Below are 144,179 nucleotides of genomic sequence, written 5' to 3' on the forward strand. Positions count from 1 at the left end.
TGTATATTTATATGCACTAGTTTAAGTTGTCAATCTCAGAAAATATTGCTTAAAAAATACAAAAAAAAAAGAATTTCCAATAAGTCCGTCACTGAGAAGAAACTATACCGTACAAGAATGTTGTATACGGTGCTAAATTTGATTCATTTAAAACAAATTGTTACATATCCCATTGGATTCGCATGTTAAAGAGTGCCTCAAGTAGTGTAGAAACATCAAAACAGCCTGCATGAACTTGCGAAAATGTTACCAAAATTCATATATTTTTTTCTGATTAATTTGAGAAAAAAATGTATATACGATTATGTGCCCCAATTTTAAAAGGGAAAAAACTAGCCAGAGTCATGACTGAAAACAATATCCCGGGATAATTGATTGCCGTTTATAAAATGTATTGTTTCGTGTTTAAATGTTCACAAAAAATCTGTAAACCCGGGATCTTAAGTGAGAAAATATATACAAAAACATACTTACGGCATGCCCTTAACATGGTCACAAAAATAAGAGTTTGTTTCAGCTCTCCAGAGCAATGCAGCTGTTGGGCTATTCTGATCACGCTGTTTCCATCGTCCGTCCGTCCGTTCTCAACAATTGTGTTTAAAATACATCTAAAACCACACAATGGATTTTTGAAAAAACTTGGCATGGATGTTTTTGGATGGTCTTCTACAAAAGTTGTTCCAACAATTCTATTTGGTGGCACATAAGTGCCATCAGAGCTAGAAATAGAAACATCTTCAAACAATATCACCTCCTAAACCAATGTTCCGATTTTAAATAATTGCACACAAATGGTCCTTATGTCACCCTTTACCAAGATTGTTAAAATTATACCTAATCGTCAAAAATACATGGCCACCAGGGGCATGGTCATTTTTCCCTATAAGTGTATAGTGGAAATTAAAAGTATCTTCTTGTGTAAAACTGCTAGCCAGGCTTTAAATTAACTTTACACAAATGGTCCTTCTGTGACCCTCTACCAAGATTGCTGAAAACCATGGCAACCAGAGGCATGGTATTTTGCCCTATATGTATATATTGGAAAAGAATTATACTTTCTTGTGTGAAACTGCTGGGCCGATTTTTATTTTTTTTTACACAAATGGTCCTTGTCTGACCCTCTACCGCCATTGTTAAAATCATTTGGATTCGTAAAAAAACATGGCCACCAGAGGGCGTGGTGACTTCTCCCTATAAATGTTTATAGTAGAAATTTAAAAATTATTCTTGTGCAAAACTGCTGGCACGATTTTTAAATAATTTTACACAAATGGTCCTTGAAGGTTTATGTAGTTATTTATATTTTATTTCTAAAAACGGAATAAAAATCCAATACCTTGACAGTTCCACTTTGTTCCTGATAGTATATTTCTCGATTCAAAACATGTTATTTTATCAAAAATTCATAACGTTACGCTGGAACTGATAAAACAAAACCGGAACTAAACATTGTTGTTTGTCTTTGAAACGTTATGACGTCTTTCCTGTTTACGGACGTTGATTTCCCGCGCTTTGTTTAAATACGCTGCTATAAGAAATAGTTCTAAAAAGAAAGCCGTTCGACTGATTTTATCTTTATTATTATATCTTGATATCGGTATGCAAGAAAAAGATTCTGTCACTGGTTGCAGGTGCAGATGGGAATATCTACGTGTCTTCAAATTATACCTTCCGATTCGTCAAATTACATGGACACCAGAGGGTGTGATCACTTTTTTCTACACGTATGTAGTGGAAACTCAAAACCTTTTGGCCTCAAATGAACACATTCTATTTGATTCAGGTCCCATTTCGAAAATCAGTAAATTGCATCAATTCCGGGTAATACATGTATGTTTATTTCATTAGTTTTTTAACCCTTACCCTGATAAGGTTCTTTAATGAACTTTCAATTTGGACAGTTACATTAACTGTTAAAAGAAATGATACTGACTGATTGGTGGACAGTTCGGAATAAATTGTGTTCAGCATGATAAGGATTAATTTGCCAAATAAAAAAAAGAAGTTACACTATCATCAAGATCAATTGGTTTTCCCTAAATGATGAGGTTTTGTATACCAAGGAATTGAAATGAATTGATTTGTATATGTTCCTCTAGACCTGAAAACCCCAAGAGTCCCAGGACCCTCGAGTCTAAATTTTGAAGGGTCTTTTTCCAAAATACAAGCGTCCTGACCCAACACGTCGATATTATGGACTAAATTTTCTTATAAAGTAATACAAAGCTGGTAATACAAAAAAAATATTAACCAAAAGTTTTTGTTTAATTAATATGTATTTTATAATAAAGATCATAGGGTTAATTCAGATGTAAGTAACAAACTATTACAACGATGGTGAGTGGAGTTGGGTGCCTATGCATGATATATTATCAAAAATGCTTCAAAATATTTGCTGTTTTAACAGCATTTGTCGTATTTTCTTTAAAATGCAGACTTTTCAATGACTTAACATTAAGATTGCACTAGAAAATCTCATTAGAAAAGACAGATATGTCCGAAAATCATGGTCGCGAAAACAGGTGACAAAAATAGTAAACGTAAGTTAAGACTTTAATTCTTGATAAAAACCTGTTTTTGATGTATTATCTCTCATCATAGCTATTCAAAAGTTATAATATATGCTTATTTAAGGTATTTCCCCTAAACTAAGACTCGGTAAGAAAATAAAAATTGCTATATATCTTTACGGCCAATCCGCCCATAAAATCTTATCAAGAACACAAAATAGTGATTATAATTATTGATTTTCTTCAGTAATCTAATTATCGCCAATTACCTACCTAATTAAATTAAACTGTTACAAGTTTTCTCCCCTCCTTTCAATAACGATTGATGTTTATTACGCAGATTATCGATTTTTTTTATCTTTTGATCAGCTGTTATTTGACAAGTCCCGCCTTGCGATCGCCTGTCAACGGTAGTTTAACTCCGTCTACCATACCTTACTGCTTACGTCACGCATATCATTATTAGTGTGTGCGTGCTTTCAGCTACCGTGAGTGTTTATTTAGAAATCACGAATTAATAGTTTGGACATAGTTTTATTGCAGGAAATGAATGATAAGAGAAAAGATTATCAAAGGAAAATGCCCCAGGGTCCCGAGTGACGCAGAGACAAGTATTATGCCAGGTCCTTTGAGCGTCTTTTAAAAATCTCCCGGGTCCGGACCCGGGGTCCCGGGTCAAATTGAACCCATGTGTTAATCTTACAAGCAACACTTACTTCTTACAGTTTTAAAGGGATTTTGTGTTGAAGTGATTCTCAAGTGTTCACTAATATCCTCCAAGTTTTCCATTAAAATCTGATCTGTTCACTAGCTGCCTCCAATATAACCTTCATTTCTACTCATATATTGATAACCGTTGTGATTTGGCTCGACTATTCAAATAAACTGGTCTGGCTATTCTACTCACCCTGGCATCTGGCCAAAATTAAAATATGTTTGTTTGCTGTTTCCCTACCTACCTGCTTTAAGTTATCCTCCCCAAAATATTTATTTGACAATGATGGTTATTTTTTAACTTGCGATATATTTCAAGTAAGCAAACTAATAAGTAAGAAAATTTTAAATGTATTATTTAAGTTCATCTTTTTATAAAACATAATATACAGATTTGTCTTATTTTACATGAGAAATATTCTGTAAGAAACGGTCAAATATAAACGGTCATATATATGGTCCGGATACATCAAACAAAGTTTTATTTCTAATTGTGGCCGCGGCGTCACATCTTGATTAACGCTTTGCGTGCAAGTAGATATAGCTATCATTTAAAGGCATACAGCTTTGAAACTTATTTTTTCTTCTTCTAGATCAATTACCAACCTGATACATGCATGTTTTTTAGCCAAATAATGCCACTTTTTGGACTTAAATCATGGTCAACGTAGTGCATGAAAGCCACTCTCCGAACCTAATTCAGACATTGGACTGAAACAAGGGTTTTATGATTTGAGGATAAAATCAAGTCCAATAACTCTGACATGCATTTTAGCCAAAACTTGTCCCCGTTTTGGACTTAGAAAATCCGTTTTAGTTTTGTGTGCAAGTACATATAGCTTTTTTTAATGGCAACTTTGAAACTTTTTTTGCCGGGTTTTCGAAGAAAAATCTTGCTTGTAGCATTAGTCTGCTTCAAGCGGATCGATGGGGGAGGATCGATGGAATAATTAGTCTCATGTTAAACTCTTTTGTTCATTCAATATCTGGACAAGAATTTCATCTAGGACCTCGGAACTTCACAGATCTGTTGGTCTTGATGCATATATGATCCATTTTTATTTCAAGATCACAGGATTAAAGGTCAATGTTACAGTGATCTGAACATTTGAAAATAGTTTCTGCATGATATCTCCACAAATATTTCACCTAGGACCTTGAATCCTCATAGGTATGTTGGTCCACTGGGGGAGGCATATTTGTTTTACCCTGTCTGTACGTCATTCCGTTCGTACGTAAATCCGTCGAACGTCTTTTCCGATCAGTAACTGTAGAACCATTTGACCTAAAACCCTAAAACTTTATTGGCACTTATGGAGTAGACGACTTTTTTGTGGGGGGGGGGGGGGGGTGTTACTCCATCAAAGGTCAAAGTCACAGGGGCCTTAACATGGGAAACCATTTCCGATAATAACATGAGAGAACCTTCACACTTCATAGAATCCTTAGTCATGCAGCAAAAATAACTCCTTTTGATTTTGGGATCACTTTGTTAAAGGTCAAGGTCACATGGGCTTTAAAATGGAAAATAATTTCCGGTCAGTAAATTGAGAACCACTTGACACAGAATGATGAAACTTCATAGGAACATTGAAGATGCAGTTAATACAAGCCCAGATGAATTTGGGGCCACTCTATTAAAAGTCAAGGTCGTTTTGGACAGAAATTTCCGGTCAATAAGTTGAGAACAATCTGACCGTGAATCTTCAAACTTTAAAGGGTGATAGGACTTAAAAGTGTGGATTACCCTTTTGTTTTTTGGGTCACTTGAGCTAAGATCAAGATCACAGGGGCTTGAACATAGAAAACACTTTCCGATTAATAACTTGAGAACCACATGACCCAGAATGTTGAAACTTTATATGATTATTTAACATGCAGAGTAGACGACCCCTACTGATTTTGGGGTCACTCGATTAAAAGTGAAGTTCACAGGGCCTGAACATGGAAAACCGTTTCCAGTTCATAACTTGAGAACCACTAGGCCCAGATGTAGAAACTTAATGGGATGATAAGACATGCCAAGTTATTCCCTATATCAAGAATATGAAACAGCAAGACCATAGCTTAAGGGGCAATATCAACATGTTCTTCTTGTCCACTCCATAACTCAACGATCCATCGAAAAGATTTAATATGACTGAAAGTAATACTTTCAAATATGTTTTTGTTGAATCAGTGTTATATACATTATCTTCATTAATCACATTCCGTTTGTCAATATTTTTTAAGATTTACACATTTTCTGAATGTAACACGTATTTTGGAGGAAAAAAGTGGCACGTTTATTTTATGACATGCCTCCGGTAGACTTCGTATACATACATACTTGCTATCATTGGGCCCTTCGACCCGAGATAGAATCGACCTAATGGCATGAACAAGGCCAAAGAACAATGTTTCCGTGTCAAAACATCGTAGCGAAATAAACAAATGATAAGTTCATGATCAAATTAAATATCGTTTGTATGAAGAAATTACACTATTTTATTTTGTTCAGAGTAATTAAAACCGTGTTGAAACACTGTTAGAGAACATGTAATTACAGTCAACATCAATATCTGTTGATATAAATAAATATTTGTGTTTACCGATGGTAATGATTTTGCGTTTTAATGTATCATAGCCTTCGAAATAGTTGCCTGTCATAGCAGAATATTTTTCATTTCGTTATTTTAGTACAAATGAAATAGGACGAAAGTAAATTCTCTGCAGTGTCTGGTCTGTCTCATAGGTTGCATTTAGGATCTGTTTTGACTCTCCAACGGCAGAGGTTCGATTGGCTGTCTTGCCTTGTTCTACAAGTGAAGACAGTGGGAGCTGATTTTGTTAATCTTTCCATGAAGTCCTGTACTGGTAAAACTTTGGGGTATTCCCAACCATCTTGAGATGTCGGCTGGTTTGTCTCTCGAGGACTTCCACTGTTGAGCTGGTTGCCTCTTATAGCATCAATGGTCAAATGAGCCTTGGGAGAAAGACTTACTGATAGAGCCAGGCTTTAACCTTACCGGGTAGCAGCCTTTCACTTCATTCTTGCCAATGAGGCAACGTTCGTCAGGGCTGTCAGAATCCATCTAGCTTGTTTGTGACTTGATTTTTGTCAACTTGAGGACATTTATGAATCTCGGCTAGCTTGGAAATAGATCCCTGATTCCTTCTTCAAAATAAATAATCAAATTTATTCTAAAAGTAAAAAAATACGACAAGATGCATTTTAAAGTGAAAACAAGTCTATTGCCTGGCTATTATTGTATATTTATTACGAAAAATCTGTATGAGTTTTTGTCCGAAACTGAACTCTTACACTGTTTCAATTCAAGAGAATCGTGTTAAAACAAAAGTTTAATAACCCTTAATATATCAAAACCAGTGGCCTTTAGGGCCCAAAGGCTCAGGTCTTCAGTGAAGAAAATAAATAAACCGCCTACTTGACTAATTTCAATTTCTTTGTTGAAAATCTACTCTTCTCTGCGTTTCTACTTCTCATGGTAAATCAACATTCTTTTATTTTAGTGCTTTGATACTTCTTATGTGTTTGAAGTTTTCATTATATGGTTCGCATCCTTACTTTACAATATATATACGAGTCTGCCAGGTCGTAACTACAGTCACTACAAATTGATATACATAAATATTTGTTGTATCCGATGGTAAGATTTGATGCTGACTGCGTCAAGTACAATGACCTTCGAAATAGCTGCTTGTCACACACAGCATCTTGCTTCTTGCTTCACGTCACAGCAGATTATTTTTTATTTCGTTATTTTAGTACAAATAGCACATTTTAAAGGAGTAAAAATGGTTTATGCACACACGGATGCAATAACTAGCCTATTGTTATGAGCTTGTTGCCTGCAATAACACTGTGACCTCTACTTTAATGGAGAATTGCATTTTGATACTTTGTCGTAGTCACGTTGAATGAAACAAAAAATGTAATTTAAACGATTAAAGTGTTGATTTCCCGGAAAAACAGCACCCAAAATATAATAAATGTTTTAAAAGTGACTGTTCGAAAAACGCTCTCATTCAAAGTCATCTGGGGATCTACAAGGATTGGAGGAAAATGCCCATTTATCAATATCTATGATTGTGTTTGTAAACATGTGTGCATTATTCAGCTTTCTACATATTTCACACATAGCTTTGTGAAAAACTGATATATAGCTTCTAGATGATGTAAATTTTTGCTTTCTTCTTATCATATTTAAATATGTTTTATCTGTCATTGATTTCAAATATAATCCAAGCTCTCTAGCATTTTTAAAGTCATCTGTTGATAAATATGTTCCGTCTGGAAGTATTTCTTTTATCTGGCTTTTTTTCCCTCCCCTTGTTACCAAGACTACATCATAATCAAAGTTGTCAAAAACTTTCTCTGTGAAATAATTATTACAAAACGAATTTTCAAACGCTAAGAAAAATTTATAACGATTTAATATTTCAAAACAGTGGTTGTGCAAAGACCTAATTCCACAGGACCATTTAGTACCACATGCACCAAGAATATCAACGTCTATAATTTTTCTTAGTGCATTTACATACCTTAGCCTATCCGCCGGAGTATTGCAGTGAGACATTATTATAAGCGCAGTTTTGTTTTTACTCCGCAATATAGCATTCTTACTTCTGTTTTCGGTATATGATTTTTTGGTTATTTCACCATAAGGTAAATGTATATCAGAAACACTTTTATCATATGTCATTGTCCAGTTGAATGAATTTTTTGGAACCGAACTATAGCGCTGTTTGTTATATCTGTATGGTGGTTCAAGATCAAAGAATATCCAGATTTGACCATTTGGACGCTTAAAACGCAGTTTCAGCGGAAACATATAACCACCTTGAAAAATAATTGCATCACTGTATTCTGCATCAGAATTATTAAAGGACAGTTTGCAGTTGTTGTAATTACATCCCTTAAATCCACTGTACGCAGCATCAGGTCTGTATTTCCAAAATTTTGGTACATCATACCACGTGATTCTGAAGTATTTTACACCTTTTTCCATCTGTGTTGCACTGCTTTCATTTATGTAAGCACTGCTTAATGTAGTTTCCTCCTACAATTATAAAATAAAACAACAAAATGGTGCATACATTTGATTACATTATATTTAAGAAGTGAAACATGTATATCAAAAATAAACGTGCAAGAACTAGCATCATTGATCGACGGAAAAATTCAAAATACAGTCTATTCACCTTTGCATTCAAACAAAAATCTATTCCAAACTTTTGAATAAGCAACTCACTCTCAATTAAAATCACTAGTGTTAACACACAAAGAAAAAGTATTTTTAAATACTTGTTTGCCATTTTCGAAATGACAAGATAAATCAGTTTACTGCGGTTTTCATAGTTTTACCACAGATTAGTATATTTCTGTTGTATTTGCAGTGTTTCAACGCTGAAGCAAAGTTGTGCTGTAACTGGAGCGTGCAGTGTATGTGAAACATACTCATATTTAAGCGCAATTGAACAGATGGGATAAACAAACACTAAAAATAATTATTTCGGTTGGTTGTAAGCACAAATTCATATTTACATCAAATTGTCAGTTTTAATGGATACGAGTACAGTTTCATTCACAAGTTTAAAGTACGCATCAAATCTTATAGCTGGAGGTATACGAGTCCAAAAATGTCTGAAAAAAAAACTGATGTAAGAAAGATGTAGATACAACCGTTAAGTTTTTTTTTTAACCAAACATTTTTTCCTAATGTGATCATAGATCATGCTTTTATTTTACAAAAAATAAAATAGTGCTTTATATATTATTTTCTGTAATGTATAAATGTTGGTATAGTTTTGATCATTAGACGTTCTGATTTATGAAAAATATTGCATCAGATTGACTACCTAGGCGACTATCTTGAATGCGCTAGGCGTGAGCGAAAAGCCATAGTATACAGATTTTTTTTTGGATTTTTTTTCTATAGTTGAATATACATAGAAGGAAAGATTTTCAAAAGTGTTGTTATTATATTTGAATACTTCTTTACTGAGAAACGTTTTTTTTTCAATATCCACTTGTGATTATAAAATCAGTAAAAATTGAGTATCGCCATCACTTCTTTTAGCCATACAAGTGGATGTCGCAGCAAGACGGGGATCCAAGTGAATTATTTACCAATAATATGAGCATTGTATATGCTGCGGGTAATAGTTGAAACTGGTCATTCCCTTGGATCTCCAACTCTATCAATCTCTAGCAATGTCAAGTGCAGTAACAAATTCAAAATAAAGTAAAACTGCTAAAATAGAAAGAAATCGAAGGTTGTTTTTTATATGGAGTATTACATTGTACCTGCACTATCCATTCATTTTAGCGTCAAAAGAAAGGCTATATTATAAAAAGAAACTGCAGAAGCATACACTGGCAGAAAATATTAATATCGACATTTCTTTCTTGTTACATGAATTAGAAAAAGAAACATATAAAAACCATCAATTATTACATTAAAAATATTCAATAGCTGTGAAGTTTAATCTAATGCACGAACGTCCTAGTCCAAGACAAACTCAATCTGCATTAAAGGTGATTAATCAGATTTTGATAACGATATTGATTTGGTCCACCTTTAACAAATGATAATTGAAACATATTTTGTTCTATGTCTACTTACTGTCTAATTAATAAGTGTAAGAATTTCACTGTTGGCATTCTATAATGTTGCTATTTTCTCTCCTGGGTAGACGATGGAGAACTTTTAGTATATGTATGAATTTAATGCTCATACTTTTCCCAAGAAAGCATATGAATTACTGTATCAAATTTGTCAAATATTTACATTGACAAACTATACTTTGCCAAAATTCATTAGATCATAAAGTTTATGAAAACAATACTATCTTCCTTTACACATTTTGGTTGCTCTAGTTTATATCATTTGAATATCTCAATATCTTTGTGATTACAATGTGAATTAAAAATCATACTGATACAAAAATCAATGACCCACTTTTCATAAAAGGTGCAATGCCTCAACATATACGTTCCAAATAGAGATCTAAGTAATGAAATTTGTCCCATGGTTTCCGTAAATAAAACTCAAAAAACACTTTATTTAAGACATGTTTCAAATGTTGCTTAAATGTAATTGACCCATTTCAAGTGTGAAACAAAAAAACAATCATTGAAATCAGAATGAGATAAGGGTTTTTGGACAGAACGCTAATTAGTTTACGGTTGCCCTTTCCCTAAATAAAGATGTATACAAATAAGCAGTCACGATACCACTGTTTAAAAGAAAGCAATGTAATTAAATAATCAAGAAATAAGAAAAAAAATGTGATAAATAAAAAAACTAGTTAAGTAATAAAGGAATGAAAGAAAATGAAACAACTAAACTATTATTGTAAACCCTAAAACCTGAAAGGTAAAGTACAAAGGATCGTATCGAATCTTTATGAAGATAAAATCATTAGAGATGTAGAAATCATATGTGTTGACGCCATATTGTATCATTTGCCCTGATGAGGCAAATATAATGTAACTCATGTAATGTTGTTTATTTATTCTTTATATATATCATGGGCATTGGATGCATTGTAAGGGTAACCAAACGGGCTAATATACCCGAAAGGGACAAAAAACGAAAAGCGGAAAGTGTAACGGTATTCGTAGAAATACAAATAGAAAAAAAAGAATCCGAAGGATGAACAAAGACGTGTAAGTAAAGTTTCTTATTTTTGTAACTAACTGTATATTACTTGAGTTTAAAGACTGAAGTTATGACACTTTAAATAATGCACCGAAATGAAGTCTGTTAACAGACTTATAAATTATATCATAAGTAAAACGTTTCTAACTTTGTGATATAAGTTTGAACCGTTTCAAACTGTTATTCAAATGTCATAGGCAATCTTTAATTCCAAAAAAATCACATAGACTCCAAACTTAATTTGATATATCAAAATAGCATAAATATCCCTCTAAATAAAAATGTTAAAACTCCAGTCACAAGAACGTTATGAGCTCCGTTTGAGTAAGTTTCAGTCAAACTTTGGCACACTCATATGGCGTCCGTATGGACATCTTTGACAGGTACGAGCGTCGTACGGACTTTATTGAACTCATAAGGGACTTGGAAACTGAACACTGCATCTTGTGTTCATTCAAACAAGATATTTCGATCTTGTATCGCTTATCATAAATTATTGAATTAGATTTGTAATAGAATATTACTTGTATGTAGATAAGAAATACTTGGAACATTCAATGAAGCAAACTACTTCAACGGTTATTTCCACAAGCCCTTGAATGCTAGACCTCTTGCTTCCAGATGGTTTCAGTGAAACAACACATACATGGGACACTGATATGCAAAGTAAGACAGTGGTCTAGATTTGACATTGATAATGCCTCTAAAGTTTGCGATGTAAAATTTCGTATATCAGTAAATTGTGTTATTGGACCTAAAGTATAGACTGGCTATAATAACAATTAAAAAAAAAGTAAAAAGTTTATATTATAGTCAAGTAGCTTGTATTACCTCGACAGTACCGCAGCAGAAATATTAACTGTACGCTATCAACTAGATGGTAAAACCCCAATTAAATGGAGTTTTCTAAGGAGATGAAAAAAAATTATTAAATAAACAAACATCAAACCAGTTATCATTTTAGGAGAATAAAAAGCCGCTTTCGAAACCGACTAAAAGCAAACACTAACACTGAATTCGTAAATTGTACTTATTCTTGATTTCATAAGTGCGTGTTTTCATGTAGAATGACAAACATTTTAAAATCATACAAGTACATGCACATGCATTAAGATCCATTATAAGTGTATGCTTACCTCTTTAAACATTTGATCATTTTGTTTAGTACACGTAAATCTATGTTTAACAATGACATATCATACGGCTAAGTACATATGTCAAACGGTAACCTTATATTGATACTTACATGAACGTGAGCCGTACTGACGCAGCAGATTGATTATACACAGCAAAATTGTACTGCAGCGAATAAAGAAACGTTCTTAATAAAAACATAAGAAAAAAAAGAAGAAAAAAACTAAAAAAAAAACTCAAACTTATCGCAAATTGCTGTGTCCCGTAGAAAAAATGATAGACTTTTGTGATTTTACAAGTTATCCTTTGTTTTTCTTAGACCCTTGATGCCAAGGATAAACCTAAATTATGATTAGTTTTGCTATGGTCCAGTATACCTGAGTACACCTCACTCAAATGATTAAATTTCTACTTTGAATTTGCCGATTTTTAGCATTTATATAGCATTTTGTTGCCAATAAATTACTCTATAATGTGCCGAAAACTGCACCTAAAAATAACAAGCTGTTACGGAATAACATACGGGGCAACATTACTAATTGAAAGCCCCTAATATTTTGTAACTTGTGATAAAATGTAAATTTTGTGTATTGTAACTGAAAATAAAGGTTTACTGTTATTTAATATGCAACAATGATGTTTTCAAAAATTTGATGTGGATCATAATCACAATAACATAAAAATATTAAGTGCCACATCCCATAAACAGAGAAAATATGGACATCAGGGGCAACCAAATAGAATTATAGGTAAGTCATTGTATATATCAGTAAATGATATGTATGATGTATATATTAACATTTCACTTATAAGTAACGTAGGGATAATTATTTAATATTTATTTTCGGTGCGGCTGGATGAATGCAAGGACCCGGTTTCCAAAGTTGAATATTTTTATACATATCAGCTATGTACACCCAGGCAAGGACAGATTATTTTTTTCAAAAGTAGAAGGTTTATTTTCATTAATTAACGAGCTGCATTTGCCGGATATCGGTTGATATTTATTTATTTATACCAGGCCGTACGCAGATATGTTTTAAACTAATACTTGCGCACATATTAACTATTACGTGCGCACGTAAAAAGTTCTACGTGTGCAGATGTATCTTACACTAATACATGCGAACTTATACTGATGTTTTTATGCCAATACGTTATACGTGTGCAGATGTTTATTTTTACTTTTATGTGCTCTGATTTTTATTCTAATACGTACGCACCTATCAGTTATTACCATGACTGCGCACGTATGTGTATAATAAACACATATGCCACCTCTGTGCCATCGTACATTATGGTCTTGGTGCAAGTCTGAGACTTTATTTTGCCATTTAAATAAAACATATAAAGAAAATACAGTGTTGATATGTTTTAATGCTTTTATTTTTCTATTAATCTTATATAATGTTCAGCTCAGATGTAAGGAGATAGATTAAGAATCTGTTTATTGCATACAATGACAAAGTGTGAAGCAGTTGTCAGTCTTAAGATGAGACTAATTTCCAATGCTAAGACTAACTCTTAAGTGTAATAAATATAAATGTGTCAACCATACATTGACAGTGTAGCAGTTTTCTGTCTACAAATGGGTTTATTTATCAGTGCTATGAATAACTCTTAGCAAAGTGTAGTAAATAATATTAACCATCACAGACATTTAAATTAAAAGGAATAATATGGGACATCAGACAATGATCTTGTTGGAAATTAGCCATATGATTTTCATTAGGTGTGGTTTCAAAGTATTTACTAACAATTACATTGTAAACATAGTTGATTTGTGACACACAATTTTGCATTTTATATATAAGAACAATCAGGCAACATTGAAACTAGAAGTAGAAAGCTGAGCTATCAAATCTCCGGATTTAAAGAGTCAGTGTTGTTGCCAAATTCATGTATAGTTAGTTAGACTTTATACATTATATCAAATTTCTTAAGAAGCAAGAGCTGTCAGAGAAAGGCAATGCTCGACTTTTCAACAGCCTTGTCAATTGAATGAATACAAAGGTAGATGACGGGACATAATAGTGTACAAAAGCAAAACAGGCAAATAGAACGTAGAGAAAAGGTAGCAGACAGTATGCACAAAATACTCAAAATAGATATATATATTATAATGGTTGCACACTCGGACGTAACTAATTTTGGTTCGTAAATAATCGGACTTAACCTGTGTGTATGTTTACAAAAATGTAACTAGATTTGTTATGTGTCTGAGGGTCAATATTAATGCTTATGCTTGCATTAATCAACTTCGATGCATTTTATGAAAAAGGAGAAATTCAATGCATCACCTTTGAAAACAGAATAATGATATTTGTAATTTTACATTTGCTTAAAACAATTTGAATATGTTCAAACTGGAATTATGTTACAATAGATTATTTTGTAACAGCTGTCATAGAAACTGAACGAACTTGTAAGGAAAACATATATGTTGTACTTTGATATTCAGGTTTTTAGCAGTTGCAAGTGTAATACAGTACACACGTAAGTTCTGCTTCAGTGTGGGGAATCACGTGACTTACAAAGGCAAATAACACGGACAAATGGCCGAAAATTCTCCGATTTGTCAGGAATATCAAGGTATTTCTTTTGATAAACATTTGTTTTAGATGTTCTTATACGTCCTATCATATGCCCCTTACCTTCCGATTTCCTACGGTACCAATACTTTGTTCCATTCATCCATATTTTCCAAGAACACTTGGGAAGTTTGAAACCATTCGCAATTTTTGGGATGACGGTATCCACGGACCGACACAATTTTGTCCAGAAAATACTAATTACTGAAGTAAATGACTGTACAATAACATGAAAAGTTAACAAAGTATCCACTCCATCATAAACATGTAACGAACTGACAAAAACAAAGTTTGCTAAAAAGAGAATGTCGAAATCTAGGAAATAGCGCTGAACACGTACACAGTCTTCGCGGGCGCTGTGAACGTACAGGGTCAATGATTCAATTTCATACTACAGAAATACTCAGTTCCCACGAGGCTTCTGTATTTAAATGTGTTTTACTTATTTATTGTGTCAACGGATAAAATCGCATTTTAAACTTTCATATTAGAGCTACCGGTAACAGATTCGAAGATGTTTTTCATCTGGCTCAAAAGAATCCTGTCATCACGTTGTGTCGGTCCTAGAGGGAAATTATACGACTATCAAGACAGGAAAAAATAATTCGATAAGCAAGAAAATATCTGAATTAACAAAAAATCAGTATAAAGAAACAGATACATGCTTGGGGAAATAATAAAGGTTACTGCTGCTTGTACTGAGCAGAATATAGCAACATACGGCCATGCGGAAGAGGGCAACGACTTCATGACAATATTAAACACATTTGCGCAGGATGGTGATATTTAAAGAGAGCACTTTGGCGATGCACATAACAATTAAAAACAAACAACGAAAAAAAAAAAAAAAAAAAAAAAAAAAACACGCACACACACACATCTCCTGACAATGCACATATACTGGTCTAATTCAAAATACGCATCTCCTGAGATAATAAGAATTTGATCTAATCAAATGCGAGAAAAACTGTAAGCGGACTGTATAAATGTATAAATGCTCCTTTCTTTGCCATCATTGTTGACGAAGCAACTGACAAATCAACCAAGAAACAACTCTCGCTATGCATTAGGCTTCAGTTCCTATATGATTTATTGAGTGCAAATCTATCAAAAATGTTAAAAGTAATCGCAATATCTTGGATTTCTTGCAAGAAGCTGATCTAGGTCTTTTCAAGTTGAGAGCGCAATGCTATGATGGGGTATCAAACATAAAAATACCGTGGAGTGCAAACGCTTATAAAAGAACGATCTCCAGATGCAATTGATATATACTGCAAAGCTTATTGTTTTAATTTAGCCTTAGTACACAGCTCTTAAATCCCATGTGTCAAAACCATTATGGCAACTGTGCAAGATATAAGCTTTCTGTTCGATTATTCAGCTAAATGATCGGTAGCGTTTACTGAGGAACTGGCAAGGGACACAGTTTCAAGGGAGGAAATGGAGCAACGCATTAAAATGCGAACCCTTTCTGTGTCTCTGTGGTCATGTCGAGCCTTCTGCATATTCAAGAGCACGTTTCCAATGGTAATCCATGCTCAGGAAACACTGCATGAAGATGAAGATGAGAAGGCAGACCAGTACCTTGCTCCTGTTCTTGGATTTGACTTTATCTTTATCTGAAAATGTGTTGAGTATCACCGCAGCGCTAACGAGCCTTTTTGCAGAAGGATATGGATTAAAAATCTACTGAAAACCAGTCAGAAGTGCCAGTGTCAATTTACACCGCATATTCACCAGATCTTCATGGCACATTTCAGATATTTAAAAATGAGGTAACAAAGTAGAAATTAAACTGGAATATTGCCAGTCAGAAACCACAGACTTCAGACCACTCTTATGCATCCCTGCATTGTCTTGTATCCGTGTGTAAACACTATTTTGTTTGTGCTTCTGACTGTGCCTCCAATATCTGACAGGAAAGGCCGTACCGGCGACAGAAACCATCAGAACAAATCAACACCCTTTACAATATTTACAAATTTATTTACAAAAGATGATTATTAACAATGAAAAGATATGAAAAGAAAAAAAAAAACTGATTTTAAGAAAGAAAAAAAAAGAAAGTTCAGTATCTCTAGATACAAAAGTTCTTAAATTCAATTCTAATCTGACGTGACACAGTTCTTTAATTCAATTGTGAACTTTAAGTAGCACAAACAAAACGTAGCTTTCTAAATTCAGTCCCTTTAAACCGTGAATACGTTGATTCCGTGTTGGCTCCCTATGGTGGTAGGTGATTGCATCCCTGAGTTGACTTCAGAGGATAACAAAAATCATCGTCTTTGCGGTTTACGGCACAACCATGGGACGAAAGCTCTGCGCTGGGAATATCACATCCAGGCGAGTGAAGACAAGTGAACCTCGGGCATTGTACTTCCGGGTTATGACATCACCAGGAAAATCGTCTGGCGGAAGAAACTAAAATATATAACATATGGTAAGCACCATAGCAAAACAACTAAGTCAGGGCATAAAACTGCTCCTTTGGGTACACCATACCTCCGTAGGCTCCCATAAATAATACGTGCTACTTATACAAAACATATGTGCTACTAAGTTCAAACGTCACATGATTAAAATACGTCACTTATTACTTCCATTATTACAAAGATTGCTTACTTAAAAGACTAAAGTTAAAGTATGAAATGATATGAAAAGTATATGATGAAACATTATAGATATTGACATGATAAACTGCAGCCATTAATTACAACTACAAATTAACAAAATTCAATGTAAATCAAACGTTATATGAGAGTTGGCATCCATATAATGTCTAATGCCATTCACTACAACGGACATTAATTAGATGTGCTATAGACTGGCACACAATTACAAATTACAATAATATATTACAAACATGACACTAGACTTGCCATATAGATTTATACATAACAATACAATGCAGTAATGGCGTTCCATAATTAACAAAATGTTTGACATAAGTTTTTGATACAGTGCTTTACAATTATCACGATACAAATTTCAGTATAAATCTAACATCTTATATAAATGAAACATTTTAGATTCCTCTTTCGAAATAATTTACAAAAGTCTGAAAAATTTAATAAATCATCCTGACATACCGAAACTAGCTAAAATCATATGCCGAAAAGTAAATGTTACAGAATTCTGTAGAATGAACAAAAATTTACCAAATAAAAATTGTAATGCAAAAATCATACAAAAATCTAACAAATAAATTTCTTACCTCGATCGAGCATAAATTTCTAGCAAGAAAATAATTCAGACATAGATTCGTCTATAAAGTCGGAAGATGGTGTGCGCAAGGCATATCTAGTCCAGTCTATTTAAAGGATAATGTCCCGCCAAATACTAAATTTCATGGGATTCACGGTTAAGCCGTGGACTCCGACTATTTGTGTTTCCACGGGATTCACGATATAGCCGGGGAATCTAACTACTTTGGCGCGGATTTAAATTGACAATTTGAGGCCCATTATAGTGGTTTTGGGGATAAAAACATAAATTACTGAAGTTTATAAAATATCAACTTTCTTATTACTGAACAGAATTTAATGAAATTTACATGGAAATTTAAGTTATGAAATACAGAAAAATATTAGAGGTATTTCATGCGTAAAATCTGACATTAACCTCAATAACTCAAAAATTTACAAAAAGATGATGCAATACCTGCATTTACACTACAGACAAAATAAGGCCCGTATGTCAATTTGTGACACAAACGCTCATTCAGTGCAATGAACGCATTCAAAAACTACCTTCGATCAACAATTACGAGTGATAGAATGTTTTACCAGCTCTATACACATTCACAGGAGGTTTGCATTGATGTAGACCACGTCTTCAATGATTTCTCTTCACGGAAATGCAAAATATGGACTTTTTCTGACCCAAAGACCTTTTCCCTTTATATAAGACACAATAACTGAATATTGTTAAATGCGAATAACATACTGTAGCGGTTGTTAGAAATGATTAATAAATAGGTATAACTACTCAAAACTTAACCCCATGATGTAATTTGAATGTCAAGATAATAACTGGTACGATTTTGTGCATGGTGTAGTAATTTTAAGTGTGGGAAAGCTAATGTAAAACTCTTGTTTCTCAAAAGTATATTCTAAGATGTATTTTCAAATATAACAAAACAGTGGAAATGGAGAGACAAATAAAATCTAGGTCAATTCTGTCTATTTACCATTGTAATTTCTTAGTGTCTCTAAGTCGTTCTACGCCAAACTGTAAGTGAAATAGGCAGGTACCGGCATCTGACCACAATTTCAAATTCTGGAAAAAAGCCAAAATAAATGTATAAAATATATTGCCAATTACATGTTGCTAGAGAGGTGCCCAGAATGTAGCACACGGCGTTTGAATACCAAACAATTTTCTGGGGGATCATATCACCGAACTCCTAGATTATGTGCCAACACATCTAAGTCGGGAAAGGAATGCCCCTGCAAAAGAAAATAAATCTGACAAATCAGTTTCCTTATTCACAACTCGAAGGCATAGTATATTCACTTTATATCTTTGTATTCAAATGTTTTACACAGCTATGGCCGAGTGTGTTAATCAATCAGGGTTCTCTGCCAATATTATCTGTTGTGTTTAAGCAATACAATTATATTTTGTGCTATAATCTACCCAAAGACTTTTTAATCTTTGTGATTAAAAAAATATTTTGCATTGGTACGTGAAACAACGGTGACGTATTAAAGCTGAGACGTCACAATATTATTAATAGTCAAGAACAATCATATAGTATGTGTAAATACAGAAACCTCGCGGCAACTATAGTATTTCTATAATATGAAATAGAATAATTATTCCTGTACGTGCACATCGCCCGTGAAGACCGTTTACGTGTTCAGCGCCATTTCGTAGATTTCGACATTCTCTTTTTGGCAGCTTTGCTTTATGCCAGTTCGTTACATGTTTAGTTTGAACAGGGTATTTGGTTAACTTTTCATGTAATTGTACAGTCATTAACTTCAGTAATTTGTATTTTCTGGACAAAACTGTATCGGTCCGTGGATACAGTCATTCCAAAAACTGCGAATGTATTCAAACTTCCCAAGTGTTCTTGTAAAATATAGTTGAATGGAACAAGGTATTGGTACCGGAGGAAATCGGAAGGTAGTGGGCATATGATAGGACAGTTTAAAACATCTAAAACAAAGGTTAATCCATAGTTCTGGATTTTCCTGACGAATCGGAGAAATTATCGGCCATTTTTCTGTATAAGCTGCCTTTTTAAGTCACGTGTTCCCCCACACTGTGTTTATCTTACAATATGAATATCTTCCACATATATCCCTATAACGGGAAATTAAGAGATTAGTAAATTATCAAAAGAAGATATTAATGAATTATAAGAAAACTATATACCAATAGAAACGGAAGACGGATCTATTAGATTCTTATCTAAGGAAGAAATTAAAGAATTAGAACTTAAAGAATTGGGGGCAAGACCAAAACAAACAATAGTTGATTTAGATGAAGGTATTAACCTAGCCATTTTACCTCGGCAATATTCACCACCTAAAAAAGTGTTTCAAAATATCATTGATACCGATCCATCTTCTGAAGAACTTGTCGGACTATCAAACCCGGAAACTATTATAAAACGTGTGACAACAGACATAAAATACCTAAATGGTAAAGAAGCGGGTTTAGGACGCACTCAGGCTAACAAAAATGAAGAAGAAGAAATAAGAGCTAAAGTAAATAATTTAATAAATTACAAAGAACGAATTAAAGATATCAATAAACTTAAATCTACATATATGGGAAAATGAATAAGATATCACAATCCATATAAAGTTTCATCAAATGGACAATATGGAAATTTAATTATTATCTTAAAAAAAACTTTATGGTAAAAACAAATTGATTGCTAAGGATCAAAGAACTGGAAAAGAAGTAATTAACACTAAAGTAGATAATGATTTAATTGATCTGATTAATAAAAGATATAACAATAATAAAAAATACCATTTAATACTTTCTAGGAAAATATTTAAAGAATTAACAGAAAAATCAGGATTACCTATCAATAAAAGATCTATGAAATTTAAAAAAGTAATTAGAGGACAAGGTTATGGTGTTTGTCCATGAAATCCAGAAGAACTGGTTAATAACTTAGAACTTACTTGTGCTTCAATTAATTCCGGAAATAATAATGTAGAACTAAAAAATGAAGGTATTAACATAACTGATGAATTATTAAAAATAAATAAATTATTACCAAAAGAACATGAAATGTTATATAAAAATATTTTTCTTAAATATATAAATGGAACAAAAAATAGTATTAAGTTCTGAGGCAGTTAAAAACAACACTAAAACTACTGTGAGCGATTTTACAGTTAGATTTTGTCGTTCCTAAATTTTAGATAAAAATAAAACTTATGTTTTTGGTTTGGATAGTATTAACACAATGACTTACTCTTGGCATAATATTAGTGATGAGTACGATAATAAAAGAATTCGTTATGATAATGGTAAGGAATGGAAAGATATCATATTTACAAATGGTTCTTACAGTTATACAGACATTAATAATTATATCAGAGAAACATTAATAAGTAATGGTGATTTTGAATTTGATAAATCAGACATTGCCTGTATAAGTTTGGAATTTGATTTAAGTAGTTTTATGGTTTTGATTTCAATTTATGATAATTTAATGTTGGATTTAAGAATGTCAAATTTTCATACATTGCTTGGAATTGAGAAAAAAGCTTTAAGGAATACTGAATAGGGAACTACAACACCAAATATAAATAACTCTGTAGATACAATTTATATTCATTATTATTATTATTATTATACCACATTTATATTGCACTATTTTCATGCACTTGTACACATTCAAAGTGCTTTACAGAATAAATTGCAAAAATACAAACAAATACGTATACAAAGATAATACATTCCACATTAACAAAAATCATGAATGAAAACAAGTATAAAAACAAGATAAAAAAATACATGTATCGGTCAGTTAACAAAATATTGTACAAAGAAGTGGGTTTTGGGCAGGCTTTTGAAAGCAGCTAGCGTGTCAGCTTCCCTGATCTTGACAGGAAGGGAGTTCCAAAGCTTTGGAGCAGTGCACGAAAAACTGCGATTGCCATACATCATGGTTTTAGATTTTGGCATAACCAGTGACAGCGTGATATAGGCAGGGGACTGATTGTGTAAAGCCTTAAAGGTGTGGGTCAGAACCTTGTACTGCACCCTGTATTTCACTGGCAACCAGTGAAGCTCCTTCAGAACCGGTGTTATACGATTTCGACGGGGCGTCTTAGTGATTACGCGAGCTGCAGTGTTCTGGACATGTTGCAACCTGTTAAGTGTGCTTTTTGGTATACCACTTAACAAGGCATTACAGTAGTCTAACCGTGAAGTAACCAGGCTGTTTATAAGGGTTTTTGTGGCATCACTGGTAAGATACCGTCTGATGTGACCTATTCTGCGAAGTTGTGCATATCCAGCCCAGCACACCGACTTGACTTGTTGCTCCATATCTATACCGCTGTCAAATACTTCTCCAAGATTCCTAACACATTTCGTGGATTTTATCACAGAATCACCGACCTTCATAGAAACGTCATCAATGTACTTGGAGTTACGCTTTGATGTCAATAGCATTTTCTCAGTTTTATCAGCATTGAGCTTCAGCATGTTGGAATTCATCCACGAGACAATTTCAGCCAGACAGCTTCACTTCTGGCCACAGCCTCTATCGGCTTAAAAGAAAGGTATAATTGAGAGTCATCAGCGTATAAATGATGAAGAAGTCCATTACGTCTGCATATGGCACCCACGGGTTTTTAGTGTACATGATATAGTTCTTTGGACCAAGCACTGATCCCTGGGGCACACTGTATTTCATCAACGTAGGCGTCGACAACTCACCATCAACGCATACAGTTTGATAGCGGTCACTACGATATGATGACATCCATGCAAGTGCTTTGTCTGTGACTCCAAAATGATGTTCGAGCCGGTGTAACAGTGTTTGGTGATCAATCGTGTCGAAAGCCGCAGAAAGATCGAGTAGCACGAGGACTGTTACAGAATTTTGATCGAGAGATGTGAGGATGTCATTCTGTACCTTTATCAAAGCCGACTCAGTTGGAAACTTTCTGTAAGCAGACTGCAGTCCCTCATGTAGCTCATTTTCACTCAAGTGCCGCTCAAGGCGCGCATCTACTACCTTTTCTAAGATTTTTGAAATGAAAGGGAGATTAGGTACAGGCCTGTAGTTTTTGAGAATGTTTGGTTCAAGACCTGGTTTCTTAAGCAGGGGTCTTATCCTACCACTTTTAAACTGTTTTGGTACATAACCTAATTCCATTGATGTATTTATGATGTTTGTTATCAACGGCAAGAGCTCATCGAGACATTTCTTCAGAAGCCATGTTGGTAAAGGGTCAAGTTCGCAGGATTTGTTTGGAGATTTTTGTATAATTTGTTCTACCTCTTCTATCGTTGTAGGAGCCAAATCAATAAGACAGTTTGCTACTTCTTGGTGTTCTGGACAATGCAAGTCTACTGAATCACGATCAGTTTGGCTATGCGAAATAATATCATTCCTAATGTTCTCAATTTTCTCGATGAAAAAGTCACTAAACTTCTGCGCAAGTTCCTTTGATGATGTGTTAGAGGGACGGGAAGCATCTTGGCTGTCTCCTAGTAGATGTTTGGTTATCTTGGCCAAACTGTTGTGGTCAGTGCCACACGACTTCACCTTATCAGAGAAGTAGTCGGTTCGGGCCAGAATTAGGAGTTTATTCATGGTAGCACATTGGTCCCTATAAAGTTGATATCTGAAAGTCTATCAGTAAGGATAATCCTTTTGAATATGCATTTACTAGCTGATCCACGTATGTTGATGTTAAAACTGGAGAAGAAATTATACATGGTAGAACTGAGGCATCCGGAGATTCCATCTCTGGTACAGGTATCTTTGACACTTTAACAAAATTATTTCAATCTTCTGTTGCATCTGCTGGAAAAAAAGCTTTAGAAACTGCAGGAAAATTAGCACTCGAAAATGGAACCCGCAGGATTGGAACGGATGTCGGGAATTTAGCTGCTGATAAAATTACAGAAAAAATTAAAAGTTTCAAAAAACCTGTAACACCTGCTGTTGGCAAACTTGTTGGTTATTTAATTGCTAAGGAATTACAAAAAACAAATTCAAATTATAAGGAAGAGGATATTAATATAAGAATAAATAAATTATTGTCAGGGTCTGGGACTTCAGCTCGGCGTAAACGTATTAACGCCTTTTTTTTCTTTTTTTCTTTTTTGTTATTGTTATAATTTATAAAAAATAAAATAATATATAATATATATGTTTAGAACAAAGCAGTATTGTGACTTCCCTCCACCGAAAGAAGTAATCAGGTATATACCAAATGTAAAGTACAACAATATTCAATATCAGAGCAAAATGAGTGTATTATGTGGATATTATTGTTTATTTTTCATAAAAATGTTACAAAATGAAGTGCCGCTGTATGATTTGTTGTATAAAATATTAAAATCTTATAACCAAGGAGAGAATGAGCAAGTAATAATAAATTATTTCCGTTAATCGGGGTGGTTGTTATTGTTTATTTTTGATAAAAAAAATTTGAAAAACATTTTTTAGATAAAAATAAAAAAAAAAAAAAATTAAAAATCGTAAAAAGTACGCCAAACACGGCATTTCTTATACTACTACCAACCATTTTAAAGGTTCATAATGCATTTGTTTTAAATGTCTCTGCAACATTTTCTGTTATGAGCATAAAAACTATTAATTTATTGTAAATTCCTATTGCCGATATCTGTTTCCCCTTATATCTGTGAAAGGTTTGAATATTAATCAATATTATGGAATGTCAAATTCAATATATTGTCTTTTGATTACCTCTTTTTGTAGCTCCAACTTTTAAAGTTCATGTACAGTATTAAAACTAATCCTTTTCAAACCATGTAGTTAAGGAAAACATCTATTTGGACATCTGCTTGATCTCCTTTCAAAATTTAAAGCCCTGTAAACCTTTAACTAGACTAGCGCCTTATGTGCAATCTAACTTAGATGTTGGAATTACAATCTCTCAACTAAAACCTGCAGTCATTTTTCAGCACATATTTTCTTATTTTCAACTTTGGAGTTGCTAATGTTGGTGGATAGGATATGGCTAAATAGTTTATGGGAAAGTTAGAGAACCGCATAACTATATCACTATTTAAAAAAGGAAAATGTATGTTTTATCATCAAACTTTGCTTAATTTAAAATAAAATTCATATTTATGGTGATCTCTATCACAGTATTGTGAAAGGAATACAACAAGGAACTACATGCGGTATAATAAATAAGTAGCACAGATTATTCCGTCTGCACTTTCCATCTCTCGACTACCTTCCTGGGGTTTGAGAGTGTTTCGGAAGGAACATCCCGATCCCAGTAATGGATCGTTCCGACTGTTTGCAAAGGCAACACGGCATGTGAATGACAAGTAATAATAAACGTTGTAGAAGAAGCCGCAATTTTACGCATTGTACCTTTGATGTGCTTTCTACCGCACTCCATCTCTATACTACTTGGAATAACAAGAGTTTCCATAACCTCTGTTTGCAAGTGGAACAGAATCAATAAAAAATGGCCAATTAGCATTTTAATGACACTTTTCAGTTTTCTTTTATTCTGCTGCAGCTTCAGTTAATGAACAGATCTGTAGCATAAAGTTAGATTTCTATTAGAAATGTATTTTAGTACTTTTCTTGAAATTTTGTAATTATCTCCCTTTAATATTAAAGTATTTTCAAAGCGGATTGTTCCTTTAGATTTCAATATAATGTCTTATTGTATATTTGCATTTGATATATATTGAGACATTAAACTATCGGAAATAGAAGGCAAGTTTTAAAAAACAAAACAATAACAAAAAAGAAAAAAAGAAAAAAACAGGCGTGTACCTTGGGAATTCAAATATTATTAATCTGTCTAGGTTACAAAACCGAGATAGGCAACGAGAAATAATTATAATTAAATAATGTGTATTATAGTGAATTTTGGCAAAATATATACTTGTCAATGCAAATATCTGTCAAATCTAAAACAACAGTGCTTACATTAATATTGTTCCTTAAGCAAAGTTTATTTGATACCTTATGCTAACATAACGTTTTCTTAGTTGGGCAACCAGGAAAGGAAAATCAAAATTTAAAAATAATAAAAACTGTGACAATCTTTTACGTATTAAGAAGTGCAGATGATTTATTTTCAAAGTTCTAAAAAATCCATTCGTTGACAAACACTGATTAATCAACTTTAAACAGAGCAATCGATAATGTGGAGCGTGCTCTGGGCGGGGGTATTGTGGGTATAGAGGGTGGGGGTGTATTCGCTCATGTATTCGAACTGTTGTCCAAAAAGCAGGAATGTTAGCCTTAAATATCTATAAAGTTCAATTCAGTATCTACCGATCTCAAAAGCGATAGGAGTCCGCCTCAAATGTCGCTTAGTCACATTGTACAGTTTGAAATCTGTAGATATTTATATATATGTTAAATGTGAGCCCGGAAACAGAAAAAATAAATAGGTAAAATCAATTTGACCTTGACCTTAGAGCCATTAACGCACAACTAAAAGAAAGTGAGATCGTCCTCAAATAGTCACATTGTAATATTAGAGTTCAAGCCATCTACTTTCTTTTATTAAATCCAGACACGAAAATGTGGCGGACAGTCGAACGCGCATTGCCATTCCATTGAACGGTTTTATCTTTTTAGTTCAAAACGGGCGTATCAAACATTTTTAGCGTAGTATGAGATAATGGTAATCCTAATAAGTGTCTTTTGAATTGCATATTTACCGTGATTTATGTACTTACATATTTAGATTTGATATAATCACTTCCGTCATTCTTCCTAAAAAATCCCATTTTTTTTTTCAGTCTCCAATTTCCATCACCTAGATTATTTGCCTTTGTAATGTAATTTGATTCCTGGTGTTTCATAGAGGGATCTTTTGTTCTGTAGATATGTCCTTCATTATCAACAGTATTGTTTTTTTTTTTGAGCTCCTTTTGAACATTAGAGGCTGAATATGATATTTTAGGTTGAATGAGATCCGTACGACTTTCTCCCACTGCTATAGGTATCTGAACATGATGTACAAGATCTCTCGAAATAAAAAGCAAATTGAAAGAAAGTAGTCATCTTGATGTAATAAAATTAATAAAAGCCGGTTGAATATTGGTTACCTATAAACATTCCTTCGTATTGTCTCTGTTAAATGGTATCATTTGAAAGGAACTGATCAATAAATGTTATGCAATAATACTTAATACAACATGCTATCGCAATGAGCAAGATTTGATTACTTATCGCATTTATCATATTTCTACTTTCAAGTATTTTTTCTTGAATACTGGCTATTCATTGTTTTTAACTTAGGAATTACCAACATATTTGAAAGTCAAAACAAACACCTGATTCCTTTAGTAATTATTAATGAACAGACACAGTCAAAGGGAGTTGGCTATTATTTTGCTTGGTTGAATTCTATGCTTAGGGATCTTTGTTTTAAACTTTATTATGATAGTGAATATGTGATTCATTGATTTGGTGTAAATTGTTCTTAAAGAAACACAAATAAATACATAAAGTTTTCAAATGTATATTCTAGCATAAAACTGCTATTCTTTTCACTTTCCAGGGATGTTTTAACAGGAGAGAAAACGAGTGTTAACAGAGAGAATCTCGCGTTTATGTACTATTACAACATCTTTTCATATATTTGCGTTCTTGACATAGTGTAAACGCGTTACGGTCCAAACTGTATAATTCAAGAGGAAATGACGTCAACGTGAAATAACAGCGTAGACATTGCCGCGCATTTCATGGAAATGTAATAACGTTGTGGGAAAAAAATACTTACTTATTACTTTTTACGTAAGCATTCTTTGCTAGAATAGCGTTAACGCATGTTCATTAATTTATACCAAATTTGTTAGCTCGATAGTGATGAAAGCTTTAAGCTTATTTGAACCACTCTCGATTCCGATTCCTGGAAAAGAAACAGTATTGGTGTCACATAAGAAGGCATGGTCGTGACCCACGATCACCGGGTTGAGCGGCCGACACCTTAACCACTAGACCACCGCTCTTCTTAAATGCTCTTTTAAAATTTTCTCCAAATAATTTTTATCGTATTGATTGCAGTTATCCCAAACTCCATAATTGTGCGAATAAATGTACATTTCTAAATTAATAGGTATCTCAGCCTTTCTATGATTTTCAAGATGGTCACAAAAGTGGTTTCGTGGTCTGGCTATTTTACCACATTCCGTTTTGAATAATTTACTTGGCTTGACTGAGTCCATTGAATGACAGATTACGATCTGGTGGCTTACAGCCACTGGCACCAGAGCTGAAAGAAAATGCCTCTATACATGATATACCCAACCCCTAGGTATCATATAAGAACCATGGTCATGAACGGGAAAGTGCACTAACCCATTTCAATCGTAAATTTATCACCTAAAACGTGCAGTTCGATGAATGGGTACCCAGCATATTGAACATGCGGTAATTTATCTTCCATTTTGCACCAGTCACATTGTATCAATGTTTCATATTGCAGAGGTACTAACTATATTTTATGCTTTTGTTGACGTTACAGAAAAAACTTGCGTGAACTCCCCTAATGAACATCCGATCTAGAGGTCACAGCAGTATGCACATGTTAAGCGAAATGTAAACAAACAAAAACAGAATGCAAAATATTCACTGTTTACAAATAAAACTCGAAATGATGAATGAAGTTCATCTATATGATTTTGAATTTGAAGTCATACATTGTTATACATTTATACATATGAGCGAACACGTGTAGTTAAACTGATATACATTTTCACATCAGCCAATCAGGGTGTGTCTGTAATCTAGACCGGAACTTCACTAGGGACGTTCAACGAAGTTTTTTGTGTAACGTTGAAAAAACTGTAAACTACGCGTTAATTCCCTCAGATAAGAAATTTTGAAGAAAAGTGGCCGGTACACAATGGAAGATAAATTACCACTTGTTCAATATCCACTGTACACATTTACTGAGCTGTGCGTTTAAGGTATGAAATGCGCGATAGAAATGGGTAAGTATATTTTCCCGTTCATGACCGTGGTTCTTATATGATACCTAGAGGTAGGGTATATCATGTATAGAGGCATTTTCTTTCTGCTCTGGTGCCAGGGTTTACCGCGTCCCAAAAGTTTAATCTTTTCAGAACTTATTGGTTTTCTGTTGATGTTAGCTGATTAAATTCTAGCTTTTGACATTCACTCACAGATTCATGGAAGTTTGCTTAAATGTGTGCTTAGCTTCCTTGTAACATTAAACACCCTCATTCACAGTATCTGTCCCTATTATTAACTTGTTGACTTATATGTCATTTCCAAGTTTTTTGGCGAATATCGTACTGCACTTGAGGTGAATGTCGGATAACGGATGATTAACAATCTTTTAACTATAAAAATAGTTCAATATCTCTTTCTCCAGGCTGAGGGCCAATTTTAAGAAAAATTTTCTCTATATCTGTCACTATTCCAATGTCATCATTACTCCTGATAAGTCCCACAACATGACTGTCCATTCGTTCAGACTCTTGTTTCTTGTATTTAATTTTGCAGATGCATTTTATAAGATGATTTGTTGTTGGTTTTGTTGCATTAATCACAGCATGATGTGGAATGTATTGATTGCTGTTTTAGTACTAGTTTTTCCGTATGTAACAATTATATTACTTGTGTCACAAAGTCTTTATTTGTCTCACGTGTTCTTCCAGTCAATATCTTCAGTGCTAATTGATAGAGACCGGGCGCTGAGATAGCATCATGTCCATGTAGCAGTCATTGTCTATTAGTATTAGAAGATGGAAGATGTAACTCTAAATGTCAAGGTGTTGGTCACGTATAAACTTGGCAACAATTCCTTACATTAAGGAAATGAAATTCAGGTTTTGTAATTATTGTGCCGGAAAAATATCTAGTGAACCGTCAACAAGCAAGAATTCTTTTATAGAGCTACTCTGTTTCTCAGAGCAACTTGGAAAACAGCTGAGTGTCAAACGATACACTGAATAATAAATCAAAATTATGACTTTTGGAAGTGACAATCCGAAAGTTATTGAGGCGCGATCTACGACTTTCATAATTAAAATTCAACAATTTATCGTCGTAATTCATTTTTCTGAGAAGCAGGGTATAATCGAAGTCTTGCTTGTTGACGGTTGATTTTCATGGTTTCTTGATTTTAAGCTTATTGTTTGCAACAGCACTGTTTCTTCTGCAGACATAAATTATTTCATCTGTCTCTTCTGAAATTTGAAAAACGTCAACTTTTGTTTTCGATGTACAAAAAGAAAGTACAAAAGTTTGAGAAAACAAAATAACATTTTTTATTTATAAATACAGTAAGGACAAGGGTCTAAATAATTATTCCACTTTCTCCAGGTATTTTCATGTATATATTCCCCGAAGAGGAAACATATAGTCGCCGCTTCGTTCCTCCGTCTCGCATTTTTTGTACGGAGTATTTCGCTGCAACTTTTTGTTTGAATTCAGCGAATCTTTTTAGGAAGCTTCACTATTAAGAGGAGATGCGCATCTTTTCTTCATGTTCCAGTTGGATGCTTTTTCATCGAGTTATTGCCATTTGATTTTTCAACAATTAGTATACTGTAGTACAATTTTCTGAGCAGCCACTGGTTGGAATTTTGTGAAACTTCATAGGAATCTTAATTATCAAAAGGAAATGCGCATGTTATCTTTGTGTTCCAGTCGAACGATTCTTCGTCGAGTTTTATTGCTCTTATTCAACAGTAGTTGAACTATATTACAATTTTTGTTCGGAGCATTTTCTCAGCAACCACTGGTTGGAATTTAGCATTCCTTCATAAGAAGCTTCAATATCAAAAGGAAACTTGCATGTTATCTTCATCTTCCGGCTGAATAATGTTTCACCAAATAATTGTCCTTTAGTCATTTAACAGTAGAATTGGTAGTACAAGTTTTGTTCGGATTATTTCTCAACAACCACTAGTTTAAAGTTAGTGAAACTTCATAAGAAGCTTTACCCTTAAAAGGAGATGTACATTTGATCTTCCTAAGATAAGATAAGACAAATTTTATTTTGAGTCGGCAAGACAAGTAACAATACAACATAAGCACTCTAGGTGCTTTTGAACCGACTGTGTTAACAAATTTATAAGGAACAAAAGTAAAACAAGCAGTAAAAGAAGGACATGATTAAAAAAACACTTGAACATTAAAATTATTTTTTGTTGCAAATTAACCTAAAAATTATATCTAGCACAAACACAGAACATTTTAATGACATTGCACAATCAGGGAGATCTGGTTTATAAAACAAATCATACATATAGCACATGAAAGAAACATAAAATGACATGGCAGCATTATGAAGTGTTACTGATAGATTTAAGATTTAGCAACCATGTAATAGATTTAAAAACCATGTAATAGCTGCTGTTCTAGGTTGGTGACCTAAAAACTGCCTTAAGAAAATAAATGTAGAAAAGTGAAAGCATCAAAACAAGCACAAAATAATGCATAATTTAAAAGAAATCTAAAGGAAGTTATCATCTCAGGATCAGACATGAGGTGAACTGAGCAGCAACTACTACATGATAGCAAGAAAATTCAAGAAAGCATAACTGCAGGAAAAACTAAGCAAATGCAACTGCATGCTAGACATAACTGAAAGACAAGGCAAAAATAAGAAAATAATATCACTGCATGATGAAAATTAAGAAAGCACAACTGTGGAAAAAAAAATCAATACAACTGCATGCAAGCAAAACTGTAAAATACAGGGCAAAATTAAATACATAATGTCACACAGGAAAACATGTACATCATCAAGTATGCTGCTAACCTGTTTTATGGGTATAAAAATGGTGCAACTGTATAACTGAAGTAAATAATAGCAGTGAGAGATCCAAGTTTTGCACAAAGAACATTTACAATCATTTCCATTCCAAAAAGAGCAATATCTCATTGAAAACACATTTAAACGGAAATTGATATAGATTATTGTACTGTACAAATGTTACGACTTACGATGTGCCGGTTAGATGATTTTTGTCCAGTTATTGTCCTTTGATTATTCAACAATAGTATATTATAGTACAATTAAGCGTCAATATCAAGAGGAGATAAGCATATTACCTCCGTGTTTCGGTTTGGAAAAGTTTTGTTATTTAGTATTGAACATTAGTAAACTATAGCGCAATCACAGTCAGGAGTATTTCTCAGTACCACTGTCTGGAATTAAGCAACAATTCAAAAGACGCGAAGGGCACACATTTTCCTCGATTTCCGTTGAAATGTGTTAACTGAGTAATGTAAAATAATTTGTCAACTTATTGATACTTGAATGCTTTCAATTACAATAAATATCGGTAAAATTAATGGATACTCCCCGAAATGTGCATATTAAAAGAAGAAAAGAGGAATTTACTGACTGGGCACAATACTCAAAGGGCAATATTTCATTTAAAATACTGTAACATAGGTAAATATCTGTATTATCATATGCAGAATAATTATTGTTTTGTGATTGATTTTATTGACTTTTGATGTATTTTCTAATCGTATGTATGTTATATATACATGTAACCAATTTGCTTGATCGAAAATTGTATTAAGAAAGTTGTAAACAACAAATGCTGTATGTGTGCTACATCATGTACCTTATTAACATTTGTATTTTAATTCCCAAGCTTTATCACGTACGTTTTAATGCATAATTAATTTAGTTACTTTATTAATATGTTTATTCGGACATAATAAAGAGTGTGTAAAAAGTTTGTTCCTATTTACACCATACGCTTTATTTTCAAATGAGTAGGCAAGTGCCGCTGTAATTTAAACATTCAGTCAAGAACGCATATTAGTTTTAGAAAATTAGATAAAAATATTACGATTTCTGGACAAACTTAATTCTTTATCTACTGAACATAAATATTTTGAAATCAGTCAATTTAAAAGGCAAATATTTTCACTGCCTCCATCCACTTAATTATACAGTTTACATGTCCTGGTCACTTAAATAAATTCATGATTTTGGCTAAAGTAGCTTATTGGTATGTTCATCAGAAAATGAAAACATTCAATCAATTTTAGTTACGAAATGTAAAAGCTAGCCTGTAAAATAATCAATAGCTAGATTTTATCCAAAATGCGATTATCCAGACTTGGTACACTTGTTATATTTGAAAATCTAGCTTACGGTCTACATGCGAATTGCATCTGATGACATTCTTGTATACCATTAGGTTTTACATTAACAATGCAAGACTTGCAACAAAATTCATTCGACACTATTCAGTTTATTAGGGTAACAAAACTAATAGGAACAAATATACTATATAACTTATATATACGATGTCCATCTAATCAATAATCTAATTAGTACGTGATGTGTAATATCTGTCATACTACTGAAATGGACATAATTTACAGCCTAACTTAAAATGTCAAAAAGATGTTTTACTGTAAGTCCATTGGACGAGATGTAATTGTCAGACCCTAAGATGTATGTGCTATAAAAGTTGTGTTCTTAGATTCGTAGTCAGTTTGTCGGTTTTTCTGTATTTATCTGAGTAAACATGAAATAAGAATAAGAGTAGTAGTAAAACTTATAACTGAACTCGTTGTTAGAAACTATACTATCACGGGTGTACTATGATGTAATACAGGATGTCGGCCATTTCGTATCAAAACGATAATGATTAGTGAAATCTAAGATAGGGTCTGTCTTATGGCAACATAGATGTATCTTAAAACTACAAATATTTCAATCAGAATCACATTCTGATTAGTTGGAACACTTCAAGGAATTGAGACCTCTTGTATTGTTGAGTGTGTGTAATTTCCAGAGTTCTATCATTATTATAAATTATACAATTATTTAACAATGTTAGGCTATGTCTAAATTTCATATCTTCTCATGGTAGAAAATGTGTTAGTGTTCTTCTTCACTTTGGTTTGGAGATTATTTTCATCATTATGATTCCCAACACTGGAATGCATTAAGTCAGTTTGGAGGTACTTCTCTTGCACATGTGTTCTATGTCTTTACCGAACATGAAATCACAGTCTTTTGCAATTTAACACATTCTTAAGGTAACCATATGAGTTGATATCTTATCTGGATTATGAAACACAGCAGAAATATTTAACTATTTCTTTTTCACCGAAGGACCCAGGTGTGCAGGTAGAAATGTATATATAGAAACATTAACATCCCGAATATTAATCTGAACGGAGAAAAACTTGTGAAAATCATGTTTCATGAAAATCATGTTAAGGAGATTGTGAATTTGTATTACATTCAGCATAATAACTTATTTTCTCACATACAAATTGTCACAGTAGATATGCGACATTGTGCATTCTTTAAAAATATGCTCATTTCTCCTTGGAATAACAAAACATGTTTTGGCTGTAAAAGATGTGTTTCTATTTATCTTAAAATATGTTAGTTTCGCCATTAATGTGAATATTACGTCTTTTATACGATTCATCTCTTGCATTTAGTTGTGATATTTGTTGTTTTATCATGACCTACTCCACGAATCTATCTTTGATAGCCTCCTGTCATATTCATAAGATGAATCACCAACCCCTAATTTTGCAAAAACGGACCAACGTGATCGGGATAATGAACTTTTACAACATTTTCTGGTTCGTATTCTGCCTTAAGCAATTTATATTTTTCTCCTGTAGGGGAAATTCACAGTATTTTTCCATTTTGATATAAATCATTCAGACCAGTCTTTATAATTCTATCAGCTTACCAAGTGGCTTTTCTTGTTTAAAGTGAATTCGCGGGTGATCAATAAATACACAGAAAAATGCTCCCATTTCTTTATGTATCATCAAAACTGGAAGAAACTACAATATTATGTAGATTAGGGAATACTGAGTTGATTTGTTAAATTTAGGTTTCCTATATTCCTATATTAAATAATAAGTAGACGCTAGTCCCCATTGTTACGTCATGTGACGTCATCCGGCCCAATTTTGTCTTTCAACTTTTTGCGTTAAAACATTAATTTACTTGCCACTTATCTAATTTTGAAGCTAAATTTGCTTAAATTTGAAGAATATCAAAGTGGAATGTAATCGTTACGCCAATAACTTCAATTTATTAATGTGACATATCTTTTATCAAATGGTTTGGCGGGCGTGTTGGTCATTGCCTAAAAATCAGAGTTGAACGGAGGCATGATAATTATTATTAAATGAACAGTTGTTGTTAGTGATCAGCAAGATGCAAATGCTTGATACGTTAAAAAATCATTTTTATAATAAAAACTATTATGATCCGTCGTACGACATTATATCAAATGTTTAACTGTAGCTTCAATAGTTTAATAATCCGTTTACTTTTATAGCTTCAGATGGGCAAGATTCAACTATAAAGATGACAGACAATTTAGAATGGAAGATACATACACATTGAAAAGTGTTGCTTATTTCAATGAAGAGACGGACACCGCAGTTATCCAACTTGAGGATAAACAAGAAATGCCTCCATCATTTTTGAATTTTTTCACCCCAGTCTAAAGTTTCTACCTCATAGGACATTCACAAAACCAAGTCATGAAAGTAAATTGTCATTGTCAAACTTTATTTCTTTTCCTGCAAAAAATACTCAAATGAGTATAATTTTTGTTTGAAATATGGTCTCGGAATGAATGTTCTAACGGCTGAAGAGAAAGAACCTTTGACTAATTTCTCTATTATTTTCGTCTAACAACATACAGACAGTTCAAGCTGTATGGATTCATGGAAATTAGGTCGACACAACAGAAGTACCATTCAATCATGTGTTGTGTTCTTAAAAATGAAGTTCATGATTTAAGGTCAAATGTAAACAGTGTTTTATTTTCACTCTACATTCAGTACCTTTGTCATCATTTAAACGATTTTTATATAACTCGGTACAAACGTTCCCCACGGTGAGACAATGTGACATGTGCAATGCACATATAGATAGCTCAAGGGTCAAGTTTATACTACACTTGATGTTAAAACTCAAAAGTCAACATTTACCTTTATCTCCCTGGTCTGTTTAAGACTTAGGGGTGTTTATAATATTGTTGTGTTTAAATGATTACATTAGCAACACAATGTCATGATTAAAGAACATGAAGTATCGGGGCTATTTGTGATAATTGTTACGTGTCCATGATTTTGACATGTATATCGAATTTCCGACATTACGTGTACAGGAAAAAATTGATGAAAGAATATTTAAAGAAAAATATTATATCTAAGATTAAAATTCCAGTATCTGTTACGCATCTAAAAAGTTTACTCATAACATAAGACAAGTGTATGCTCAACGTTGTTTATCCATTTTAACGCATGGCTTTGGTACTTTCAAAGATAAAATATATCATTTTTTTTTAAATTGAGAATTTTTTGGGCCCTACTTTGTATCACTGCGTCACACTTAGAAATTAATAAGCCAGACACTTCCGACATCTATTTCTATTTCTATATATTTCATTATTATAATATCAAACTTTTGATCGTTTCGTTTGTGACCCGTTCAAAATCTAGGTATAGAGTGCGTGCGACATTGAGCGTGAATACAATTGTCAAAATAATGGATATTGAGAATTTAAGATATTTCAGTAGCCTTTCGGGCGAAGTTAAGGTCACTGACCTTGAATTATTTACCCATCGACTTAATGGATTTGAGTCATTGCTTGGGATGTGCCATTTAGCTGTCTAACAGAAGGCCAGTGGTTCTGGCTATGATCTATGTGTCCGACTAAGCCAGAAATAATGTTTCAAAAAGTATCATAAAATCCAAGATTGTTTTGGTGTGAAGCTACTCGTACTAAGACAAACATAAAATGCATTTTTCAGTTTGTACGTTTAATTGTATTATATTAGAGAAAATATTTACAGTAACTTTTTTATTAAAAATTTCACCCGTTTCTGTGTTAAGTAAGGAAAATATTTCTTTTGACCTGAAATTACATAAACTTTTCATGAACGATTGTGTCTCTTAAAAATGAGAAGATGCTAATGTTTTTATTCAATACGTTCAACTGATAAATAAATAGAATGCCCATTTTTTTCTATACTATTCGGAGGCAAACAGTGCAACATGGCTCTTTGTCCTTGTTTTAAGCAGCTAAACAATTAACCCTGATGTAGCTCTGGACGTGAAAATGAGTGATGAGCTATATGAGCGAAAAACATATATCACAAACATCATTAAAATACCTGCAATATAGACACGGGGCTTTTGTCAGTCTTACATTTATTTCTGCTAAAAGTAATATTTTGCTTTAAAACATCATTTCAAATAGATTTCCCTATGAACTTTTTTACTGTAAAATAAGCTTCAGCTTAATTTGTCAGGCTCTAATACGGCTGGGTTTATAATGGTATTTTAAATCTTGTGTTGAATTTGTGAGGAAAATATAAATTGACGTCCCTGAGCCATATTTTTGTAAAAATTGTTTTTTTACTAGGTCACCCGGTCAAATCAAAGAAAAACCTTGTATATGCAATAGGGGCTGCATTTTTAAGGTAGTTCTGCACGTTTGATAAACCGGAAGTGATGGCGTAACGTCATTTATCCGGAAAACGTGGAATAAAGCCTGGAATCGGCGTACGGAAATGAAATTCATTTTATGAAATAATAGCAACCTATTGGTAAATGTATTACAATGGCACTGTTACTGTTTTTCTAAAGTTAAAATATGATATTAAAACATCTGACACGTTAACAATTCAAAATAATGTCTTTCCATTAGCGTGAAAATTGCGGTTCACTTTAATCATCGTCAAATATCTCAAAATTAAGCACACGGACCTATACATTTTACTTCACCACATGATAGGTCATATGTTTATTTACAACTGTCGGAAATTTCGTTAGAATCTACATTGTAGAAAAATTTCTATTCGCGAAAATGTTATGAAAGTTATAATTTTCCCATAGACTTCCATTATGAAAAATTGCATGATTTCTAATTTTTTTTTTCAAATCAGTCTAGCAAAAAATCATGCAAACGACCCAATCTTTTTTATTTGCTGAATTTTCTAGGTATATTCTGAAGATTTGAAAAAATCAGAGTTTAATCAAAATCTATATTGTGTAAAAAAATTCGATCCAAACGTGCTGAACTACCTTAACTGGACTTTCATTAAATTTGATCAGAATGTATGTTTTGATGAAATCTGAGTCATGATTAAATATGGGTCATCTGGGTCAAAAGCTAGGTCACTAAGATCGAATCAAAGGAAAACTGTTAATATGCAATAGGGGCTGCATTTTTACTGAATATTCGTTGAATTTGGTCAGAATGATCTTCTTGATGAAATCTAGGTCACATTCGAATATGGGTCGTCTGGGATCAAAAACAAGGTCACCTGGTCAAATCAAAGAAATGTGTGTATGCAATAGGGACTGCATTTTTAATTGGATATTCGTTGAATTTGAACATATTGTTTGTCTTGATGAAATCTAGGTCAAGTTAAATATGGGTCATCTGGGGTCAAAAACTAGGTCGCTCTGTCAAATTAAAGGAAAACTTGGTATATGCATCATCTGATGTGCATGAAACTTTGTCAGAATATTTGTCTCCAAGAAATCTCGGATGAGTTCTTATTTGGGTCACATGGGGTCAAAACTGGGTCGTAAGATCAAGTCAAAGAAAAAGCTTGTTTACACTCTAGGAAGGGGCTTTGGAGGATTTTGAATCTGGCTTAAGTGGGGTCAAAAACTAGGTCACTAGGTCAAATCAAAGGAAAAGTTTGTTTTCACTCTAGAGGCCATTGTTTTGCTCCAATCTTTACGAACTTTTTTCAGAATGTTTGCCTTCTATAAAATCTTGAACGAGTTTAAATCTTGGTCATGTCGGGTCAAAAACTAGGTCAAATCAAAGAAAGCTTATTCACAATCCAAAGGGAACATTTTTGTCCAATGAAAATTAGTCAGAATATTTGTCTCCATAAAATCTCAGACGGATTGAAAATTGGGTCAGGTTTTATCAAAACCTAGGTCACTGGTCAAATCGAAGAAAAATCTTGTTTACACTCTTAAGGCCACATTTTTGCTCCGATCTTCATGAAACTGTGTCAAAATGTTCAATTTATCGAAAATTTGGATGAGTTAGAAACTGTGTCATTTGGTGTCAAAAACTGGGTCACTAGTTGAAACATGTTTACACTGTTATGGTGTTTTAGGTTAGCGACCTAGGGACATCTTGGCCCTCTTGTTTATGAGTACCTTACTTAGACCGGGACCAGTCATTATAATTATTATCAAATGAACAGTTGTTGTTAGTGATCAGCAAGATGCAAATGCTTGATACGTTAAAAAATCATTTTTATAATAAAAACTATTATGATCCGTCGTACGACATTATATCAAATGTTTAACTGTAGCTTCAATAGTTTAATAATCCGTTTACTTTTATAGCTTCAGATGGGCAAGATTCAACTATAAAGATGACAGACAATTTAGAATGGAAGATACATACACATTGAAAAGTGTTGCTTATTTCAATGAAGAGACGGACACCGCAGTTATCCAACTTGAGGATAAACAAGAAATGCTTCCATCATTTTTGAATTTTTTCACCCCAGTCTAAAGTTTCTACCTCATAGGACATTCACAAAAGCAAGTCATGAAAGTAAATTCAGTATCAAAAGTCTTTATAGCAGAGAGTAACCCGAATATCAATGCTGCGATTGAAAGAACTAGGTAATTGAGTTGTAAACACACAAAGGCGTTGTGTGGAAACCCTCCATTTGACCTACTTGATAACAAAGATAGGCTATTTTTTCACTGTACATATACCAAAGGCGCAAGTGGTTCCCCAGAAATAGTTATTATGTGAAATAGCGTCTATGTGACAATTGTGTTACTACACGGCTATCCGGATTGGTATTATAATCCAATATATGACAGTCTGACATGTACATGGCCTAAAGACGAATGTATTGAGCAGGGCGCTAATACTCAGTCGGTGTGCAGATAATGCGTACCACACACCCTGATCTCTGTAAAGAAATTTGTGGCATATGTATTGATCAGTTATGTTGATATGTGCACCTATAGATATTGCATAAGTAGAAAAAGTAGCATTGTATATTTTGTTGCTAAAATTGTGTAATCCTACGGGAGTAAATATACCCGAAGGGCAAGCATATAGTTGCCGCTTTGTCCGTCCTTCCGTCCGTCCGTCCGTCCGTCACACGTTTGTCCGGATTATAGCTTAAAAAGTATAAATTATGGCAAATCATTGAATCTTCACATAATAATAGAGACCATTGAGACAAAGTGTAGTGTTAAAGGATCATAACTCTACTTTACCTAGTGTTTGAATTATCTCCCATTATTATACAAAATAAGGCTTGTCTGGAGCATTACAAGAAAAGTATTAAAGTCATTTCATTGAAACTTCACAAAATGATAGAGGCTATTGACAGAAAGAGCAGTGTCAAAAAGCCATAACTCTACTTTACCTAGTTTTTTAATTATCTTCCTTTATTATACAAAATCAGGCTTGTCCTGAGCATTACTTGAAAAGTATTAATGGCATTACATTGAAACTTCACAGAATGATAAAGGCCATTGACGGAAAGTGCAGTGTCAAAGAACCACTACTCTACCTTACCAAGTTTTTGAATTATCTCCCTCTATTATACAAAATAAGGCTTTTCTTGAGCATTACTTGAAAAGTATTAATGGCATTTCATTGAAACTTCACAAAGTGATAGAGGCAAAAATTACACTTAATGTAATGTTCCTTGCTTCAGTTATCTCCCTTTTTTCAATTGTCTTCTTTTTATTACCTCCATTTTCGTTTTGGTTTCTAATATTCTAATACGTTATTCCCCATATTGGGACAAGCGCATGCATCGGGGAGCATCATTCGGTTTTATCGATTCTTTGTTGTATTTGCTACGCTACTCTGGGTGTCTTCTTTTCTTTCTTTATAAGTGGAACTTTCGGCTAGTTACAGAACCACATCCTTAGAGACAATATTTAAAAGCGACAATCAAAGAACACCATTGTTTAATACAATATAAACAACTTTTTGTGTTGTTGTATCAAGTCTAATTACTTGTAAAATTGCTCAATGTACGTTAATATTTTAACGTATGAGATTTATTTTAGATATCATATTCCTTTCTTAAAGTAAGTGTCTGTTCTTTTTATAGCCACCAAATCTGACATTTATTGTAAACAGTAATTGCACATGTTTTTCCTATATACAAAAGCCTTGATGTTTTGGCAATAGCTTACATATTTTAACAACAGTACAATATGAAGTATCTTACGCTTAGAAAGATATGTTGAAAATGAAATTTTAAGATTTCAATACAATCGTGTAATACAATGATAAATTTTATTCATTTACGACCTCTGTCCGTTAATGCACATTTTATATTTTTATTTAACGAGCAAATATAATTTACAAAGGTACAGAGATATGGCAGTTGGATTTCAAAATGTAGTTCCGGTTGCTTAAAAGAGGTCATTGAATATTGCTAAACGTTTTACTATTTATAAACAGTTTATTTTATGGCGATATCATGATATTGGAATGAGATTTCGCTGTCTTAAATTGCTGGTGGGTAAAAAAAAAAACAGTCGGTTCCTACGCTATAATGTGCACAAAATAAAATTACTTTTAGCGTTTCTGATTACTCAGAAAATGTATTTGTATGGAGATCAGTTAATTTTAGCTCGTCTGAAAAAATCTACGAGTTATTGTCGTCATTTGATCATCGGCTTCGCTTTTCGCATCGGCTTTTGTTAAGATTGTTTTAGGTCCACTGTTCCTCAAAAAGTATAAGAGCTATAGCTTTGAAGCTTTTACCTTTATTGTCGCTTGCATTGTTTTACAATTATGGCCCTTCTGGACAAATTTTTAAAATTTATTGGTTACAGTTTTTGTTTAGGTCCACTTTACTTGAATACCATGTACTATAAAGGCAGAAGCGTTGCATTTTTGCAAACTTGTGTATTATCATTAGGTTAGTATGTAGACCGAGAGCATTAGCACTGATATGAATGTTGTCACAATTAAAAAACTGGATTTTTTTTGGTTAAAAATTTGGTTTATGTCCATTTTTATCTGACAAAATTTTGAAACTTTTGCAGACATCTTTGTCATCATTTGGAAAAAACGTTGGTCAAGACCAAAATTTCTGATAGGCATTTTTCAAAACACTTAGAAAGTTAGAATTTCTTGTATATTGTTTTTTGTTTAGTTCCATATAACTTGAATACATGTACTGTAAAAATAGATTTGAACCTTTGCATACGGTACGTAGGCCAAAGAACATAAGACTGATATGCTTTTTGTTAGAATAACAGTCATTTTGTATTTAGAAAAAATGGAATTACATGGTTATTTTTTTTTTTTTTTTTTTTTTTGCTTCAAAGAGAATTCCTATAGTTTTTTTCCTTTCATAGAATTTTTTTAAATTCACATATATGATAGGAAAAGGAAAATGTGAAAAATTGTTTGAACACACACACTGTTGCTGAAACTGCAAGCGATTTTTCAACATTTTGATAATTTTCTGCTTTTTTATAAATACCAACCAAAATATACATCCAGGCAGCACAATACGGTTTTTTCTTTTTACAGATTTTATTATATACTTATTTGATATCATAGTCATATTTGTAATACTCTATCCTTACAATAATGGGTACAAATGAAATAAAATATTGTTTCATATTTACTTTTGTGAACTTTTTCCATGAAAAATACCCATAGTGAAGAATATTTCTTTTTAATTTTGAAAAAAACTCTTTCATAGATTTTTTTCTTTTTCTTCTTGTGTATAGATAATTTTATTGTGAGCATAAAAATGGCTAAAAATGTATGGGTCACCAGGCTAAATTTTATGTTAAGACCGCCAGAATACAACACCTGTTCGGACGGAAATGGCGCGATCCTGGCCAAATTGATTACATGTATGCCTGCTAAAAGTTAAAAAAAAAGCTTTAAAAATTCTTAATTCTTTCTATAATTGAATACTAAATAATCTGTAAGGTGATATTGTCTTATCAGTACTAAGTCAATTATCTTACATTATATGAACAACACTGTCTTTGTACTAAAATGCGATGTGAAAACACAACCACAAAAATAGCAAGATGCCTGTCAGGCATGATACTTGTCAATACAACATAAACCAGTATCAACATTTGATTACTGATATAACTTATCAAAAATGTTATTTCATTCAAAATTCCTCATATTTAAGATTGTCTGTAACATGTTTCAACAAATGTTGACTTCAGTTCAGTTTTCCATAGAAAGTGTCGGCTGCGCAGAAAGATGCGCATAAAAACTATAGGAATTCCCTTTAAGTCCTCTTTTCGTAAATACTATCAGAGCTATAGCTTTTAGACTCTGCACACTGGCTATTCTTCATTTGTATATTTCAGAATAATAGCCATTTTGGTACTAGGAATTTCTTGCTTTAAATAACTGTAAGAGATGCAGCTTTAAAACTTTGTACACTTGTTTATAATCACAATGATAAGTTAATAGATTAAGAACCATAACTTTTTGTCTTGCATTTTGTCATAATTGTGGCCTGTTTTAACTTAGTATTTCTTAGGTCTTGCCTTTTGTCATAATTGTGGCCTGTTTTAACTTAGTATTTCTTAGTTGTTTTTTTTTTGTTTAGGTTCTTGCATAATATAGCCTTGAAACTTGACGGCTATATTTATCTTTCTCAGACGGTTTTACTCGGGACTAATCAGTACTTTGAGACTCGCTTAGAGATAAATGTTTCCCGCCATTAATAGTTGCAAGGTACAAAATGTTGTTTCACCACCAATAAAAATAAATGAAATGATATGATCATCCTTTTTCAAACAGAAATTTACTATTCAGTGCATTGTTGCGACAACTACTATTTTCTCGTTAAAATGCAGTACCATGAAATTATAACAAAAAAAAAAAAACCTTGCAAATGAATTCTTCCTTGCAGGGCCTCAAAATGTTGAAATGTTTATACCCAGTGCAAATCAGTATTACCGCTAGTGTCATTAGAAAATCATTTTTAATTACTAAGGGGGTATAATACGGTGGCATAGAGGGGACATATGAAGTATTATTTATCACGTGCGCATGTGTTAGCTACTTCGTGCGAACGTGTTAATAAACACCTGCGCACGTGTTAGCTGACCAATGAGTAAACGTGAAAGAGATGCCATTTTTCATAACTGAAGTCGGTTATAGGGAAGTGCTAATCGGTGAATTGTTTGAAAAGGGTTGAAATACTAGGAAATTCGGCATGTTTTAAATAAGGACTTTGACGTTTGCATCAGTCTACGGCATTTGAAGAGAATAATGAAGTTACTTGGACTGAACAGACGGAATTTTACAGACATTGATGGCGCGATTCACTTATATTGACGACTGTATTCTTGCTGAAGGTCGCACGCAATCTAAACCTCGATTTTGCACGGGTCACAATGTAACGAAACTTCACAAAACGATCAAAAGTTTGATGTAATGAAATATATATAGAAATAGATATCGGAAGTGTATAACATAAAAAGTAAGAAAATACCACAGAAAATAACTGAACACAGTTAAAATAGAGTCATAAGAGAGTACTGAATATTTATAATGAGCAAACATGAACCATATAATAACGTTACCTACATAAAGTAGATATTCAGGACATCATGTATCTCTGACAAATGATACCATCTATACAACTATTATGATTGTAATCAAGACATGTTTCAGAAATGCCGAAAGCCTCTGAATAGTCCGGTCATATTACCTTAGATTATGTCAAATGGTGAAACAAATTCCATCATAAAATGTTTTTATTGTTTTACAATCTTTAGATATCAGAGCATTTTAGAAAAAAAGTCCTCAAAAAATTCCCATTGGAAAATGTAATAAAAAAATGAGATCATGAAGGGCACCTTCATTGAAATTGTTTGTTTGTTTGTTTTGTGTTTAACGCAGTTTTTCAACAGTATTTCAGTCATGTACGGCGGGCAGTTAACCTAACCAGTGTTCCTGGATTTTGTACCAGTACAAACCTGATATCCGCAAGTAACTGCCAACTTCCCCATATGAATTATCAGAGGTGGAGGACGAATGATTTCAGACACAATGTCTTTTATCAAATCGTCACGGAGAACATACGCCCCGCCCGGGGATCGAATTTGCGACCCCGCGATCTGTAGACGAACGCTCTCACTACTGAGCTAAGCGGTTGGGCTCATTGAAATTGAATGATTCAGACGATTCAAGAGGTTCATTCATTAGATAATATACATTCGCTTAAACCTATACGTTGGTTTATTTCTTCCATCAGGGGCTTTAATCATATCAAATGTCATATAAATTAAAGCTGATACTGAACTATGTTGTAAGATATTTACAAATAAATGTATTAATTTACAATATATATTTACCCCACCCATCAATAAAACGTACATGCTATATGTTTAAACTATTTCCTTGAAAATCGTACTAAATGTAACAAATGTTATAATTTTTACAACAGTATATTAAAAGAAACATAAAGGAAAAGAATTCCAGTGTCTGTGCTACAGTAAATATAGAAGAGGTCACCACAGTAAAATGTTAAAATTTTCAGCTAACAGCAAATGCACACAACGTCGTAATGCACAAAAATAAAAGCACTGCGAGGACAAAACTCTACGATATACTGTAATGTAATGCTTTATTGTGAAGTTGGTCTGCTGTCCTTAGAAATAAGACATGGTTCTTTAAAGCATGTTAATTGCAAATTCAGGAAGTGAAAAAAAATTCATCACTCGCTCAAGATTATGAACGTCAGTAAAGTTAATGGTTCGATTCCATTCCTATAACATCTACAGCCATCCCATTAGAGCAGCCTGTGCAAAGGAACAAGTTTATCACCATTTTTATCACCATTCCCAGTGAAGAGGGTTTGTTTTCCATCCAATATATTTTTGTACTTTAATGACAGTACACTCTTAAACTATGAAACTTTGCATCTACCTCTGTTGGAGGTAGGGTCTGTATCTTCACCACCGATGTGCTTGTTGTTGCCTTCGTAGTAACTTTTCAGTACCTTAATGTGTATAATGTTCCATTTGTTTTATCTTTGTACAAACGTACAAATGATTTAATACCAACTCTTTCAATGTCAACATGTGAACTGTGTTTATTTACAAAAACTTTTGCCTTGGATCTAAAATATTTATCATTTAATAATTTCTTAACAAGATCTGACACAGTTATTTGTTCCCTTTCAGTGTTTTCGAAATAATGCATGGTTTTCAAAAATGCCTCTACAGATGATTCTTATGTTGGTTTACCTTATCTACGTTTTACATTATTTTGAGGTGTTTGATGTTGAATCGGATCTTGACATTTTGAAATTCGTGATACAAATTTGACGATATCTTGCACCAACTGCTGTTAATTCATGTACGGTCTCAAGTCTACAGAAAACATTTTAGCTACATTAGAGGTACCCTTGCAGCTCGAAGTAGATTCGGGTGGTAGTAATTTTTCTGTAGTGGACAATGCTGCCTGGTGTAACATATATTGTTCGCCTGCAATTTTATAAAAAGAGCAATGAATGTGAAGATTAATTGATTTTTTACATATATAGTGACCAATGACAGTCTATAGTTATAAAAGGGTTAATGCAAAAGTATTCACTATGGTCCCTTTTATAATTCATTCTTTTTTGTACTTATATCAAAGATGTTTGGATTACAGAGGAGATACCATGACACACAGGTATCTAGTGTTATGTTTTAATGCAGAAAAATAAAGACGGTGATTTAAAAATACAATATCCTTCTTTCAATCAGATATACTACACAATTGAATATTACAATTAAATTGGTAATAAATAAAGCGCGATTGCATTTTTCTGCTACCATTCTTCTGAATGTTTAGATAAGTATACAACGATTAGCCATGAAATAGAATAAACTACTAAAATGCATGAACATAATTATACACAACGTTGCTGTTTTACATAAGTCTTTCATGTCGCAAATTAACATTTCACCTTAGCACTGAAAAGGGAAACGTAGCTGTTGATTTGTAATATGTATCCGGAAATTATATGCACTAGTATACTGAAGTATTCAAAACAATTTTGTAAAACGCAACTGTTACAAATCCAAATAATAAGATCTTTACCTCATGGTAAATCCAGTAAGCGCCAGATAAATAGTGTAGCAACACTAGCAACACTTTCAACAGTAAAAAAACTTGTTTCGTCTAGTAGCACACATGGCACGGACAGCAATCATGAATTTTGATCAGAAAATAACAAAACATAATCCAATGCATAACAATGATGTTTAAATAAATTGTCAGTACTTTTGAAAGAAATATTCCTTTATTACTTATAAGTACAAAATATTATTAGTTACACCGCTTGTTGGTGACAGGATACGGGATATACGCTATCTCGAAAATCCATATCAGGCTCGAGCGGAGCTCGAGCCTGATATGGATTTTCGAGACAGCGTATATCCCGTATCCTGTCACCAACAAGCTGTGTAACGATTTTATCTTGCCGACTACCCTTTACTTACATGCTATAATCAACACATTTTGTAAATTAACAAAGCTTCTTACAGTGCAGACTGGAATCCTACAATCATTTGTTTGGTCATCATGCGTTGTTTACAGTTGTTTACACCAGTCATAAAATGCACAATGACCTGAGTTTTGGTTAAATCACAAAACACAAAAGCTCATTTATACAGGTTATGAACTGGTTTAGATCAGAAACACTAGAAAAACTTCTTGTTCCACCGCTTCGAAAGTCACCAGATTTCACGATGTCACAAATGTCTTGATACTACGGCTTTCATCCCGTTTCCTGTTAAATCATTTATCTTGCACGTAGATTAAATGATCCTACAACAAACTGCCGAGTAATGAATATGTCAGTTCCTTTATTTCACGATGATTTCACTAAAAACAAGATTTCAACGTCTGTGTATCCCATACAGAGTTATTCCGCTTTTACGGCTAACTTTTGTCAAACTTCATAAGCCTCAACTTAAGTAGAATGAAATCGGCAAGAAAACACTAAATTTACTCTCGGAAACGATACTATCGCTGGAGCTAATAAATAATCTGATACGATTCAATTACGCCAGCAGTGTGGCAGCCTATTTGTTTTTATCTAAATTCATATCTGAAATATACTAGCAGGATATGGAATATATCCTGTCTCTACGTGACCTCTATTGACCAAAAGAAATGCAAGAAACTTGTAGGAGGCAAGATAAATTTAAGTACATTTTTTACGAATTTATTTAAACGCGAATACGCTTCCGTAGTTTTATTTTCTATGCATGATCCGTGTGACTGGTTAAATTTTACCAGACCATTTCTATAATAAGCAATCGTTAACAATTCTAGTACTAACACTTACATTTCATACCGGTCAGTGCATCAATACATGCTTTAAATAAAACATTGTCGTAGCGAATTTCGCGGAAACCCATGAAAATCAATCAGCCTTCATAACTATACAATTTAATGTTGCATTTACCAAGTAATGAACGTTTGACATACTTCAATCAGTAAATTCTTTTACTTACCATGCGCGATTTACTCAACAATAACTAGGAATTCGTCGAACAGAGTGGTGTTCTACACAATTTGACACAAATCTTCGATGTTTACTTCTTACCAGAAGTAGGGAAAACATAGCATACGGTGCATGATAAAAGACATTGGAAATTTTTTTCCCTAATTAATATAATGTGATATCTCAGTATCCTGTAGTGATATTTTTATAGACTTTTTTCTCTGTGTTATCTCGAGTAATCCTACCTAATCCATGCTAAAGATATCATGTTGGATTTAGTTTGACCATACGTTTAACTATATCCGGCCTAGAACTGAATATTCGTTTTAATTTTGCCCTTACAAGCTATCAAGAAATGTTCATAAATAACATTAGTTATATTCTAAAGACATTGTACTATATTTGTTGGACCAGATTAAGTAAATTTCATATAAATGTACTGTTTGTCCGCATACCATTAAATACTTTTTATTCTTGATACAATAATATAAGTAATTTAGCACTGTTTAAAAAGAGGATGATGTCAAGGCCTAACTAAACTAAAGGAACCAGCGTGGGAGCCATCTGGTCTAGTCGCGTAATGGCTGCCAGGTATTGAACACTAATTTTTCACTTGGCATGGCAACAGAGGTCTAAATTGAGGCTAGTTTTTGTTTAAATTTCATTGTGGATGTATTGTTGACATTTTGGTAGGAAAAATGGGAGAGCAGGTTGTATTTGGTGAAGTCAAGCTCAATTTTAGTATGAGTAGTACTTCCAGGTCACAGCAGTGTGATTTTGATGTCAGTTTACAGTAAGTAAATGTGACCAGAGAAATCTCTCTTAGAAGATACATGACCCCTACTTTTCTCTTCATTTTATATCAGTTTTATCATAACTCTTTAAAATGAGGTAAGGATTTGTTCTCTGAAATGGGTCTAGCTATGTTTGGTAGCTCTTTGAAAAAGGTCAGTTTTATATAGAATATATAGGGAAAACTATTTAGGCTATTGTGACCTATAAGAAAATGTGGGCAAAAATTGAGATTTGTCCAGATATTGATATAAATGAACTAGTTTGGTCAGATTTTGGTAAAAAATGAGCATTTCATTGAAATTTTGCTGCAAAAAATTATAAAAACCCAAAAAATCACATTTTCACTGTTTGGGGGTATTTTTTTTTTTTAAAAATGCAAATTTGCACTCTAAATCATGTCCATCTATACCTTTCAGAGGGGACATTTGGTATATTTCAAAGTGTTAATGTGTAATTTGCTTGCAAATTATGGTGAAAATTTATGAAATAGGGCAAAAACCAGCTCTGGCTAGAAGAACTGGTTAAAAATTATGTCGCGACATCAGTTTTGAAGGAAAATTGGTGCAGGGACCCGCGTTACTGAAAATGCCATAAAACCTGGAAAACTGATTTAATTAAGCTGAAACTTGCTATTTTACATGCAGATGTGTTACTGGTACTATACAAATGAAATTGAGACTATTACAGAAAATCAGTTTTTCTTATAGGCCTAACTAAACTAAAGGAACCAGCGTGGGAGCCATCTGGTCTAGTCGCGTAATGACTGCCAGGTATTGAACACTAATTTTTCACTTGGCATGGCAACAAAGTTCTAAATTGAGGCTAGTTTTTGTTTAAATTTCATTGTGGATGTATTGTTGACATTTTGGTAGGAAAAATGGGAGAGCAGGTTGTATTTTGTGAAGTCAAGCTCAATTTTAGTATGAGTAGTACTTCCAGGTCACAGCAGTGTGATTTTGATGTCAGTTTACAGTAAGTAAATGTGACCAGAGAAATCTCTCTTAGAAGATACATGACCCCTACTTTTCTCTTCATTTTATATCATTTTTATCATAACTCTTTAAAATGAGGTAAGGATTTGTTCTCTGAAATGGGTCTAGCTATGTTTGGTAGCTCTTTGAAAAAGGTCAGTTTTATATAGAATATATAGGGAAAACTATTTAGGCTATTGTGACCTCAACAAAAATGAATTTACCATCAATCCTACATAAAACATTTAGATTTAATGGAATACATGTACAATAAAATGTTTTACATTCAGTTTTGACGTTGAATAACGAACAGGTAATTGTCCACTTGACACTTTTACACTTGATTTGTCACTTATATTGTCTGCTACATTGCATTGCCAATAGGAAAGGTCATTGAATATAACGCCTAAAGATTTTATAGTAAAACACCGATTTGAGTTAAAATATACAATTTTTATAATGTGTCACGTAATGTAGTCCTATAATTAGCCCTGATGTTCTTGGTTTGATGCTTTTGAATTATATATTCAGGTTTTGAAATTCCGCGACTGGTATATATGTATAAATCGTATAGTGGCTACTTTACTTAAAATCGGTCAATGTAAAAAAAATAACTAAGAAATCTAAAGCCTTTGATGTTTCAGCTACATGTGTATACTCACTTTTCCAAACATACTTAAATATTTTGCAGAGAATTTTCTTGAATTTCTCAGATGTAGCTAAATATATAAATCAAGAAAAGTTTTAAATAAGCTGAAGTCTTACAAGTGTTCAAATACTGCAAAGCGGCCAAACCGTCTATTATATCTGAATGTGTAGAGGATTAAATATAATATTATGTTCATATTATCTGGCTACGTTTATACTTAAATATGGCTGTAAGAAAACTCGTCTGCGCTTGATAGAATACTGAATACTGACACTGGATCATGTGTTGTTAGGCGGCTTTGGATTGTCTATCAGTAAATGTCATTCTTTTAAAAACTATGCAACCATTGAAGATAGCAGCAACCCACAGAGACTGGCTTAAAAATTTCAAGTGTGACGCAGTGATACCTATAAGGGCCATAAAATTGTCTAAATCAAAAAGAAATGATCTTAATGTATAAAAGCCCTACATCTACGCTTATGACAAAATACATGGACAATGTTGAGCATACACTTGTCATATGTTATACGTAAACATTTTAGACCCGTAATAAATATTGGAATTCTAATCTAAAGTATAATATTTTTCTTAATTATTCTTTCATCAATTTGACCTGTACCCTTAATCAACCCATATTATGCTGTTAAAATTATACAGCATCTATTGTATTTTAAGAGCTTCTAAATAGATATTATTTGTATTGTGAATTTGAGTTTTCGGCAAAAATTTGACCTTACGTAAAATTACCTCAGGCAACCATTTAGGACAGGATGTGTTTTCTAAGCATAATGTTTGGTTTTATCATGGTTTCGCAATATCAATTGAATGTATTATATCGGTAAAAGTAGAACTATGTAACATTTGTTATTTGTTCACATTTTAAATTTTTTAGTATGACAGGGTTCAGGCTGAATTAAACTATAACTATCCATTATCTCCTTATTGTAACTTTAAACTATCGTGTATTAACGTGATATTCTCAATTTAGGGGAATATTGATCTATTTGAAATCATCATTTATTTGAAAGTTCAATTACTTTACATATTGCGGTGTATTTAACTATGCAGAAATACCAATTTAATTTGTTTGAGAGGAAAACGGATGTCATTTCGTACTCTTTGACGTTTCAAGTTCATGGGAAATGATTGATTTTATGTATAAATGAAGCTTTTTGAAAAGAATCATTGATGTTCACAATTGAATGTGTCATTATTAACTCCAATTTTCAATTTTAATTAAACACGTGTAACCATTTACAGAACTTGTCACCAAGAGACAACGTTATATCTGAAAGAAACGTTTATCTTCACATTCAAGAAAAAACATGCAGATATGTTTTGTAGGAAAAAATATACATTTAAGTATAACTTATAAACCTGGTTAATTATAGGGTCTAATTTAAATATGAAAGTCTACAGTTGGGTCCGAAGTCGATTATCGGGCCACAAAGTGGAAAAGTGGGTCTTTTGCACCCAGCTAAATTTTTACCATTTATGGGGTGGGGTGTGTGTGTGTGTGGGGGGGGGGTATCCTTATGCAAATAGCCTAATGTGTTAGGAACCGGTAAGTGGGTCTCTTTTATTATAACTGATTGGTGGGTCAAAATTTTATATGGAATTTATATAGGGACGCATTATTTAACCAAATATGAGTGTATATATATAAATATATGTTCAATTTGTTTCGGCTGAAAGCACAACAATAATGATGAAAAACTCGTATAAGAGTACATGTTATTGCATTTCTGTCGGCCCTATTATTGTTTTGAAGCCTTGAGAAATGGATTTTCTGCTCACGACAGCTAACGTTAGCCCGCGTTTAGCAGTAGTTTATCACCTTAACTGCAGTACTTTAATTACTTAAAACACAGAAGCATTTACTTTAATTTTTACATGTCACTCACTATAAGCACCTGTTTCGTTTATAATATATGGACTTATAAATACCTGAAAACAAAGATAGTACTTTTCTCTGTTGAAAGTATTTTAATTTTATCAGGTTACCGGTAATTTGCTTATAATTGTTTAAAAAAATGGTATTCCGTGCAATTGCACCAAACATGCAATAGTGTTCATTTAATTACAACCTAACCTATAATATACAGTGTTAACATATACACCTCTTTTCCTTTTTAAGTTTTAAGTTAGGAAAGTGTTGCTTAAATGTGTATGCTTGCAAGTAGCATAATATCTGGTTCCGATTCTCCGATTCGTGTGCCTGACATACAAAATAAACTGTCTATTTGTCGATTGTGTAAATATCTTCTCTTTTTTAATTCATATGAACATGCAAAATTAAGGAGAAATAAAGGAAAGAAAAACCTTTCCGAACAAAGATGTAAAAGATGAAGTCTTTAACATGTTTGGAAGTTTTGGCTCCAACGTTTACGGGTCATATGAGATTTGTGTTTATGCAAAAAAAAGAATCTGTGTTACATACTTGTGCATCATTTAATACCCACTAATCATGTTATTACATTTTAAATTGAATTGTCGTCTTTTTTATGCTTTTAATGATTTAGAAGCACAATGCAGCTTTCCATCAGGTTCAATTGCAATAAACACATAGTAAAAACACTAAATAGGGCTTAAAGGTGAGTGGTGTTTTAGGCTTCTGTTTGCTGATAACTTTTCAAATTTTATTTCACTTTTTCCTTTAGTTGACATTTTTTGTTGTTAATTTGTCAATTTGAGTAAATGTTTTAAGCATTTGCTGTCAAAGACTTAAGCAGAAATCATTGAAATATTAATGTATCTCAAAGCATCTCGGAAATACATTCTTGACTGGATCTACCGTCTAACACTTAATTCAATATTTACTTTTTCAGATTTAACGTATAGTCACTTGTCGTTTTATATCCTTTATGAATTACTATCATGAATATTGCCATGTGTCCTATATAGCATTGCTATAATTCCATTTCATATTGGGTTTACATTCCTGGACATGATGAAGGAATCGCTGTGGCCCCAATTTGATACTTTACATAACCCCCAATATCCGTCACGCATGTACATAGTCTGAATAAATTTTGAAGTGAAGAGTCGAAATCGTTGTGGCTTGTAAATTTGTTTTTATGTTACTGTCTGTCTATTTCGTTCTGTCTCCAGAAGAGAACAGACTTCGCCCGGATCAAATTTTGTACTAATTTCGTAGAGGTGAATTTGTACTTTATTTTTATACACGAATTACATGTACTGTATTGTTACAATTCTTGTATAACCAGTTTTATTTTATAACATTAGACAACATATTTCGGAATATTTTGTGGAGATTTTCAACATCTATAATTTAAAAATGTACACTTCAGAAAAATATCACTGTCTTCAATGTATGTTCCTCAACATGACTTACATATCAAACAGACTAACAACCTGTATACACATTGCACACAAGTTTATAAGAATAATAGGTATCTTAAAACACGTTTTAAGAGGTTATCTTTAGTGGTTTGTAATTGTTGTTAAATAGTATTTAGTTTGAGTTATAGCCAGAATTGTGACCACAAATTACAATAGCATCAAGTAACAAAACTTTTTGCACACAATATGTTTTCTAAATATAATTCTGACATTGGCATGGTTTAGTAATACAAAACATATCATAAGTAATAGTAGGAAAAAACACGTATTACATTTTGATTTCTTCAAATTTAAATTGTGATTTTATACGCTCTAGGCTGAAACTAAATTAAAGTATCGCTCTACTTTTTATCAGTTTTGTATCAGTATGCTTTGTCAGCGTCAAGTATTAAATCGGCTACTTTGTCACTTTTAAATTTTCACCCTTGCTGAAATGAGAAAACCCTTCAAATTTATCCACGTAGAAATACCAATTAAACTTAATAAAAAGGAAACGGATGTCATAAGATTTTTCTTTATCTTTTTGAGTAGATGGGAAATGACAATTTTATGTATGAATGTAGCTCTTGTTGCTTTTGCAGACAATACTTTAAATTTAAAATCAAATGTGTCATTCATTCTTAAATCCAATTTTGAATCTCAAGATTACCCGTATAATATATATCAGTTTCATCACAAACACAGAACGTTATACTGAAAAGACACAATTTTACACGTAAGAAGCATATGACCATCTTAGGTACGAACAAAAATTTAAATATACATCTCGCGCTTATAATCTACTTTTCTGCATGAATTTTGATTTTAGTCTTTCATAAACCTACACTATCTTATCAAAACAAACCAGTTAAAACTGTATATAGCACAGGAACAGCATATTTATAAGAAAAACGTCCCCCGATATATGCTACGTAATTCAGTGTTTTCTTGTTTTAATGCAATATTGGATAGTTTTGTTTAACTAGAGTGAGTAAAACGTTAGTAATATATGAAAGTCACTAGATAAATATATTTCTATAGTGCCATAATTCATAATTATAAAATGGATAAAATATATGGGTAACTTTTGTTACTTATTTTCTTTAATATGAGGACAATTTAATGGAATTAACTATTGTTTGACAGAATATGCATCAATAAGAAATACATATACAATAATTTGGATTCATAACATGTTTGATATAGATGTTCTGTGTTAAAGAATTACTTACATGTATGAAATGATAATTTATGTATATTGTATAGTAAAAAATGATATAATTAAATTTTGGTTACATGCTATAAGATATAGTTGCTTTATGTCAAAGCATTCCTTACGAAATAATTATATACAAATTTGAGTACAATATTTAAAGGGTAAGGATCCTGCAAGAAAGATTATTGCCTGTATAAACAATTTGAGAATACTAATCTTTAAACGTTAAACAGGACCATGCATCTATATATGTCTGAATCCTTGTACATACAAAGCGTTGAAATTTTCAAAATTGAAAAAGGCGGTGCTAGCTGTAAATATATGCGTTCCTAATACTGGGCTTAATCTTTTAAAAAAACACAGGTCGAAATAATTTTCGATTAGAGCTAAAGCATGTTTTCATTCACAAATATGAATATATCACAGACCATGTTTTCATTCATGTCCTGTGATGTGAAAAATGTAATTTATGTTATGACATGTAATGGCTGCCATGAATATTACATAGGTCAAACCTGATACAAATTAAGAACTAGAAGAACAATTCACTTAACAAATTAGAGACCCATCGGTAAGAAAATTACCTGTATGTAGTCATATAGACATTTGCTGTACAACAGAGCCAAAATTTACTATATTCCCATTTTATAAAATGAAAACAAACAGTTTATCAGCTAGATTAACAAATGGAACATACTTTATTGATATTTTAAGCCGAAGTTAAACATGCGGAATATTTCACATGATATGGATAGATAAATAATGTCATAACTTCATTAAATTCCCTGTTTGACGTCGAAATTACGTCCCTTGTTTCGTTGTCGTCAACATCAGAACTATTGAATCAATTCCTTTTCTTTTATTGTTATATATTTAGACACACTGATTAACCATTCACGGCGAAACTAGTTTGTGACTTTTCTATTAAAATTTAAGAAAATCTAAGCGAGCGTGGGAAGTCATTTTATAATTTTACAACAATACATTAATTTGTTTGTTTTGGGTATAACGTCATTTTTTGACGGTGTTTTGGGTTTAACGCCATTTACGGTATTTCAATTATGTAACGGCGGGCAGTTTACCTAACCAGTGTACCTGGATTCTGCACAAGGTCCCAACATGAATCAGAAGTGAATGAAGAATTATGTCAGACACAATGTATTTAATCAAATCACCACTGAGATTAAACGCCCGCCCGGGGAACGAACTCCCGACCCAACGCTGTCCCCCTCGAGCTTATCGAGCGGGGTTTGTATTGCTTTAAAGTAGTATACAAAACTTAAAGACACTGATTCTGGTTTGCGAGGTATGTAGTCTGAGGGTATAATACTGTCTGCGTAATGATGGTAGGGACCAATATACAATACTGGATCATTGATAGACTAGCCTCCGTTCATCATAATAAGCTACCGTATAGCTACTTTGCAAATGTTATCACAGCAAAAGTTATAATATAATTGGTCATGACATTTCTCAACATGACTGAGCAATGACAATTAGTATAGTATCAACTAAAATAATTGTTGGTATATATTCTGAAAATAGCTGCATTTTAATGAATAAAATGCAAAACACAGGAAATAACCTGTTATCTGTACATATCAATAAAATTTATGATCCTCTGACATGGACTGCATGTCAAGTCTACAGGAGTTTTATGGACCGTTATCAGACAGGATTTATTGTTTATTGGGGATTAAGATGTCTGACATGTGTATGTGCGTGGGTGTTGGGGTGGAGGGTGTTGGGGTCACTTATATAGGAAATTGTCTTTGCCTTTAAAGTGTCATACCGAAATTCTCCTTTTAAATTAATGATTGTTTTGTTGTCTATTAGCGATGGACTTTGAAATATTTATCAAATTAAAGTTGAAAAATGAACTTACAATCATATTTCAAATCTTAAAAAACCCTGTACAAAAATAACATCTTTAAAGTGTTCATTCTTACCCATCTTAATGAATATTAGAACGTGTAATGACATCCGTTCCTTCTAGCATAATTTCAACTGGTACTTCTACACGATTAAATAAACCAATATATATAAAAGGATAGGTACACACAAAGACGATAAATGACAATCTAACACCAATCAGCTTGATACTTTAAATAATTATGCTTGGTTAGAAGTCTTTCATTACAAGTTTTCAAATTTCATGTTTTATATACCACGCTCTATATTAGCATAGAGAGTGTAAATGATTTCGCTGGCTGAAAAAAAAAAAACAACTTTGATCTACCCTGTTTTGTAAATTGAATAAACTGGTGGGGGATTATGTTTGGTATCGAGTTATTCTATAAAAAAATATTAAATGACATTTGGAGAAAAATAACAGAGCCGCCAACAAATATCATTTATTCTTTTAATGTTTGTCAGAATGAGATTTTTACCAAAACAATAACAAATGTTTAAAAGTATTCTCAAACAAAAAGGATTGTATTAAATCATAAATGAGTGAAAATTAATACAAACTCACTCGATGTTTTAAAAGTCATAGAAAATAAGCAACCAAGTACATTTACAGTAATATTGAAACGATATGATTAACTATTTTCTGCGTAAGATTTGATTTTTGCCGCCAAAAGATTGAAATTCGTTTTTAAAAACATAGAATTATCCTTGACATTACACTTTAAAGGTTAAATTAATAAATATTCCGCGTGTATTATATTTGCAAAAAACTGCGAAAAGTGTTTTTTTTTTCTAAACTGTCAAAGTAATATCGATTATCCTTAGGACGGCCAGCTTAGCACAGTAGGGAGAGTGCAGATCTACGGATCGCGGGGTCGTGAGTTCGAGCCCTGGGCTTATGTTCTCCGTGGCGATTTGACAAAATACATTGTGTCTGATATCATTCGTCTTCCACCTCTGATTTGTGTTAGGAAGATGACAGTTACTTGCGGAGAACAGATTTGTACTGGTAAAGAATCCAAGAACACTGGTAAGGTTAACTATCCGCCGTTACATAACTAAAATACGAAAAAGGACGGCAGGCACAATGTTTTACAATCTCGAGGCATGCGTATGTTTTTGACAACACAGATAATCAAATCTTCAATTTCCATGTAAATTTTATTAGATTTGGTTCAGTAACAAGAAAGTTGATATTCTGTAAACTTTAGTAATTTATGTTTTTATCCCAAGAACCACTATAACGGGCCTTAAATTGTCAAATTCAAATCCGCGCCAAAGTAGTCGCATTTCCCGGTTATATCGTCATTCCCGTGGAAATCGAGATAGTCAAATTGTACGGCTATGTAGTGTGTCCAGTGTAAATACAATATTTGGCGGGACATAACCCTACAAATAGAATGAACTAGATACCTTTAGTGCATACCATCTTCCACTGTTAGACGAAATTATGTCACTTTGATTTCTTGGTTGAAACTTTTTGCTCGATCGAGGTAAGAAATTTATTTGTTAGATTTTTGTATAATTTTTGAATTACGATTTTTATTTAGTAAATTTTTGTTCATTCTACAGAATTTTCGGCAAGAGATTAGCTAGTTTCGGTATGTCAGGTTAATTTATTAAATTGTTCAGACCTTTTGTAATTTATTTCGAAATAGGAATCTAAAATGTTTCGTTTGTATAAGCTGTAAGATTTATATTTGAAATTTGGGTAACATGGTGGGCCGGTAATCTAGTGGTTACACGCTTGACTGTCAATCCAGAGGTCCGGGTTTCGAATCCCGGTCCAGGAACTGGAAATTTCTGAGATGCTCTTGAGTGTCTCCCAGCTAACTATAGGCCTGTACTGGTTTTTCCCAGGAAAGACGGCTTCGCGTGTATCCGTGCTATACACCGGGCACATTATAAAGAACCAGAATGTCTATTCGAAAGGAACTATGCTAAGTTAGCCGGACACGTCTGTACCTGAAACGTTCTTTCTGCATGTTCTGGGGCTTTATTTCATTCTGTCCCTCTGGTCAGATCGCTCTTTGTCTGTACTAGTAGAGGATGAGTTCGCGCCCTGTGTGGGTACAGTTGCTGTAAAGCGCCTTTGAACGTGTTTATCATGAAAAGCTCGCTATATAAATCTGGTATAATAATAATAATTTAATAATAATAATAATAATAATAACATCATCTGTAAGTGCTTCTTCCTCAATGACAACGACCAAGAGTTTTACTGAAGACTTTTAATCGCAAACGTCTACGTCGAACTGAAACATTCAGTACAATAAAGGTATTACAAACAAGTTCATACCTGACATCTGTGAATTATATCTTACATACTTACAGAACTTGCATAAAAAACCCTTAAACAAGTTTACAATCAACTATTTAGCAAAATAACGCAGCACATTCATCATGCAAAAGAAATTAGTTTGTATCCGAAAAATGCAATTCTGTCCGAAATTGATACTATGAATCTTTAACAATGAATAACAGCAATTTCCCTCAAAACACGACGAGACCCCGCAAGTAAATTATAAGCTAACGTATTAAAAACCTCTTTTAGGCCTCTGCACGCATGTCATATAAGAAAGAAACCCTTGCGCTAGCTTCGAAATATCTGCACACATGTGTCAGGAATGTTCGCACAAAATTCAACAAGGGGAACAACCTTACTCTGATTATTCGCACTTTCGTACTCGCCCCATTTCGAACCAAACTGTGTACGACCGCAGTGACATGGCTCCCCTAAATTAGTGTCAACTAATTTACTAACAACTTGGCAACGCTATATATCAACCGCATTAAAATTATAGAATTACTAATGTTGCAGCACCTTAATAAGTAATGCAAAATCTACGCCACCTTAAAGTTTTAAAAATTATTCGTCGAATCACCTTTACATCTTCTCAATACAGACAGTGAAGAAAAATTAACAGAGAATTGTATAAAAAGTGTTTGTGCTACACATTCTATTTTATAGGCAATGAATGCAACATTTTATCAAGAAGCACCATGGTGAGTCAAATATTCGAAATTCTGCACAAAACTCTATCTTGACTCTTGTAAATCACAAAGATAATGCTTCCTTCAAAACTGATACCTTATTTACAGATAATTAACTGGTATATAAACTGGCAAATTAATTCAAGACAAAATCATGCAAAACAGCAATTAATTCAAGTCAAAATTATGCATACGGAATTGCTGTCTGAACTTGCACATAATGATTACGTGGGAGATTATCATCAGTAACCAAGACAACATCACCTACAGCAAGGTTGCGTGAAGGTTTTTGCCATTTGCTGCGAAACTGCAAGCATTGCAAATATTCCCTTCGCCACCGATACCAGAATTCGAAAGAGGGTCATTCAGATTGTCCACAGTGAGAGGACGGCAATTGACTATCGCTGATACATCACACATAAAGGTCCTATGAGCTTCATCGTCTAATTTTGTACTAGACTGCCTAAGAAGACTTGACAATACATTACGAACAGTAATTACTGTGAAATACGTTCTTCATCCATCTCTTGCACTGCCTCTCTTAGCTGTCTTTCAGCTCTTATAAAATTCGTGCCTTGATCTGACCTCAACTGCCTAATAGAACCGCGGATTGAAATGAAGCGGCGCAATGCATTAATAAAAGAGCTGGTGCCAAGAGAATTAGCAGTCTCCAGATGAATAGCACGACAGTTCAAACAAGTAAAAATGACGCCATATCGTTTCATTTCCTTCCGACCTTCCTTGACAATCCAAGGGCCAAAAAGGTCTACACCGACATAAGTAAACGGGGCTGTTAACTCACTCAAGTCTATCACATGTCAAGTTTGCCATTTTCTGAGTTTGTAAGGAGCCTCTTAGCTTTCTACAGGTCACACATTTTGAGATGAAGAAAGAGACAGCAGACCCACAACTTATGACCCAATAACCATTTGAGCGAATCTCATTAACTGTAAAACCCCGACCTTGATGTTGGACCCGTTCGTGACAATAACGAATGACGAGGTCTGTAATGTGACCTTTTCTGGGAAGTACTATTTGGGTAGTCAAATCTGAACTTCCAAGATTGCGCGAACGGCCACCTACTCTAATAACACCACCAGTGTCCAAAAACGGGTTTAACTTGTATAAACTAGACTTTTTCAGCATGGTTGTCTCTTTTGAACTATCACTCCTTGAAGAAGTCAAGATCTCCAGGTATCGTTCAAAGGCTTTAGCTTAGACCTGCTTAATAAGCTCAAGCTTTGCCACTTGCAACTCTTGAACAGAAAGTTTTTTAAATTTTAAGATTTGCTGGTATCGCAATTTGTGGTCTCTTGACCAACCTATGTATCAGCCTAGATTTTAATCTTAAAACCAGGGCTACAGCTACCTTCGCACGTGTCCAGTCTGAAAAGTAAGCAAGCCTCTCTAAAATAGAACACATGGGTGGGCCACAACTATTGACTTGAACACTGAATGTCTGAACACTCTTTAGTTCAGGATCATCCATGGGAACAGTGTATGGTTCTGAACTAGACCAATAGCTACCAGCCTCCCAGAGGAAGTCTGGACCCTTAAACCACATAGACCTCACAAGCTCTAAAACATCAACACCTCTTGACGCAGTATCAGCTGGATTCTAGTCAGTCGCAATATGGGACTATTGACAAGGTTCTGAGAATTGCCTAATCTGGCCTACTAGATTTGCAACAAAGACATGAAAACGTTTGGCTTCATTGGTTATATACTCAAGCACAATTGTGCTATCAGTTCAAAAGTAATGTTTAAGGCCTTCATATGAAAGCTCTTTACTTAAGAGAGTAGAGATTTTCACAGACACAACTGCAGCGCACAATTCTAACCGTGGAATAGTAATCGGTCGCAAAGGAACAACACGGGACTTTCCCATAAGCAGTGAACAATGGACCTTACCAAAGCAGTCAATCAACCTTAAATACGAGCATTGACCATATCCATTAGAACTGGCATCAGCAAAGTGATGTACCTCAACTACTCGAATAGCACCGAAATCAGATGGCTTAACACACCTGTCAACCTTCAAACCATCAAGATTCTGGATATCAATGCGCCGCCGAGTCCACTTCATGCGCAAGGATTCTGGTAATGGATCATCCCAATCACTGTGATTGGCACACATTGCCTGAAGAAGTTGCTTACTTTAAGCAAAACTGGCGCTATTAGCCCTAACGGATCATAAATTGAACTGATTGTCGAAAGGATCCCCCTTCTTGTTAATGGACGGTCATTTAAAGCAATTCTGAATTGGAGAGTATCCGATTCTGCACACCACATGACACCTAACGCTCTTTCCATCGGTATATTACGTTGTAATTCAACCTTGGTGTGATCTCTAGCACAATCCTCAGGTTTCAGACTTTCGAGAACCTCAGACGAGTTCGAAACAAATTTGCACAATCTAATACATGCCCTTGATAACATATCCTGCGTTCTATTGATTAGACTGATTGCATCCTTAGCACTCGAGAGAGACTTTAAACCATCGTCTACGTAAAAAGTTTGATGAACAAATTGTAAGACATCTTGTCCATACATAGACTGATAGTCGGTTGCAACCCTTTTTAATCCAAAGTTAGCACACCCTGGCGAAGATTTGGCACCAAACAAATGAACAATCATTCGATAATCTACTAGGGAAGTATTCAAATTTTCACCATCTACCCACAAGAATCTCAGAAAATCTCTGTCCTCGGGCTTAACCTTGAATTGGTAGAACATCTGTTCAATATCACAAGTGAATGCTATAGGTTCTTTTCTGAACCTGCACAGAACACCAACTAACAGATTGGTTAAATCGGGGCCCGACAACAAATGGCCATTTAGGGATTCTCCTTTAAACTTAGCACTACAATCAAACACAACACGAACCTTATTTGGTTTTTGAGGGTGGTAAACTCCATGATGTGGAATGTACCATTTATGGCCACTATTCACAGCAATATCAGTATCTGAAACCCTTTCTGCATTCCCTTTGGCAATCAAATTGTTCATAAAGGTAAAATAATGACTCTTGTACTGAGAATCGTGAATCAGGCGCTTCTTGAGACTACTAAAGCGATGCTCAGCCATTAACCGGTTGTCAGGAAGCGAAGGTTTCGAATTCCTGAATGGCAAGGGCATTTCATACCTTTGGTCAACAACCTGAATTTGCTTGTTCATGATATCTAAAAACCTTTTATCTTCGCGAGAGATTGGATGCATCTCAGTTCTCTCTACAAAAACTGATTCCATAACCTTAAGAATCTTTGAAGGATCAAAAACTTCTTTCACCTTTGCTTTCAAACTAAACCGAACTGACTTAACCTTGTGATCTTCAAACTGAGTAGTAACGGTCTCTGGAACTACACAGGTCAAAATGCGATGACTAAGACCAACGACATCAACCTGATCATCGACAACATTGCAAGAATCAGTTACATCTATAATGCCCCATCCTAAATCGGTTCTCTGTGCAAAGGGCCCTTCTTCACTAGAAGCAATTACATCCCGTGGGGTCAATGCCTTTGGACAGTTGTACCCGATAAGTAGGCCTATTTCACAATCTTGCAATGGCAATAGGCAATCAGCAATGCACTTTAAATGAGATACAGATCTGGCAAGTTTTGGAGTGGGAATATGGGACCGGTTAGCCGGCATGATATTCCTAATGAAAACCTCTGGCAATTGAATTTTTTAACTGACTGTTAAAACCACGCACCTGTAAGCCCTTCACCTTTTTACTGTCAATAACTCGATTTTCTTCATGCATAGTAGAAAGAGAAAGCTTAACGTCTGTTCAAGAAAGCCCAAGAGCACTAGCTGAACTTTCCAATATAAATGATGTGTCTGACTGTGTATCGAGCATTGCATACACTAGAATCTCATGGTCAGGATTATCACTGTGGGACAACAGAACTGGAACAACTAATGAAACCTTAGAACATTCACTGACATATCTCAAAATGGAAGCACCAGAGTGAGAAGGAATTTCACCCTTTGACTTAGCAGAGTCTGCAACAGATCTATCTTGGTTCCTTCCATCTCCATGCAGGGAAGTCGGGTGTGATTTTGAACACACTTTGCATTTCTTTCTGTGCCTACACTGATTTGAAAGGTGATCTTTACGTAGACAAGCAAAACAAAGACCTTCATTCCTAGCAAAGGCCTTGCGGTCCTTTAAAGATTTATTAAGAAACAGCCCGCAAGTATCTACATCGTGAGACTTCTGACACAGAACACATACAGTTTTGGTAGACCCAGATTTTTCATCAGCTTCCATGAAGAACGACCAGAATGTTGCTTAGCAATACGCCATGTAGGTTTACGTTCATCAGTGACAGATTTTAGAGACTGGAGAGAGGTGACCGGGTCACAGGCAATTTTTGCTTCCTTAACAACAAACTTAACAAACTCCTCGAACGGCGGGAAGAGACATTTCTCTTCTCTCATTTGCACAACAGTGCGACTCCATCTTGTCACTAACCACGCAGGCAGCTTAGGCAAAAGTTTTCTATTGTCTCTATCATCATTAAGAACAGAAAGAGACTTAATGCTTCGCATAGCAACAAGACACTGTTGTAGAAAGTCCGCAAATTTCCTAAGACCAGTACCATCAGGTACCTGAATTTTGGGCCAATTTTCTAACTTGTCCCTCAATGCGTTTGCAATAACAAATGGGTCCCCGTAACGCTTATTCAAAGCCCTTTGGGCCTCTTCATAAGCTTTATCAGAAGATAACAAAAGATAACACTCAATCAGTTCTTTAACAAGGCCAGCAACATATCGCTTCAAATAGTGAATACGTTCTTGAGCAGGTATATTCCTGCGTTCGATCAAAGTCTCGAAAGCACTCAACCAACTCGGGTAAGTAAGAAGGTCGCCAGCAAATGTACCAGGTTCAGGTGTAAGAAGGCGACTAAGGTTAACCTGTTCTGCAAATGACTTTGCAAAATCTAAAAGTTCTATGCCCTTTGTTGCCTGATTGTCTGCTTGAGAAGCTGTTTTCTGAGAGCCGGATGAAGAGGTTGTACATTCAGGCAATGGGAATCGAGCAGAGACAGCAGAGGATGGTTGAAGTGGTTCAGTTTCAGGTAAGTTTAAACTGACTGACGGTTGTAAAGGAGTAAATGCATTAGCCTGTTGATTCAACAACAAGGAAGGTGCCATGTGAGACCAAACTATTGAAGGTAGGGATGCAGACTCTTGATATTAGTAAATACACCAGCTTGGTGAGGGGGGAGTGTGAGAAAACTATCTGATACAGAAGGAGGGAGTGTGGGAAAACTATCTGATACGTGAGGGGGGAGTGTGGGCAAACTTTCTGATACACGAGGGAGGAGTGTGGGAAAACATTCTGATACAGGAGGGGGGAGTATAGGAAAACTTTCTGATACAGGAGGGGGGAGTGTGGGAAAACTATCTGATACGTGAGCGGGGAGTGTGGGAAAACTTTCTGATACACGAGGGAGGAGTGTGGGAAAACTTTATGATACAGGAGTGGGGAGTGTAGGAAAACTTTCTGATACATGTGGATTGCCTGATGAAGATGAAACTGCAACATTCGTCCTCTATGCATGCCAGCACTAAAGTGAGTTTCTACATTCTTATCAAAATAATCTGTCATACCATCTTACACTGAAATAGGCACCCTTGGATCAAGATCAGACTGGTTACAATCTATATTTAAGACATCAAATTTTGCTTGAGCCATTTCTAATTTTTTCATAGTTTGATCTTTCAGTAACTCAGCCTTGGAACGGGATTCTATGTCTATATACTTAAGTTCAGCCTTCAACTTGGCTGTTTTTGCTGCAGCATCAGAAATTCTAGAAATATTTGACCTTCTAGTGTTCCTAGAATCAACACTACGATATGAGACATTCGAAACACGAGAACCAACCTCATCCTGTTTGAATTCTAACCTTTGTATACAATTAGTAATTTGTTGCATGACATTTTGGTGCTCTAATTCTACTTGTTCAAATTTCTCACCCTCTGGAAACTGTTCATCTTGCAAATCCTCAACTAAGGCCCTTAATCTCTCAAATATGTCTGTCAAGTTCTCAAGTGAACTATTTAACAACTTTCTATGTTCCTTAATAGTACAAACGTCCTCGGAATCAGTTATTAAAATTAATGCTTGAGAAAAATGACGACGCCATGTGGAAAGTCCTAATTTAAATTTGCCCCTTAACAAATTAACTTGGTAGTCAAGACCCTTTTCAGTTAAGGTTCGATCCCTAGGATCTGTTTCTGAATCAGACATGATACCCCTTGAAGAATAAGTACATAGCTTGACACAAAAAAGTTTGTGAACAATATACAAATGCTAAGAAAAACATGAGAGTGCCCACTAAATTACATAGAAACACGTCTAAATTTACATATGTACTATAATGTAGCAGCATGGACGAAAAATCCCCAAATTTAAGTAAAGAAATTATATAACAGCCCTGAAATTTAATCCATAGTGAACTTCGTCCGTGTTACTTTACAAAGTCAGAGAAAACATTCAAAATCAAGAAATAATGTTGCACTTTGAAATCATGGCTGGGCAATCCCTGCCTATGATTACTGTCAATTGGTGCACGGCTGGGCAATCCCTGCCTGTGCAGAGTTAAGCACAGTCAGCAATAATCTTCTTGCGAATGTTGGCTAGCCAGGTCTGTGACAGATTTTTTTCCTGGATGAATTCCATCTCTGAGAAGGTTGAAATTCATGGAATAACGCGCTTTCTGACCCTTCTTCTTTCGACTTCGGACCAAGTCCTGATTTAACTTAGGAGAATATGATCCAACTGCACAGTTAAGACTATCTATAAACTCGTTTGCAGCATCTATGAGCGTGTTCAAGCGTTTGTCATCAGACTTGAACTGGTCTGGTTCGGGATGACCTTTTGCTTTATTCCACAACTGAATGGAGTAATAAGATATTTGGAGAAAAGTGAGTTTCACCTTTGCACTGGAACACAATTCTTTAATTTTCAAAAGGTAAGTTTTTAATGATTCTAAGCCGTCATCTGGTGATTTTCTTAGTGAAATAATTTTTTTCTCTTTAACGGTAAAATCGCATGTTCCAGTTTATATATACAGACTTATTTCATGGTACTTTGTACGCAAGTTCTCAAGATTTCTACAGAGCCAATTGTAATTATCTATTGGAGCAGAACCACTCTTACAAAACCATTCTATATGCACAGAATCCATGCTTTCAGCAACAGCTTTCAGATACCGTCCCTTACTGTCACTCAAAAATATTGGGACAGGTTTCGAGTGGAGGTCTGTGTTAACATTAAGTTTAGCATTATTTGCGACACTTTTCTGTAGTTTATGATCACTCATTGCAGCAATAGCTGCAATAGCCTGTTTCTCGTCTTGTATAGCATCAAATGGTTCTTGATGAGAGAAGAGTTCGACTATAAGTGCTTCTTCCTCAATGACAACGACCAAGAGTTTCACTGAAGACTTTTAATCGCAATCGTCTACGTCGAACTGAAACATTCAGTACAACAAAGGTATTACAAGCAAGTTCATACCTGACATCTGTGAATTATATCTTACTTACTTACAGAACTTGCAATAAAAACCCTTAAACAAGTTTACAATCAACTATTTAACAAAATAACGCAGCACCATCGTCATGCAAAAGAAATTAGTTTGTATTCGAAAAATGTGATTCAATAAATGCAAAAAAATGCAGTTCTGTCCGAAATTGATACTATGAAACTTTAACAATGAATAACAGCAATTTCCCTCAAAACACAACGAGACCCCGCAAGTAAATTATAAGCTTACGTATAAAAATACCTCTTTTAGGCCTTATGACGCATGTCATATAAGAAAGAAACCCTTCCTTGCGCAAGCTTCGAAAGATATGCACACATGTGTCAGGAATGTTCGCGCAAAATTCAGCAAGTGGGACAACCTTACTCTGACTACCCACACTTTCGTACTAGCCCCATTTCGAACCAAACTGTATACGACCGCAGTGACATCATCATTAGAAAAAAATCTTTGTTATAAATCGTATATGTCAAACAGTTCGTTGTAGATTATGAAACCCCGGTACTGCATTGCATTGTAATTTGTAAATGTATGTGTTAAGTCTAGTATTGTGTATTTAATATGTTATTGTAATTTAAAATTATGGTGTGCCAGTCTATAGCATATCTGTACAATGTCCGTTTTGTTCTATGGTAGTTCATACATTCATACCAGCTATTGTATAACATTTAATTTGCGTTGCATTGTGTTAATTGGTGATTGTAAATAATAGCTGCAGTTCATCATTTCCTTATCTATAAATCTCATCATTATCTTTTCATATTTTTTCCATATTTAAACTTGTAGGTAATAAATTTTAGAAATAATGGAAATAATAATTGACGTATTGTAATCACGTGACGTATGAACTTAATAGCACTCATATTTTGTATAAGTAGCATATATTATTTATGGGAGCCTACGGAGGTGTGTACCAAAAGGAGCAGTTTTATGCCCTTATTTGTATTTTCTATGGTGCTTACCATATATTATATATTTAAGCTTCTTCCACCAGACGACTTATACCTGGTGATGACGTCACGACCAGGAAGTTCAATACCCGAAGTTCGCTTTAGTGTACTCGCCTGTGATTTTCCAAGCGCAGAGCTGTCGTCCCGTGGTTGTGCTTTAACCACAAAGATGCTGATTTTAGTAGTCAGCTGAGACAGCTCAGGGATAAAAACACCTGCCAACATTGGGAGCCAAAAGGGAGTTAACGTTTTTACGGTTCAACGGAACTTTATAACAAAATATGTTTCTAGTGATCTTTGATCCATCAAAAAAAAAATTAACATTAATTTATAGGAACGGACATCTTCTAGAAAACAGATACTGAGTTCCGATTTTTTTTTAGGGTTTTCTTTTCGTATTTTCTTCTTTTAAGATTTTTTTTTCTTCATTCATTGTAAATATTTTTTTTTTTTGTAAACAAACATGTACATATTGTAATGAGTGTTATGTTGTTCCAATAGTTGCTGTCCCTGGTTCGTCCATCCTGTCACATCTAGATAATTTCAGGGATCAGGAAAATCACTTAATGTTTCAAACTAACAATCTTCAATTAATATTAATTAGCTCAACTCTTATTGGCTGGAGACTCTATACTTTACTGGTCTTTTTGTTGAAGTTCCCGTCAGACAATGTCTTTGAATCAACAACATACGAGTCCTATCGCATGGATGCCCGGCCTCTTACCTGTTAATTGAAGTTGCAACTCTATATGATTGCCCTGATTCCTGGATGTTCAGCGCCTATATGCTATCACATGTAGCATTCAACTACCATATAGGTATATCCCCGATTCCTTGACTGTACTTCGCCAATAACGCTGGACCTTATCTATAAGCTGGAACTCTCATACTATCTCAGTAGATTACCAAACTCTGGTAAGGTAAAACTCTTATGCACAGGCCCTATAGCTCGAAACCTTGTTGAAATTCTACAACTCTTCTTTAGTCTATGAACTTCAAATGTTTTCTGTTTAATAATTTATCTGCCATGACAGTGTAGTTGCAATAACTTCCTCATCAAGGTACTGAGATAAGCTATTAGTTGAATCCTCGATGTGTCTTCTTCGATCACTGGATACAGAATGATCTCTTTGTCATACATCTACCTATTTATACTTTGATTGGTGCTATTTATAGAACATGTATCTTCTTGGGTTTGAAGAATTTCCACTGTTGATAACAATTACATTTACTGCATGCAAATGATTTACTGAAAGGAAAATTAAGTTAGGCTTTTTAGTTATTTTTTCTGTCCAAACACATTACATTAAAACTTAGCATATTGCGCTAAAAGAATTTTATTTTGCATATGTGTAGAAGAATGTAATGATTTGTGGAGTAAGTATAATGCTGCCACATTTACTAAAAGAAAAGTAATTATCATTATTCCAAATCCTTATTACTTTGGAAAAAAAAAGTTTGATTTTGTGTTCATGATTTGTTAAATACGTATTAATTATGGTAAACATTCATTGTCACATATTTTTAAATCAGCTGCATATAGCAGAAGAAGCTATATTACATTTTGATATTAAATGTTTTCACATTTCATGATTTTATATCATTCCATGCGGTAGTATTCTGCCAAAAAATCATAACATAGAATATCATCTGTCTTAGTTTTTATTCTTCTAAAAGGTCAGTAATAATAAGTATTACTTACATACTGACAGAGACACTTCTTTTATTTACAATCAATGTGCTACAGTACATATACAAGAAAGCAATTTGATTTATAGAATAAACGAAATGGATCTTTACACCACTATTTAGCAATACATCAATCACGCAAGCCTGTATTCCACATGTTTTACAGTATGTTGTAAAAATTACCTCCCTTTAATATGATATCTTTGTGAAGTGAGTTAAAAATGATTTTCTGGAAAGGAATGAGACGAAAATTAATTATCTCATTGTAAATAGACATATATTGTAAAATTTAATCTAAAGTAACTTTATCTGAGAAATTTAAATACATCAAATTCTAAGTCACAGTCACTCACAAAAAACATGCAGTTTTACTAGCTGCATTTAGGACTTGATGTTTTTATTTTCATGTAACAGACAGATATTGAAGCATTTAAGTTGGAATTTTAATGTAGCTAAGTTATGTGTAATGTTAAAATGTATTTTATGGAAAGACGAATTAAAACAAGATACTAAATGCCCTCTATAGTTTTGGATTATGTAAGTGGCGGTAATATTTTGTTCGCTTTTAATTGTTGTGGCATATAACAGCAAAAGTTAAAATGCTTCTTATTATTTTTGTTGTTGTTGTTGGATTTAACGTCGCACCGACACATGATAGGTCATATGGCGACATTCCAGCTTTAATTCAATGGAACAATTACTAAAGAACACATTTTGAGTCATTTCTGTTTTCAAAATGGTACCTGATATAGCTTATTTTGAAACAAAGTGTAAAAAAATATATATTTTATTGTCAATTTTATAAGCTTGCTTTATAGTATATAATATTCTGTGATTTAAATGTTTCACTTAACCATACTGGTCACTTACATGTTGACACAAAGTTCATTTAAGGGGGAATGGTACTTTGTCAAAATTTAAGATTTGCTAATAGTCTTATATACCAAAATAAACTTAAATAAAGCAATTTCTTAGTGATCATTAACATGAAAAGGTATTTTCTATCCGAATTTTCGAAGGAGGTGCGAGAACAGACTTTCGGTTGTTTAAGAAAATTCAGCCAGAAAATTTATTCTGATCCATTTTGCAAAAAATTGGCCCGTGGAATTTTTGTCAAATTTTTGTATGTGAAAATTCATTATGTTGTTAATATTTATGCCAAAATAGAAAAAAAGTTCACCGAAGCGCTTTTGTAGTAAGACCGTTTGAACTTGACTACTGCAGCGTCGTTAAAAGACATGTAATCGTTATGTAACGTTACATGTGTTTATTTTAAATGGCTTGTCATAATTCTACCTGTAAACCTATAAACAAGCAGTTATGAGACATGAATTAAATATTTCAATCTAATCGTAAAATATTACACATTTCATAACATGCAGTATTCCAAAATATTTTCATTGAAAAGTGCGTATCTTTTAAATTACTAGAAGTTCTTGATGTGCATTTCAGTAGCCACTTCATGCACCTTTTTCAAACTCAGCTGCTCTCTAAAATAAGTCGCGATAAATACGGACAGTTCAGAAGGCTAAAAAAGTTAAGTTTTTGAAAAAAGGGAGTGTCGGGAGTGATAATAAAACGGAGACAAGCAAAATAGAAGAATCGTCGATTATGCATATTTTGGTAATGTATTTGACAATGGTTGCACAATATGCGGAAAATGACTTTACTGAAGCCCGCCCGCTTAGCTCAATAGGTAAGAGCGTTGGTCTACGGATCTCGGGATCGCTAGTTCGATCCTCGGACCAGTACTAAACTCCTAACCTCCGACACAAATTACCAAGTGTTCTCACATAAAGAGCCATATTCGGTAGCGGGGCTCGAACTTACAGTCCGCCATCAGTGAGATATCTCAGTGAATCAGACCACGTAGGCAGTCCTAAAAGTTGACAGTTTATATATATATACACTATTTTTCTTTTGCAAGCAGTACAACGGAATTTTAAAATTCGCATGTTACGTATGAATTTTAAGATTCCGCCGTGTACTGTTTGCAAAGATTACACGTCAAAACATTTACATAAATGGTTACCATTCTACCTGTTTTAACATATGTTATTTGAGCCGCGCCATGAAAAATCCAACATAGTGGCTTTGCGACTAGCTTTGATCCAGACCAGCTTGCGCAGTCTTGTCAGGATCTATGTTGTTCGCTTTTAAAGCCTATTGCAATTTAAGAAACTGTTAGCGAAACAGCATGGATCCTGACCAGACTGCAAAGCCGATGTATGTTGGTTTTCAAAAAGCGCGGCTCATTTCATTTAAATATTTCTGTTATTTGTTATTTGTTGCACAGGACGGGGAAAAAAGCCTGAATAGAAACGACTAAATTATGAATTTTAAACATGCCATCACGGACAGGTGCCCCTTCCGTTTACATGACGACATAACGATATAGAATGATGAATGTTCGTCCAGATGCCGTTTGTTTCGCGGCTTGGTTCACAATATTGTCTTTCCTAAAATTCAATAAAAATATATTAAAGTTTGCAATGTTGGTCCAAATGGAAACTAGCAGTATACACTAGAGAACGATCACTCAAAAAGATGCCAAATCCGTTACCGATCCTGGATTATGTACTGAGCTTTTATTTTACACGTACTTTAGAAAGAATAAGTTTGAATAGAATGGCTGTATAATAAGTCTTAATAAATTAAGAATGCTTATATTTTTAATAAAAAAACAGCCAATGAGCGGCAGTAAGCTTGTCTACCTGCCTGACATAACTGAAATACTGAAAGGGCCATAAAACAGGATTCAATCAATCAAAACAAACAATAATATGAATTCATTTGGAATTTCCATATATGCCGACAATCTCGCATGTTATGCGCCCTTTTCCGAGGTCACCGTACCGCGCTACTGATAATTTCCTGACAAGTCAACAAGATGCTGGTACAAATCTATACTTTAGGTTGTGTTTCTGTAATAAGAATGTATATAACAGCCGTACTTAATTAATCAGTATCTGTTTGTCTCCGTAGGCTATGTTTTTGCATGAAAACAAAAATGGGATAATCTCGTAAATATTAGTACTAAAGAAATATTATCAATAAATCTATTTATAAATATAAATTTGCCATCAAAATATTATGTTTGTTTCAAAGCAACTTATTACATAAAATAAATACACATACAAAAATAATATATATGCAAATTTAACACACCCGTGTGAGTGATAATTATCTATGACTGCTATATAAATACAATAATTTTCTAAAAGTAAGAGTGAAAAAGAGCAATATTTTTATTGAGGTTTTCTGTCAATTATTTATGTTAATTTCGTTTTGAAAATTATATTATTACTGACCCTTGAGTCATTGGATATGCTATGGTATTCACTGGAAGAGGTCAATAATGCCCTCTTCCGGTGAATATCACATCATATCCGATGGCTTAACAGTCAATAACTGTTTTATTATATGGGTTCAAGTTCATAAATAAGTAACAAATATTGTTGCAACATATGTAATGTTTGAAAGTAACAATAACTGTGTGAAAATTTATCAATTAAATATGGTCAACTTCACAGATGCCAAAAAATTGGAGCAATTCTGTAAAAGCTATGGAGCCCGATATTCCTGCTCAACTGCATAAAGATGCAAGCAATTCTGGACTGATGTACAAACATATTATAGAGGACGATGACTCTGCAGCAACAAAATAAACAAGGGAGAAAGTTAATTCTGACATTGTAAAATTTTCAGATCCAGCACATACAAAACGGGTCGAAGGAAATAAACTTGAAAAGATTAGTCGAGCCTGTCCATCATTAACCGAAAAAGTGAAATCATCATTCATTAAAAATTTCACATACGCTGTCAATCAAAACAAACAAAAAGGAGAAGCTGAATAAAGACGGGCGCTAGAAAGCATAGTTCCACATATGTATGGAGAGCGCCTTCTTTGCAGCCACTGGTGTAAAAATAAGGCTAATAATTTAAATATTCACGTGCTTACGTCATGTCTTAAGCGACGTTGTTTATTGCGTCACAATGCTCTAATTCAAACGGTTGCACAAGAAAAACGCTTCGGTGAACATTTTTCTATTTTGGCACAGCTATTAACAATATAATGAATTTTAACATATAAAAATTTGGCAAAAATTCCACGGGCCATCTTTTTGCAAAATGGATCAGAAGCGATTTTCTTCCTGAATTTTCTTAAACAACCAAAAGTCTGTTTTCGCACCTCCTTCGAAATTTCGGATAGAAAATACCTTTTCATGTTAATGATCACTAAGAAATTGCTTTATTCTGTCGTTTGATATATAATCTAATGCATTGACGCCAACAATACGTTTGTAGTATCGAGTTTTATACCATTTTAGTGCTACCATTAACGGACGTAAAAAGCGCGAAAACGGGTCGTGTTTGCGCCGTCATGGTAACGTCATACGCATGTTTATCGCTCTAAAAGATGATGATACAAATGTGAAATATCTTCAAGTTAAATTTGGTATATACGACTATTAGCAAATCTTAAATTTTGACAAAGTACCATTCCCCCTTAAAATCTTTTCTATGTAGACTTCACATTTGCAATTTTAGCAAATTTCCACAATAGCTGTTTAGTGTAGTATATGGAACAATCTTTATTATTTTGGGGCATCAATGCCAAGGTAAAGCAATTATTGGTATTAAAGTATTTTTTCAATGCTATAGGAGGAAGTGTAAAAAGTGGTGTATTATGGGATATGATGTCCTTGTAAAATTTTTTGACGATTCGTTAAAAGATTTAACGCTTCGTTAGCTAACGAAAATTTTAACGGCACTTTCAACAACTGAAAAAATAACAATTTGTTAGCTAACGTAAAAGTCAAAATTTGACGACCGTTAACTTAACGATTCGTTAAATTTATAAAATGTTTTGAACAACTGGGACAATATGTTTTCTAAACATAATTCTGACATTGATATTGTTTAGTAATACAAAACATATCACAAGTAATAGTAGACAGACGTTACATTTTTCTATTTGTTCAAACCTAAATTTCGAATTTACAAAAGCTTGGTTTAAATCAGATTAAAGTATCACTATACCTTTTACCACTTTTTGATCAAACATCATGCTGTGTCAGCGTCAATCATCGGCTATATTGTCAATTGTAAATCTTCGGGTTTGCTGAAACGAGAAAACCCTACACATTTAACCATGTAGAAATACCAGTTCATCTTTATAAAGAGGAAACGGATGTTGTTAGTTTTTCTTTTATCTTTTAGTGTAGATGGGAAATGACAATTTTACGTATGAATGTAACTCTTTTTATTATTGCAATCCTTTAAGTTTATAATCAAATTTGTCCTTCATTCCTAAATTCAATTTTAAATTTCATTTTTACCCATATAACATATGCGAATTTCATTACCAACACAGAACGTTATACTGAAAAGACAGGGTTATTTTAAGTAAGAAGCATATGAGCATCTTGAAAACGATAAACATTTAGACATGCATGCGCAGTATTAATCTACTTTACTGTATGAATTGTTATTTTGTCTTTCATCAACCTGTAATATCTTATTCAAACAGACCAGTTAAAGCTATATGTAGCTATAAGTATCAGGAACAACATATGTGTATGGAAAACAATTGAATAAAAAAAACGAATAATAAATAGGTTTTCAAACTTGCTACGAAAAGATATTAAATATTAATTGTTATTTGTAACGTCCATTGCTGTAATATCCGTCCACCAATATATGCTACAAAATGCACTATTTTCTTGTTTAAATGCAATATTTGATAGTTTGTTTCACTAGAGTGAGTACAACGTAAGTGATAAATAAAAATCAATACAGACAAATATATATTCATAATGCGATAATTTTAAACTGAAAAAAAGGGAAAATATCTGTATTTCAGGGCTTAACTATAATTGTTACATTTTATATGATGACAATTTAATGGAATGAACTAATGTTTGACAGAACATGCATCGATAAGTAATTGATATACGAGAACAATAATTTAGATTCATAGCATGTTGGATATAAGTGCTCCGTGTTAAAGCATTACTAATGAAACGATTGTAAACTGCATTGTAAAAATGATATAATTAAATTTTGATTATTGGTAATAACATATAAATTCCTTATGTTAAATCAATATTTACAAAATAATCATTTTGTCACAAATTGACATACGGGCCTTATTTTATATGTATTGTAAATGCAGGTATTGCATCATCTTTTTGTAAATTTTTGAGTTATTGAGGTAAATGTCAGATTTCACGCATGAAATACCTCTCATGTTTTTCTGTATTTCATAACTTAAATTTCCATGTAAATTTCATGAAATTCTGTTCAGTAATAAGAAAGTTGATATTTTATAAACTTCAGTAATTTATGTTTTTATCCCCAAAACCACTATAATGGGCCTCAAATTGTCAATTTAAATTCGCGCCAAAGTAGTTAGATTTCCCGGCTATATCGTGAATCCCGTGAAAATGACAATAGTCGGAGCTCACGGCTTAACCGTGAATCCCATGAAATTTAGTATTTGGCGGGACATTATCCTTTAAATAGACTGGACTAGATATGCCTTGCGCACACCACCTTACGACTTTATAGACGAAACTATGTCTGAATTATTTTCTTGCTAGAAATTTATGCTCGATCGAGGTAAGAAATTTATTTGTTAGATTTTTGTATAATTTTTGCATTACGATTTTTATTTGGTAAATTTTTGTTCATTCTACAGAATTCTGTAACATTTGCTTTTTGGCACATGATTTTGGCTAGTTTCGGTATGTCAGGATAATTTATTAAATTTTTCAGACTTTTGTAAATTATTTAGAAAGAGGAATCTAAAATGTTTCATTTATATAAGATGTAAAATTTGTACTGAAATTTGTAACATGATATTTATAAAGTACTTTGTTTCAAAAACTTATGTCAAACATTTCGTTATTATGGAACGCCATTACTGCATTGTATTGTTATGTATAAATTTATATGGCAAGTCTAGTACCATGTATATATTATTGTAATTTGTAATTGTGTGCCAGTCTATAGCACATCTAATTAATGTCCGTTGTAGTGTATGGCATTAGATATTATATGGATGCCAACTCTCATATAACGTTTGATTTACATTGAATTTTGTTAATTTGTAGTTGTAAATAATGGCTGCAGTTTATCATGTCCGTATCTATAATGTTTCATCATATACTTTTCATATCTTTTCATACTTTAACTTTAGTCTTTTAAGTAAGTAATCTTTGTAATAATGGAAGTAATAAGTGACGTATTTTAATCATGTGACGTTTGAACTTAGTAGCACATATGTTTTGTATAAGTAGCACGTATTATTTATGGGAGCCTACGGAGGTATGATGTACCCAAAGGAGCAGTTTTATGCCCTGATTTATTTGTTTTGCTATGGTGCTTACCATATGTTATATATTTTAGCTTCTTCCGCCAGACGATTTTTCCTGGTGATGTCATAACCCGGAAGTACAATGCCCGAGGTTCACTTGTCTTCACTCGCCTGGATGTGATATTCCCAGCGCAGAGCTTTCGTCCCATGGTTGTGCCGTAAACCGCAAAGACGATGATTTTTGTTATCCTCTGAAGTCAGCTCAGGGATGCAATCACCTACCACCATAGGGAGCCAACACGGAATCAACGTATTCACGGTTTAAAGGGACTGAATTTAGAAGCTATGTTTTGTTTGTGCTACTTAAAGTTCACAATTGAATTAAAGAACTGTGTCACTCAGATTAGAATGGAATTTAAGAACTTTTGTATCTAGAGATACTGAACTTTCTTTTTTTTTCTTTCTTATAATGTCATTGTGGAACTATGCTTTCTAGCGCCCGTCTTTATTCAGCTTCTCCTTTTTGTTTGTTTTGATTGACAGCGTATGTGAAATTTTTAATGAATGATGATTTCACTTTTTCGGTTAATGATGGACAGGCTCGACTAATCTTTTCAAGTTTATTTCCTTCGACCCGTTTTGTATGTGCTGGATCTGAAAATTTTACAATGTCAGAATTAACTTTCTCCCTTTAAACCGTGAATACGTTGATTCCGTGTTGGCTCCCTATGGTGGTAGGTGATTGCATCCCTCAGCTGACTTCAGAGGATAACAAAAATCATCGTCTTTGCGGTTTACGGCACAACCATGGGACGAAAGCTCTGCGCTGGGAATATCACATCCAGGCGAGTGAAGACAAGTGAACCTCGGGCATTGTACTTCCGGGTTATGACATCACCAGGAAAAATCGTCTGGCGGAAGAAGCTAAAATATATAACATATGGTAAGCACCATAGCAAAACAAATAAATCAGGGCATAAAACTGCTCCTTTGGGTACACCATACCTCCGTAGGCTCCCATAAATAATACGTGCTACTTATACAAAACATATGTGCTACTAAGTTCAAACGTCACATGATTAAAATACGTCACTTATTACTTCCATTATTACAAAGATTACTTACTTAAAAGACTAAAGTTAAAGTATGAAAAGATATGAAAAGTATATGATGAAACATTATAGATACGGACATGATAAACTGCAGCCATTATTTACAACTACAAATTAACAAAATTCAATGTAAATCAAACGTTATATGAGAGTTGGCATCCATATAATATCTAATGCCATACACTACAACGGACATTAATTAGATGTGCTATAGACTGGCACACAATTACAAATTACAATAATATATACATGGTACTAGACTTGCCATATAAATTTATACATAACAATACAATGCAGTAATGGCGTTCCATAATAACGAAATGTTTGACATAAGGTTTTGAAACAAAGTACTTTATAAATATCATGTTACAAATTTCAGTACAAATTTTACATCTTATATAAATGAAACATTTTAGATTCCTCTTTCTAAATAATTTACAAAAGTCTGAAAAATTTAATAAATTATCCTGACATACCGAAACTAGCCAAAATCATGTGCCAAAAAGTAAATGTTACAGAATTCTGTAGAATGAACAAAAATTTACCAAATAAAAATCGTAATGCAAAAATTATACAAAAATCTAACAAATAAATTTCTTACCTCGATCGAGCATAAATTTCTAGCAAGAAAATAATTCAGACATAGATTCGTCTATAAAGTCGTAAGGTGGTGTGCGCAAGGCATATCTAGTCCAGTCTATTTAAAGGATAATGTCCCGCCAAATACTAAATTTCATGGGATTCACGGTTAAGCCGTGAGCTCCGACTATTGTCATTTTCACGGGATTCACGATATAGCCGGGAAATCTAACTACTTTGGCGCGAATTTAAATTGACAATTTGAGGCCCATTATAGTGGTTTTGGGGATAAAAACATAAATTACTGAAGTTTATAAAATATCAACTTTCTTATTACTGAACAGAATTTCATGAAATTTACATGGAAATTTAAGTTATGAAATACAGAAAAACATGAGAGGTATTTCATGCGTGAAATCTGACATTTACCTCAATAACTCAAAAATTTACAAAAAGATGATGCAATACCTGCATTTACAATACATATAAAATAAGGCCCGTATGTCAATTTGTGACACATTTTTAAATTTGAGTATCATATTTCAAGGGTAAGGATCCTGCAAGGCCGATGATTGCCTGTACAAAAGAATTTGAGAATACTTATATTAACGAGTCTTGTATAAAAAACATACTTTGGGGATACTTGCATTTGCAAGATGTCGTAAAACTGGACCCTGGTTCTATATATTTCTGGATCCTTACATAATCCTGATAAATACACTTCCTTAATGAGCACTGTACATACAAAACAGTTGATTTTTCAAAATCAAAATGGACTTTGCCAGCTGTAAATATGTGCGTACGAGATATTGGGCTAAATCTGTTTAAAAACATATGTCGAAACAATTTTCGATTCGGGTTAATGCCAGTCTAGTAGACCCATTAATAACTGAGTGAAAAAAAGGAACATTTAAATAAATGTGTCATGACAATGCATCGGTGATATTTATATGCACATTAAATGTACCAGCTATTGCAGTTATTAATGATTAAAGAATCCAGAGTATTTTTCAAATTTAGTGACACCAAATAAAAAGGCCTATCGTGAAGGTTGTAGAAAAACTTTAATGAACAGATTTAAAACTATGCATTTAAAAAATTTGAAAGGATACAAATAAATGTATAAGTGTATATAAATAAGTTTATTTCTTAGTATTTTCTGGTACAACACAAACCAATTAGGGTGCTTGAAAGCACTTTTCCTCTGACAAATGAAAACTTAGATATCTATGGAATATTTTACTTTTGCTTTTGCGCAATTATTCCAGTGTTTTACATGTTCCCATCATAACTATCTACATGTTGTGAAAATAAATATATATTACTGTGCAACATGTAACATAACCAGTGTTCCTAGATTCTGTATCAGTAAAAGCCTGTTCTTCTCAAATAACTTTCAACTTCCACTCGTGAATCTGAGGTGGAGGACGAATGATTTGGGAAACAACGTCTTTTATCAAATCAGTACAGTGAAAATACGCCCAACACCGCTAAACGGAGATCAGTGCTTTTCCTATTGAGCTAAGCGGGTGGGCTTTGTATTGCTTTAAAGTAGAATACCGAATTTAAAGTAAATACTGAACTTCATCATTTAATTTGATGATTGTTTTGTTGTCCGTAAGAGAGACGGACTTTGAAATGTTTATCAAATTAAAGTTGACAATTGTGCTTTGAGTGGCAAACGTAATTTAAATCTTTAGAAACCCTCTACGAAAATAACATCTTTAAATTGTTCATCCTTACCCATCTATATGGGTACTAGAAAATGTAAAGACGTCCGTTGCTTCTAGGAAAATTTCAATGGCACTTCTGCACGATTAAACAAACTAACATGTATAAAATGATAGGTACACACAAAGACGATCAATGACAATCTAACATGAAAGTAGCCGAAAATATGAATTAAGTCTTCTAGAGACAAATTAAAACCACCTTGTTCAGCTTGATACTTTTTCAAAATGATGGGTTAGAAGTCTTCCGTTACAAGTATTTGAACTTAAGTCCACTGATCAATGATTTCAACACATGATCATAATAAATTTCATTTTTTTGGTAACGAAGCGGGCAGTTCAGCTTCATCTTTTTACAAACAAACAAAATTGTTTTAATATTAAAAAGTGTTACGATTTTGTTTTGCTTTATGAACCAGTATTTGATATACGAAGAGAAACAAACGGTTCTACTTCATGTATTCAAGAAATAAGCAAGTGATACGTAATTTGCTTGCGTTTATATGTGAATTAATTGCAGTCTCAGTATAGTCTCTAATATAACATTTTGATTGGCTTAATTATATCTTTTGTGCTGCGGTTAAAACCATGATGATTGTTATTATACATTTTAGAGATAATAGGTTTGGCGGCCCTTTGCCGAACCTAGAATATAGTCGTCTGGTAACGAAATGCACGCTGCCAACCATGATAAAACAAACCCATTTAGCCAAACACATTTCGTGTTTAACATCTGCACACGTATACTAATGAATCAATTAAACGGCTCACTATTTTTTTGACTTACAAAAAATTGTATATAAGAAGATTACTTGTACATCTGAATTGTATGCCTTACAATTTCTTGCATACCAGACGGTAGCCTCTGATGTTGTCAACAGTGCTGTCTTACTCTGTCTTACTCACCGGATGTAAGCTGACTATAATGCTGTAACGTACAACATCCTATTATATAGGTTTATATTTTGAAACAATCTCTTTTTGGCAGCAATGGTCCATGTTGATGCTATTTCTTTAAAAGAAAAGTGTAACAAGTGGACAAAAGCATATTGTCAGAATATATTATTTTTATTATTTTTCTTAGTTATTTCCCTTTCTTGACTTGACAATATTACAACTACATGTACATAGATATGTAGCTTGATTACCAAATTACTACAGCACTACAGTTTCCATATTCAAATGAAACTTGGTATATAAGCATAATGTCAGGATGTTCATATTAGACAATTATTTTTTTTATTTATGCCCCTGATCTCTTAAAATTAAATCAGTTTATTGTGTTCTTCTACTACAATTTTCATCTAATTTAAATGTCACTTGGAATACATCATCATTATGAAATTATTTGCTTTTTGACTGGATCATACTATTAGTTATGCACTTTTTGGACTTAACATCATTACAACTAGATCAGTTCATTTTCTACATTGTGTACTAAATTCCTCCTACAGTTTGCATTTGATTCAAATGAAACTTGGTAAACTTTATTGAATAAAGCCTTTTTTGAACTTTTAAATTCATAACATCAAACATTCTCAATGGGCATGAATCATACATTATGACATTATTCCTGCTTTTACTAAATTTGGTATAATTGTAAAATTAAACTCGTTTTTGTATGATATTATTCAATAATGTTGAAAATTTGTCTTATTTCAGTGTGCTGCCATCAAATATGAATGAACCATGACATTTAAACACTTCTGTTAAGATATGTATGAGCTCGAACGATGACATGACAAAAATCCTTGGGAAATATATGCAAGTAAAGAGTGAGACACCAAATTTGTAAAAGAAATATGAAGCGAATGAATAGCAAGTTCCGTATGCTGCAAACATTTGGAAGAACTTGTAGGATGTACTGCATGCAAGGGACATTTATGAATTTATATTTCTTGGTCATTGTTTTTATTATGTCCCCTTTTGTGAAAACTGAAACTCTATTGCTTTAATCCTTTGTACATTTCTTTACTATCAGAAACATAACACTTTTTATTGCATATTGTTAAATGTCAATCAATTGCAGACAAGGGTAGGCACCTGGTTCATACTATTTTGGCATATCTTAATGTATGTCTGGTTTAATTTTGTCTACAAGATGTTTGTTAAGCTTATGACAGCATGTCTTTTTGATAGTTTTAGATGCTGGCAAAGCAAAATGCGTTTAGAAAAGAACATGTCAGAATGTAAATGTTATGTCTTTTACTGAGATTAGAAACAATGAAAAATGTATTTATTTCGGACCATTTTTGTCCGTTTGGATTGATAAGTTTTCATTGAAAACAGCTGTAACAGAAGGATGAATAAAAGATTATTTCGTTTGTAACATTTAGTGTAAACTTCAGTAATTTCAAGTAATCATTTGTTATTAATCACAATATTTTGCAGTTACACATTTATATACGCTATCTTGTGATTTTGCTTTTATTTCTGCTGGTGTGTGTCTAAAAACAAGACATGTTTTGTTTTTCTAATAGCTTTTACTCGCAAATAATTGAAAAGTCGCCACCTGTTAATCAAACGTATCTATGATCCAATCAGATACTGATTTTTAACAAACACGTGTGTACCACTTATGGCCGCCATTTTCATTCGACAAGCTGATTGTCGAGGTTAGTCGATAGGTACGCATCTGTCCTTAAAATCTAATTTGAACTCAATATTTTATTGCTAAACAGTTGAAGTGAAGTTAGAGTTGTGCAAGTTTTATCCCCTTAACCAAAAGGAAGCCTCGAGAAACATGCAAATTTTGGCCTTTTTTACAATATTAAGCCCCTGTATCGGCTGGAGATGAATACATTCGAGACTTAAAATTTACATCAAATTTAAAAGTTATTAAAAATGTAGCGCCGTATTCAGTGTATTTATATCATATAATAAATGTCAACTTTGTACTCAAAGTAACCGCTATTTGGCGAAGACAAAAATGAATTAGTGCGAGCATTTATAAAGTAAATGTAATAAATATACATAGCTGAAACATATAATCATTGAATTTCAAACCAATCAAGGTACTGTTTTCATGAATGAACAAGAAGTTTTAAGTTAGTGGCGTTATATGGCAAAATGAACTGATTGGACAGGCAACATTGTTTACGTTAGACATTTAGTGTCTTCTTTTCCCTTAAAGAACTGCGCTATATATACAAGATAAAAAAGAAGCCTTAAGCTTGTAGGCATTAAAAAACTTTCATTGATAAAGTAAATACTACTCAGATTTTCAAATATAGATGTTTGAAAGTATGCAAAATTAAAAAAAAAAATTGTCTTAATAATACAATCGTTCAGAATCGCCTAACTGGACACAGGACCCGTCTGAATCACAAAAGTTTTAGTCAAATTCCCGCAGTCTCTATAACCTTAATAGTGTTATGTCCGTCACGAAAACTTTCCATATAATTAATGTACGACTAACTGACAAACTTATTAGTCACAGTGAAAGAAATATTAGTCAACATCTTATGGGAAATCATTTCAGAATTATCGTATCAGTCATTTTGCTTGTCAAAGGTTTCGCATTTCCACACCACGTGATCTAAAAGGCGGTGCGATCGGACGTTTGTGGACTGGTCAATTTATAATATCATATTTATAATCTTGGAAACATATAACTGACGGAACATACTGTTTTTAACTCTATGATTATACCCCCACCAAACATGTCTGGAGGGGGGTATATAGGAGTCAGTTCGCGTCCCGTCGCGTCCCGTCCCGTCCCGTCCCGTCCAGTCGCGTCCCGTCGCGTCCCGAAATCTATTATCTCAGTTATTACTAAATGGATTTGATTCAAACTTAAAATAGATGTTCCACCTTATCATCCACATCATGTGACACAAGGTGCATAACTCTAACACCAAGTTTTCATGAATTATGTCCCCTTTTACTTAGAATTTAATGTTAATTTTGTTGTATTTTCACTATATCTCAGTTATTACTGAATGGATTTGATTCAAACTTTAAATAGTTGTTCCACCTCACCACCCACATCATGTGATATAAGGTGCTTAACTCTGACATCATTTTTTTATGAATTATGTCCTCTTTTTACTTTAAATTTAAGGTTGATTTTGATGTATTTTCACTATATCTCAGTAATTACCAAATGGATTTGATTCAAACTTAAAATAGATGTTCCACCTCATCACCCATATCATCTGACTCAAGTTGCATAACTCTGACACCAAATTTTCATGAATTATGCCCCTTTCTACTTAGAATTTAAGGTTAATTTTGATGTATATTGACTGTATCTCAGTTACTACTAAATGGATTTGATTTAAACTTAAAATAGATGTTCCACCGCATCACCCACATCATGTGACACAAAATGCATAACTTTGACACCAATTTTTCTTGAATTATGTCCCCTTTTACTTAGAATTTAAGGTTAATTTTGATGTATTTTCACTATATCTCATTCTGATTGACTTAGAAGGAAAGTAACCTTTTTTTTAACTTCTGTACTGAGTTTCTTCCCCTTAAATTCCAGGAATTAGTCTATTTTTAGAAATCCTATTGTAAGATTTTCAATATTTTGGTACCTTTTTTATTACCAGTCCTATGTGAATAGTAAATACATTTTTTTGTGGTATTATGGGTCGACAAGACTTTTTGTGTTCACTTTTAGTGTATCTCTAATATTAGAGATTTTTATATTTACCTCATCCCTCATCCAGGGCACATAATTATACTAGTATTACTTATATGTGGAAGCCCAGGATGAAGTACTCAAAAGACGAGTAAACTTCTTTTTAAGTATTAAGCTTTTTTGACATTTTTGTATTATTCTAAGTATTTTTAAGATTACTTATGGTTGCCATTCTTCTGTGATAAGACCGTATGGTGGGGATATGAGTCACTCCTGTGACAGTTCTACTTTGTTATGCTGTTTTATGTACCAAATATTTAGTTATTCAGGAAGCTATATTGACAGCTAAAGTTATTGCAGTTTATATTAAAAAATGTATTGTATCGAACATCTTGTAAAATGTTTCTTTGTTTGTAGAAGTAAGAAGTTGTAGTACTATACTATACTGTTTGAATAAAAAGAAAACAACAACAAACATATGCAATGTATTAGACTTTCTGCTAACTTCAGCCTCATTAGATATTTTTGATATAGATTACATTGATATAGTCATACAATTTTAAAATGTATAGTAACCATTTTCATTTTTATTTTTCAATTTATCTATATATACACACCTTTGTTAATTTTTGTAAAGTTTCAGGAAAATATAGAATGCAGGTGTGTTACTCTTCTACGAATGCTTTGGATTCTTAGTGCTTTCAGTTATTTATCTGTATATTTTACGAGATAAGGGTCAGATTTTTGTATTTATCGGCAGAAATTCAAATGTGAATTATTTTATTTTAATATAGTGTTTTGTAGGTCAAATAATTATTTGGATTGCAAATAACATGAAATAATAGCAAAATAAGATTTTGTAATATAAACTTTCAATATTCATATATTATTATATATAATCATATTTTCATATGTAGGACCGAATAATAAGAGTTTTTTCCCCAGTTGAGTTATCGTCCTTGATATTTGGGTTTTTTATACGGCCAAGAAGTAAGCCTTATGAATCAGCAAAAAAGATAATGTTCCCATGCATAACAATTTAGGCCGTTTATGGATCGGATAACTTGATGGACGTTTGACAGGCAAACCATATTTGCTACACAACAATTAAAGTAGCGGGAAAAAGACAATCATAATAAATGTATACACTATATTTTGTTATAGGACTTCTTTATATCAACCCATAGATGCGTTTTCAGCAAACTAGATGGATAGCATCAATATAAGGTTTTATCTTCAAATTATCGAAAATAGTGTGTTTTGCCTATTTATGGACTACTAAAGCTGAAAATAGAAAAAACACATTTTAATGACTTCTTTTCATGAACCGCTTGACGGATCTTTATCCTGCTTGGTCTATAGCAATGTTGTAAGGATATCTTTAAATGCAATTGCTTTTTCATTATCAGCTTATCTGAGGACAGGAACGAATTGTCGTTTTTTAGTAAAAACGGAAATATATCTCACGTTTTCTTACCTTTTAGCAGCATTTGAATATTTCTCAAGTGTTCACTTTGGTTAGTGGTACATATATCATTCATGATATAATATAGGAATTAAAAAGAAATGTTTTTGCATGGTTTTTTGAATAGTAATCTTTTTTAAATGTTTATTAATCTTCTAGCTAGACATTCATTTTTTTTATTTAATTTGATATTTGATATTGCATATATATTTGTTTGATACTTCGGCGGAAAGATCGTCTTATTTTAGAATTATACCATGGTCTATCTTTAGATCTTATAACGGAAAATTATGCATGTACTTTATATCTTTGAACAGTATGTATATGTATTTTGCCCATACCAAACAGTAGAATGCCAAACATAGAAATTATATGTATATATCATTGCCTAAAACTAAAAGCTTAATTGAAATTAACTGCATTAAAATTGAACACTGACACTTAAGGAGGTAGGTTACCTTCATATTTGTATGTGCGCATGTCCAACCGGAAGCTAACGTGACGATTTACGACGGCGTTTACGACAAACTAAATGTGTCTGTATATTCATTCTTTTGAAAATTAATCATGAACCTGTCTTCGGTCTGATGCTTTATGGTTTAATAATGCAAAAATAATGAATAAATTGCCGCAGAAACGCTTCAAAACAGTGTTGCCTTAAAATGACGTCATTGACGTCATGACGTTACGTGTCAGTTACCGCGCAAAATTAATAGCTTTTATCTTGAAAGTACGTAATTCTGTGCATTTTCTTTACTTTAACTATTTTCAAATAACCATTATTTGCTGAAATATTTTTTATGAGTCTTTTGCTCTGAATAATAATCAATATTTTGCTTCTTTTATGTAGATATATTGACATGTTATGCGGAATGTAAGAAAATGCTTGATGATAAGCAATGTTATTTGGAATATAGTTGGGTGAAAGGTTACTTGTTACGGCCATTTTCAAATAAAAAATCTAGCAGTTTGATTTCTAATACTTATTTTTTAGGTTCCGTTGATAATTTGTTACTTATGTACTAAAATAAGATCTAAATTTGTTGCAATTTCAGTAGAAAATTGTGGTTTCTTGAATTTAATTGATGTTACCATGGAAACAAAGCCGGTGACCTATGTATCTAAATGTAGAATTTAAAAGCGTTGACACTGGTCTATTTAAGAAACACAGATTCGGCTTTTTATTTTCATTTCAACAATATCCATGAGAATAAATGCAGCATGCTGAACGATTTTTCCATGAAAAATTACAGACGAGGGGTACTGCTGTAAGTATTCTAAGCTGTGAAATTTTTTTGAATAAATGCAAATAACACGAAAATATAACTTACGTTAGAAATAATATGTTTTAAAGCTATATCAACTAGAAAGACAATCTTATTCAATACCTTTTATAAAAAATTAGGACAAAAAGCAAGATATAAGCTATTTTAAACATCTCTGTTGCCATGGTTACTTTAAACTTTAAGAAAAATAGGGTACCATGTAAAGTGCTTAGTATTTTGCTAATAATATTACCCAAATATTCCATGTTGGTCATTAACAGAATAGCACTGAGGCCGTCGAAAACCCCTATTTTTATACATAGTTGTTTAAAAATGGGAGAAAATGCGTTACCATGGAAACACGAGCCTCGCGACATAAACATTTTAAGCTTATATTAGAAAGCTAACGTGCATATTAGTAAAATTATCAAGTATGCAGACTTCTACGATATCGATGAAACTAAAATACACTAAAAAGTGTTAAGTATCCGTATTTACCTTCTTCTTTCAAAATGAAATACCTTTGGAGGGTCATGTTCTTCAAACCTGGATAAAAATTTAACTTGAAGGGACAGAGACAAACGAAATTGAGATTGTAGCAGTTAAAACTTCATATTACACGAAATACAAAAGAATGCTGCGGTTCAACTAATTTGAATTTACCCTTGTAACAAGGTAACCTACCTCCTTAAATCGGCAAACATAATACATGTAAAAAACTTGAGAAATCGTCTTAAAGAATAACAACATTTAATTTGGCAATCATTACACACTTGAAAGCATAGTCAGAAACGTAATGACATCCGTACTTTTCAGCAAATCTTCAATTGGTATTTCTACATGGGTAATTATCCTACAATTTATAAAATTATACGTACCTTCTAAAAAGTGATGGGTTACTACAGACCACCAAAGCAGACGATTAATTAAAATGAATTGGTCTTCGATATATTTAAACCTAAACACTCTATCATGTCGTTTTGTTTAGTTTGTAACTTATTAAAAGGGTATGATAGATATATTTTTCAAAGTGGTGCTGTGACCAAACGGAACCCTTAAATATATATGATAAATATTAAGATAAAGAAAGCATATATATTTCAAGCTGGTAAGTCCGGAAACTCAATCACATCTCTTCTTTACATTGTGCTCACTACTCTGACTCTGATAATGTTTAATATGTTTTTTCTTCGTTAGACACATTAGACTTTGAAATGATAATATTGCCAGTGGTCTTTGTTTGAAGAAATTTTATTTGACACTTCTTCAGTGCGTTTAATTGTATGTACTTGACTTATGTTCTACTTACTTTGCATGCATAAATAAACGAATATTTTTTTTTACACCACACATTTGTGCATCTGCGGTGAATTGAAACATTCATACCAAATAAATATTGAATTAGAATTGAAAATTTAAAGGTAGTGTCTAACATAATTTAAAGCTTGAGAAATCGGAAAATAAATTGGTCATATTTCACCAACTTAAAAGGATAAAAGAAAATGTATTGACATCCGTTCCTTTTAGCACAATTTCAATTGTTTTTTCTACATGGTTAAGTAAACTAAAATCCAAAACGTAATAATTTTACCACAATCACAAAGGCGATTAATGACATTTGGCCACCAAATTAGACGATTAATTCAATTGCATAAGTCTCAGACAATTTATAATTAAATTGGTTATTTGTGTTCTATTTGATACTTTTACTTAAAAGGTATTTTAGAGGCCTAACATTACATCAATGTTAATAGTTTCTTACTAATGCAACTATTATCATATCAATTTTGAGGTAATTACAAACATTTATAAGTCTTTAAAGAATACATTTCTTATTTTCTGTAATGGCTTGTATAGATATATATCTTAAAGAATATAGGAAAAGTGAAAAACATCGTAAAATGCTCTAAGAAACGTATTTGAATATTCTTCACTAGGAAAGCTTTAAAAAATAATATCTTATTTTGGAATTATACCATGGTCTACCTTTAGGTTTTACGACTGAAAATTATACATGTACTTTATATCTTTGAACAGTATGTATATGTATTTTGCTCAACCAAACAGTAGAATGCCAAACATAGAAGTTGCATGTATATATCATTGCCAAAAATTAAAAGCTGAATTTAAATTTGCTGCATTAGAATTAAATATTGACACTTTAATCGACAAACATAATACATGTATGAGAAATCGACCTCAGTTACACTTAATTTGGCAATCATTACACACTTGAAAGGATGATAGGAAACGTAATTAAATCCGTTACTTTCAGCATAACTTCAATTGGTATTTCTACATGGGTAAGTAACCTATAATTTATGAAATTATACGTACCCTGAAAAAAGTGATGGGTTACTACCAAAGCAGACGATAAATTAAACAGAACTGGTATTCGACAGATTAAATATTAAGCACGTTATCATATCATTTTGTCTAGTTTTAAAATTATACAAAAGGCTATGCTAGAGACCTTTAGTTACAACTATTTGATCGGGTTGTGCGCATGCATTTTCTTAAAACAAATCGTGATTTACTTACAACAATAGTTCTAATATTGTCTCGTAGTTACTTACATATAAGTAAACTTAAAGCATACTAAATAATACCAGGAAAAATAATTTTGGAATCCCTGCTTCGAATTTAGAAGAAAACATTTATTTTATAGCATGTTTACTATAAGAATGTATATTTAATCTTGTCTGATCGAATACTTTTTAAAGGGTTAGTAGGCATATCACTAGGTTGTGTTTTGGATTTAAATACAATGTTTTCCATATATTTTTTACATGGTTTGAAGAACTAAACTTTAAAAAGATAATACCTTCCACTCAAATGCCATGGTATACTATGGGCCTACAATTTAAATTAAGGTAGTCTAGGACAGACTAATAATAAAACAGCGTGTAATTTGATGTTCAACACAATTTATCAATGAAATTAAGAAGACATATCACGATTGCTTTTCTCATAAAATGGTTTTATGATTTAAATCTGCCATTCAACAATTAGGATGAGAGCACTTATTAACAAAATGTTAATGAAAACGATACATTATAGTTTACAAACACCTGAACATGTTTCTTTAAGCATACAGTGACTATTTTCTGTTCCACTAGTCTTTCGAAAGAGCTCGGTTTGAGCTATAATGACCGCTTATCTTTCGTCTGTCTGCTTATATTGTATCTGTAGCATCATTATAAGGTACTCTCCTATTTTGTTCAAAACCTAGAGTTAAATATTAAAGTACCATTAAACAATTTCGTCCCATTAGCCACTAGGTGGGTTTCAACCTGGATGGGCATCAATATGAGGTCATTCCTCCAAATATACCTTTAAATGATTTATTTTTAATGACCGCTTTATGGATCTTTTTCAGACCTGGGGCCGTATTAATAAAGCATCTTAAGTATAAGTTTTGACTTAAGTTGAAGATTTTACTTAAGTTTGTGGTGATTTCATCTTAAGTCTAAGTAAAAAACTTAAGTCCTATTCATAAAACAGCTTAAACTTAAGATACGTAAGAAATGACTTAAGTCAGAAAACAAAATGGCATCGTGAGTACGATTAAAGTGTTGTTTTTTTCAGATAAAAGCACTGTAAACATAATTGTGCATGTTGCATCTGTCTGAAATTAATGTTGATTTTTTAATGTTTTCGTCCACAATAAAAGCCAAGACTTACTTATTAAGTTGTTTTATGAATAACAAATATACTTAAAGAAAATAAATTTCTTACCTAAGTAATACTTAAGTAAATAATCAATTTCTTATACTTATATTCTTCAGATGCTTTATGAATACGGCCCCTGGTCTATAGCATCATTGTAAGGTGCACTCCCAATTTAGTTGAAAATGGTGCTAAACGAAAATTAAAGTAATTTTTAAGGCGATTCTTTACCTGGGAAAATAAAATAATTGTCGTCTTTTAATAAAAATGGTAAACGTTCGGATATTTTATTAACTTTAAGTAGCATTTGAACAATTTTCAAGTATTACAGAATATATTGACATTTTAGCAAAATTTCCCGACCGTCTTTACTTCAATTGTAAAATTTTTGTCTGCATTTGATTTTTTTCTCTTTTTGGTAATTATTTAAAACTAAAATGAGAAAGAACGAACGTACATGTTTAACACTACCGTCACACGGTTACTTGTTTTTCAAGAATGAAAAATGCAACTTTACCACAATTGCACTTGTTTTTGCGATCAGTGTTTCCAACATTTTTCACAATTACCTTGTAGAAGTTATTAAGATAAAGAAAACATATATTTCAAGCTGGTAAGTCCGGAAACTCAATAGCATCTCTTCTTTACATTGTACTTGTTATTCTGACTCTGATAATGTTTTCTTCTTTGTTAGACACTTTAGACTTTGAAAAGATAATATTGCAAGTGGTCTTTGTTTGAAGAAATTTTATTTGACACTTCTTCAGTGCGTTTCATTGCATATACTTGACTTATGTTCTGCTTATTTTGCATGCGTAAGTAAACGAATATTTCTTTCCATCACACATTTGTGTGTCAGCGGTGAATTGAAATATTAATGCCAAATAAATATTGAATTAGAATTGAAAATTGAAACGTAGAGTGTCTAACATAATTTAAAGCTTGAAAAATCGGACAATACATTGGTCATCTTTCACCAACTTAAAAGGATAAAAGAAAATAAAATGACATCCGTTCCTTTTAGCACAATTTCAATTGGTTTTTCTACACGGGTAAGTAAACTAAAATCCAAAACGTAATATTTTTACTACAGTCTCACAAAGGCGATTAATGACATTTGGCCACCAAAGACGACGATTAATTGGATTGCATAAGTCTCAGACAATTTATAACTAAATCGTTCTCAGTTATTTGTGTTCTATTAATACTTTTACTTAAAACGTATGTTAATAGTTTCTTACATACGCAAGTAATGTCATATCAGTTTTGAGGTAATTAGAAACATTTAACATAAAATATTATCTTAAAGTAGAAAGATGTGAATTTATTGCATTTTAGCGACTGCAGAAAAAGATGTGTACAATAATTTTCAGCAAATCACAAATACCTTTGTAAACCGGGAGGAACGTGTTATTTCTATGAATTAAATATATATTTTAATCAATTTGTACAATAGAATTTGAAAAATCATACAAATAAACGCTTTTGTTGGTTAGCAGTGACTTTGTTAACAACTTGTCATTATATTACTTTTTGTGCCCTCCCATGAGTGGTGGGGGCATATAGATTTGGTCTTGTCCGTGCGTCCGTCCGTCTGTGCTTGCGTGCGTGTGTGCGTCCGTCCGTCCGAAGATCGTGACGCGCCTAGCTCGAAAAGTATTTGAAATAAATTGATGAAACCTTGCATGAGTTTTTTTCATGATATGAACTGCCACAACTCCTACTTTTCGTCTGGCTCCGCCTCTATTTTCAGAGTTATGGCCCCTGCAATATTCAAAAATGCACATTTTCACCTTGTGACACGCCTAGCTCAAACCGTATTTGATAGATTCGTGAAACCTTGCAAGAGTCTTAATCATGATATGAACTTGCGCACCTCCTATTTTTCCTTGGGTCCGCCCCCTATTTTTAGAGTTATGGCCCCTGAAATAGTCAGAATACACATTTTCTCCTTGTGACGCGCCTAGCACAAAAAGTGTTTCATATAAATTAATTAAACCTTGCATGAGTCTTAATCATGATATGAACTTGCGCACCTCAGTTTTTGTCTGGGTCCGCACCCTATAGTGACAGTTATGGCCCCTGAAATGTCAAAAATGTACATTTTCACCTTGTGACACGCCTAGCTCAAAAAGTATTTGAGATAGATTCATGAAACCTTGCGTGAGTTTTAATCATACTATAAACTTGCAAACCTCTTATTTTTCATTTGGGTCCATCTCCTATTGTCAGAGTTATGGCTCCTGAAATAGTCAAAAATGCACATGTTCACCTTGTGACGCTTCTAGCTCAAAAGATATTTAATATAAATGGTTGAAAACTTGCTTAAGTCTTTATCATGATATGAACTTGCGCACCCCCTATTTTTTGACTTTTGGCTAGCGCCGCCCGCTCTTTTTAAAGTTATGGCCCCAGAAATTGTATAATAATGCACATTTTCACCGAATTATATGCCTAGATAAAAGGTATTTTATGTAAATTGATGAGATTTTGCTTGAGTCTTTATCATTTAATTTATGTGACCTTGCACACTTGGCATTCTTCTCGAGAGTCTTAGCGCTTATAGCAGAGTTATGGCCCTTGAAATTGCCAAAATAGTTGATTTGTGACTGTGATGGTCATAGCTCAAAAAGTATATGGCCTAGAATAATGAATCCTTTTCATAAAACGTTTGTTGAAGCTATACGCCATTAAAACTGCAGACATTTGAATTATTGCCCCTTATTTGTGACAAATGTACCAGTGGGGGCCACACCCTGTGTCCTACAGACACATTCTACTTGAATATCGTACACTTGTATTAGAAATCAGTTTCATTAAAATCCATGTACGTGCTTTCGAACGTTTTAAGTTCTACATAAATTATACCACAAATGATATAATCAGGTAAAACTCTTTACTTATCTGGAAAAGGATGAGGTGGACAAATACCCAACGCATTTAGTTGCTTGTCATTGATAATTTCAACGGGTTTATCTACGTTTGCTGAATAAAGTAAACTATTTCATATTTAAATTGTGATAGCTTACTTTGCATATAATTGGCCAAAATCCTACACCTATCATGATAAAATCTGTTTACTGTTAAATACAATTTAACGGAATATTCGCTTGATTGTTTCACTTTTCGATGACTGCAAATAAGTAATCAAATCAAGTTAAGTTTTTCCATAACTTCAGTTCAAGATATGTTTTATGTTTTAGAATTGTTATAAGTGACAAGAACAGCAGTTTTATGCTAGGATTGTTATTATTACATAAAACCACATAATGAATTATCACGGGTGGTAAACGCGCAATGCAATTCCCATTGGGAATACGCTACAAAAGGGTTGCGCGACGTCCGGTGCTGGTGTTGCGCTTAAAAAAAGAAGAAATTGAGTATGTGAAGTTATGATGTCCTTGGTATGAGACAATAATACATTTTCTCGAAGAAAGGAAAATGCTATTTGACACAAAGTTGGTGATACATCATTTATGTAAAATATCTGGTTTGTAATTTATGATTCTGCTCTTTAATCACAAAAACTCTGGCGACACGAAGCGTGAGAAAAGTATGAAATCAATAAAAATGGTAGTTTCTGACCTCATATGACTAATCTGAGGACATCTGATGCTTTTTATTATAACAAAACTGTTATGAAGTAACGGATATCAAAATCATTTGCTTCAAATCCTGCTTACGGGGACATAATTGACAAAACTTCATCGGGAATGGGGCTGCGCACTGGGAATAGAGTTGCTCGTATACATCATCATGTACATAATGTATACTCGCAACACCTTAGTATGAGACAATAATACATTTTCTCGAAGAAAGGAAAATGCTATTTGACACAAAGTTGGCGATACATCATGTATGTAAAATATCCGGTTTGTAATTTATGATTCTGCTCTTTTTTTCACAAAAGCTCTGGCGACACGAAGCGTGAGAAAAGTATGAAATCAATAAAAATGGTAGTTTCTGACATCATATGACTAATCTGAGGACATCTGATGCTTTTTATTATAACAAAACTGTTATGAAATAACGAATATCAAAATCATTTGCTTCAAATCCTGCTTACGGGGACATAATTGACAAAACTTCATCGGGAATGGGGCAGCGCACTTGGAATAGAGTTGCTCGTATACATCATCATGTATATAATGTATATAATGTATACTCGCAACACCTTTCCGGGGAGCAACCCCATTCCCGATTGCTTATTTACCAATCTTTCCCCCAAAAGCAACATTTCATTCAAGTGTATGTAATATTCATGACGGTTTTACTCGTGTTTGATCATTAGAAGCGTCACCTTTCCAGAAAGAAGGCACAAGAGTTGAAGAGTTTATACAGCGCCCTTTTCATGATAAACACGTTCAAAGGCGCTTTACATATACCAAACGCAGCCAAACAGGGCGCGAAATTCATCCTCTACTAGTACAGACACAGAACGATCTGATCAGAGGGATAGAGTGAGATGAAGCCCCCAAAACAGATAGAGACAAATCAATTTAGATACAGGCATGTCCGGCTAACTTAGCCTAGCCCTTTGCGAATGGACAGACAGGATCTTTAACGTGCCCGCTCTATAGCACCGAAACACGCAAAGCCGTCTTTCCTGGGAAAAACCAGTACAGGCCTCTTAGTTAGGTGGGATACACTCAGTGGGAATTTGAATGCGCGTTTACCACCCGTGAATATGTTTCTTACATATGAAATAAAGTTGTAAAATACTTTTGGACCTGTCATCCTCATTTTTGTGATTACAATACACGATAGAATTTAAATGTAAGTGAAAATTCATGAACCGTAATGTCAAGTAATCGCATTGAACGTAGAATCCCTTACTTCATTTATTTCAAAGAAAAATAAAAGTGTTATTTTGAATTTGGTAAATAAATAACGCCCTAAGCATGTTTTGCGGTTTCTTACTAACCTTTTCTGTATGATAAGAGTTTGAACTAAATGAAGCCTCTTAACAATTAAATTGGACACATTTGCGTTACCCTTAAATAAGGATTCACCCATTTTTCTAATTGGCTGCTGTCTGCTATGTTGAATGTAGACCAACCGCATGGTAGAATATTTAACAGCCAACATTAGCTAGGCTGTAAGATTTGTATCGAGGGAAAAACGTGTGTTTTGCAGTGGATATATTTTTTGACTTTATGACCGTGTGTTTTAGCCCTAAGAGATGCATTCATTATGTGGGGTTTCTTTAATTGTAACCTTATTGTAACTGTCGCAATGAAGTAAAGTTTATATGTTAATTGAATTAAAACGATTACCTATTTTTCTGTTCAATTTCCAGTGGATTGTGTCCAATCAGGCACTAAAGCCACAAAGTATATAAGTGAAAAACAGATGCTTATTAAAAGATTTTGATAGAAATTAGCAAAATCCCCACACCAGTAATATGTTTAAACGAAAGGAAATTTGTAGAAGACATATTCAATGCAAAAGTGCATTTTTGTAATAGTACTATATGAAATTTGTTTAACAATAAAGGTGCGTATCATATAATAATTTTAGTACGTACAAAAAATTAGTTAATGTGTCAATGTTATAGTTTACAAATTATTTGTTAATTGAATTGTGAATGGATGATGTATTTCATACTACATCAAGCTTTATTCATTTGCATCAAGGTTACGATTTTCAAAATGTACACAAGGTACACAAAATGTCTACACACTAAACAGAAACATTATATATGTCGACATTTGCTTTATAGGTTGTATTCAATCATCATTGTTCACATACTTATTTTTATAGGGTTATTCCTCACCCTTCCCCAAAACCTGGGTTGGTGATTACATATCCATGTATTAAGATGTATAAATTCATGTGCAGCACGAATTTATGGAAATCTGATTGCGTTAACTTACAAGGTAAAACTTCGGTATAGATCAGGTTCTTAGATTTGAGGATGAAAATAACATAAAGAAATGACACGGTCTTGTCCACACAGAATGCTGTACTGGTTTCAACTAATACATATTATATGCTATTTTCTGCATAACGGACATAACTTTCACAAATAAATCTCAGATAAAAAGTACCTTTTGCCTTTATCACCCTGTGCTCACACTAGTCAAACTATGTGAACTTATTATTTGCCGAAAGCATTTAATATGGCTGTATTCATTTGTGTGCATTAAATAGGACCACTCCTTTATTTTCACTATTACCAAATGCTAGACACACTACCATTGTTTTTGTATATCCTCATTCTATAAACTATACATTTGTTTTAAGGCAATCATTGGAAGAAAGTCCTCACTAGTTGGCAATTTTTGACAATTTTGTGTCAATAGTTTGTGTCCTACAACTTTTTTGTAACGCGTTTTTGCAACGTAAGTGCCTGAGTTGGCAGACTAGAATGACGAGTGATGAAGTTTTAACTGTAATTTATAACCTTGTTGTTCCCTGATTTTTCATTTTGTCTGTTCTTTTATCCGTACACCTGTCCGACTGTCACCAATATAAAACGTAGATTGTGTAAAGTTTAAGGAATGTATTAGTACACACGGCCTTAGAGCTCGCAAACAATTAACGCAGTATAATGGTGCGTGTACATTAATTTGATAGCAAAGTTTAAACTTCAGCGATGTAGAAATGTGAATCCCATTTTAAATACTTTGCTACATCTCAAAGTGTACGTGCTTTAGCAACATGGATATAGATTTAAGCAATTGACACTCTCTGAAGGACAATACGATAGTATGCTAACTGAAAGTACGAACCTCGTTTTACAAATCTTATTTAAAAAAATGTTGAGTGGTCCTCAATTCAAGTAACGGGCTTAATGCAGATATTACAACTATTTTTCAACTAAAACACATTACATTTGTGCTAATGAAAGGTTATCATCCTCACGATTTAGAATCCGGATACCAATGAAGAATATGTGTTGTCGTAGATATAATTTAAATATCCTAGCACCGAAACAGTAAAATAAGTATTTCTATCTAACTGGTATGAAAAATAATTGACATGGACTTATCTATTCGATTTCTCATAAAATGAAGTATTAAACGCAGTTAAGTATATAAAGTTCTAAACAGTATTAATTAATATGGTATATAGATTTATTTCTAGCCGAAACATTAGGACAAGTTTGATATCAACATTTTACCAACTTAAAAAAGAAAAAAATGTATATAGGTTCGGAAGTGATCAAATGAACATCTATTGCATGGTTGACGTTGTTGTTTTTTCAGTATTATTGATGTGCTGTAAGCCAAAACAAATGAATCGTGTTTTATTTGAGTCTACGTAAATAAATATTTCCTAATATATGTACTTGGCTTATATAACTCCTTCTGACAAGTACATATATTAGGACATATTTATATACGTAGACTCAAATAAAACACGATTCATTTGTACTTGGCTTATATAACTCCTTCTGACAAGTACATATATATTTATAAGTTTTTCAGATAACGAATAATTTACACACTCTATGGTACCATAGAGCGTGGTATATAAAGCATAAATTTTGATTTTTTAAATGAACTTTAAAGCAAAACTGTAAATTTGACAAAGCATGTACTCAGTGCCTTTGCTAAAGGGAGGGAAATCATTCTATTCACGCTATACTGTACAATTTGCCTCCTTTCCCTTCCTTAAAACGTTATGCAACATCTCGTTTCTATGGTGTTTTCTGGAATCTTGTCATTTAAACGCTTTTTTGAAATGTGTCAACCGAATATCGAGTGCTTAGAGCAAAACTATTCTATTTGCTTCTATTTCTATATATAGATAGACCAATTTCGCTATAAGTCCTCGATATATACGCTCCATGAAATATGCTGAGGGTAGAAGGAAGGTGATATTACTTGCTTAAGATCGATTTTCTTTTATGATTTAATGATCCAGTTAAACGTCAATATCTTTAGTTTAAACAGAAATAAAGTGTTATATTAAATTTGGTTTTGCTATGTTTGCATGTGTGCGTATTATTTGCACATGTATGTATACGACCACCGTTTAATCTTGACGAAGATTTTTAACAATATCAATTGGTCTTTGATTAATTTTCCAGTGACAGTACTGTGACAGCAAAATAAAGAGTCCCATTTGCTTGCAATTTGCTACCGACTGCTTGCCGGAAAGTAATCCGTACGACTGAAGTATTTTATAGACAGTCTTTTGGTGCGTGGCATTCCCTGTTTGATATTTTTCTTTGTTTTTTTAACAAGAATACGTCCTTCATCTGACTGACATATTATAGTATTTTGCAAGTGTACATCTATCAGATAACAGATAAACTTTTGCAGGGCGGGTAAATTTAAAATAGTGCTGTGGACCAAAATAAAATAAGGATAAATATCAAACAGGTAATGCCATGTTCTAAATTCGCAGCCTCCTCAAAACGAAATGAACAGGACGAAGTCTGATTAAGATCCTTTAAGCGTTCAATGAAATGAAGTCATTTAAAGGTATTTCTATTTTAACCTTTAGTGACCCGTAATAAAGCCAAACATACGTTTTTCATTAATTTGGAGAATGACCTTATATTGATGCTATCCATCCAGTTTCATGAAATCCAATCTAGTGGTGTTCATGGGACGAAATTGTCTAAAGGTATTTTTATTTTTAAATCAGCAAAGGATCAAATGCAATCCATTATACCAAAATTGAAAAGCACCTTATTATGATGATACAGACCAAATATAAGAAGGTCGACGGACGGATGATGGACGAATGATGAGCTATCATAATTGCTCAACCTGAGAGGCCAGTGGACAATGCTTTTATTTAAATTGTTGAAAAGCAAATTTAAATAATAATGCCATTTAATGAGAAGAGTGATCGTGAAATTTCTTCTAATTGTAGACTTATTTCACTTATAAGTTTTTTGGATATAAATGGAACAGTTCAAAACGACATGATGTTTCAGTTTTAATTTGTCTTAGACTGATTCAATTATGGCTACTTTTCTGGCTCGTAGTTTTTATCGCCTTTGGTACGTATCAATATAGTTGTTTTACCGAGTAGAAATAAATAGAAATAATTGTTTTTAAATTCCAAACAAAACACAGTGATACCCTACCCCCATCCCCATTAAAGACCATGGAAATCATTCTAATAATACAGGTATTATATAGCTGTACTACAGGAATACATGAAGATAATATTGACCCACCTTGAATGCATGTAATTTCATCTGCTAAAATATTATTTTAATTTCTTTTCGCGACAGTTTAAACAACATAGACTACTATCTCCGAGGATTTCAGATTAAATAGATAAAACTTCAAAGTTCGCCACCTATAATATTTCGCCTATCGCGAAGAATAGCCTTTGTTTCTATAAACAGAGAAACCAGCCAAACTTACAATCATCAATATACTTTAAAAAAACGCACCTAATAATTTGAAGTTACATGTATAATGATATGGATTACGTTCTTTTATTTTAAAGACATATTAAACATTAATATTCACACCCTTGTTACGAAATTTAGTGTTCACAATAGTTTTAGTCTTTTCCCGTTAACGTATTTGAACACTGCAACAAATACCGGTGTATAGCAAATATCATAATTTTAATAGTTACATGTTTGTTTTGTAGATACGATTATCACAAGAATGGAGCTAAATAACACTGCTTTTGTTTATGTTGGTTTAAGCGTCACACCGACCGACACAATTGCAGGCTATGGGACGATTCCGCAGCTATTTGTGAAGCAGGAAGATCTCAGGCGCCATCCAAGCATTATCTAGATAACGGCCATGCATCTGTGATGATCCAATGACCTTCCGCAACTTACGTACGTGGAATCAGCGTTGATAGATTTTCTTGTCATTTTGGATCATAGAGACTATTCCGTGCTAGTCGGCGTGAAGAGTGTTGCGCCTCTCAATACCTCTCATGAACAAACTCAGTCAAACAGAGTCATATTTTGTTTGCTTGAATTCTAATAGATATTCTTATTGATTTTATTCCTTACGTCAAAGACATTTTCAGCAAATTATAAGCGAGAGTTTAAACGTACAACGGTGATGGACAAGTTATTTAAAGTCAGTGTTCTTAATTACTAGGATGTCTCTCAAGGCCTCAGCAAAAACGTGAACTATACTGAAGTTCATCATTCTAAATGTCTGAACAATGCAGTCATTAGTCCCTGTGGACGTTGGTTTGTTTTGACGATGACAGTTTGAATGTTTGTTTCTTCTAATGATGTATCTGACTTATTGCAAAAACAATAAAGGACAATAGTTTACAGCATTGCAACATACCTTATAAAGTGGTAGAACCTAAAGCTATTTTGGCTGCTGTCTCTACAGTCACTAAAAGTTGATACTTTTATACATTATTAACCAAAAGCAAATGCTATATTTGTGATAAATATGCGTGCACCTTTCCTTAAACGTTTTACTATATTGTTACTTTTCAAGAATTTTGTTAGAGATTTATTTAAGGAACAAAAGTAATGGTTGTAAAAACCTCAATAAGAAAACGGATATTTTATTGATTCTGTATCAAGGTTTGCAATTACCTCAAATTTCATATGTAGGTGTTCAAAAAGCTAAGTATTTCTCCTTCGATGCTTGCTTTTTTCTTGATATTAAGATATTTGAACAATATCAAACAACAGGGATGTTTTCAAGATGCATGCTTTTCAAAATTTGACTTACTATATTTAATAAATCTTCATACCTTTTGTAACTAAGTTATATGCACACATATATTTGTACATACTTATAACTTATGTAAATGTTGAATTCTGCTCTACAAGGGGCTAGAGTGCGTAGACGTAGCTTGTATCCTCCCTACCATCCATGATCAGGCTCAATCAAACCCACTGCGAAAAATATGTGCATATACAGGAGTATACGGTCCCGTATATATGTCTAATATACGAATATCATATAAAAGGTATCTTTCCTGAAAGTATGATCAAAACCTACGCCTTAAACATACTTTTGGACCTTGACAATCCCTAACTTTGAATACTGACATAAACTGTTGAAACGTATTTATGCTAAGTATGAATGAACGAATCCATGTGAGAAAAACATGAATGTCCAATTAAAGAATACGGGATTCCCGTATATGGAATGTTCCATATACGGGAAAAATGTTTCCGTATACGCCCGTATATTAGGAGTATACGGAATGCGTACACTCCCGTATACGGAACCATTTTCCGCAGTGACCGAGTCTGCAACATTTTCGTGTATGTCTTGTTGGAAAATCTGTTGTTTTCCACTTTTTTACAGAACAATATACTAATAAAAGTGAGCCATCTGAAACATGCGCTCTGCACGTCGTTTCGATGAGGTGAACATTTGTGTCAGGCATCTTTAAAATACTTTAAGGGGTTCAAATGTTACAGAGCGGAAGGGAATTTGCTAACCAACAGACAGACATACAGCGGGACACCGAGGCGATAACATAATACGTCACTTCGGGCGTATAAAACGAAATCGAGATCTTATGGTGATACAAGTTGTGTGCAAGTTTGGTTAAAATCAAATCATGAATGAAGCTGCTATTGTGCAGACAAGGTCAAAATAGCTAAATTTGGCCCTTTCAGGAGCCATAACTCTGAAACCAATTATGGGGTCTGGCCGATTCAAGAAAGGAACACAGATCTTATAGTGGCCCAAGTTGTGTGCAAGTTTTGTTAAATTTGAATCATAAATGAAGCTGCTTTTGTGCAGAAAATGTCAAAATAACTAATTCTGGCACTATCAGTGGCCATAACTCTGGAACCAATAATGAAATCTGGCCAGTTCAGAAAGGAAACCAAGATCTTGTGGTGATGCAAGTTGTGTGCAAGTTTAGTTAATATCAAATCATAAATGAAGCTGCTGTTGTGCAGACAAGGTCTAAATAGCTAATTAAGGCCATTTCAGGGGCCATAACTGTTGAACCAACTATGAGATCTGGCCGGATCAAGAAGGGAATGAGATCTTATAGTGATAAACGTTTTGTGCAAGATTGATTAAATTCACATCATAAATGAAGCTGCTATTGTGCAGACAAGGTCAAAATAGCTAATTCTGGCCCTTTCAGGGGTCATCACTCTGGAACCCATCATGGAATCTGGCCGGTTTAAGAAAAGATCCAAGACCTTATTTTTATAGAAGTTGTGTGCACGATTAGTTAAAATAAAATCATAAATGAAGTTGCTAATGTGCAGACAAGTTCAAGATAGCTAATTCTGGCATTTTCAGGGGCCATAACTCTAAAACCCATAATGGAATCTGACCAGTTTAAGAAAGGGACCATGATCTTAAAATGATACAAGGTGTGTGCAAGTTTGGTAAAAATCAAATCATAAATAAAGCTGCTATTGTGCAGACAAGTTCAAAATTGATATTTTTGGCCATTTTAGGGGCCTTAACTCTGGAACCCATAATGGGATCTGGCCAGTTCAAGAAAGGAACCAATATCTTATAGTGGTTCAAGTTGTGTGCAAGTTTGGTTAAAATAAAATAATAAATGAAACCACTATCGTGCAGACAAGAAATTGTTGATGCACGCACGCTCGCAAATTCTGGCCCTTTAAAGGGCAATAACTCTAGAACCCATGATGGGATCTGGTCAGTTTCCGAAAGGAACCGAGATATCATACCAATACAAATTTTGTACAGCTTGGGTCTAAACTGCTTGCAAAATGCAGTCTCTATTGTGTTCACAAGAAATTGTGGACGGACCGACGGACGGACGAACGACGGACAACGGACGAAGGGCGATCACAAAAGTTCACCTTGTCACTACGGGACAAGTGAGCTAAAAATGCATACGGACACGTGCGTTTCAACAACAACTGCATGTGGACACGTTCATTTCAATCACTACTGCAAACTGACATGTAAATTTCGACCACTACTGAATACGGAAACGTCAATTTTGACCAATACTGCATACAGATACGTGCATTTCACACACGTGCATTTCAACAACTACTTGCAGTAAACATAACAAAAAAGGCAATCATGTAGCCAAACATTTAGGGGCTACACAGGATAGCCCAATACTATGAGTATGCGAGCAAAATTCCTAGCCCCTAAATTGCGTTTTAATGAATTTAATTCTTAAAAAGCACCAGTTGTAATTTACTTGTTGTAAATGATAATGTTACACACTATTTTGTAATCTAATTGCAATCAACGTATGCATTCGATATTAAGAGAATAAGGCAGATTTTGTGAATATAACTTAACGATTTCTCACCCTAGGTATCCAGTAACTTAAGACTTTCGTAGTGAGAGCTGCAGTAAGTGCAAAGACCAAACCGCTACAATTTCCTGACACATGTATATCGACGTAAAGTTCAAGTCATTTTATTTCATGTTGAAGTGCATCCAATTTGAAATGTCTTAGTTTATGTTTTATGTATTCTGATACCAACCGTCTATATAATTTAATATAAAACACAGTAATTTAAAGCGAAACAGGCACAACGTTTGTCATGGCACTTCCCGTAATTCAACACATCTTTAGAAAGTCAAGTTGAACACAATTTAGTTTTCGGCAATTGTCTATATAATTTAATTTAGAACAGAGTCATTTAAAACACAAACAGGCACAACGTTTGGCATGGCACTTCCCGTAATTTATCACATCTTTAGACAGTCAAGTTGAACACAATTTAATTTTCGGCTCTTTTGACAGAAACGATGTTTATTTTTCGTGACTCATTCAGGTCTGTTGCCAATAGATCTACTTCTCAACACGGAAAACTGCAATCACACAAACTTCACCAAGCTCTGAAATGTGTGAATAACTACGACAAGAAAATGCTTGAGGAAAAATGCTCTATTAGCCGTTTCTTAGTTCAAATTTTATAACAAATTAAGTATATCCTACCGACGACCGTTATTGGTCTATTATACTGGGTGTGGTGGGTAGGATGAAAAATTTTATGTTGGCTGTCTGTTGAAGTAATCTATCGGAAAGTGTATTGACGTCACAATGCAAACGTCGTATTCGCAAGACTCGGCAATTTCTGTTAAACGATCTTGCAATTATGGTCAATGGGATATAATAATTCTACATGCCTTCCACGAAATAGTCAAGCCCCTCTAGATAACAACCCTTGTTCGCAAAATAATATTCGTTATTGGCAGATACGCCATAACGACAATTAATGCATCATTTGCATTATATTTTATACATTTTTCGACGCAAATGAAGTAAAACGTTTCTTGGCATATTTCTTGACCTGGTAGAAAACCAGTTAAATGCTCCTCTACTTATAATTGTTTTAACATAAACATTTTATCAGAAATAAGCCATAAAATACCATGTTTCTCTTTCATTATTTCTTCCATTTCCATTTGTATGTAATGTACAGCATTAATATATCAAGACCGACAAAATATAATACTGATAACGTACAATGCCCACTTCCATTGGTAAGTGGCATATTTTATTACTTGTTTTATATGAAGTTTCATCATTTGGCAGTAATTGAAAGACAACCATAAGAACTGCATTGTTACATCAAAATGATTCACGTGACATAAATCAATTAGAATAAAAAATAATCCTGTTTTCCGGAAGCAAAGCAAATATATGTTATTAACCTCAAGCCACGTTTTTTTATTTTTATTTTCTATTTCATTTATTCATTTTTTAAAGACCTACTGTATGTATTCTTAGATTTGAAAGTAGTGTTAAGTCTAATTGGTCGAAGGATTTGACCCTTTGGCCAAATGATATATCGTCCTTTAAATTAAATGATAAATGTCTGTTTGATTCATGCAAAAATTAAAATGCTTTGAATAACTTAGATTAATGGACTTATTGGTTCCCCGTGCACACGATTAAACCCTTGCGTGGCACCATTCATAAACGTTTCACGTTACACGCTTAGTTAATCGTGCAGCAAATCAAAAAGGTTTTAAACCGTGTAAGCGTGCGAAAGCGGGAGACGAGTTTTTTTGCATTATTCGCATGCGCAGCGTGTAGTTTGGAGATGGTAAAGCGCACGCGCAGCTTGCGTCGTCTGCATGATGCCTGTGTGTGATCATAAGTGGATGTTTTTAACTTTTGTTGCTTCCATTTCAAAGTTTAAATGGAATCAAAACATATTTATTAATGGGTCTTCCTTAATTATAGATTAAAACTTTGTCTTTAAGAACAAATATAAAAGTAGTTTTTTTTTTTATGTCATATCGTTTCGTTCTAAACAAGTGTTAAAATACATTTTTAATTCCATTTCAGTGAACTTCTCTATTATTTTAAACACAGACTGAACATACAAGCGCACAACAAAAATGAAACCAAAAGAAGCATACTGTATATGAACAGATAATAAAAAGAAGCACAAGATGAAATTATCCGTATATTTCCAAATGCCTCGGTGATGATCTTATACATTTTTAATGGATTTTGCTGCGTTTTTAATCCGCTGTTACAAGGATGAGCGTATACCTAGTTATAAAAATTATTCTTGTATGAAATATTTTAAATAACTTTTGAGGCTGGATAATTATAAATATTTAAATTACGCTGAGACTAAACTCTGTCAGAGAATACAGGCTAGATTATTCACATTAGGGGAAAAAATACAGTTTTTATACGGGAGCCGGATACGTTTTCCTTCCTAGTATGTACTATAAACTCTCATCTGTCTTAAAATCAATAAAAAAAGAACGGGAGAAGTGCGTAACTTTATATAATATGTAATTTATTATTCAACTATAATATTCAACGAAAATCAGAAAATTTATGATAAGGAATGTCTCTAAAAAATATCGTAATAAAAAAAAGAAACATAAGTTCTTTTCGCAAAATTGTACATACACTATCATAGTTACTAAAACTTACACACATTTAAACATGCGCAAAATGCTACTCCCGCTAAACAATTAATGGAAACCGGATGACACAATATCCCATCCTGCCAGTCAGAGGATCAAAGTGCAATACCGCCTTTGGCGGAACGTTACGTGTTGTTTGTGATCTACCTAGTAATCATAATGAGAGTCTCACACCTAGTACATTTTAGTCTCGAATAGCTTCGGGCAATATCTCTATATTGCAAATATTGGAGTAAATAGAAGAACAGCTGTTTAAAACTATCATCATGCAGTTAAACCGAACCCTTCTAATAGAATAAACGCACTAATTCTACGTATCAATTAAAAAAAAAAGAAGAAAAAAAAACTCTTTTTTTGTAATTAAACGCCATAGTGTTCATGCGAGTGCACTTTGTCATATATTTGGGGAAAGGAATTCAAATTATGTGAAAGAATGGAAAATTTTGCGATAAGTTATGTCAAAACGGACCAAATATATTTTGACTATGTGTTCGTATTATGGGGACCCTTTTCATTCTCGTGTAGGGATAAATTTTTATAAATCATCACCTTAATTAAGTCGTCGGTCCACAGTTTATGCTATTAACTGGTCTAAAGAACAACGGTATATTTTCCTGTACTGAACTCATAACTTGAAGGAAATTTATTTCTGACCTGATGCAATTAGAAACTTGATAGATCGCTTGCCGGTAAAAAATTGGGAAACTATTGCCCGTGGTTCGAAAAAGTCATTCATTAAACTTTAACAAAAATGTGTTTTAGTGTGTTTAACATCATTATCAAGTTATCAAGTTTTTTCTATCAAATCGGAAATTACGTTCAAACATTAGAAAAACGCGGGGGAGGGGATTTTCTCGTCAGACGAAAATCTTTACTGGCTAATAAAAATATAAACGTATTAGTAAGGCTATTACATACCTGACTTATATATTTCCTAAAATTTTCAAACAGTTGTAAACCTATTTCTGCAATACAGAGTAATGTATATTTCAAAAAAATGGGAGGGGAATAAATCATTGTTTTTTTGTCGTTCAGATGCGTATTATTATATCACACGGGCTAGCTAAACGAGTTCTTATACGTACAAACTTTTCACGATATATTACATTAAGCATATCACGTTAGGCAACTGAAAAGTCGTATGATTCAAGCTCAAATGAAAATATACAACTGTTGTTCTTCATGGTAATGATGCACCTGCAATTTGTGGTTCAGCAATGCACATCTAAATGAAAACATGTTTTCCATTTAAACCAATTGCTTTAATGTTTATAATGTATATCCAATCTTCTTTCAACTTGCTTCCTTGTTTCATTTCAAAGCTATTGCTAGATGAATGTTGATGAGTAGCAATGATTTATTGCCTAACAGAATTTCGTATGATGATAATTATTTGAGTAAGAAATGCTTCCAAAATTCTAAGCGTTGTCACCATGCGAATATTATTTAACAGCCTTCCGATTGTTTTCTATAAATTCTTTTCATAAGATAGGAATAGCTATAATTATTATAATATAATTTTGTCGAATGTTCAACTCTTCTTTTTTTTCGACATAAAACACAAACCGCTCTCGTGTCAGGTTTTTGACCCAACAACAAAACGAAGTAGGGAGTTAGATTAAAACATCCATTTATTTTTCATAACAATCATTCATTTTATTTTAATTTCTATATCTTTTATTCAGAAAATTAATCCATTGGCCCCAGACCCTCTTTTAAATACATTAACAACTTTACCTGATAATATTCTTCATTGACCGTAAAACATAGATGTAAACTATTAATACTTTTAATATAAATGCAACGCATGATTTAAAAAGATATGGCCTATCATTTGTTATTTTCCACTGGTGTATATTATTCATATTTTGTGTAACAAGGTCACTTCATTATGAGACCTGGGGCCGTATTCATAAAGCATCTTACGTATAAGTTTTGACTTAAGTTTAAGATTTTACTTAAGTTTGTGGTGATTTCAGCTTAAGTCTAAGTAAAAACTTAAGTCCTAGTCATAAAACGGCTAAAACTAAAGATACGTAAGAAATGACTAAAGTCAGAAAATAAAATAGCGTGGTGAGTACGATTAAAGTGTTGTTTTTCAGATAAAAGCACTTTAAACATAATTGTGCATGTTGTATCTGTTTGAAATTAATGTTGTTTTTAAATGTTTTCATCCACATTAAAAAACAAGAATTACTTATTAAGTTGTTTTATGAATAACAAATATACTTAAGTGAAATAAATTTCTAACCTAAGTAATACTTAAGTAAATAATCAATTTCTTATTCTTATACTTAAGATGCTTTATGAATACGGCCCCAGCTCAACGATTTCTAGTGAGAAGAAAGTTTTATAATATATGACATTTATCATCAATCGCATTTAGGAAATGAAAACAGTCAATTAATTCGTATTTTTACCCGCTAGTAATAATATACAGTCGACGTGTTTCCATGGTAATGGTAAATTTGAAGTGTTGCTTTTATACAACCAGTTGCTGTTATTTAAATTTCTAATTCATTAAACGTTGCATCTATATGTCATTAAATAGCTAAAGCCAGAAGAATAATGAGTTACCATGCATTATTACCGGAACAAAATTTGTTGATGGTAGAAAAAAATGAAAACATACTGTCTTAGCGAGTGAGCAATGCTTTCAAATAAGGCTAAAATATCTACAACTCCGTGATTTTTTTTTTCACTTATCAACAAACCTGCCTGATAAATTAAACCTCCAACATTTGAATAAACAAAACAAAACTTATAGCTTTGTATCAAAGTTGAATGTTGAACTTGATAAAATTCTTGACAATTCAAGCATGTTGTTAAGTCCTCATTTGGCCAAACTGCATATTTCCATATTTCCATGTATGGATCAGAATAATAATATTATCATACTCACTACTTTTCTGCATGTCTCTTATCCATGACTGTTTAATGGTCGTCTTCTTCTCAGGCATTCCTAGGGTAATATATGTCTATGTATTTGTGTATGTTGCACTTTGTTACAAAAATGTAAAACTTTGTATAATGTAGTATGTCAGATTTTTGGCAAGTAACGTAATTGTTTAAAATATAAATCTCATCGTTTTCACATATCTTCATTTAGCACTTTATATTAAATTGCCTTCGGAAGTCTTTTAAAAATTTCATTACCTCATACTTGTTGCCAACCCAAGGTAATGTTACTTTGGCATAAATATAGGATTAATGAACATATGCAAAATTGCGTTTGCAAAAATACAAAACAACAGTATGTTTTAAATATTTGCATCGACAACTGCATATCTAGCGGAAATGAATAGGAATGCAAGTTTGGAACATATTTCACATTATTTTAATCTCAGATGAGAAAGAGCGTTCTTTTGATATCCGATGTTTGTTGCTTTTCTTTGGTTGTTTTATCAGGGCTATTCTATGTGCGATAAAATGTGCTCATGTATTAAATGAAATCTTCGAACATAATTCCTGCAATTACAACTAAATTAGCATACATTTTGATGTATTTTCTATAAAGATAAAACGATAATGTGTTTAAGGTCAGAACATCTACTGAAAGTAATAAAGCAGTATGAAGAGTATTTTATATATTTATTGTAGACTACGGTTATTCGCTTCAGTATAGGATATTCGTCTATGCATTAAAGCTATACCAAAAAGTGATTAACTGAATATTAAAGCAAATGAAGTTCCGAAAATACATACATTCAGGTAGGGTCACTAGTATCTACATGTTTTCTTGTAGAACAGCTTTAGAATGATAAGGTCTGAACATCTACAGAAATTAATAAAGCAGTAAGAATAGTATTTGGTATATTTTTGTAGAAAACGGTTATTCTCTTCAGTGAATGATATTCCTCTATGTATTAAAGCTATACCGAAACGAGATTAACTGAATATTTAAGCAAATAAAGTTCAAAAACACATACAATCAGGAAGACCCACTAGTATTTACATGGTTCCTTGTAGCTCAGCTTTAGAATGATTTTTCTTGCTTTTAAAGGGTGGGTAAGAATATCATTATGTTGTGTTTGGGATTTAAACACAACTCTTTCCATATATTTTTACATGGCTTGAAAAATTAAAATTTAAAACATAATACCTACCTCTCAAAGGCGATGACTATGGGTCTACAATTTATGTTAAAATGTCCTAGCACAGACGTATACTAAAAGAGCGTGTAATTTTGTTCCGTTCAATATATGTCCAACACAACTCATTAATGAAATAATTTATGAGACATGTAGAAGACATATCACGATCGCTTTTCTCATAAAATGGCATAATATTTTTAATCTGCTTTTCAACAGTTATGTTATTTATTAATATTAACATTTTTTTTTCTGCATATTAATAATATGCACTAATGACGACAGTCTTGTTGTTTATTTTTACTGAGAAATGATAAATACGCTGTACAACTGGTTTTCTGTTCAAGCATTATTGAAAAAAATATAATGTCAAAAATAACAATTATGTAACATATTTTTGTCATGTTATTTATATTCTCTTTTTCAGTAAACAATACACTGTCAAATGATATCAAATTTATATGAACGTACCCGGCATCAATATATGATATATTTTAACAGGACTGTTACATAGCACTTTCTTATTTGTGGACCAGATAACGAAATTAGTACTTGTATATTTAAGTTATAAGTACGTTTAGTATTTGCAAAATGTTTGATCAGGTAAGATTGAAATATACATTCTTATAGTAAATATGTTATATAATAAAATGTTCCGTGACGATTTGATAGACATTGTGTCTGAAATTATTCGTACTCCAACTCTGATAATTCATGTGGAGAAATTGGCAGTTACTTGCGGAGAACAAATTTGTACTGGTACAAAACCCAAGAACGCTAGTTAGGTTAACTACCCGCCGTTATATGACTGAAATACTGTTGAAAAACGGCGTTAAACCCAAAACAAAACAAAAAATGTAATAAAATGTCAGTTCTAAATTCAAAGAAGCTATCCCATCATTTTATTTCCTTGTACTAGTACGTAGGTTTTAAACTTACTTACACATAAGTAAATATGAGACAATATGAATTTATCAGAAATTTTACTAAAAGCATTTATTTTAAGAAAATGCATACGCACCTTGCAATTCAAATACTTCTAACGAAAGGCATCTTGCGTACTCTTTAATTAGATTTTAAACTTAACAAAACGACATGATAAAGTGTTTACGTTTTAATCTGTTGAAGAGCAATTCCATTGTTTTTATCGTCTACTTTGGTGGTCAGTAGTTACCTTTCACTTTTTCGAGGGTACGTATCATTTTATAAATTGTAGGCTACTTCTTCATGTAGAAATACCACTTAAAGATTTGCTGAAAGGAACGGATAACATAACGTTACCTATTATCCTTTACAAGAGTACTATGATTGCCAAATTACATGTTGTTATTTCTGGACAGATCTCTTAAGCTTTACTAAAGTATTACGTTTTCCAGTTTAAGAGTCTTTTTTTTTAAAATTTAATTCAGTAAATTTAAATTCAGCTTTTAGTTTTGGGAAATGATAAATATATATACATATGATTTCTATATTTGGCATTCTACTGTTTGATATGAGCTAACATATATCTACTATTCGAAGATGTAAAGTAGATGTACAATTTTCAGTCATAAAAAGTAAACATTGACCATAGTATAATTCTAAAATAAGACGATCTTTCCGCAAAAGTATCAAATAAAAATGTATGAAATATGAAATATTGAATTAGATTTTAAACAATTAAATTTAACTTAAATGGCCTACTAGAAGATTTATAAACATTTAAAAAACTATTCAAAACAATTATTCATTTATATTCAAAAGAAGCGTACAAAACTTATGGTTTTCATTTTTTATATTACACCATGAATAATATGTGTGCCAGTAACTAAAGTGAATACTTGAAAATTGTTTCAATGCAGCACAAAGCTAATAAAATGTGCGATATAATTTCTCTCTTATTGAAACACGAGAATTCTTTCATTTCCTTATAATGAAAACGCAATTGTTTTAAACATAACCTTATAATGTTGCTATAGAGCTATAGACCAAGTCTGATAAAGATCCGTCAAGCGGCTCATGAAAAGAGGTTATTTAAAAGTTTTGTTTTTCTATTTTAAGTTTTAGTTCGTAAATAGGTCCAATAAACCCCTTTCGATAATTTGAAGAAAAAATATCTTATATTGATGCTATTCATCTAGTGTACTGAATACCCATTATATCGGTTAATGTGAAAACGGGTTTAAAGGTACTTTTATTTTGAACTCTAGCGGACCCGAAAAGAGTCTAAAACCCTCGATTATGAACAAATTTGAAAGGTATCTCATAATGATGCTACATAATAAATCTAAGAAGCTAGATGGCAGACGAACGAACGATGGACGAACGATAAGAGATCATAATTGCTCAAATGACGTTCTACGAGATCAAGTGAGCTAGTTGAATAAAAAACAGTCATTCGCCTTTGGGGGGAACGTAATATTTTATCAATTTTAGTTCATTTAACCATGTAGAAATAAACAAAGTTATATTCCAATCCTGAATGTATGCATTGTTTGAACTTCTTCTTCTGAAATATTCAACTAAGCTCTTTTCGTTCATATACACATATTTTAAACTGAAGTGGAAATGTGTGGTCTACACCAAACATATCATGAACTCGAATACTGCTTTATTAATTTCAGTAGATATCTAGATCTTTAACATATTGCAAATTTCGTTCTATCGTATAGAAATACATCAAGATGTATGCCAATTCAATTATAATTAGTGTCGAGGATTTCGTTATAATACACTGAACTTTTAAATTCTCAACTCATAGCATTTCTTCGCACACAAAGAATAGTCTTTTTCTATAAACTGAGAAAACAACCAAACAAAAAGAACGTTAATCAAAAGAACGCACTTAATAATTTGAGACTATAATGATGGAAAGTTACGCATTACATTTTAAGCGTTATTTCTCTTCAATATTCAGATCACTGATATTCCTGTAACGAAATGTAATGTATGTATTTATTATAGTCTTTTTCTTTAATGTGTGTAAACACTTTAATAACTACTGGTGTTTAGCAAATTTGGTTTGCCTTTCAAAATGATATTCAAGTTATCCGATATATAAATGAGCAAATTTTTCAAGCCTTTATATGTTATCCTTTTTATAATGTTTCATTAAGGTTTACGATTTGACACTTTGAAAAACACAAATAAAGGGCGATACCTCAACAAGCGAGATAACTCTCACCATTATTTCCTACATATGAAAATATGATACAAATAAAATAAAAATATACAAAGTTTATATTACCAGATTTTATTTTGCTAGTATTTCAAGTCATTTCAAATCCAGATAATATCATGACCTACAAAACACTCTTTGAATTTCAAATAAAACATATATTTGAATATTTGCTCAAGTTATCTGCAGACAGAAACAAAAGAAATGAATCTTCTCTCGTAAAGTATAGAAATAAATAATTGAAACCACTTAAAATCAAAATTATTTGAAGAGGGGTAACAGACTTCTCTGCATTCTTCATTTCCTGAAATTTTACAAAAATTAAGAAAGGTGTATATATAGCAGAAATGAAAAATAATAATAAAAAAATGAAAATAGCTACCATAAATTTTATGACCATATCAATGTAACTTCTTTATTAATGTAGCTACAGTTATCATATTTCTATCAACTCTTATTCTTATGATCTTAAAATTATCCGAGGCTTTAGATAAAAGCTATCTTCAATTGTTAAGCAATGATATTTTTCACATTCAGAGCGGGGGAACTTTGTGTTTAAACCAACTGAGGTGAATGTGTAACAAACCGGGTGTTTATGTATAGACGAAATGTGGAATTGTGTGTTTCAACAAAACGGGGAGTTAGTGTAAAGACTAAATGAGGTACAAGTGTATAACTAACCGGGTACGTGTGTAAAGTTGAAACGAGGAACTAGTTATTAAAATGGTGAATGCGGAAGCTCCTGTTACATATCATATATATGAGAAAAGACAACCGAAGGACTTAATTTGATTTGATGGGTTTTACGCCATTTTAAACACTATTTCAGTTATGTCAGCTGGGCAGTTTACCCAAAAATCGTTCCTGGAAAGATCAAGTACTAGTACTCGAGCTGTCATCTTTCTTACATACAGAGATTTGGTCGGTAGCAAGGATTGAACCCATGCCCCTTAATCAGTATGTACTTACGTGATTTTAAGTCAGCGATTCTATCCACCCGAAAACAGAGATTATATATTACATATTCTGTATGTAGGTACATGTAGCAATCATTCGACATTCCATCAAAACTTGTCTATGTCAAATGTTAACATTAAAATAACTGTTTATGACAAGACATAGAACAATCGAAGAACAAACCAGACTCATGATGCATAGATATAATAAAGCACAAAACAGTATCTGGTTTTATCAGTTGTGTGCTTAAATCACTTTCTATTGCCTACAGCAACTTTTGAACTTCGATATTATAAGATTCTTTCACTGGTTATAGGTGCAGATAGGAATATCCGGCATCGAGGGTAACTGTTTTGGCGGTAACGAGGGTTTCTGTCGAGTTACCGCCTAAACAGTTATCCGAGAGCCAGATATTTCCATCTGCACCTATAACCAGTGGTAGAATCTTTTTCTTGCATACCGATTTCAAGAAATAATAATAAAAATAAAATCAATTGAACAGCTTTCTTTTTTAGAACTAGATCTATTTCGTATGGCAGTGTATTTAAACAAAGCGCGGGAAATCAACGTCCGTAAACAGGAAAGACGTCATGACGTTTCAAAACAAACAACAATGTTTAGTTCCGGTTTTGTTTTAACAGTTGCAGAGTAACGTTATGAATTTTTGATAAAATAACGTGATTTGAATAGAGAAATATACTATCAAGAACCAATAGGAACTGTCAAGGTATTGAATTTTCATTCCGTTTTTTTAAATAGAATATAAATTACTACACAAATCTTTTACATATATGTATTTCTTATACGTCATTTACAGCACGAGAGTCATCTTACACCACCCCGGGGTGTAAGACTGACTTTTCTTGCATACCAGACTGGGATTTCCGGTATTTTTACCGGTGCTGGAAAAATCCATCTTACACCCCGGGGTGTAAGATGACTCTCGTGCTTTAAATGACTTATTACGAACTACATATATGTAGAAGATTTATGTAGTTATTTATATTTTATTTTGAAAAACGGAATAAAAATCCAATACCTTGACAGTTCCTCTTTGTTCCTGATAGTATATTTCTCGATTCAAAACACGTTATTTTGTCAAAAATTCATAACGTTACGCTGGAACTGATAAAACAAAACCGGAACTAAACATTGTTATATGTCTTTGAAACGTCATGACGTCTTTCCTGTTTACGGACGTTGATTTCCCGCGCTTTGTTTAAATACGCTGCTATAAGAAATAGTTATAAAAAGAAAGCCGTTCAGCTGATTTTATTTTTATTATTATATCTTTATAACGGTGTGCAAGAAAAAGGTTCTGTCACTGGTTATAGGTGCAGCTGGGAATATCCGGCTCTCGGGTAACTGTTTAGGCGGTAACTCGGTAGGAACCTCGTTACCGCCTAAACAGTTACCCTCGAGGCCGGAAATTCCCATCTGCACCTACAGCCAGTGAAAGAATCTTATATTCTCACTTATCGGACAGAAAAATCTCTATTTTTAGAAATGCTGGAAAATCTTATCTCACATGGATTATCCCACACTCCTGTGACGGACTATTTCATGCACTGAATATACATATTATTTATGCAAAATAATTAAAAATTAGATACCTTTATCTTTTCTCTCCGTTCCTTATAGTGTATTTCACGATTCAAAATTCGTTACTTTATGATAAGAACGTACCGTTACGCTACAAACGATAAAACTAAAGCGGAACTTTGTTATTATGCGTCAATGAAATGACATCACGTCACTTCTGCTTACGGACGTCAATTTCCCGCGTTTTAAATAGTTCCATATTTTCATACTTGTTTTCATTGTTTCTGTTGTGGTAAGTGAGAAATAGAATCCATCATTGGTGTTCGGTGAAGATCGAAAATCCCATCCCTCTGGCGCACCGCTCAAGTCTTAAACTCGGCACAGCCTCGTTTAAGACTTGAGCGGTGCGCCAGAGGGTTGGGATTTTCTGATCTTAACCGAAGACCAATGACAGATTCTCTATTTCCAGCACCGGTAAAGATACCGGAAATCCCCGTCTGGTTTGCAAGAATAAGTAATATTGTATGTTTTAGTTCCTTCTTTATGTTTTAACTAAATAAATTAATTAGGCATTCACAAATCTCAGGGCGGATACAGGATTTGGTGTAAGGGGTGCAAAATATTTGTAGTAGAACAACTAGGAGGGTCCGTGGGCATGTCCCCATCTCCCCCTCCCCACACCACCCCACTCAACCCCACCGGAACATTTTGAAAATAATTGATCCATCTGGTGCATTCTTGGCTTTCTGAGGTGCTGTTTTTGGTATTGAAAAAGGACAGGTTTTATGATAAAATTAACCCAAATTACATGCTTCGTATAGTCCATGTTTTAATGACTCGTCAGACTTATTCTTGCTTAAGTATCTCGGAATGGAATTTCTAAGCCCGATTTCTGAGGATTTTTATGGGGAGGGGTTACTAAAGATTATTAACGTAAAATAAAAAGCTTTATAGGAGCTCATGCAAACTTGTCGGACTTTTATTTTGCGAACGTAGCGAGGAAGAAAAAAATGCATTGTTTTACCCAAACAAAAGACAAGTTGCCTATGCGAGCATAGCGAGCGAGAAAAAAATGCATATTTATATTTTCACCCAGAACAAATGATGAATTACCTATGCAAGTGTAGCGAGCGAGAAAATATGCCCCAATCCCTGGATCCGCCCTTGAATCTGTGCTAAGCAGACAATTTATTTTTCCTTCAATTCTACTCGTTCAAAAGACAGAATTAACAGTCAAACATATAATTGGGTTCCTTTAAAAAACGGATTAACGAAATCATGCATACAACAAAAACACAGACAACTTATTTGGATAATCTCCCAATCGGCGAAATATTCAGTATATTTTTCAGTTGTTGTGTTCCTACATTTAAACTGTGTATTATTATATATACATTGTATACATTATCATGATTTAAACTATAGTACCGTTTGCTATTTAATAATGATAAGTTTCAAAAAGATAAGGCATTACAAAAATGACGTTCCCAGAGTAGGATATCAACTCATGACTCAGGCTTGAGACGAAAACAACAGTAGAAGGTAATTAATTTGAATAAGATAGAATTGAGGCAAACACATGACTCTAAATCAGGAAGAATGACAGAAACAAAGCATTTATTTTTATTTGCGCTTTTCTCTCCGATAACAGGTTAACGAAAACTTGATTTTCTTAGAAAAAAGAATTTTGCGCTTATTTAAATGCAAAGTAAATGTTTAGGTTCGATATGCGGAAACAGGAAATAAAAATAGGGGAATCTTAATTCATACTCCGCAATGACTCGCAGTCCCTGACTTTTGCATGAAAATCGTTATTTCTTGCCCGGGAAAATAGCAATCAACATTAAAAAAAGACTTAAACAAAGTTTACAGCATTTCCAGTCATAGTTATTTTGTTTCCAAACTATTTTTCCATATAAAGGTTTTGTTTTATCTTTTTTTTTTCGAAAACCAGGCTTCAGTAAAACGTTGACTTTACACAGTTAAACTTTCAAAATTTGTGAAGGTCGTGTGTTCGAATCCCACACTCGGAAAGTCTTTTTCCCAATTTTGTGACGATTTTTCCTTTAGAAACTGAACATGATTTAATTGCAAACAAAACTATCTGGAGTTTCGATCAAGAAAATGTATATAAAGTAAAACATTACAAAGGTAGGAGAATGAAAACTGAAGCAACGGCTGATTTTACCGCAAAGTTTATCAGTACTCTTTCAAAACAAAGTACATGCAGAAACGGAATGCTCGTGTAAAAATCGTTCTGATGAAGGAAGACTAAAATGAAATCTGTCATAGGTATTTTACATTCATGATGTTGTTTTAATCAAAACATTTATATCGTAAGTATTTTTATGATTATTATATACTTGTGTTTCCCTCAATGCTATTAATACCAGTAAATCATACGTATGCCACTGTCAAAACTAAAGATAAATATACTTGCACCCATAATAAATACTGCGTTAATGTGTCACCGAATAGGGAAATGTCTTATTTTGTGTCGGTCAGTTACATGAGTGAAGTATGAAATAACCATATGTAACAACGAATAATATCGTTATGTATTTTAAAGCTTTATATTCAATAAAATCCTTAAATCGCAATAAAATTTCTCTGTTTTCAAGTTTCAATCAAACGATTAGTACATGTATAATAAGTTGTGAATTCAAACGATGCGTTGCATATTGTATTTTCTAATACCCCGGGAACTCATCTGTAGAATACTGTGATTGTTTCTATTTCATCAGCACTGTCAGTTCAATCATCAATAATTTTCGTTCTTTATTCCCCCAAAATACCACATAAAATGCTACCGCAATAAACGCACGGTGTGATATATCACTGAATGAACAACACTGATAAGCAGGTGAGTGAGGTCGTTCTCACCCCGTCCAACAAACAAAATTTCTTAAAACGTTGTTTTGGTCAAATTGAACTTCTACGGACCTGAAGTTTAAGAAAATATCATGCGCAGATATAATTGTATGTCATACTCATACTTATTGTAGAATGATAGGAATGTCAGTGACAGAAAAAACTCCTTTTGGTTAATGAGCATATGCATTGTAAAAATTACCCTTGGTATGTCAGTAACGCACTGAGACTTTGAGCTTTCAAACTTTACACGTCAATGGTTTTTGTGTAACAACTTAATAACTTTTATAATGCTAAAAGCGACAGTTTATAAAGATAAGACGCTTATTAAATTATAGCAAATTCATGATATAAGTTTTAAAATAGTGTGCTTCAGGTTGCAGAATCTGGGGGCAATTTTTCTGTAGGATATATCTGTTCGTTATGTAAACATTAAATTTTATTTTAGTTCCGCTAATAAGACCACTTCTAATCTTTCAAAATCATGCAAAAAAATTGAAATTTTAAAGAACCAACGTGTAAAATATAGAGCAAAAACGGTCCGCTAATAAGACCGATTCGCTATTGAGACCACCATTTTGCCTGGTCTTATAAGCGGAACTTTACTGTAATTATTATTTTATTATTATTTTTTTTTTGCATGAGAATTATTTTGCTGTGATTCCCATGTGTCTAATTGATGTCTCATGGTTTCTATACTTTTTTGCCAAAAGATCCTAAACCCGTGCAGCCGCAACATTATCATTTTATTTGAACCGTGGTAAACTACAATTATTTCGGACATGTACAACACATTTTATAGCCTATGCTTTGTTGAAATATTTTTCTATCATGAATTTCTAGACTTGGCGATCGCTAAACAAACATCGCGCAAAAATAGCATGAAATTCCCGTGTAAAGGTAAATGCACGAGTTAGCTATGATCTAGGCTTTAGAATTTCCAAGTGTTTAAACAGTTTTAAGAATGTGTTGGAGTCAGATCCTTGTGTCATTTTCTTTGATGTGTAGTAGATAAAATCAATCAGATAATGTACTAATGTTATGATTAATGTGGTCTCTAAATTTGACAAATACTTAATAAAATAAAACTGTATTAAACTATTTCGGCTTTGTAGTATTCACTACTCTTCAACATACGTAGATAATTGCGTAACAAGTTGACAGCTGCTTATACATGTATAAACATCGTAGGAGGTAATGACATAACAAATGCTGTTTCAAATACAGCACATGTTTTTGAGAGGTATTAGTATCATTTGTACTTTTGGGACATTTTTACATCATAGATTTCCACACATTGCGATTGCTGAACAAAATCAGCGCGAAAATAGCATGAAAATCCTGTGTTAAGATAATTGCATGAGTTAGCTACTGTATGATATAGGTTTTATTATTTTCACGTGTTCTTAATCAGTATTTTAAACGTACTGGAGTCAGATCCTCATATGCATTTCTTTGATGTTTAGTAAATAATATCAATCAGTTAATGTACAAATGTTGCTGTTGTTCTTTTTTTTACAAATAACGAAACTGTTTTAAAATTCTCTGGCTTTGCTGTATTAATTATTGTTGAGTTTACATAGGTAATTGCATTATGAGCTGAATATATGAACATCATTGGAGGTAATACTACATTTATTTTTTCAAATGCAGCACGGTAATTCAAAAGGAATTAGTATATTTCAGCACCGCGCCTGAAGTTGAAAGTTTGTTAAATGCGATGAATATATATAGAATGTATATTTTGAGTAGTGTTCCTGTGTATTATAATATTCTCAGTTTAACATAAGTATTGTCAAATCAAGTCATTAACTTAGAAATAAAAGTGCATAACACAATAAGCCGGAAAAGATATGCGGTAAAACCAATATATAATACTGTCTCGTGAACGTAAAAAGATATTTAATTGGTAATTGATGAATTAGTCAACATAATCTTTCCACTAATAAGCTTATAATGACGAAAGCATTTTGTTAAACTAGTGAAAATAATTTAAACCTTTGTGTGTATGTACTACGAGTTGTATACAGGTAAACTGGGGAACTACAGTAAATGGCGAAAGATACACACCGTTGTAAAATTCTGATTGTGTGTGAGATATGTGTATGACTAGAACCGGCGTACCGGGGAATAAATTTCTATCGCTCAGAATCAGCTCCAATTTCGAGGTATGACTAATTTGAAGGTCAGGAATAACGTGGTATTGTTAAAATGAACTGGGGAATTCACCGGTTCGAGGCGTATCCCCAGTACGTTGGTGTGTATTCATACGATATTACCCAGTTGGCAGCGTTTACAAACACACACACACACACACATACATGTAAACGCAACCAATCGGGGATGTAAGCTATAAACCTACCAACTGGGAACTTCTTTATTACTGTAGCTACAGTTATCATATTTCTATCAACTCTTATTCTTATGATCTTAAAATTATCCGAGGCTTTAGATTAAAGCTATCTTCAATTGTTAAGCAATGAGATTTTTTACATTCAGAGCGGGGAATTTTGTGTTTAAACCAACTGAGGTGAATGTGTAACAAACCGGGTGTTTGTGTATAGACGAAATGTGGAATTGTGTGTTTCAACAAAACGGGGAGTTAGTGTAAAGACTAAATGAGGTACAAGTGTATAACTAACCGGGTACGTGTGTAAAGTTGAAACGAGGAACTAGCTATTAAAATGGTGAATGCGGAAGCTCCTGTTACATATCATATATATGAGAAAAGATAACCGAGGGACTTAATTTGATTTGATGGGTTTTACGTCATTTTAAACACTATTTCAGTTATGTAAGGTGGGCAGTTTACCCATCAATCGTTCCTGGAAAGATCAAGTACTAGTACTCAAGCTGTCATCTTTCTTACATAAGGAGAACTGGTTGGTAGCAAGGATTGAACCCATGCCCCTTAATCAGTGAGTACTTACGGGTGATTTTAAGTCAGCGATTCTAACCACCCGAAAACAGAGGCGGTCAGACAATAGAGAAAATTCTATATTCTGTATGTAGGTACATGTAGCACGTCAATCATTCGACATTCAAAATTGTCAATGTCAAATGTTAACATTAAAATAACTGTTTATGACAAAACATAGAACAATCAAAGAACAAACCAGACTCATGATCCAGAGACATAATAAAGCACTAAACAGTACCGGTATCTGGTTTTATCAGTTGTGTGCTTAAATCACTTTCCATTGCCTACAGCAACTTTTGAACTTCGATATTATAAGATTCTTTCACTGGTTATGGGTGCAGATAAGAATATCCGGCCTCGAGGGTAACTGTTTGGGCGGTAACGAGGCTCTCTGCCGGGTTACCGCCTAAACAGTTACTCGAGAGCCGGATATTTCCATCTGCGCCTATAACCAGTGGTAGAATCTTTTTCTTGCATACCGGTTTCAAGAAATAATAATAAAAATAAAATCAATTGAACAGCTTTCTTTTTTAGAACTATTTCTTATGGCAGTGTATTTAAATAAAGCGCGGGAAACCAACGTCCGTAAACAGGAAAGACGTCATGACGTTTCATAACAAACAACAATGTTTACTTCCGGTTTTGTTTTACCAGTTGCAGCGTAGCGTTATGAATTTTTGATAAGATAACGAGATTTGAATCGAGAAATATACTATCAGGAACCAATAGGAACTGTCGAGGTATTGAATTTTCATTCCGTTTTTTAAATAGAATATAAATTACTACACAAATCTTTTACATATATGTAGTTCATATACGTCATTTACAGCACGAGAGTCATCTTACACCACCCTGGGGTGTAAGATGGACTTTTCCAGCACCGGTAAAAATACCGGAAATCCCCGTCTGGTTTGCAAGAATAAGTAATATTGTTTTAGTTCCTTCTTTATGTTTTAACTAAAAACTTTAAGTAGGCATTCACAAATCTCAGGGTGGATACAGGATGTGGTGTAAGGGGTGCAAAATATTTGTAGTAGAACAACTAGGAGGGTCCGTGGGCATGTCCCCATCTCCCCCTCCCCACCCCACTCCACCCCACCGGAACATTTTGAAAACAATAGATCTATCTGGTGCATTCTTGGCGTTCTGATGTGCTTTTTTTGGTATTGAAAAAGGACAGGTTTTATGATAAAATCAACCCAAATAACATGCTACGTATAGTCCATGTTTTAATAACTCGTCAGACTTATTCTTGCTTAAGTATCTCGGAATAGAATTTGTAAGCCCGATTTCTGAGGATTTTTATGGGGAGGGGTTACTAAAGATTATTAACGTAAAATAAAAAGCTTTATAGGAGCTCATGCAAACTTGTCGGACTTTTATTGTGCGAGCGTAGCGAGCAAGAAAAAAATGCATTGTTTTACCCAAACAAAAGACAAATTGCCTATGCGAGCATTGCGAGCGAGAAAAAATGCATATTTATATTTTCACCCAGAACAAATGATGAATTACCTATGCAAGCGTAGCGAACGAGAAAAAATGCCCCAATCCCTGGATCCGCACTTGAATCTGTGCTAAACAGACAATTTATTTTTCCTTCTATTCTACTCGTTTAAAAGACAGAATTAACAGTCAAACATATAAGTGTGGTTCCTTTAAAACAAATTCGGATTAACGAAATCATGCATACAACAAAAACACAGACAACTTATTTGGATAATCTCCCAATCGGCGTAATATTCAGTATATTTTTCAGTTGTTGTGTTCCTAGATTTAAACTGTGTATTATTATATATACATTGTATACATTTTCATGATTTAAACTATAGTACCGTTTGCTATTTAATAATGATAAGTTTCAAAAAGATAAGGCATTACAAAAATGACGTTCCTAGAGTAGGATATCAACTCATGACTCAGGCTTGAGACGAAAACAATAGTAGTAGGTAATTAATTTTAATAAGATAGAACTGAGGCAAACACATGACTCTAAATCAGGAAGAATGACAGAAACAAAGCATTTATTTTTATTTGCGCTTTTCTCTCCGATAACAGGTTAACGAAAACTTGATTTTCTTAGAAAAAAAAAGAATTTTGCGCTTATTTAAATGCAAAGTAAAATTTTAGGTTCGATATGCGGAAACAGGAAATAAAAATCGGGGAATCTTAAATCAAGCTCCGCAATGACTAACAGTCCCTGACTTTTGCATGAAAATCGTTATTTCTTACCCGGGAAAATAGCAATCAATATCAAAAAAAGACTTAAACAAACTTTACAACATTTCCAGTCATAGTTATTTTGTTTCCAAACTATTTTCCCATATAAAGGTTTTGTTTTTATCTTTTTTTTAGAAAACCAGGCTTCAGTAAAACATTGACTTTACATAATTAATCTTTCAAAATTTGTAAAGGTCGTGTGTTCGAATCCCACACTCCGAAAGCCTTTTTCCCAATTTTGTGATGATTTTTCCTTTAGAAACTGAACATGATTTTATTGCATACAAAACTATCTGGAGTTTTGATCACGAAAATGTATATAAAGTAAAACATTACAAAGGTAGGAAAATGAAAACTGAAGCAACAGCTGAATTTACCGCAAAGTTTATCAGTACTCTTTCAAAACCAAGTACATGCAGAAACGGAATGGTCGTGTAAAAATCGTTCTGATCAAGGAAGATTAAAATGAAATAAATCATAGGTATTTTAAATTCATGATATTGTTGTTTTAATCAAAACGTTTATATCGTAAGTATTTTTATGATTATTATATATTTGTGTTTCCCTCAATGCTATTAATACCAGTAAATCATACGTATGCCACTGTCAAAACTAAAGATAAATATTCTTGCACCCATAATAAATACTGCGTTAATGTGTCACCGAACAGGGAAATGTCTAATTTTGTGTCGGTCAGTTACATGAGTGAAGTATGAAATAACCATATATGTAACAACGAATAATATCGTTATGTATTTAAAAAGCTTTGCATGAATATTCAATAAATTCCTTCAATCGCAATAAAATTTCTCTGTTTTCAAGTTTCAATCAAACGATTAGTACATGTATAATAAGTTGTGAATTGATACGATGCGTTACATACTGTATTTTCTAATACCTCGGGAACTCATCTGTAGAATACTGTGATTGTTTCTATTTCATCAGCACTGTCAGTTCAATCATCAATAATTTTCGTTCTTTATTTCCCCAAAATACCCCATAAAATGCTACCGCAATAAACACACAGTGTGATATATCACTGAATGAACAAAACTGATAAGCAGGTGAGTGAGGTCGTTCCCAACCCGTCCAACAAACAAAATTTCTTAAAACGTTGTTTTGATCAAATTGAACTTTTACGGACCTGAAGTTGAAGAAAATATCATGCGCAGATATAATTGTATGTCATACTCATACTTATTGTAGAATGATAGGAATGTCAGTGACAGAAAAAACTCTTTTTGGTTAATGAGCATATGCATTGTAAAAATTACCCTTGGTATGTCAGTAACACACTGAGACTTTGAGCTTTCAAACTTTACACGTCAATGGTTTTTGTGTAACAACTTAATAACTTTTATAATGCTAAAAGCGACAGTTTATAAAGATAAGACGCTTATTAAAATATAGCAAATTCATGATATAAGTTTTAAGATAGTGTGCTTCAGGTTGCAGAATCTGGGGACAATTTTTCTGTAGGATATATCTGTTCGTTATGTGAACATCAAATTTTATTTTATTTATTTATTTATTTATTTTTTTGCATGAGAATTGTTTTGCTGTGATTCCCATGTGTTTAATTGATGTCTCATGGTTTCTATTTTTTTTTGCCAAATGATCCTAAACCCGTGCAGCCGCAGCATTATCATTTTATTTGAACCGTCGTAAACTACAATTGTTTCGGACATGTACAACACACTTTATAGCCTATGCTTTGTTGAAACATTTTTCTATCATGAATTTCTAGACTTGGCGATCGCTAAACAAAAATCGCGCAGAAATAGCATGAAATTCCTGTGTTAAGGTAAATGCACGAGTTAGCTATGATCTAGGCTTTAGAATTTCCAAGTGTTTAAACAGTTTTAAGAATGTATTGGAGACAGATCCCAGTGTCACTTTCTTTGATATGTAGTAGATAAAATCAATCAGATAATGTACTAGTTAATGTTATGATTAATGTGGTCTCGTCTCTAAATTTGACAAATACTTAATAAAATAAAACTGTATTAAACTATTTCGGCTTTGTAGTATTCACTACTCTTCAACATACGTAGATAATTGCGTAACAAGTTGACAGCTGCTTATACATGTATAAACATCGTAGGATGTATTGTCCAATTTATTTGACCTGTCAAAAAATGGGCCCGGCTTTTATTATATTCTGTTCGAGCCTATATAAGATTAACATGAAAGCCGGGAACATGTTTTGACAGGTCAATTAAATAGCACAATAATGACATAACAAATGCTGTTTCAAATGCAGCACAGGTTTTTTGAGAGGTATTAGTATCATTTTTACATTTGGGACATTTTTACATCATAGATTTCAACAAATTGCGATTGCTGAACAAAATCAGCGCGAAAATAGCATGAAAATCCTGTGTTAAGATAACTACATGAGTTAGCTACTGTATGATATAGGTTTTATTATTTTCACGTGTTCTTAATCAGTATTTTAAACGTACTGGAGTCAGATCCTCATATGCATTTCTTTGATGTGTAGTAAATAATATGAATAAGTTAATGTACAAATGTTGTTGTTCTTTTTTTTACAGAAAGCGAAACTGTATTAAAATTCTCTGGCTTTGCTGTATTAATTACTGTTGAATTTACATAGGATATTGCATTATGAGCTGAATATATGAACATCTTTGGCGGAAATACTACATTTATTTTTTTTCAAATGCAGCACGGTTATTCAAAAGGAATTAGTATATTTCAGCACCGCGCCTGAAGTTGAAAGTTTGTTAAATGCGATGAATATATATAGAATGTATATTTGGAGTAGTGTTCCTGTGTATTATAATATTCTCAGTTTAACATAAGTATTGTCAAATTAAGTCATTAACTTAGAAATAAAAGTGCATAACACAATAAGCCGGAAAAGATATGCGGTAACATCAATATATAATACTGTCTTGTGAACGTAAAAAGATATTTAATTGGTAATTGATGAATTAATCAACATAATCTTTTCACTCATAAGCTTATAATGACGAAAGCATTATGTTAAATTAGTGAAAATAATTTAAACCTTCGTGTGTATGTACTACGAGTTGTATACAGGTAAACTGGGGAACTGCAGTAAATGGCGAAAGATACACACCGTTGTAAAATTCCGATTGTGTGTGAGATATGTGTTTGACCAGAACCGGCGTACCGGGGAATAAATTTCTACCGCTCAGAATCAGCTCAAATTTCGAGGTATGACTAATTTGAAGGTCAGGAATAACGTGGTATTGTTAAAATGAACTGGGGAATTCCCCGGTTCGAGGCGTATCCCCAGTACGTTGGTGTGTATTCATACGAAATTACCCAGTTGGCAGCGTTTACAAACTCACGCACACACACACACACACACACACACACACACACACACACACACACACACACACACACAGAGCAAACACAAGATCACAAACGAACGAATAAAGGAACAAAGTGGAACATCGCCTTTGAACGTTCAGTGGCAAACACACCACTTGGGAGCTTTAACCGATTTATGGTGCGCAACGGTACCCGACCTCACTCTTCTTCCCACCATGTTCCAAAGACACGGGACAGTGTAAATAAAAGCAATACCAGCAAGGTGAATCTCTTACGTATGTAATCGAAACAAATGACATGGCATGTAAAACACAAAAATGCTCCTGTATAAATATATAAAATACATCTGCTTACTTCTAAATACAAAACAACAACTTACCAGATGCTCGACACATTACATAACAACATACCTTTTTAAAATATAGAATGCAATAACTTTAACTGTCAATTTTGTCTCACGAATAACCTTTTTTTGGTACACAAAACAACATAACAAATTATTAAGCTGAAAACAATATGTTCCATCAGATATATGTTTTCAAGATTATAAATATGATAGTATAAATTGACCAGACGCCAAACGTCCGATCGCACCGCCTCTAAAATCACATGGTCTGGAAATGCGAAACCTTCGACAAGGAAGATTTTAAAATGATGGATAGAGTACTGCTGAAATGATTTCCCATAAGACGATGGCTAATTTCTTGTGACTAATAAGCTTGTTTATTAGTCTTACTTATATAAATTATACGGAAAATTTTTGGGACAAAATTAACACTATTAAGGATAGAGAGATTGTGGAAATTTGACTTTTGAAGTTTTTGATTCACATGTGTCCTGTGCCTTGTTTGGCGATTCTGTGCGAGTTAATTATTAAAACAATTCCTTTGAAATTCTTCATCATTTCAAACCATATATATTTGAACATTTGAGTGGTATTTATTATATCAATAAAAGTTTTTAAATGCCTAAAAGCCTTAAGCTTCGTTATTTCTTGTAAAGGAAGGGAAGTACTTTAAGAGACTTTGAAAGAAAAAAATCATAAAATGTTCTAACGAAACAAGGGTTACTGGCTCAATCAGCTCTTTTTTTAGTTGGCCATATAACGCTACTGACTGAGCAATACTTGGTCATTCATAAAATCAGTACCTTGGTTGATTTGGAATTCAATGATTATATGTTTTAGCTAGGTTTATTTATTACATGTACTTGTACATGTATATGTTTGCACTAATTCATTTCTGTCTTCGCCAAATAGCGGTTACTTTAAGTACAAAATTGACTTTTATTATATGGTATAAATACATTGAATAAGGGGCTACATTATTAATAACTTTTAAATTTGATATAAATTTGAAGTTATCGAGTTTATTCATCTTCAGCCCACATAGGTGCTTATTATTGTAAAAAAAGGCTAACGTATGCATGTCTCTCGAGGCTTCCTTTTGGTTAAGTGAAAAAAAGTAACTCGCACAACTTTAACTTCGCTTCAACAGTTTAGTTTACGTTTACTTCAATACAGATTTAATGAGATTTTAAAGAGAGATGCGTATATATCTACTTATCTCGACAATCAACTTGACGAAGGAAAATGCCGGTGTAATGAAGTATTTCGACCCCCATAGAATAACGACCCCCCGGTCATTATTCTATAGAAAATGTGACTCCTTTCCTGTAAAATATTGACTCCCCTTATAAAAAACTGACTCCCTTTGAAAACTCTATAGAATAACGACACCCGGTCATTATTCTATAGAAAAACTGACCCCCTCCAAGTAAAATACTGACTCCCTAAAGATAACTCCCTTCGAATCTCATAGAATAACGACCCCGGTTATTATTCTATAGAAAAAGTGACCCCTTCCATGTAAAATACTCACTGCCAAAATTACTACATTCGAACTCTCATACAATATTGATTCCCGGAAATTATTCTATTTAAAAAAGTTACTCTTTCCGTGTAAAACACCGGCTCCTAAAAAGACTTTCGACGATAATATCTATTAAAAAGTGATCCCCACCAAACCTAACGGACAATTTTACTAGATCTACAACTCTAATACCCTCCATTACCAATAGTTAACATTTTGATTGTACTACTACTACTGGTGCCGCTACTTCTATTGCTATTACTACATGTACTTCTTTTTCTTCTACTACTACTACTACTACTACTACAACAACTGCTACTACTGATACTACTATACCTGCTTCCACTAATACGTCTTGTACATCTACCTCTTCTTCTCCTGCTGCTGTTGTTGCTGTCACTTATTCCTCTGCTGCTGCTGCTGCTGCTGCTGCTACTACTGCAACTGCCACTACCACTGCCACTACTACTACTACTACTACTACTACTACTACTACTTTCTATTGTTGCCGCTGCCGTACTTTACTGCCACTGCTAAGTATTGCAACTTCTATTAATACTAAGTTCTATGCTAGCAGTTTCTTGTGCAGTTTTCTTCTGAAGAATTATTTCATACGGAAGTTTGCAGGGATTATTGACACTGGTGTGTTTTGTGAACGTATTGTGAATTGTTATTTTCCTGAAAAAAATGTATACACCAAGATACAGCGTCTAGAAAAAGAATCCCTTTTCCCGTTTCGGAATGCTCTGATTTCTGTGTCAAGTGATAGTATCTGGGGCTAATGGTCAAACGGAAGGACGGACGGACGGACGGACAAGGGCAAATCTATATGCCTCCCCCCCCCCCCCTCTCCCGAGTGGGGGCATAAAATGCAGCAATTAGGCCTTAGATACATGAGTTATCACTAAATTTGACCAAATGACCGGGGGTCGTTTTTTTTATGGGAGTCAATATTCTTCGTGAGGTTCAGTTTACTTCACGTGGGGGAGTCATAGTACTATGATCTGGAGGTCATAATACTATGACCGGGGGGTCACTTTTTCTATAGAATAATGACCGGGGGGTCATTATTCTATGGGGGTAGAAATACATCATTACACCGGCAATAAGTGGTTCACACACGTCTGTTCTAAAAATCAATATCATTTTAGATCATAGATAATAAGATAACAGGCGGTGACTTGTCAACTATGCTAGAAAAACCGCCATGAAGAAGACAGCATGCATCTTGTATTTTATGAAAACAACCCCGATTAGAAACAAAACACACCAGCGGAAAAAAAGCAAAATTACAAGGAAGTAAATATAGATTTGTTACTTCAAAATATCAAGATTAATCACAAATTATAACCTGAAATTACTGCAATTTACACTAAATGTTAAAAATGAAATGATCTTATTACTATTACAGCTGTTTTCCATCAAAACTTATCAATCCAAACGGCGAAAATATGTCCGAAAGAAATCTATTTAAGACGTCAGTAAAAGACTATACAGCATAACCGTGACTGACATGCTCTTTTCTAAATCCATTTTGCTTTGCCAGCATCTAAACCTATAAAAAACGGCATGCTATCATAATGCTTAAGCAACCTTTGATCGTCAAAATTACACAAGGCAGCCATAAAGATATGCCAAAATTGGCATTTAACAATAAACAATAAAAAGTTTTATGATTATACAGAATTGAACAAGAAATTTACATTCATTTCAGCACTATGCATGCAGTAAATCATCCAAATTCTGCCAAATGTTTACAGCATTCAGAACGTGCTATTCATTTGCTTCATATGCCTTTTTATGTTAAAAATTTAGTGTGTCACTTTTTACGTGCATATATTTCCCAAGGATTTCTTTCATGTCATCTTTCGAGCTCAGGTATTTTTCAAAGACATGCCCTAATGTTATTATTGCTGCATATTTGATGGCAGTACACTGAAATAAGACAAATTAACAACGTTATTTAAGAAATAATAAGTTCCCAATCGTAGTGTATCGTAGAATAACACGCGTTTTGAATTCTTATGTGTAAGAATATATCAAGAAGGCCGTAGGCCTCAGTAATATATTGTTTCGCAAAAGAACGAAAAACTCGGGTTATTTTACGATAAATCACACTTGTAAACTTATTGTTTCGAATCTAATACGACACCCTAGTATCAACAGTGCTAGAAAAAAAAGGGTTACTACTTATTTCGACCGTCCTACGCACCTGGAACGGATGACGTAACGGCGCACTAATGGGTCATCGCAAAATAATAGTTGACTGATGTTCCTCTATGTGTAGGTTATGTGTTGGTCGTGTTAGAATAAATGACATCATAAAGATGAATTTATTTTTAAATTTATATCAAATTGTAGGAAAAGGAGAAATGATGTCATACTGTGACTTATGCCTCTTGAGAATACTTAAAAGGAATAATTTAGTTCAAAAAGGCAAATAGGGCTAAGTCAATAAAGTATACCAGATTTCATTTGAATCAAATAATAACTGTAGGAGGAATTTAGTACACAATGTACATAATGACGTAGTTGTAATAAGGTTAAGTTCAAAAAGGACATATCTAGAAACATGATCCATACAATAAGCACATATCCACTTCAAAAGCAATATATTCCAAATGTTACTTTAATTATATGAAATCTGTAGTAGAAGCCGAGTACATAATGTACTGATGCAATATTATGAGAAAGGGGGCATAACTCAAACAGTATTATTCTAATATGAACATCCTGACATCATGCTTATGTTCGCTTCATGATATATAGAAAATTTCATTTGAATATAGAAGCTGTAGTGCTGTAGTATTTGAGTGCTTAAGGTACATGTCTATTTACATGTACTTGTAATATTGTCTAGTCAAACATAATAATATGTTTTAACAATATGCTTATGTTGATGAAGTATACCAAGGATGGAAAGTGTAGGAGTAGTTAAGTACAGCCGGATCTCGGACATGTGGGCAGACAGTTCAACCACTAAATACCGCGTGTCTCAATGACACCGGGGTATACAAAAACAAAAGCCAGCCATCAAGTTGTAAGATCGTGCCTAAGTTGTTCAGTTGTTGTAAAGGTTATTTTAGGACTTCGGTCCTGTTATAAAGACCAGTGTCTTAACAGTACGTGTGTTTTTCTCTTATTATATGGACACTCATTCAGTATAGCTTATCTGATTTATATATTACACTTCCAGTCTATGCAGTTGCTTAACTTTTATGAATGCAAATCATTCTTAAAAGTATGTAGTTAAAATTTTAAATGTCATGTCTAAACAGAGCGATATACATTTTGCCGAATTAGAATTTTGGAATATAACTGTAAAAATGTGTGATTACATGTTTTTACAGTATCTATCTGTGACGTTATTTCTTATCTAGATGCCAAACACTTGTGTATAGAAAATAAACAGAGTACATGTTTATGTCAAATAAGTATTAAATTGTAATTGATACATGAAACTTAAATGTATAAAGTAATACATACCTCACAAAGGCAATGAATGACAGTTGACCAAAGTAGCCGATACATTAAATTGAAAATGCCTTAAAGGACAGTTTTGATTTTTTTTTTTAATTGATTTCAGCCTTGTGGTCATATAAAACGCCCTGTAATGGTATTCGAGAAGCCTTTTATTACAATTATCAGAACGGTTATTTAACAGTCGCATTAACGACCTCATCTTGAGGTTTTAAGTGCAAAATGTTGTGAGTACAAATACGTATAGTTTACATCTAAATCAGTCTGGTTCAAATCTGAAAAAGCCAGCTTGTCAAGAATTCGCCAGAAAAGAAATCTATATAAAATATTTAAATTTGTTATGAACAATATAGAGCGTGTCATTATGACTTAAGTCTTCATCCCCCAACCCATCTTCTTCTGAAAAAAAGTCCACTTATTTTGAAATCTAACATTCTATATTCTAATATTCTTTTCACATTATTCACTCTAGGGTGTCCCCCTTCAACATTCATGTATTGAAATCATATTCATATTAATAATAAACTTATCTTTTAAACGGGAAACTCTGATGAACGCACTGCAAATCATATTAAGGAGTTAAACATTATGCGGCATCTATTGTGTTTTTAGGGGTTCAAAATAGTTATAACTTGTATTCGGCAAAAAATTAACTTTACGTAAAATTTCATCTGGTAACGAATTTGCTAACAGGGGACATGTTTTCTAAACTTGATTCTGGGATGTTCATGCCTTTGCGATATCAATGTATTATACAGGTAAAAGAAGATCTATACTTCTTTTGTTATTTGTTCAAATATTAAATTGCTAGTATAATAACGTGCTTCAGACAGAATTAAACTTGAAATAAGTATCCCTTTTCTCATCATTATAACTTGAGAATATCTTGTATTAACGTTGAGTGTTTAATTTATCGGAGTATTGGTCAATTTAAAATCATCATTAATGTAGAAAAGCAATTACTTTACACATTTTGGTATATTTGACCATCCAAAAATACCAATTTAATTTGTTTGAGAGGAAAACGGATGTCATTACATTTTCTTTGACGTTTCTAGTTGATGGGAAATGATTGATTTTATGCATGACTGAAGCTTTTTGAAAGCGATATTAAATGTGTCGTTATTTACTCCAATTTTCAATTTTAATGTGCAAACTCATCAAATACAGATAACGTTATATCGGAAGGAAAAGCGCGTAAATATGTTTTATAGAAATAGAATTATACATGTAAGTATACATTGTAACTTATCAGTTATAATATCAATTGGGATGTTTTTTCTTGCTTAAACATGTGATATCTCGTTCAAGCAGACTCGTTTCTATCAATAAGCATTAAACAATCTTGGAGAAAAATGTGGCTGAAAGAAAACATTAAAGTCATGATACCACGCATTATTCTTTAATACAAATGGCCAAAGATTGTAAGTAAATCAGATACCAGAAGATCTCACAATGTATAAGGTACAAAGCAGTGTAAATAAGAGTGTTCCTCGCAACCCGAATCGCATATATATGGTATTGTAACAGAATGCGTGGTACGTTAAATATAAAAGTGAACCTTTGAACTGACAAACAAAAACAATCTTTAAGAACCATAAGTAGTCAGTGCCTATGCAAACAATTAAGACCCCCACACACTACAAGAAAACTACATGTCTTTCTTTCGCCAAAGAAACGACGGATTCTAAATAAAGGCATATTCAGTTTTGATAATACTTAGGAAATATTGTTTTCGGTTTTAAATAGATATCTACTTTCTCAAACAGTACAGTATTTGTTTGATAACGGAGTCTCATTTTGGAATAATCATTACCAAGATAGTTTATTGGTTCTTACAGTGATATCGCAATAACAATATGTATATCATAGTTACTGTAAAAAGTTAAGACCCAGCAGCAAGCGACCATCAGACTTCCTAATAGATGCAACATTTTCAAATATTCAACTTTACATTTAATTTACTGTAGAGATAAAGGAAAACGTTTTTTTTTCCTTTTTTTTATCTGAAAACATCATACAGTTTGTTTATTAGTTTATAAATTGTGCTGAAATAGAGATCTGGGGCCACTATCTCGAAGGTACCTTAAGTGCAAAGATGTTCGTAAAGGGTTCGTAATGTATTCGTAGCAGATATTTCCTCTATCTCGAAAGCCTCATTATTTACGACACTTCGTAAATGTCCTCGTAAGTTGTGGCTGAAAAATCCACCTCTAAGCGTTCTCGTAACGTATAAAAACTTACATTTGTCGACCTATATATAGGTGAATCTGTCTGTTTCTTATTGTACCACGCTGGAACTAGCGGAAATATATTTATTGAAGTTGTCTTTTCATCCGGTCGTGTCAACGAACATAAATTTATTTCGTATAGATGGATAAATTTAATGCTTCTAATTTGTGTTTATAGATGAAAACGCACAGGTTTTGTGCCCCCACAACAGAGTGGAGGGGGCATATAGATTTGGTATTGTGCGTCCTGTCGTCCGTCCGTCCGTCCGTCCGTGGTTCTGTCCGTCGGAATATTATGACGCGCCTAGCTCAAAAACGTATTTGATATGAATAGATGAAATCTTGCACGAGTCTTTGTCATGATATGAACTTGCGCACCTCCTATTTTTCGTCTGGTTCTGCCCTATATTTCTAGAGGTATGGCCCATGAAATAGTCAAAAATGCACATTTTCACCTTGTGACGCTCCACGCTCAAAAAAGTGTTTCATATAAATTGATGGAACCTTGCATGAGCCTTAATCATGATATGCGCATCTCCTATATTTTTGTCTGTCTCCATCCCAGTTTCCAGAGTTATGACCCCTGAGAGAGTCGAAAATGCACACTATCACCTTTTGAAAAGTATTTCATATAGATTGATGAAAAAAATCTTGGCTTTTACCACTGTTACTGCTGTATATATTCACTGATGGTTTCTATTCATCAAATGGTATTGGCAAAAACGCAAAACGTCAAAGCTTTTTAACTCTAGTGTATAATCATTTTTGTGTAATGGCTTTATTATACTCCCGCGACGTCAAACATGTGATAAATTGATATTTAAGGTATTAGACCCCTAATAGTAATGTTTAAAAACTGGCATTTACTTGGTATGTTTTTAAAGTTGGCTGTGTTTCGCACTGAGTTGTAACTTTTAAACAACTTTCACTGTGCCGTAGACCGAGCCTGCAACATTTTCGTTTTTGTCATGTTGAGCGACCTGTGATGTTTCCACTTTTTTATTTATTTTTTATAATTTATGGAATTTCCTCCGGCTCAAGTAGAGACAAATTTCAAAGTGATGGCCACTATCCAAAACGTCTGCAGAGAATTCATTTTACCATTAATTTTGATAAAAGAAACATCAAACTATCGGTAAATAATTATAAAGCACAAAATAAATATCAATATCATTTCTTTCTAGGATGCCTCAAGTGAACGGATTTAATGAGACAAAATTCTAACTCCAACATTGAAAAATTAAGGTCAAATCCTGCGGGTCTGTTTTGAATTTTGCTCACTTCATTCAAAAATTACCTTGGGGCAGAAGTAAAGCCTACCGATATTTCTTCCAAAATATGTGGTCTAAAGAGTGTAGGCAAAAAAGAGAACTTTCACCACATGTAACTCAGTTCTTTTAAAGATGTCTAACTCAAACCCATCTGTTTCAGAGGTAAATTCACTTTGAACAGCAAGTAATCGCTTATCAAATGAAAATTTTCCACTTTTGTACAATAAATCAATAATAAGTCCTGAAAGAACTAAAAACTTACTTAAAAGGAAATAAGAGGGGGGTGGGGGGAATTTGGTCCCAGTTGGGCTTGAACCTACGCGTTCTCCCCCGCCCCCCCCCCCTCCCCACGCCCCCCCACCCCTTAAAATTGCAGTCAAAGTAGGTCTATAGGAATTAAATACTCTTCAAAATGGAGGTACTCTATTATGGGTCTAATAGCTTAAAATTGAATGCTACACGCAGATCCCCATTCAGCTAGCAAAATACATAGAACACACAAGATCTCAAAGTAGGTTAAAATACCTTGCGAGGCGTTCTTGTTCTCCGTGATTACTGGCTAAAAACAATATATATAAGGTCATTCATTCTCCACCTCTGACTTATGAGGAGGAGTTTCCAGGCATTTGTGGAGAACAGCTTAAGACTTGTATGGAACCCAAGGATACTAATGCAGTTAACTAACTAATTTTATCACAGAAAAAGGCTTGAAACTACTTCTCATCAAATGTTTGACATTGTTTATTGCAAACTCCGACAGTGTTCTTTGCCTTATTGGTGCAGTAGATTGTTTTGGCAACACTCCTGTGCAGATGTTGGGTGTTTTAAGGCAAAGTCGATACAGTTGAAAATATGTTTAGTAGAAAGGTTCTTTGAATACAATTATGTATGAGATTTGTTCTTTAAATACCCTAGTCTAAAATAATATCGTACATTCCTTAAAAACTTGGTATATGTGACCAAAGGTTTAGAATTTAAGTTGAGCGTAACTCTAACATTTTAAAAGTCATCGCTGAAAAAAATATTAGATAATTATTTTTATTTCATTACGGAATAAAGTCTGATGAAGTGTAAATACTTTTTGGTATGCATTATACCGTTGCAAGTGATGAAATTCACTTAATATAGACATATTTCCCATGATATTTAGCAATAGGCAGCTTGTGGGCTATCAGATCCACGTGCAGTTGATCGAAAGACGTCATTGAATGGATTATCCACGACTTATGCTATCGTAACTTACTTACAATACTTTAAGTTAAGAACCCTTTACGAGGGCGTTAAGAGGTGTTTAGAGATAGCTGAATAACGCTACCTTAGTCTTACCTTAAGTTTATCGTAACTCATACCTTAACTTACGATACGAATAAGTTTTCGGGATAGTGGCCCCTGAATGTTAAATTACAAAGAAAATTTGCAGTCTTGTTAAGTTATTCCTTACACATTTATATCTCTTAGTAGCACCTCTAAAAAGTTAATGCTGAATAAAAACTGCAATGCACATTTAAAATAGGCAAAACACACTTATTCTTCTTTAAACCTGATTTGCTACAAAAACATTCAATGACATATTTTAATTGTAGTAGAACAAAAGATGTGAATTGCTCAATATGACTTTATTATTTAGTAATCAAATTCTTTGGCAAAACTACGTTATTCATCTTAAACAAAATAATAAATAAATATTTTTAAATATGGTTATGAACTCGCTAAGTATTGTGTTAGCTTTATGGACTACTACATCAACATGACTTCAACAGCGGAAAGAAACAAATCTATAACAAATTTAAAACGTCCAATTTGCATGAGTAATCAAAAATAATTTCAATAATATATACAATTAAACTACTATATATTCCAGCTAGAGAGTCATTTCAGCGTCCACGGGTACTAACGGTTGCTTTGTGAAACATTCTGAATTATGAACTTCGGTATAGTCCTTGTGCTTTCCTGACTAAAATTCCAAAAATATAAAAGTAAAAGGATCATAATCATTCCTCAAGAAGTCAAAAAATGTGTATCGAATTTATAGTCAGGGACCTCCTAGTAATTAACGTGACTGGTTTCTTTTATGTCGCACGTTTTATTATCTGTAAAAAGTATTTGAACTTTTTTTTTTTCAGTATCAACCTAGGTGATTGGCATTTACATCCTTCATGGTTAACTCTAATGTGTTGGATGTTTTACTTTTTTGTTTTGATCATTTTTTTTACCTCTTCCAGTCGGACATTTAATATATAATTGCATTTTTAGTCTGGCGTGTTTGCGCTGAGTTCAACTCGTCGTAGAATTGTACCACAGTCTTAATTTAAGATTTATGTTTGAAAATAATACATGTACTGCATATCTTCGAATAGTAAATAAATGCCATTTTGCTTAAACGCTGAAAAGTAGAATGCCAAAATTATTCCTAAAAAAAAAATTGACATGAAATTGAAATTTGACACTAAAAATAGAAAGCGTAATATAAAACTTGAGAAATCGTCTTCAAAAATAACAAGATTAAACTAGACATCTTTTCACACTTAAAAGAATAAAATAATAAAAGAAAACTCAATGACATCCATTCCTGCTAGCAAAACTTCAATAGGTATTTCTACATGGTTAAATAACCTAAAATCTGTACAATAGTACGTACTTGAGTACTTGAGAAAGGCAATGAGAAGCTAGGGACCACCACAGTAGCCGAAAAAAATTAAATTGTACTGATCTTTGACAAGTTAGAATTATAAGACCACTGAGTTTAGTTTGAAACTCATTTCAAATTTATGTGAGAGGCCTTCGTTACAAGTGTTTAAATTGCTTGCTGCCACACGCATTGTCTTATAATAATTTTCTGAGAGAATTTCTGTTAAATTCGTATTGTTTGTAGTTCTCATAATGCATAATTATGTGATGTATTTGGATTTGATTTTAGAATAGACATTTTATCGTATAACATATTTATTCTAACATATACATTATAATTTATTCTGATTACACTTTCCAAAGGCTAACATAATAGATAGTTTATATATCCAAGTAACGATTTCGAATTCAAAAATCAATTTAAAGGTGCTAAATAAAGACAAAGAAAAGACTACATATTTTGAAAATACTACTTATACATAACCATAGCCGTGGAATAGTCCCTTGACGTCAAAACATGTGCAGAGAAACGAATCACGTTTTTTTTTTGTATTTTCCTAGACTGATATGGGTGGTCTTTTTGTCCTACTTTCGTTTCTATCACTTTTCCATTATCAGTCGGAAATTCTGTATTCAATGATTGATTTTCATGAATTATTTTTGGGTGACATCACGTTATCGTTCGGGCATAAAATATGTTTTGCATCTCCTGAATTTTCTATAATTTAATTTTTTTGTGAAACATAGCAGTACAAATGAGTTATTTCGATTATTTGGACAGTAATGACAAACTATTTACATTGAAAACTCATTTAGTACGGATTTAATAGTAGGATTTTTAAAAAAGTAAAATTGTACAAATCCAGCATTTGAAAAAGTTCAGTATCCAAAAGGTGATTAAACAATACATATAACTAAGATAGTGCAGTATTGATCAAATTACTCTTAATGACAGCTCGGAGAAAACCAACGACATGATGTACGCTGCACATAATTCAAGATAACTTAACAACTTAAATACTGGACAGGGAATTCTACAGTTTGAATTTTTCCTTCTTGATGTCAAACAAAATTTTTAGCTAGATTCAATATTTTACTGTAAATGGACAAATAAGCATTTCTTGAGCCAATACCAATTACCTTGTTATTTACGTTGAAACAAAAACATAAGTTTATGTCAATTTCAATGTAATTGGCTTTAATAGTATGGATCAAATAAGCAGGGATCATCATTCTATACTGGAAAGTCCATCTATTGTATAACTTCATAAATAAGCGGTTTTAAATCTTATAGACAATGAAACAGATACTTTATTTGTTGCATATGTAGACTAGCTCCTAGACTATGATCTTTAAATATTTATATGACTAAATGTAGGGAACTATAGCAGTCTATATCCCATGTCAATTATGATAATTTTAACATCATTCCTCTGTGAAAATCTCTATAATAGACTGGCTTTTTGTATGTACTGAATTGAATTTGACAAAATGGGAAACATGTAAAAATATATTTATTATCAGTCTAGTGGCTAGTCTAATGCATATGCATAATTTGTTTCAGTAACTAAAAATACATTGTAAATATACAGTATGAACATAGATTAAATAGAAGATTAACTACAAGAAAAAATGTTCAATCAAAAAAAAAAAAAAAAAAAAAAAAAGTACTTATAAAAATATTATACATTAAAAAGTTTGGTTTAGGTCCATCTTTCCTCAAATTTTATAACGGCTACAGGTTTGAAACTTTGCACTATTGATTATCTTTATTATGCGACTATGGAGGCCAGCAACCATACATCTGGTGTGCATTTTGTCAGAATTATGGCCCTCTATGTACTTAGAAAGTTTGAGTCTCATGTTTCTTACATGCAGTCCAGCACTTGCAAACGAGGGACAACATCTGCAGGCGTTGTAGACTTTTGTTCTTTCAAAATTAAAATCAAGTATAGTAAATACAACATAATAACATAATGCATACATGAATTTGTCAATACAGCTATAAATTTAGCAAGTCCTGGAATCAAGACGTCCTGTATCGCATCTGTTTGTTGTTTTATCGTATGGGTAATACTAAATGGCATTGCTGTAATTAATATTTAAAATAACGCAATTTTTTTTATCCATATTGGGATGTAGCTTAATGCAATTACTGCGGAATAAAGCATTTAACTAAAAGAGGTTTTTATAAATATGTCATAAAGACATCAATGCACCTGACTGGCGTGTTCCAAACAAATTGTGCAGACTCTGTAAGTAGGTAAATATGCATCTATGCATGTATGATGAACTTATTCTAATACTGACACCAAAGACTGACTTCTCGCAACCTCTCGCATCCAAATTTTGGGTATATTTCTGTCATATGGTGTACATTGATGTTATATTGTGTCCTTTTGAGTAGTTCTGAAAAATACATTACCGAATTTAAATAAAGGTATTTACTAAACTTAATAGTTTAAACACAGTTCTATACCGAGTTAATCTATATGAAACAGTTCCATACATATACAGTACCATATGGGTAATAAAACAGATGCCACTTTTGGTAAAACAGGTTTCTGAAAATAGTTCTGTTTCTTTGACCATAGTGATTTTTAAATATCACTTTTACTGTGGGATGGCATAACTGAACTACGTAACCATATTATATTTCCTTTACAAAAACATAGATGAGACTCCTTGTTCATATTGTGGCTGTGGAATCATTATTGTCAATTCTGAGTTCTTAATAAAATTCAATATTCTAGTTTTACAATTATTACACATACAAACAAAGGAATAACATCAGCAACTTTGAAGAACTAATGCATAAAAACCGGTAATTTCAGTACTGTATGCAATCTTACTTTCAAAAGATATCAAACATCTCATTAGAAAATATTAAAGAAAACTCTGTCTTGAAACAACCACAGTCCATCGAAACAAAACTGTTAACCCAGCTTTGATGTTAATTAATTTTCTGTGTAATCTTGGTAACGTATGTTGCATAAGGTATGTTTCATTTCATCTTTGTAATGCTGTAAAACCTGACTTAGTATGTGCTTTGCAATACCAATAAGTATGATTCAGGCATAAGCCTGTAGTAATTATATAAGAAATATGAAAATAATAGGTTAACTTTAAAACTAGGTAATGTATACTTAATTCTTAGATACGTTCATGTTCTGTATTTTTTTTGAATGAACTTCAAAAATATACAGACTGCACAAATACTGTAAGCAAATCCACTCTTAATTATCAATCTGCTATCTGTGTTCGAAGCAAAAGCCATACATATTGTTTACCTATTCTAACTTTACAATGATGCTTAAAGAGGCATCATTGTTTTACTGTAGTTTGTCGACATCCTGTAATTGAGAATAGTAATAGGGTAAAGTCAAATAGAATTATAACGGCCATGTGTACTTGATCAGTAAACATGGTTTATTCAAAATAAAAGCATAAAAATGCAATTCTTGAAGTGTTTTTAATCTTACTATTTATTCAAATGAGGAAGTCGAGTGGCAGCTGTTACGTATGTTACACATTTAAGTATTTTCATCATCCAAAAGTCAAAATTATACAAGTAAAGGTATTTTGACATATTAAATAGAAGAAAACTATTGCTACCACAAACCTTTCTGCATGAAACACAAATAGGCTCGATTTATTGAGAAACAGCGTGTGATTTATGTGTTTTACATTTGTATGCACGTTGCCTATAACATAAACTTATTGCAAATTATTAT

At 33.2% G+C, this 144,179-nt stretch overlaps 2 protein-coding genes and 1 long non-coding RNA gene across 4 annotated transcripts; all 3 read right to left on the minus strand.

Annotated features, from left to right (window-relative positions):
* Window positions 1–6,462: 6,462 nt before the first annotated feature.
* LOC123565607 (glycoprotein 3-alpha-L-fucosyltransferase A-like) lies at window positions 6,463–8,855 on the minus strand. The gene is made up of 2 exons (XM_045359462.2): window positions 8,430–8,855; window positions 6,463–8,287 (listed from the first exon to the last, which is right to left on the minus strand). Exons 1-2 carry the CDS (start codon window positions 8,541–8,543, stop codon window positions 7,250–7,252), a joined length of 1,152 nt encoding a protein of 383 aa, XP_045215397.2. The 5' UTR covers window positions 8,544–8,855; the 3' UTR covers window positions 6,463–7,249.
* A 34,519-nt stretch (window positions 8,856–43,374) lies between these two features.
* On the minus strand, window positions 43,375–48,709 carry LOC128559190 (uncharacterized). The gene is made up of 2 exons (XR_008372269.1): window positions 48,306–48,709; window positions 43,375–46,283 (listed from the first exon to the last, which is right to left on the minus strand). It is a non-coding gene; the product is annotated as an uncharacterized LOC128559190 (long non-coding RNA).
* Window positions 48,710–59,395: 10,686 nt separating this feature from the next.
* On the minus strand, window positions 59,396–111,037 carry LOC123566038 (uncharacterized). Of its 2 annotated transcripts, XM_045359859.2 has the most exons (4): window positions 110,785–111,037; window positions 75,415–75,496; window positions 68,695–69,931; window positions 59,396–67,660 (listed from the first exon to the last, which is right to left on the minus strand). In XM_045359859.2, the coding sequence occupies exon 4, from the start codon at window positions 63,825–63,827 to the stop codon at window positions 62,256–62,258; it is 1,572 nt and encodes a 523-aa protein (XP_045215794.2). In that variant the 5' UTR covers window positions 63,828–67,660; window positions 68,695–69,931; window positions 75,415–75,496; window positions 110,785–111,037; the 3' UTR covers window positions 59,396–62,255. The 2 variants fall into 2 exon arrangements, with proteins under 2 accessions (XP_045215794.2, XP_053406189.1); XM_053550214.1 differs by having other exon boundaries at window positions 59,396–69,931.
* Between the last annotated feature and the right edge of the window lie 33,142 nt (window positions 111,038–144,179).

This window comes from Mercenaria mercenaria, chromosome 8 (genome assembly GCF_021730395.1).
Source record: "Mercenaria mercenaria strain notata chromosome 8, MADL_Memer_1, whole genome shotgun sequence".
NCBI lineage: Eukaryota > Metazoa > Mollusca > Bivalvia > Venerida > Veneridae > Mercenaria > Mercenaria mercenaria.

Bases quoted from the DNA above. Each gene is read 5' to 3' on its own strand.
- LOC123565607 (XM_045359462.2), bottom strand. From the start codon at position 8,543: ATGGCAAACAAGTATTTAAAAATACTTTTTCTTTGTGTGTTAACACTA. The intron at 8,288-8,429 runs GTGAATAGACTG...TTATAATTGTAG, and splicing joins ATTTTTGTTTGAATGCAAAG to GAGGAAACTACATTAAGCAG.
- LOC123566038 (XM_045359859.2), bottom strand. From the start codon at position 63,827: ATGCCGGCTAACCGGTCCCATATTCCCACTCCAAAACTTGCCAGATCT.